Raw genomic sequence first — 128008 nt, 5'->3', positions numbered from 1 at the left:
GCCTGGAGAGGTTGGAAGGCCTGCCTTAGGGCCACTACCAAGAAGCACAGGGTGGGGGACAGACTCAGACAGTATCCCTCTGGAGCTGGTCTTTGCCTTTCTCCCTCAGAGCTGAGGAAGAAAACAAGGCCATGTGACCAGAACATAGCAGAGTTTGCTTCTTGGACTAAAGATACATGTGCTGGATAGTTCTATGTCAACTTGATATAAGCTAGGGTCATTTACGAAGAGGGACAGTCAATTGAGAATGCCTCCCCCCACTAGATTGGTCTGTGGGCAAGGCTGTGGTGCATTTTCTTGATTAGTGATTGATATAGGCTGTGCTATTCCTGGGCCGATGATCCTGGGTGTTATAATGAAGAAGGCTGAGCAAGCCACGGGAGAAAGCCAGTCAGCAGCATGCCTCCATGGCTTCTGTATCAGTTTCAGCTTCTAGGTTCCTGCCTTGAGTTCCTGCCCTGACTTCCCTCAGGGATAGAGTGTGACCAGGGAGTATAAGATGAAATAAACTATTTTCTCCCCAAGTTGCTTTTGGTCAGCTGTTGTGATCATAAAAAGAGAAAGAGCTATTAAGATGTGTTCTATATAAAATGTGGTATATCTACACAATGGAGTACTATTCAGCCATTAGAAACAATGAATTCATGAAATTCTTAGGCAAATGGATGGAGCTAGAGAACATCATACTAAGTGAGGTAACCCAGACTCAAAAGGTGAATCATGGTATGCACTCACTAATAAGTGGTTATTAACCTAGAAAACTGGAATACCCAAAACATAATCCACACATCAAATGATATACAAGAAGAAAGCAGGAGTGGCCCCTGGTTCTGGAAAGACTCAGTGAAACAGTATTCGGCAAAACCAGAATGGGGAAGTGGGAAGGGGTGGGAGGGAGGACAGGGGAAGAGAAGGGGGCTTACGGGACTTTCGGGGAGTGGGGGGGCTAGAAAAGGGGAAATCATTTGAAATGTAAATAAATTATATCGAATAAAAAAATTAAAAAAAAACAATATTCACTAAAAAAAAAAAAAGATGTGTTCTATAGGCGTGGGGGGTTAGGTGTGGGGGAGGGGGTGCCTCAGCAGACCCATGCTGAGGCATCCCTTCCCCCCCCGCCCCCAGGGAGCACATACAGGACAGTATGGTATAGACTAGAGTTTATTTAGGGCATGGGGAGGGGAGTTAAGAGAGTAGTAGAGGCAGAGAAAGGCAGAGAAAGGCAAAGAAAGGGAGAGAGTAGAGAAGTAGAGGCCGGCCATGACCATGTGGAGAGAGGGGGGAAGGAAGTGGCGAAGGGAAGAGCCCAAGAGGACAAAAGAGAACAAGAGAGCCAAGAGGCAAAAGAGAGAGGAGGGGGCAAGCATCCCCTTTTATAGTGGGCCAGGCCTACTTGGCTGTTGCCAGGTAACTGTAGGGAGGAGCTTAGACAGAATCCTAACAGTCATGGCATTTATTATAGCAACAGAAACCCTAATTCAAACAGCCTGACTCTCCAACCTTGCATTTCCCAGCCACTCTCCACACAAGTCTTGTCCTTCTTAGCTCAATGCAGTCTCTACCCTGGCCCAGTCCTCAGCCTAGGACACTCTTTCCCAGGTTCTCTGCTCTCAGCCTGTAGCCACTACCTCAGATAGCCTCATCTGACGACTTTGCCTTTCCCAATCACCAACAGCAACAGGCTCTATTCTCTCTGTTAGTTATAAGAATGATTTTGTTCGTATTGTTTCTTCCTCCAACTTAGAAGGCAAGTCTGGGGATTTGTCTGTTTTCTCCACACTGTCTCCAGGCAGAAGTCTGGTGCCCAGCACATAGGAGAGGTTCAATAAATGTCATCTGCCCCCACTGAGGGACCGAGTACTGTTTCTGAGTGGAATGACTATGGCCGTCACTACCAAGCTCAGGTTTCTGGATAGTTTCTGAGTGCCCACTGTATGTGAAGTTAGTTTTGTTACTGTCAAATGCCAATTAAGGGTTTATCCTGGCTCCCAGTTGAAGAGTATAGTCACCATGGCAGAGATATCTTGGTGACAGGAGTGTGAAGTTACATTACATCCATAGTCATGGAGTCAGCAGCGATGAGTACTAGTGCAACCCAACTCCCTAGGATGGTGCTGCCACACACTAAGGGACTTTACAACTCCCCTCACAAGTGCACTCGGAGGCTCAGCTTCTATGTGATTCCAGCTCTTGTCATGATGACCATATTAACCATTGCATTTGCCAAGTGTGCTTTGAGTCCTGGGACACAGTCATGAGCAAATTGGATCCAGATGCCCGTGCACTGGACATGTGTGCTGACCTCAAATGCTGGAGGCCAAACGGTGATATCAGCAAGGATCAAAGGTGTGGGAGAAAGGGCTGGTATTAACTTCAGCTCTAAGCTGAGAGCGGAGGCAACCACTTTGAGAAGAGGAATCTTAAACTGGATGGGGCCACCATATCCAAGGATGTGCCTGGATTTGGAGGGATGCATAGGAGGTGTTGATGAAAGAGCCCTGCTATGGAGGGAAGAATGGAAAAATCCAGAGAGACCGGAGCAGACGGAGGAAAATGTAGGAGACTCGGGAGGAACAGAAGTATTCAGGGCTTCCAAGCCAGGGCAAGGATTTTGAAATTACTCTAAGAGAGTGAGAAGCCCTTGGAGGGTACAGTAGGAGTGTTGGTCCTCTTCCTTGCTGTCACAGTTTTATTGGGAGGGGCTGAAGAGATGGCTCAGCAGTTAAAGGCACGTATGGTGAGCAAGTTTGGGTCTGTCCACCTTTCACGTCCCCTCCTCACAGGGCCCATTCATGAAGCCTCCTCCTTCCCAAGTGTTGGCAAAGATGGCCCAAAGGAATCCTAGCCTTACACCTTAGCACTCAGCCGCCTTAGCAGGAAAAAGCCTACCCCTTCCCCTTCATGAACACAAATCCCAGGATTGTCTCTGATTGGTTAGAGGATGGTCAGCTGGTTGCTAATTTGGTCAGATTACATACCTATTCTTGAGCTAGAGGTTCCAGTCTGTTTCTCTTGACCATGTCAAGGTAATTAGCATTTTGGGAAGCCACTAGGAAAGTCTTTTAAAAAATACCAGAAATTTTATTCTTGGAGATTTTAATGCATGCAGTGTATTTTAATCATATCCACACCCTCAATTTTCCCCTTGGCTCTTCCAAGATTCTCTCCCTGCTTAACTACCCACTTTCAACTTCATGCCTGCCCCTTTTAAAAATAACCCACCAGGTCCAATTTATGTTGTACTCTTTGGGTGGGGGCATCCTCTAGAACATGGTTGACTTACGGGGATCTCACATCACTACACCCATTAGTAAGGCCAACTCTTTCTCCTCACAAAGCTGTCAATTGTCCATGGCTTCTCAGTCAGGAGTAAGCCTTCTCTGCTTGTCTTAGCTTGTATTCAGTCTATTATCATCATGGTGGGAAGCATGGCAGCATCCAGGCAGGATGGCACTAGAGGAGGCGTTTACCCTTTCACCCTATTGACTGCCAACAGACAGATCTGGCATTCAGCAGCAACAAACGTCATTCTCTTGGGCTGGTTCCACTCCATTAGCAGCTTTCCTCGGCAGGTGCCCCATGGTTCTGACATCTCTAACATATTGAGGTATCCGAGGCAACTTCAACTTCACGGCTTCTTGTTCCAGTGTCTTGGATCCACGCACGATCTTCTGGAACTCTCCAAAAGGCTCACATCACTTCTCCAGCTCTGCCCTCTGTAGCACTCTAGTTGATTCCACTGCTGCTGCTGTTCTTGGTGATCATCCCATGGTACTGGCACCTCCAGTTCACTGTGGTATTCTACTGCAGCTAGCCTTCACCCATAGCTTCATGGTGCCAAGCCTCAACTCCAACTGCAACTGAGGCTGCACCTTCACCAATGGCCTTCACTGGTCTCTCAACAGTGTCAAGCCTTAGCTGCTCTCCATGACGCCTTCATGCCTTCAATACCAGTACCACCTGGGTGACTCTTATACATTACCAAGTCCAGCTGTAGCATGAGGTACAACCTTGGCTATCTCTGGAGCACAGTTTCTTTGTGTTCTCAGAAAATACTTCCCAGAAGATTTCACCTCAATGATGCTGGTCTCTTCTTAATCATCAATAATTTCTTAGCTCCAACTAACCAGCATCAATCATGCCAGTAGCCCCTTCTATTCTTGACTTTAAATCCAAAGGCACATGGCTAAAATTGCAGAGATCTGCTGCTTGCTGGGGCCGGAACATGGCCTCCTTGTTCTATTACATCTTCACCAGCATTCTGTTTCTAATGTCTTCACTGACTAAGCTTGCTTTGCTCGATCAAAACGTTCTTGGTGAGAGTAAACTAGAAGACACAGTCTATGCTGGGCTTTTCTGAGACTTCCTCTGTCAATGCAATTGACCGGATTCTCTTTACCTTAGCCTCGGGCAGAAGGCAGCAACCTTCTTCACCAAAACACCCTAAGAATAATCTCCAGAGTTCAAATCCCCCTCAGCACCAAGTGTCTTCCATATTCCTGCTATGCTTGCCCATTGAGTCCCACTTAAAGCATCCCATGGCTTTCCAAATTCCAGGTCTTCAAATCCACATTCCTCCAAACCATGGTCAGGCCTATCATAGCACACCCCAGGCCCAGGGACTACCTTCTGTCTTAGTTTGGGTTTCCATTGCTGTGAAGACACACCATGGCCAAGGCAACTCTTATAAAGTTCAACATTTAATTGGGCCTGGCTTACAGGTTCAGAAGTTCGGTCTATCATGGCAGGAACATAGATAGCATCCAGGCAGACATGGCGCTGGAGGAGCTGAGAGTTCTACATCTTGTTTTGGAGGTGAACAGGAGAAGACTGACTCCAGACAGCTAAGAGGAGGGTCTCATTGCTCGCTCCTCCTGCGGTGACACACTTCCTCCAACAAGGCCACACCCACTCCAACAAGGTCACACCTCCTAATAGTGCCACTCCCTGAGCCAAACACATTCAAAACACCACTCCACCCCATGCTGGGGTGTTCACTGGCTTCTACTTGTGCAGCCAACCACAGCTGTTGTGCATTCCTGGGTGCAATGGGCCTGTCCTCTCCAGAGGACTATTTTGCTTCAATCCTGCTTGGTCTCTGGCTCTTATAGTCTTCCTAACTTCTCCTCAGGGACCATTTCAGAAGAAGAAAGGTTTCTAATTTCCCAGGATCCCCATTTCTAAAGCAAATATGGTAATAGTGCTTGCTTTGGGGGTTTGTCAGAAACTACACACCTGACCTCAGGAGGACAGGAGTGGGGCAGGGGCGTATCCCTCCTTCTCTCCCTTTCCCCTCTTTCTTTGATTCTTTCTTGGCAAGGTACCACTATGTAGCTGTGGCTAGCCTTGAACTCCTAGAGATCTGCCTGCCTTGGCCTCCTGATGGCTGAGGTTAAGGATGGACCACATCTCGATTCAATTCTTTTTCTTCTGTAGGTTCTGAAAAGGGTCCTGAACATACTCGGAGCTCATTAAAGTCGGTGAAATGAAAAGACAAGATATGAATAAATTATGGATTGATGGGGTGCTTGAGCAGCTCAGTCTCAGTTTGTATGGTACTTTGTTGCCCCCATGTGGCCGTTTGTAAGATGGCAGCCAGTAAACATCCTAATTTTGATGGAAAGTTTCAAAAATTTAATATAATGCAGGTAGTTTAGCTAATTTGTTATATCTACCACTCAGATTTTAAAATCATGTTGCCTATGTTTGCTTTGCACTTGATTTAAAATATCACTGCAATGCATTAGCGTACTAAAAATCCCTTGAGGGCTCAGCAGGACTGTTCTCCCAAAGATCCTGAGTTCAAATCCCAGGAACCACAGGGTGGCTCACAACCATCCATAATGAGATATGACGCCCTCTTCTGGAGTGTCTGAAGACACCTACAGTGTACCTACACATAATAAATAAGCAAATCTTTTTAAAAAGAAAAGATTTCACTAAAAGTCCCTTTGATGCAAATGCTGTCTCTGATCAGCTCATTTTACAGATGAGAAAACTGAGGTGTGGAGAGGTTCAAATCTGGACACTTTGTCAAGGCTGGGAACTCCTATGCACCCCTCTGTTCTCCACTGAACCACTGGACTTTAATGTACACACTTTCCACATTAGGAAATTCACTCTCTTTCTTACCCCCTTGTCTATGTCACCCCTCCTCCAACCCCAGGGCGTCTGCTCTTCAAGATCAGGGACCATACCTGATTTGTCCGCTTGTGTATACAGCTCCTGGAAAAGGTGTCGGGGGCTAGAAACAGTGGGATGAGTGGAGGGGCTGGTCTTGGGGGCCAGACAGCTTGGAGCATCAGCATTTGGGAGGTAAAAGCAGATAGACAGGGTTTCATGGCGAGACTTTGTCTTAAAAACCGCAAGGCTGGGGCCTCAGATGATAGCTCTGTGGTTAAAAGCATTTCCTGCTGTCTCAGAGGACCTGTGGTTGAATCCCAGCATCTACATGGTAATTCACAACCATAGCCAGATCCACAGATTGAGCAGTTTTCCTTTTCTTTTCTTCTTTTTCCTTTTCTTTTTCTTCTCTCTCTCTCTCTTTCTCTCTCTCTTTCTTTCTTTCAGTGCACAGATAGACACGTAGGCAAAAACACTCAAACATAAAATAGCTGAATCTTAAAAGGAGAAAGGGGAGCTGAGAGAGTGGGGGGAGCTGAGGATGTAGTTCTGTGGTAGAGTGCTTGCCTTGTTCACGCCAGACCCTGGGTTTGACCCCTAGTACTGCAGACAGATAGACAGACAGACACACAGACAGATAATGATAAACCAAATGTGGAAGAAAGGATAGAGGAATGGCGAGATAAGGAAGAAGAAAGGAGAGAGGGCAAAGCCCCAGACTCTTTGAGCAGGTGAATGAGCAGGACGGAGGGGTGTGTGAAGGCAGGCTGCACAGAGGCCTTTGGCAGGAGCTCAGGACCATGAGACATCCAGGGTAAGTGGGGGACAGGCCCCCACTTGGCTGGGAGGACATTGCCCTGATTAGGGTTGTCAGATTTGACAAATAAAGGCAAATGACCAGGTTAAAAATTTAACGGATGACCAGGTTAAAAAAATTAATTCCAAGCCGGGCGGTGGTGGCACACGCCTGTAATCCCAGCACTCTGGGAGGCAGAGGCAGGTGGATTTCTGAGTTCGAGGCCAGCCTGGTCTACAGAGTGAGTTCCAGGACAGTCAGGGCTATACAGAGTAACCCTGTCTCGAAAAAACCAAATCCAAAAAAAAAAAAAAAAAAAAAAAAGTTAATTCCAGACAAGCAGTGAATTTTTTTTTAAATATAAGTATGTTATGTGTGATGTTTGTGACACACTACACTTCAAAATTATTTGCTGTATATGTGAACTCCAAGTTTACTGGGCTTCTGTCTTTATGCAGCCATCCTGCCTTGGCTCTTCACTTGCGGCTAAGTGTTGTGGGAGATCCTGCCGACTCTAGTCTGCTTTTCAAATACAGAACATTTTGTTTTTGCTCCTGAATAAAGAAGCACAAACTCTTTATTGATCTAAAAGAAGGACACGTTTCTCAGAGACAGACAGCAGCTTGTTACAGGAGACAGGAGAATGGCTCTTGAGGCTTAAGGGGGGGAAGGGGGGAAGGCATATTGCCCTGAGCCCATGGTGGTCTTTCTGGAACCTGTGTATCCCTGGAACTTTCCTCCCCAGACCCAGAGGTGACCTGGAGTCGTGCCTTGCTCCCTGGGTGCTGCTAAAGAGGACAGGAGAAAAGCATTCAGCTCAGGAAGGAAGGAGGACCCGGGAGTGTGAGGTCATGGCGACTTGCCAACCATTTCATCTCACCAAGTGGCTGGTGGCAAGAGTTCAGAGATGAATGTCATTGGGGTGTGGCCTTGAGGCTCTGCACAGGGAAGAGAGTGCCTCCCCATCCCAGCCTCTTCTCTCTCCCTTCCTCCCTCTCTCCCTCCCTCCCTCTTTTCTCATACATTTCTCTTTCACTCCCCAGTCACTTGTCAATTTAATTACCCAGTCTCCAAAGAGGACCCCAAAGGAATAACTTCAGCATATTTATTTATTTATTTTTTGTTATTACCCTATCTTTGCACAGCAATCAAGCACCTCCTGATGTTCCCAGAACTATCCAACAGCATCCAACTCAACTTTATTTGCATACTCTTCCCGGATTGGTTGGTAAAAATCCACCATGCATCTAATCCCTCATTTATCTTCTGATTGCCCGCTTGCTAGATTCAGTGTCCAAATCCTTTTGCTGTTCTGACACTTGGTACTGTATCTGCATGTGGAAAGAATTGTCTTGACCAGACTCTGATGAGACTATTCTGTGGTAGTTTATATGCTCAAACGCCCAACACCCTGAGTTCAAGCCCTGCTTCTACTTACCTGCAAAATGCCCTGCATCCATTACCCATTTTTCTTTTCTTTGAATAATGAATAAACCAAGTAAGCACTCAGATGTTTAAAAAAAAAAAAGCCACAGCAGTGCTTTGAATACAGGTGGCCTAATATGTGTTAGTGATTACTGTAATAAGTAAACGAACACCTGTGTTGTTCGTGTTATCGTTGCCCTGTTCACATGTGAGTGTAGGCTAGGAAAAATTAATTGGCTCAGAGTACAAAGGTCATTTTATGATTAAAAACTCAAAAGAATAAAGTCCTAACCTGTTGGGTTTCAGTCTTTACTCCTAAAAAGTGTCTGTACCAGGAGAGTTCACCTGCTCAGTTCATTGTAAGTCTTCAGACCATACGTGCTAAATCAGTGAATGTGTGGGCCACCTGGGTATCGGTGATACAGCGAGCTACAGGGTTCTGTTTTGGGTGGCATCTGGACCAACTTGTGGTCCCTGAGGCCGACTGCAGAGGCAGAGGATGAATGCTGAACTGAGTAGCCAGGCTGGCTGTGTGTTGGTCCACATCTAGATAATGGAGATCTGGTTAAATCAACCTAAAAGGAACCTTGCTGGAGACAGGTCAGGATGAAAAGACATCACCTGGAGACAGAGGAGGATGAGGAGCCTACCAGGTAGTTGGAGTAATTTGATAAAAACAGAATGTGGGTTCCTGTTAAACTGATCTAATAATGCTCCTGGCTAACACTGGTCCTTATTATACATGGGGCATATCTGAGACCTAAGTGCCAAAATTAACCGTGGTTATCTCTGAAGAACAGAGGCTCTATGTGGCTCTGGAGGATGCTTACAGAAAGAGGAGTTGAGGCAGAAGTGTAACTTTAGATATTTTCAAGGAGCAGGACAGATTTCTATAGCAACCAGAGAATATGACCTGAAGGAGAAGACGTGTGTCTAAGCCTTGAACTCTCTATCAAGGCTTAGACTTCATTTGGTTTCTTTTCCCTAATATTCAATCACCTTCCGGTATCTTTTGTTTACTCATTTTAAAGACAGATTAAAGCTTCCCTTAATCTTTCAATTATCTTCTTGTCTCCTGGGGACCAAAGGAGTCCAAAACCAGTGTCGTTCCAGGCTACGCCCTGGAATTCTCACTTTTTCCCTTCGGCTACTGACGCCCAACGCACGAGAACTACAGCTCCCAGCATGCTATGCGCTCGCCGCGAGCGCGCCGCACGTAGCTGACGTACGCTGTAGCGCGGGGAATTTCGAGTGGAGGAGCTGCGTGGCAGGCCGGTAGCTGGCGGTCTCATCAGGTGCGACCATGGAGGTCCTGGCCGAGCCACGATGGCCTCCGGGGTTGGCGGTGATGAAGGTGAGTGTCCTGGGAAGGCCGGGGCGCGGATGTCGTCGGTGCGAATGGGGCACCCCCGTCCGCGCGCCCCCGCCTCGGCCCTATCGTGGCTGCCCTCGCGACGCCAGGCCTCAGTTTCCAACCCCCGAGACGGTCCGGGAACGCGCTGCGGTCCTGCGCAGTGAGCCCAAGGTGGCCGCCCTAACGAACCGGATGTTTTGGGTTTCTGTCACAATCGCCGCGTCACCAGGATAAAGGACTGTAACGCAGTGTTAGCGATGGTGACAGCTCATCCTGCGAGAACTCCTGTGTTAACAGTGACACCACTCGTGTTTTGGGTGGACGTTGCATCGGATGACATTTTATAATCAAATAGCACAACAGAGGGTCCGCTTACCGTGGTTTGCCATTTCTGGCTGAGGTCCAGAAGTGCTCCTCGTTCTTAACACACTGTAACCGGTTTCCCTGCCTAATATGTCCTGCATGATTCAATAATGACGCATCCTTCTTTATTTAACTTTTATTTATTTTATTAATTTAGGAGACAAGGTCTTACCCTGTAGCCCTTGGCTGGTCTGGAGTTGATATGTGGACCAGGCTGGCCTCAAGAACCCCCTGCCCCAGCAACCTGAACGCTCATCCCTGGCTCACATCTTCTTAAAAGAGAGCCCAGGACCTAGAACCAGCGCTTAGCCTTTCATTTTAAGGAATTATTGCATACTGAATTATCTCACTTAAATAATATTTAGTGGGGTGGTTTCTTTTGTTGTTGTTGTTTGCTTGTTTGTTTTTTGTTTTTTGAAACAGGGTTTCTTAATGTAGCCTTGCTTTGTAGACCAGGCTAGCCTTTAACTCACCAAGATCTGTTTGCCTGCGTCTGCCTCCCAAGTGCTGGGATTAAAGATGTGTGCCACCTCTGCCCTTCCTGTGGATGTTTTTTGCTTTTTTTGTGTGTTTTTCTATCTAGAATCATTAGGTAGTCCTGCCTCTGACCCTTACTTTTCTTCTCTGTGTAATAGATACATTGTATCTATTCCAGTTAACTGTTTTCCTGTGACAGCTGGTTGTTCTTTGCTTTTGTTATTGTTTTTTGAGACAGAGTTCTTTGGATAGCCTTGGCTGTCCTGGAGTACAGGCTTTTTCCTTACTGTTCTTAAAAACAATGCATCTATTACAACCTGAACATTTCCCTTCCACAACTGATTATTTGTTTTATTTGTGTGTGTGTGTTGAGACAGGGTTTCTTTGTTGTAGCCCTGTCTATTCCAGAACTATCTCTGTAGACCAGGCTGGCCTAGAACTCACAGAACTCAACTGCCTCTGCCTTCCAAGTGCTGGGATTAAAGGCATATGCCACCACTGCCCAGCACCAGCAGGTCTTTATAGCTATGTAATGTTTCCTATGGATTCTTAATGACAACGTTTTTGTTTGTGTTGGTTTTATGACAGGCTCTTTAAGTAGTACAGGCTGGCTTGGAGCTTGCTTGCTACCTTGCCCAAGCTGCCTTCTAACTTTGGATCCTCCTGCTCCTGCCTCTGAAGTGCTAAGATTAAAAGTATGTACTCCTGGGTGGTGGTGGCGCACGCCTGTAATCCCAGCACTCTGGGAGGCAGAGGCAGGCGGATTTCTGAGTTCGAGGCCAGCCTGGTCTACAGAGTGAGTTCCAGGACAGCCAGGGCTATACAGAGAAACCCTGTCTCGAAAAAACCAAAAAAAAAAAAAAAGTATGTACTCCTGCTGGGCGGTGGTGGCGCACACCTTTAATCCCATTGCTTGGGAGGCAGAGGCAGGCAGATCTCTGCGTTCAAGGCCAGCCTGGACTACCGAGTGAGTTCCAGGACAGTCAGGGCTATACAGAGAAACTCTGTCTGGAAAAACCAACCAACCAACCAAACAAGCAAACTGTATATTCCCATAGTTGTATTTGCTTATATTTACATTGATTATTTATTCTAAAGAATTATTTATTGTATTCTGTGCATTGAGTGCTTACTGGTATGTATATGCACTACATGCGTGCCTGGTGCCTGTGGAGGTTGGAGGAGAACATTATCTCCTCTGGAGCTGGAGTCATGGATGGTTGGTCATGAGCCATGTATGTGCGCTGGGAATCCAACACAGGTCCTCTTAACTGCTGAACCATCTCTTCAGCTTCTACAATTTTTAAGTAATAGATTCATATGGTTTAAGAAATACATAAAATAAAAACGATCTCCTTTCTGCCATGCCCCTCATTGCCCAGTTCCCTCATCTTAGTAACCATGATTGACCACTTTGTTTTTTTCCTTTCAGAAGTTTCTTTATATGTAGAATATATTCTACTTTGTTGGTGCTGGTGGTGGTGGTTTTGGTTTTTTTTTTTGGTTTTGTTTTTTTGAGCAGAGTCTCACCCTGTAGCTCTCTGGCTGCCATGAGACTGTGTAGACCAGGTTGGTCTTGAACTCACAGAGCTCCTTCTGCCTCTGCTTCCTAAGTGCTGGGAAGCCCGTGTCACTATCTGTGGCCATCGTCTACATTTTTAATGATCTCTCTGTGTGTCTGTCTGCCTCAGGATGCTAGCCAGAGCCACTTCCATGCCAGACAAGCACTCTCTCTGTCCTGTAGCTCCCTCCTTAGCTTCCCACACTTCCATTTCTTGAGATTAAAGCGGCCTACTGTAATTGCTATCAGTACCTTTCTTAAACAAATTAAAAGATTTTTGCAACTTGTCCTGGTTGACAATGGCTTTAGCTAGCTGTACTGAAGGCTTTCTTGTTTGGCTGCACTGTGATGTATCATGCGGAAAGTACTGGACTACCACGAGGAGGATGGGTATTTCGGTCTTGGCTTGACTCAAGCCCAAAATTGTATGCTTACCTGGATGTAAATTTCCTCATTGTGAAATAAGGGTTTTAATTGAATACTTATCTACTTTTAATTATTTTTGTTTGGGTAAGGTCTCATGATGTAGCCACATCTCGATTTACACCTAATCCTACCTCAGCTTCTGAAGTGCTGGCATTACAGGTGCGCTAAGTACTAGAGACTCTTTAAATCTTTGGCTTTATGTGTCTTGTACTGGCTGGTTTTGTGTCAACTTGACACGTAGGCTAGAGTCCTCAGAGAGAAAGGAGCCTCAGTTGAGGAGGTGCCTCCATGAGATCCAGCTCTAGGGCATTTTCTCAGTGATCCATGCAGGAGGGTCCAGCCAATTGTGGGTGGTGCCAATCCTGGGCTCCATAAGAAAGCAGGCTGAGCAGCCAAGGGAAACAGGCCAGTAAGTAGCACCTCTCTGTGACCTCTGCATCAGCTCTGCCTCCAGGTTCCAGCCCTGCTTGAGTTCTCGTCCTGATTTCCAGCAGTGATAGACTACAATCTGGAAGTCGAAGCCATATAAGCCCTTTCCTCCCCAACTTGCTTTTCAGTCACGGTGTTTTCATTGCAGCAATAGAAATCCCAACTAAGTCAACTTGTCGCAGTAATAGAAATAGAAACCCTAGTTTTCAACTTGGTTCTTAAGCTGTGTGTTGACTGGTTGTTGAAATCTTCCATCAAGTGGTGACTGTATGCCAGAGGATGGGTCTGAAAGACGGGAGAAGAACAGGGATGCAGGAACCTTTCGCGAAGGGCTAACGCTCCCAGGAATGGTCAGCTCCAGCTGTTCACAAAACAAGTGGGATAACACGAAACATGAATATTTGTGAGGAGGCTTTTCTCTGTCACGATTCGTTGTTGTTTATCCATACTTAGATTTCGAATATGTGTCACTCACAAATAAGTGCTGTTTAATTAATTTCGGGACTAGAGGAAAAGTTGCTTGCCAGACCCTGACTGTGCTGTGGGTGTCCTGCTGATACACGTGTGCTTTACATTGCAGACAATAGATGACTTGCTGCGCTGTGGGATTTGCTTTGAGTATTTCAACATTGCAGTGATAATCCCCCAGTGCTCTCACAACTGTAAGTATACTTTGTTTTTGTTAGTAAAAGCCCAAGGTAGTTTTCTTTGATGGTGAAGGGAATACTGCTCACATACTCATTTTCCACCTTTCTTTCCTTTGCCCTTCCAAGGTCCATGCCATCACCTTTTCTTGAATACGGCAGTTGTGTTTTTTACAAGGTTCTTACATTTTCTACTACCTCCTGCTTGGATATTTTTACATGCCTTTTGTAGAATTGATGGTAGTAAAGATTTTGGTAACAGTATATGCTTATTTGCTGAGCGCTTTAATATGTTAAACTTCAGGATTTTTTAGCAGGATGACAGATAAATGGTTCAGCCACTTAGTGTGGAATTGTAAATTTTAAACTTCAAAATATTTGGAATACGATACTTTTTAACATGGAATTATATCTCAGTAAACCTATCAGCAGTTGAAAGTATTATTAAGGTAAACATTTGTTAATCCACTTAACCTTTTTCCTATTGTAGCGCAGTACAGGCACAATACACTCACCCTTCTGACCAGCTCGCTTTTGGGGAGCTGTGCCTACTACCTCTATCCAGCATTCAAAAGTATTATACTGCATATTGCTAGTGGAAGGTTATGGTAGGGATCAGAACAGAGAAAATTAAAATGCTATTGAGTGAATACCATTTTTTCATTCTGGTATAGCTGGAAAATTGTCAGTCAAACCATCATATTCAAGCACCATCTGGATTCCCTCACAATTCTCTTATTGAAGAGTATTACAGATCACTTTTTATCACTTAGCAGCCATGGGCTACCGAAAACAATTGTGCAATAGAATTGATTATCTTCTTTTAAGAAATATTTTTAAATGCTTATTGAATATGCTTATTCATCTGTTTACTTATTTGTTGGGGGATAAGAATTGACCACACCCTCACACATCCTTAGCCATGTGCTCTGCCTCTCTCCTAAGTATTTAATATCTTATGGTTGTAGAGGCTGGTTAGCTTGCCATTTAGGACCTCTAATGTATTGAATGTTAGTTATGGTATTTTTTTGTCCTTGGTTTTCAAGTCGATTTGTCTTAGAAAGTTAAAAATCAATTCAGTTTGGCTTAAAGTTGGTTTTATTGGAAAACAGTGTTGACAGAAAGTTCTGTGAAGTTATAATAAGATGATTGCAAATGTCAGCTTTGCAGATACACCTACGCTTAGATCTTGAGTGCCACTTACCAAGTGGATGAGTTTGTAATTATTGCCCAGGATTTCTCTAAATGTAAAAGTCTGTTGAATAGTTTTCACTTGAGAAGATAGTTCTGAGAATGAATTCGCAGAACTTGACAAGGCTGTGGAAGGTGCTTTAGTGGGTAGAGTGAGGATATCAGTTGTGATCCCTATTACCCACTTAAAAGCCAAAGGTGGTGCCAGACATCTATAACCTTAGAGCTTGCAGACAAGACAAATGGATCCTTGGGGCTCCCTCTCCTCAGCCTAACTGGGAAAACAGTAGTAACAACAGTGAATTTCAGGACCTTGTCTCAAAAAATAAGATGGAAGGTGATTGAGGAAGACACACAGCATTGGCTCCATGTGTACATACCCAGGCAAGTGTACACACCCAGGCAAGTGCTCGCCCATATAACACACCAAAACCAAACAACCCCTCACTGCTCCGCCCATTATGAGCAGATTGCTACTTTTGTTGTGATAAAACACCATGACCAAGACAACTTATGGATGAAAGGAAGGGTTTATTTGAGGTTCAACCATGCCTGAGAGATAAAGAGTTCTTCACCACCACAGTGGGGAAGTGTGCCTGCAGACAGGAATGGCAGAGGAGGGTTACAGAGATATGCAGGGCTGCAGTCCTGCACATTCTGGGCTACAGGCCCATAGTTGGATGGATGGTGCTTGTTAATAGCTAAAACTAATTATGAAATTTTTATTGAATCAGTATGATTTCAAGTGATGCATTTTTTAAAATGACCCAATGCACTGAATTAACATGTAGTAGAGTCTAGGAACTAAATTAAAAGCAGTAGCTATCCCTGTAGGTGCCTGAGCTCAGCAGGTATATTTAGGAATTTGTGACTTAAAATATTACTTGGGAGACTTCTTACTGTGTGCCTTAGTTACTGTTCTCTTGCTGTGATAAGATACCATGGCCATGGCAACTTAGAGAAGAAAGAGTTTATTTGTGGGCTACAGTCTCAGAGGAGGGTTAGAGTCCATGGTCGGAAACATGGCAACAGGCAGGCAGGCACGTATGGTGCTGGAGCAGTAGCTGAGATGTCACATCTAGAGATACAGCTGTGAGGCAGAGAGCTAACAGGGAATGGCATGAGTCTTTGACACTGCGGAGTCTACCTCTAGTGATACACCTCCTTCAACAAACAATATCAACTAATCATACTTATATTAATTAAATATTAAACATATAATAATTATATTAATCCATACCTTCTAATCCTTCCCAAACAGTTCCAGCAAGTAGAGACCCAGTATTCAAATATATGAGCCTATGGGGCCATTTTTATTCAAATCGCCACATTCCACTCTTTGGTCTCCATAGGTTTGTGGCTATATAATAATGCAAAATGCATTTAGCCCAGCTTCAAAAGTCCCCATAATTTTTTACAATCTTCAGCATAGTTTAAAAGTTCAAAGTCTCTTGAAACTCAAGGCAATATTTTAATTATAACCATCTGTAAGCTTAAAATCAAAAAGCGGATTCCATAATTACAACATACAGTGGCGTAGAATAGGACTAATTCTTCAATGGAGGAAAAGGCTTTTAGTGAAGAAGTACTGGAGCAATTCAAGACTGAAACCCAGCAGGACAAACTCCAAATTCTGTAGCTCCACTTCTGATGTCAGGGGATTTAGGTGGTTCTTCTCCTCTGGCTGTGCTGACTGCAGCACTCTTTGCTCTTGGCCTGGCTCCACTCCCTGTTTACAGCTAGCTCAGCCTGGCAGATAGCCCACGGTGCTGGCACCTCTAACATCTTGGGATCCATCAGGGTCCAGGCTTTGCCTTCACAGCTTTATGAAGTAGCCTTTCAGGGACTTCTTGCTGGGACTCTCGGACCACATGCCTGGCCTCTGTAACCATGGGCATTTCCGCTTTGCATCTTTGTTCCCTGAAATAATGACTCTGAGAGTTCTTGTGTATGAATAAATGCCTAAGCCAAAAGCTTTCTTTTGTTCCCTGACTAGCTCGTAACTGAATTACCCATTATTCAACCACCTGGTTGCTTGGTTATCTCTCCTCAGTTTCAAGCAACCATCACCTTCAGTGTTCACAGCGAATCTCATGACTATTTCCCAGAATTCCATTTTTCTCTGCGGGATGACCCACCTTCTAATCCTGTCTTCGCTCATTGGTCATAGGCTTTTTATTGACAGGTATGTAGAGATTCTCTCTACAGGCTTCAGTGGCTGTCTTTAGCCTTGGAGGAAGATTCCACTTTGGTTGTGTATCCTTATGACTTGAGAGCAAGAATCACAAGGACAACTCTGCCAAGTTTTAGTGTTCACTCGGGATAGAACCTGGCCCCTTCCTTGATTTACACTGATATTTCCTTTGTTTCTAGCAGCAGAAAATTCCTCAGGCATTTCCTTTTTACAAAGTGGAAGCTTAGCTAGATGGGGTCTTGCTCTAGTGCACCCCTTCCATTATTCCATTGTATTACAGATCTTTCTTTAATCATCTTATGTCTTCAGCATAGGCCTTGACTCTGACATTAAATTTTCTCCTTTTCAAACTGCATTTTGTATTTTTGCTCTTTTTCATTGTAGACCCAAGAGTGATTTCTAAGAACTACTTGTCAGAGTCAGTATTTGACTGTCTTAAAATCTCCCTTACCAGGAAAATTTATCCATTATTTCAGTTTTGCCTCAGGCAACATTTTAAGACAGATGTGGAAAGTAGCTACATTCTTTGCCAAAATATCACAAGAATGTTACAGATATTCCTTTCTGAAATCTTTTGAGCTCAGTCCACATTGCTCTCAGCACAACTTGTCTTCTAAGCTTTTACTGGGATGGCCCATTAAATCCCACTTCAACTGCTTTCCTAGTCCAGAGTCCTAAAGCCTTTAATTCTCCCCAAAGCCAGCATGGTCAGGCCTGTCAGAGCAATATCCCACTCCTGACACCAACTTTCCGATCTGTGCTACAGCTGTCAGTCACACTTCAGCTGGTCTTTTTGGAGATGGCTCCAGTACTGGTTTCTTTTCTGGCTCCCAAGGTGCTTTCTTCTTGTGGTCTCTCCTCCCTGAGGTGTTGCCTGTTTAGGGTTTCTGGGGGAGGGGTAGCAGTTTAGCCTGTGACTTGCCTTTTCAGTGGATCTAGGGAGAGTTGTTGGTTTTTCAGGTTGCTCAGCAACTGAATGGCTGCTTCCAGCTGAATGGCTGCTTCCAGCTTCTTTGCAATGCCCGAAAAGCTAAGCTATCTTGTTCTTGGCCATAATATATCCTTTTACTCCTTGGAATATTGTTGTTGGAACTGGCAATACTTCTTTATGAATACTTGCATCATCAAAACCTTGCTTCCTCAGCTAAATGGATTTTTTTTTTTTAACAAGGCTTCTTAATTCAGCTTTGTGTAAAGAAGCCACCAGCAAAATGTCAGTCTATTACACCAGAGAGTTCTCATTTTATGCTGCCCCAGGTGTGAAAAATTAGATACTTATTTCCTGCTTGACTTTGTAATGTAGCTGCCCTGTACTTTGTTGGCTATTTGAGATAAAAACAAAACAAAACAACCAAAAAACCCAAAACAACAACAAAAAATCCAAACCCTTAGCCCAGTGTATTGTTTGGCACCTGCCACCCAGATACTTGTTAAGCATGATGTTGTGGGCCTCACAGATTTAGGGTTTAGAAATCTTCACTTATAATCTGGATATATGTCATGTCTGTATATCCCATTTTCAAGCTGTCTGTTTTCAAGTGGGAAATACTGTGTATCTGGTATGTGTATAAAATAAGCTCAGGGCTTCAGTGTGTCCTTGTAGTTCACAAAGAGGGCACAGAGGGAGTGGTGTATGCTTACAGAGCTGTGGAGCTTAGAGAGTCATTGTACTAGAGGTGCATTCTTTCCTTAACAGTGCTTTTTGGATATACATGTGAATACTTGGGGTGCAAAAAGACACTAGAAACTTGGAATGAAATCATGACAGACATATTCTAGTTGTAAGCCAACAGATGTTAAAAGTCAGATTCCTGCGTTACTGAATAGTGTAACTTCCTATGTTACATTTTGTGTCTTTTTGCAGATTGTTCACTCTGTATAAGAAAATTTTTGTCCTATAAAACTCAGTGCCCAACTTGTTGCGTGGTAAGTTATTATTTTTTTAAATTTTGTTGATTAGGGCTTTTTTTTTTTTTTTTTTTGCCCTATGTTTCCACAAAAATGCATGGGACGATATGTAGTCACTGAATTAAACCATTTGAAAATTTCCAGGAAAGATTTCTTAAGTATACATAAGAGACATGAGGTTTGTTCCACTTCTCATCAGGATTTTTGATACCCTAATATATTTTAGGGAGTAAAAATTTCTAACACTGTTTGATTCCTACAATTTGTATTTTTGTAGCTCCTAACTTTTTATAATTTCTCATTTTGTATTGCAAACTAATGCTGGGATTCTTGGTTTGTAAAGGATTGGTGTATGGATTTGTAGGAGGAAGAGATTCATGGCAGCTGGGCTCACCCAAGCCTCCTGGTCTCTTACCAGCCTCCCAGAGCAGCCCTTTCAGAACAGACAGCAGCAAGTGTGCTGTCCATGTCTGAGACTTTTTCTTGAGGTGAGAATAGAGAGGGAGATAAAATGGGAAATTAAACTCAGAACTGGGTAAAGAAAGAAGAGACATAGGTCTCTTGAAAAGGATGCTGCCAGGAGCTGGACTAGCAAGCACAGCGTGTCAGGATGTCACTGAAGTTGTCTAAACTGTTTCCCTGTGTCAGAAATAGCAGCTGAGGTCTTTGTCACTGCCTGCTGCCTTTGTTAAGGTAGACTTGCACCCAGGCATTCCAGAGAACGCCAGTTACTGCTGCAGTGCGGGATGTTTCTCTTGTATTCTTGAGTTGCTTAGTTTTAGCCCTCTTTGAGCACTTAATGCCTCTCTCCCAGAGTTATTACTTAGAAGAGCTTCTCTGTTCTGTTTCTAAGTAATTAGGGAAAGCTATAGTTTTGGCATTTTAAAGAAAAAAATCCTTGCTCATAGTGGGTTTTGTCTTAGTTGGTCAGAATAAATAGCAGATAGTTTTAACATGATTTTGAGAGCTGTTACCAGGCTTCCGGTTAGCAGGTTCTGATTCACTGGCTAAAGTTCTATGTTAGTATGAGATGAATTCACTTTATTTTGAAGTTTTCCTGGAAGACTAGTGGGACAGAGGGCCCTAGGAGGTCAGACATTTTCAAAAACAAGATTGTGACAAGTTAATTACTGCTTTTGACCTTCTCCATCTGTTGTTTTCCTTTTGTAGGCAGTAACGGAGCCAGACCTGAGAAATAATCGCCTCTTAGATGAACTGGTAAAAAGCATGAATTTTGCACGGTATGATTCAGTTTGGTGACTAACCTCTAACTAACTGCTGTTGCTCTTTGTGTGTCCCTCCTCCCGTGACCTTTCTGTTAGGGAGGGCAGGGTTACATACTGTAGCTAAAGAAGGGAAGCGGGATAGCACGCCACTGCACGTGGAGGAAGTTCTCCCAAGTACTCACAAGATTTCTCTACCAGAAACTTTCCTATTTTGAAGAGTTAAGAGTTAAAGCGTAGATATATTGGCACTTTATTTATAGTTGGTGGTATGCTGCTTCTGGGATGTTAGCCTCTAAGACTTTTTAGTGGACAGTGCTTGAGAATATGTGTTTCTATGTAGGTGTGTATATTAACCCTTTGTTCACATATTTGTAATTTTAACCTATTACCTATTAATCATATTTACTCAGCATGTGTAGTATGGTATATTGTGTGAGACATGCAACTGCTTCTTCTCTATAAAACTCTCATACATAGCTGGGCTCTTTAACTGTCAAATGCATGAATGTATTAATATGAGTTTGGTTACCCAAAGGGATATAAAAAGGCATGTTCTACAATATATATCTTGTATTTGTTTTTAATCATGTTGGTAGTTCACATGTCCATGACTTCTTCACTTGTTGGAACATTCTTAGAGATACCTTACCTTGTCTCTAAAAATGTCTTCAGACTTCTAGTAGAATTGCACATTTTTTAATAGGTTTATATCATAAAAATGATTACATTTGGTACTCTGAACTCTAATATGCCATTGCAGCAACTGACTGGTTAGCTATTTTCTTTGTGAGGCCATGTAACAGTACACTTAAGTAGAATAAAGAACTGTTTCTCTGATTCTCCTATTGAAGGCGTTGCTTTTTGTATTGCATACTGTAAAGACTCATGTCTATTAAGTTTTTTTACCTAGGTATGTGTGACTATGATATGTGTATTTGTTAATGTATATGCATCTGTGTGTAGGTACACTTGCGTGTGTATGAGGGTGTCGAAACCAGAGATCAGTATTGGATATCTTCCTGTGATCATTCTTGAATTTTGGGGGAGTGTTTCTCACTAACTTGAAGTGAGAAATAAACTTGAAGTTTGTGTAGGCTGACCAGCTACTAAGCTTTAAGGGTCTGCCTGTCTCTGCCTGGACGGTGCTGAGGCTGCAGGTGTACACTGCCAGCCCTAGCTTTTTATGGGAGTTCTGGGTCTTGAACTTAAGTGCTCTCATTTCCACCAAAGTCACTTAATGACAGGCATATTCTGGACTTTCTGTTTTGTTTGATTTGTTTGTTATGTGTCTGGGAATTTGAAGGTCTCCAGTGGAGTTTGTCATTCTCCTTGGGCTTACCTTCTTGGTATTACCACTCTTAGCATCATCCTTGAGGTGCACGGTTCTTAGATGTTCATCACGTGTAGTGCTGTGTGTGCTACCTCATCTGCAAAATTACTAGGGATGAAGCAAAAGGTAATCGATATCATTACTTGTTTGAACTCTGGTCTAAGATTGATGAGGGAAGAAGAATAATCTTATGACTAAAATGTAAGATATTTATATTGTTTGTTGATTTTATTTCCTGCCTTTCTAATTTGCCCTTACCATTTTATATGCCATTTGGATTTTTAAAAATTTAATATTCTAAATTGAATAATAAGTTATGGGAAATAATTTAAGAGGGTTCAGATACAAGGATGACGTTCTTTTACATTTTCTTTTGACTTTTGGTGTTCATTTTCAAAGAACACACTTTTCCTTGGCTTGTTTTAAAGGAATGTTCTTAGCCAGAGGTAATGGCTTCCCTTCATCTGGGCATTCAGGAGGTGCTGCTGGTAGGAGGCACAGCAACTGGGAGAGCAGAGCAGAGCATCAACAGTCTCCTTTGTACATGTTAAGTGTCAAGTTGCTCTTAAGAGGCTCAAGGATAAATGGGAGACAGGCTGCTGACAGGAATCTGAAGTCTGGGAGAAAGGCCTAAGTGAAGACTTGGAAAAACATGAAAGCAGATGATATCTAAAACCAAGAAATATTTTGCAATTCATATACCCTAGAATAAATTAGACAGAAATGCTAATTTCCAAATTGATGTTTATATTTAAATGGAGTTGGTCATTTTTTCCTTAATTTCCATCACCCTTATGAATTCTTATCAAAGTGATCTGGCACTGTAGAACCAAACATCACAGGCACTCAGATATCTTGTGGACAGATGTGGACTTTTAGAGCTGGAAGACTAGGAATTCCTCAGAGAAGACTCAACATCTTATTGTACAGATGGGTAAACAAAGTCCCAGAAAGTTTTACTGGTCTGCTTCACTGCATACAGAGAGCTGAGAGAGCCCAAAACTGCTTAGCACATGGCTTCTTGCTCTGAATAAACAGCTATGACTCAGCATATTAAGTTAACTTATTAAGTTCCAGGTCTTCTTGTTTCTCTGCTGTGTTGATTGCATCTGGCTCCAGACTTTGCTGTTCTTTGTAGGTGAACCAGTGTCTTCCCAGGTGCCCCTGGTTTAGACTCACTTTCTCCAAACTCTGTTCATAAGTTCCCTTCTCAGTGATGCGTTATGACCTGCTGTAAAGGATCCCTACCTCATCCTCTCGTGCCTGGCTGCATTTTATTTTACTTATTTCTTTCCTAGTATAGGACTGGTACTCTTTCACATACTAGGGAATCTCGACCACCCAGCTGGGTTTTTAGCCCTTAGGCTCCATTGAATTAGCACTTTTCACAAAAATTGTATACATGTGTTCATTTTTTTCCTTATTGTGTAACTTTCATGAGTATAGGCTTTATTTCCTATTGTGCTTCTCTGGCAAGAGTAAATGGAGCTGGAATAAGTTAACTGATTTTAATTTTAGCCCTGAGATAGTTTATTGTGGTCTTGCTGCTACTGTCTGCCATAGTCTTTACTGGCATGCCTTGAAATAAGAAAGCCAAAATTCACCTGAATTGTGGAATAAAGGCAAAAAACTGATCAGTAGCTAAAAGGATCAGGGCGTTTCATCTTTGCTTGAATGCGGGCTCCTCTCCTCTCCTTTGTTACTGTGACAGGAAAGCTTTCCTCAGAGTCTTCTTTGTACTAAATTCAGAGGCTGGAAGGAAAAGAGACTACTGAACCCAGTGGTGTGTGTGTGTGTGTGTGTGTGTGTGTGTGTGTTTTCTAATACTAACTAAAGATCCTTTAGTTAGCATTAGATACTAAAGATCCTTTCTTTCAATCTTCTTCCTGCTTTTCCCTCCCTCCTACTTCCTTTTCTCACTTGTTTGATCACTCTCCCCTCCCCTCCCCTCCCCTCCCCTCCCCTCCCCTCCCCTCCCCTCCCCTCCTCTCCCCTCCCCTCCCCTCTTCTCCCTCTACATCCTCTTGCTTAACCTTCCTCCCTCCTTTCCCTACCTCTTTGTCTTGATGGTGTTAGACATAACATCATTAAGTAACTGAAATCACATCTGAATTAGACTCCTCTGCTTCATCCTGCTGGACGCTGAGATTACAGGCCTTAGCTTAGTTTTCCTTTATTTTTTATCTTTATCTTTTTTTTATTATCGAAAAATTTAAATATACATGAAAGTAGGGAGGGGAATATAACAAATGAGTCAGCCCTTTTACTTACCTTGACTCAGGACATTTTCTGCAGTTTTAGGAGAGGTGGTGTGGTAGGCATCTGTGTTTCATTTAGTCTTGGGGGAGATATCTCATTTGTGTTCACTGATGATTAATACTAGTTATGAGTTTTTGTTGTTGTTTTGTTTTTAAGTAGCATTTTATCAGATTGATGAGTTCTAGACCTGCCAGGGCTTTATAATGAGACCCTGTAAAAAAAAAAAAAAAAGGAAGGAAGGAGGGAAGGAAGGAATAAGGCAGCATAATGGTAAATACAGACCAGCAGGAAAGAAAATCTGTATGTTTTGAAAGTTAGTGCATTTTGTTCTGACAAGCAATTAAAATACCAGCTCTTTCTTTGCCTTTGTTCTATTAAGGGTTGATGCAGTGTATCACTAGATTCTATTTTAGTTTTACACACATATCTAACATGTATACACATGAAATTTTTTTTCTTTTTAATATTTTATGATTGGATATTTTCTTTATTTACATTTCAAATATTTTCCTTTTTCCAGGTCTCCCCTTCAGATACCCTCTATCCCATCCCCCTCCCCCATCTCTATGAGGGTGCTTTCCCACCCACCTGCCCACCCACTCCCGTCCTCCCACCCACTCCCGTCCTCCCACCCTGGCATTCCTCTACACTGGGGCATTGAACACCTTTAGGCCCAAGGGCTTCTCTTCCCACTGATGCCCAGTAAGGCCATCCTTTGCCACATATGTGGCCAGCACCATTATACACATGAGTTTTATGCATACAGATGTAAACACATGCATGCACGCACATTTGTGTGAACACAGACACTATGCACAGAGGGTCCCTTTTCCTAAGGCGGGGGCTCTGTGACATCTCACCACAGGCCACATGGCCTCTATGAGGGTATCCTGTTTTGACCAGCCTAAGCTGAGCATCTTTCTAGCACTGCCTCTGGCATCTGTTTACCAATGTCTGTTTCCTACCAGGCCTGTGGGGTTTGGTCCTTGCATACCCTGGAGACGAATGCAGATGGGTAAGGTTTCCTTCTGAGGCTCCCTCCCATATGCCTAGCACACTGTCCCTTTAGTTCTCATCATCTTTGCCCAGAGTTGTGCTCTCTTCTCCCTGGTCAGGGAGGTAACGTCTTCTGCTTAGATGTTAGTTCAGCAAATCTGAGAAAGTGCTCCCAGGTGAAGGTCTTGGGTCAGGGTTGGATCACTTCATTTGTCTCTCTTCTCCCAAGGATCACAGTTCTGGGTTGCTTATGTTGTAGTGCTAAATGTTGCTTCATGTCTTTCTCCAGATTTTACTAAGCCATTGTAGAGTAAGCCTCATATCAGCAGCTAGAACCCAATATATTCTTAAGTCCTAGTAACTGCCTTTTAATTCTGATTTATTGTGTTATTCTCATTTTAAAAGAATCTTTTTAGTTTGGTTGTGATTGTGACATAAGTTCTATGTTTCAGAGGAACCAAGTATTAATTAGGAAGACTCAGGGTATTATGTATAACTTGGCATCTTATTTACCTGTTTGTTTGTTTTGTGTGTTTCAAGGACTCGCCTGTTGCAGTTTGCTTTAGAGTCACCACCCATATCTCCTGTGTCTTCCACCTCAAAGAAGGTTGTTGTTAAAGTACATAATGCTGAAGCCACCCAACACCATGTCAATCAGGGGAACAGGTTAATGGATAAGTTCCTGATTAGAGAAACTGGTGATTGTGTATCGGAGTTGTTGGGAAAAGAAAATGAGAGGAAATTCAATCCTCAGAAAGAGATAAGCGCCTCTGCTGAGATTAAAGAGACAAGTCTCCTAGGAAAGACGGTACTTGGTCTCTCAGATGCTAATGGACCTGTGACACCCTCTACATCCACCATGAAACTGGATACTAAAGGTAGGAAGTCATTTTTGTATGTGCGGAATTATACGTACAGAAGTCTCACTCATGTGGTATGAGATTAATAGGCAGCACTGTTGAGGGGGAGAAAGAACAACTAGGACTAGACCGACCGGGTTTCATCTCACCATGTCTCAGGCATTGATGCAGCCCTTGGTTAGAGGCTTATTTTATTGTCTTTCGTAGATTAGCATTCAGGATAATTCTTGCAGTATAGTTGTAGAGTAATTCTCATATCAGCAGCTAGAACCTAGTTTGCTATGAAGTCCTAGTAACTGCAGTTTACTTAATAGTTAATGCTTCTTGTGATAGCTTTCTGTTTTTTAGTTTGGAATCCTATCACCTCATCAAGTTCCCGTTAACTCTTAAAGAGGCCTTCATTTTGTACCACTGGTTGAACATGTCCGTGCTGCTCTGCCTGTAGTTGTGTTAATACACTGGCATATGGCATGTACTTCAGTGAGCCTGACTAATTTCCTGGCTCTCCCAGAATGTCTCTGTAGCCAGTTTGTTATTTCATTCTTCCTACAGTGTACTCAGATTGACAGAATAACTGAAAACTGACTGGATATGCTGCCTGTTCACTAAATACCTATTGCCTGGAAATGCCAGTAGTGTTTACTAGAAAGTTGGAATTAGCTTATTAGTACTTGTTATTTTTGTTTTGTTTTGTTTTGTTTTGTTTTGTTTTGTTTTTAGAGACAGGGTTTCTCTGTGTAGCCCTGGCTGTCCTGGAACTCACTCTGTAGACCAGGCTGGCCTTGACCTCAGAAATCTGCCTGCCTCTGCCTCCCAGAGTGCTAGGATTACAGGCGTGCACCACCACCGCCCGGCAGTACTTGTTATTTTTAAAGTTTTTTTTCCTATTTTATTTTTTGATTATGCATATCAACATCTCAGCCTGGAAATCACTCTGTGGTTTTTGTTGTTGTGTTTTTATTTCATAGGGACATGTTTTCAACTCTTGTAGAATTTTTTTCTTTTTTATCCAAATGAAATATTAGAATGGACCTTAACATGCAAAATGTTCTAGTAAAAGAAGAAGTAAGAAGTCTGGAGACTCTGGTGCACAGGTCTTCTTTCCTGGACACTGTATCTTACCCCATGGTGGATACCTCCACATTCACTGCATCCACAGGGCTGCAGCTTTAATAAGGTGTTCCTGGCCCGGGAGCAGGGGTCAGTAGGTCAGCCAGATTGTAACAAGCCAGCGACGCCTTGGTTTTACTCATAGGTGGAGCTTCATTACAGAGTTGTTGAGATCGCTTTCGTCCTGTGTAGATGGTCCTAGGGAATCCCAGCTTTGTGGTTTCCTAGTGCCTTGTTTCTAGTTAGCTAACTCCCAAGCTCAATTGTAGGCCCGGCATTGTGATCATGTGACTGCCCACAACGTAGCTAGTTACTAGTAACCAGTAACTAGTTACTAGTAACCAGTGTGCCTCTTCTCCTTGCTCTTTTTTAATGAGCATATCAGCTGGGATTCTTTGTTTTAATTACTGAAAGATGCCAGTTTGATTATTTTTGCCCGTTCTATGGCTAATAAAGTCTCCCCCCTCTCTTTTAAATGCAGTGTCTTGTCCTGTTTGTGGGGTCAACATTCCAGAAAATCATATCAATAAGCATTTAGACAGTTGTTTATCACGTGAAGAGAAGAAGGAGAGCCTTAGAAGGTAAGCAGAGCCTCTGAGCAGCCTGTGCATGCCGCGTCTGTGCCTGGTGGGCGTCATCAGAACCAGGGCTCCTTCGTCTGTTTCCTTTCCCGCTTGATTTTTCCTTTAATGCTGGTTACCTCTCCCTCCTCCCATTTTCCTTCTTCAGCTCACACTCTGCTATATTTCAAGAGTAGATTAGTGCTTGCTCGCTGGTACATTATGACTTAGAGAAACTAGTGGCTTAGCCTTCATTTACCTTTTAAACTTACTTCATTTTTAGAATTCTCAAATGATCATGCAGAGGCCTTGCCCAAAGAGAGCAAGGTCAGCTTGAATTTGAAGAATGTAAAATCTTTCATTAGTTCTTAGGGCGTTTTAATATTTTAAATAAACCTTTAAACAATTAAAAATGTAATATTTTAAGTATTAATTTAAATCAAACTTACTGTATGTTTGTCTATCTGTCTGTATTTATATGGTTCTGAGAATTAAATCCTAGTGTGCTTTTTCAAAAAATTTTTGAATAGGCTGTTCAACAGCATAATGATCCCCTGTAAAAATGATGCAGAATATTTTTAGCTGAATATAGTGATATATGCCTGCAATCCTAGCATTCAGGAGGCTGAGTCAGGAGACTCAGAGACTACTGCAGAGTAGGTTAGCCTAGGCTACCCAGTGTCGTCCCAGCCTGTGTGTCTCATTTCCCCTTTTGGCCGGAGAGGATGCGTGGCATGTAATGACCTTCTCTCCAAAACACCTGGAAATGTCATTTCTAATAAGTTGTGAAGTTGAGATTTGGTCGTAAACTACTGTGCTGCTTTGTGTCCTTGTGTGCCATAGTCACCAAATCTGAAATAGTGCGCCTGGCGTTCCAGGAGTGATGTTTTAATTGAACTTAAATTGCAGGGCTTTGGGAATCAGTGGCTGGTGGAGACAATAAGGAAACAGAAGGGTCGGTTTGAGTCTGGCCCTTCGTGGTAGGTGTAGTTGGAGGAAACATGGGCATCAAGGCCAAGAAAAGATTTTATTTTTAAAACTAGGGTATAGGTCTCAATCTTCCTGCACTGTCAGGCGGTAAACAGGGCGGTGGTGAGCACAGGGAATGAAGTGGGGTAAAGTTGGAGACAGTGAGCGAGAGTCCAGAGAGCTGTGGGAAAGAGAAGGGGCTGGAGACTAGTGATAGCTGGGAAGTACGGTCAGGACAGCGATGGCTCTTATGTTCATCTGTCTCGAGGAATATTCTCCCAAAAGCATTCTCTCAGAAGGCAGGACCGTCTCACCGTTTTAATTATTAAAACTAAAAAGGTGCCACTCAATTTTTCTGAGTCAGTTTGGAGTGAATGCAGGTTCCAAGGGGCAGGCTGTAGTGCTGTAACTTACAAAGGCTGAAGTGTGGCGATGTGCTGCTAGCTCACAGCACAAGCTGTCCTTAACTCCAAGCCTGCCCAGCACTGTGCTTGCAAGGCCTGCCTGCCTCCTCCCTCCCTCCCTCCCTCCCTCCCTCCCTCCCTCCCTCCCTCCCTCCCTCCTTCCTTCCTTCCTTCCTTCCTTCCTTCCTTCCTTCCTTCCTTCCTTTCTCTTATTGAATATATTCTTCATTTACATTTCAAATGTTATACCCTTTCCCGTTTCCCCTCTCCCTGAAAACCCCCAACCCCTCCTCCTATCCCCTGCCTCCAAGTATATGCCCTTCCCTCTCCTCCTCCCCTCCCTTGATTTCCCTTTGTTGTGGCATCTATTGAGCCGTCACCTGACCGAGGACCACTCCTCCCACTGATGCCAACAAGGCATTCCTCTGCCACATTTCTGGCTGGAACCATATGTGCCCCTTGGTTGGTGGTTTAGTCCCTGGGAGTCCTGGGGCATCTGGATGGCCGACATCATTCTTCTTCCCATGGAGCTGTAAACGCCTTCAGCTCCTCTGGACCATCCTCCAGCTCCTCCATTGGGGACCACATACCCAGACCAATGGTTGGCTGCTAGCATCTGCCACTCTATTTGTAAGGCTCTGGCAGGGCCCCTCTGGAGACAACCATGGCATGCTCCTTTTGGTATGCACTTCTTGTCATTCATAATAGTGTTGAGGTTTGGTGACTGTTTATAAGATGAATCCCCAGGAAGGGCAATCTCTGGGTGGCCTTTACTTCTGTCTCTACTCCACACTTTGTCTCCTTTATAGCTCCTGTGAGTATTATGTTCCCTTTTTCAGAGGAACCATCACTTAAGTCCTCCTTCTTGAGCTTCCTGTGCTGGTTGAATTGTAACTTGTTTATTTTGAGCTTTTGGACTAGCATCCTCTATTAGTGAGTGCATACCATGTGCCTTCTTTTGTGATTGGGTTACCTCGATCAGGATGACACTTTCTAGTTCCATCCATTTGCCTAAGAATTTCATGAATTCATTGTTTCTAATGGCTGAATAGTACTCCATTGTGTAGATATACCACAGTTTCTGTATCCATTCCTCTGTTGAGGGACATCTGGGTTCTTTCCAGCTTCTGGCTATTATAAATAAGGCAGCTATGAACACAGTGGAGCTTGTGTCCTTATTACATGTTGGAACATCTTCTGGGTATATGCCCAGGAGTGGTATAGCTGGGTCCTCAGGTAGTACTATGTCTAATTTTCTGAGGAATCGCCAAACTGATTTCCAGAGTGGTTTTACCAGCTTGCAATCCCACCAACAATGGAGAAGTGTTCCTTTTCCCCCACATCCTCTCCAGCATCTGCTGTCCCCTGAGTTTTTCATCTTAGTCATTCTGACTGGTGTGAGGTGGAATCTCAGTGTTGTTTTGGTTTGCATTTCCTTCATAACTAAGGATGCTGAACATTTCTTTAGGTGCTTTAGAGCCAGTCAAGTTTCCTCAGTTGAGAATTCCCTGTTTAGCTCTGTACCCCATTTTTTAATAGGGTTATTTGACTCTCTGGAGACTTAACTTCTTGAGTTCTTTGTATGCATTGGATATTAGCCCTCTCTCGGATGTATTGGTAAAGATCTTTTCCCAGTCTGTTGGTTGCCATTTTGTCCTATTGACCGTGTCCTTTGTCTTACAGAAGCTTTACAGTTTTATGAGGTCCCATTAGTCGATTCTTGTTCTTAGAGCATAAACCATTGGTGTTGTATTCAGGAACTTTTTCCTTGTGCCCATGTATTCAAGATTCTTCCCCATTTTCTCCTTTATAAGCTTCAGTGTGTCTGGTTTTATGTGAAGGTACTTGATCCACTTGGAATTGAACTTTCTACAAGGAGTAAGAATGGGTCGATTTGGATTTTTCTGAATGCTGACCTCTAGTTGATCCAGCACCATTTATTAAAAATGCTGTCTTTTTTCCACTAGATGTTTTTAGCTCCTTTGTCAAATATCAAGCGACTGTACGTATGTGGGTTCTTTTCTGGGTCTTCAATTCTATTCCATTGATCTTCCTGCCTGTTTGCATACCAATACCAAACAGTTTTTATCACTATTGCCCTGTAGTAGCGCTTGAGGTCAGGGATGGTGATTCCCCCCAGGAGATCTTTTGTTGTGGAGAATAGTTTTTGGTATCCTGGGTTTTTTGATATTCTAGATGAATTTGAGAATTGCTCTTTCTAGATCTATGAAGAATTGATTTCGGATTTTGATGGAGATTGCATCGAATCTGTAGATTGCTTTTGGCAAGATGGCCATTTTTACTAAATTGATCCTGCCAATTCATGAGCATGGGAGATCGTCCCATCTTCTGAGATCTTTGATTTCTTTCTTCAGAGGTTCTTGTCATACAAATCTTTCACTTGCTTCATTAGGGTCACACCAAGGTATGAAATACTATTTGGGACTATTGTGAAGGATGTCATTTCCCTAATTTCTTTCTCAGCTTGTTTATCCTTTGAGTAGAGGAAGGCTACTGATTTGCTTGAATTAATTTTATATCCAGCCACTTTGCTGAAGTTGTTTTTCAGCTTTAGGAGTTCTCTGGTAGAAGTTTTGGGGTCGCTTAAGTATATGATCATATCATCTGCAAATAGTGATATTTTGACTTCTTCCTTTCCAATTTGTATACCTTTGACATCCTTTTGTTGTCTGATTGCTTTGGCTAGGACTTCAAGGACTATATTGCATAGATAGGGAGAGAGTGGGCAGCCTTGTCTGGTACCTGACTTTAGTGGGATTGCTTCAAGTTTCTCTCTGTTTAATTTGATGTTATTACCGGGTTGCAGGATATTGCTTTCACTATGTTTGGGTATGGGCCTTGAATTCCCGATCTCTCCAAGAATTTTATCATGAAGCGATGCTGAATTTTGTTAAAAGAGGCCTGCCTTCTTATACTCACAGTTTGTTGATGGGAATCGGATTTAGATGGTTGTGTTGCTTAGTTAGGGGGAATTTGGGATAATACAAGGAGATATCCCAGGATGACTTCTAAGCTATCAGTATCTCATGCTGCTTTTTTTCCTTGTGTTTCACCCCAGAAAATGAGTTCGAAGTAGAAAGGCTGAGTATTTTCTCCCTGAAGACAATTTGCACTTATGATCTTGTTTGGATTGTTCCCTTTCCAGAAGGCTCTGTTGTGTTTTTCTAATGCTTCTAGCTCTGTCCAGTGGTGTTCCAAGAGTGGCTGCACAGAGAGCCTTGCCAGTTGGTCCCAGTGCGACTTAGAACTAGCCTGTACCATGTCACTCAGTAGACTGCTGAGAGCTCCTACACTTGAGGCAGCTGCTGGTGTTGGTTTTGTTTCACAGTTCCTAAATTGGCTTTACTCCAAGTTTTTCTGTTTCTTTTTTTTTTTGTTCTCAGAAGTATTTCTTACAAAAATTATTCAGACATACTTAGGGAAACATGGACCTGAATCTGTTTAGTTATATCCTGGCCTTGGGTTTGGTCACATAAGGGTCTCAGTGCTTTACAGTCTTCTTTATAACATTAAAGATGACTGCTGAGTGTGGCTGATCACCCTGAGCCTGTCTGTCCTGTGTGAAGATGTCACTTGGTTCAGAGCAGAGCTCTTTCCTATTAATGTCCTGGTTCTGAGACCCCTGCCTTGTGATACTTAGCCTCACTCAGTCAGCATAGAAAAGATGAGCGTCTTGTCATGCTTGGGGCCATGTTTCTCTGGCTTCAGAGTCTCAGCTTCTTGATAGAGATTTGATGTCTGGTGGTGCTTCATTGTGAATGCCAGTGAACACTACAGATGGTTATTAGAATTTCAAAGTTGTAAATGTAATAGTCTGTTCTTGATAAAATAAATGTTTTAGTTAGAGACTTAATGAATCACTCCTTCCTTTGTGCTTATCATAAACACTGTGAAGTGATTTAGTTGTTGCTACCTACTCTGATTTTTACCATGATTTATTCAATCTTGTGGAGTCCAGTTGGATGCCATTATAAGAACAATTTTGGAAAAATATACTCTTTTGAAGTTGCAGGTCCTTTTACAATTAAGTAGTTATTTCTGGCTTTCAGACATTACTGATAGAGCATAAAAGACATAATTTAGTCAGAAAATGATCCTCATCTGAGGAGAGCTGGTGTATCTGTACTTGACTGTAATAGTGCTCTCAGTATGACCTTTGGACCACTGCAGATTTACCATGGGAAACAGGAAAGTAAAGACTTTCAGTTTCCACCTTCAGGCCTGCACCATGTAGATGGATGCTGTGGGGAAAGTGACTGAACATCTTCATTTCAAATGAGCTCTCCTGTTAGTTCTGAGGTCCCCTGAAATTTGAGAAGCATAGCCTTTTGTGAATTCTCTTTGCTTATTTTTTTTTAAATCTTTATTTTTAAACCCTGTTAGCCTTAAGATATTATTAATTTGTTGTGATTTTGAAATGATTGCAGTTCTGAAGACCACTTTGAAAACTGCTTATTATGCATCTAATTGCCCTTAGAGCTGAACCTCTAGTCAGACCGCTTATGCTGACACCCCACCCATTGACCTACCTTTGTGTGGGTGTGGGCATGCATGCTCGGGTGTAGGGGTACATGTGTATGAGAGCATGTGTGTGAATGCCAGAGGCCAACCCTGGGCATCATAATCAGGAGTCTGTTCTACCTTGTTCTTTGAGACAGAGTTTCTCACTGGGGCCTGCTTAGCCTCGCTTATTAGTTAGGCAAGCTAGCTAGCAAGCTCTAAGAACGCCTCTGTTTCTACCTCCCCAACTTTTTATATGGATGCTAGAGGCCAAACTCATGCTTATGAAGCAAGTGCTCCATTGACTAAACTGTCTTCCCATCCTCCTCTTTTTTTATCTTAACGTCTCAACTATTTTTCTAGTCAGTCAGGTGTTGGGAAGGTAAACTACTGTTTTATCTGAGAATATTTGATAATTCATACTAATCCTAAGATCTTTCTTGTTTGTTTGTCTTAGCTCTGCTCACAAAAGGAAGCCGTTGCCCAAAACTGTATATAACTTACTCTCTGATCGTGATTTAAAGAAAAAGCTGAAACAGCATGGCTTATCTGTTCAAGGAAACAAACAGCAGCTTATTAAAAGGCATCAGGAGTTTGTGCACATGTATAATGCCCAGTGTGATGCTTTGCATCCTAAATCAGGTAAAGTGATACACCTGTGCTCATCTTTGAATAAAGTAAGTGTGTAGCTGAGAGACTATAACCCACAGAGAGAATTGTAATAAGTACCTTTTTGGTAGTAGATAAGATAAGCAAATGAATTTTTAAGAGCTACCTGTAGAACACTGTGTTAAGGCAGTCTTCTCTCAGGCTGTCTTATAGCTCCAGGTCCCTTCTCAGAGGAATCATTGTTGGCAGTTTGGAATATCTTTCCAGAGATTGCAAGGTGGAAAAGAGTGAGCTAGAGTCTTATACTCTTCCTACTTTATTCTGAGTAACTGTGAGTAAGTCATATCTCTGTACTTCTATTTTCTCATCTGTAAAATGACAATTATAATCCTACATGCTGTATTTTTTGAGGTGATAGAATGCATCTAGTTCAGTACCTTAGCAAGTAGTTAGAACTAAGTGGATGTTTCAATTGTGATTATTTTACATAAACAGACATCCTTAGTCGGTACTGATTCATAAAAATATCAGTAATTCTCCCCATAGTTTTCATTCAACCATTCATACATTTTGGAGTTCTTTACAGGTAAGAACATTTAGAATTGCTTTATGTTTATAAACAAGAAATGATATGAAAATAGAAAAGTACATGGTGTGGTAAATTTCCATAAAGTAAAAATGCCTCCCTAAATTACTGTGATTATCCCCAAATCCTCTCCTCCTAAGCCACTGTCTGTCCTGTACTTTGTAGACCAGGCTGGCCTCAAACTCACAGACATCCACCTGCCTCTGCCTTCTCAATGCTGGAACTAAAGACTTGTGTCACCACAGCCAGCAGTCTGTTTTCTACTTTACCCACACTAGAGCTCCTTTTCTTTTCAAATCTCACATGTTTTATATTTTTCTGTTCTGTTTTCTATGAATTAGGATAAACACATTGAACAGTAGCCATACCATAGCCTGAATGTTATACTATTGTAAGATTATCTCCACCAAACACAACCTTTTTTTTTTTTAATTCAGCCTCACTGAAATAGTCAAGATTGCAGAACGCAGTCAGATTCCTTGCTAAAGCATGACACAGATGGCCTCTAGTGTAGTTGTGGTCCTTAAAGAGCTCTGTTGCCCTCTGAAACCTCTTGAATACAGTCTTCATTGTCCACATTCAGCATTCCTCTTTCCAGCCATAATGGTCTACCAAGCAGTCCTGAGAGTATTCTAGGACTCTCTAGCCTTTCACTCTTCTCTAGTTCTTCTGCATGCTACTTCCAAAGGGCTGTGAACAATATGGTCAGCCTTATCACAACAACTTCATTGTTCTGTCCTAAGTTTTGTTTCTGTTTTTGGTTTTTGGTTTCTTGAGACAGGGTTTCTCTGTGTAGCCCTGGATGAACTCGCTCTATGGACCAGACTTGTCTAGAACCTGCCTCTGCCTCTCACAAGCTGGGGTTAAAAGCATATACCTCCAGACCCATCTTGTTCTTTCAGTAACTTTTTTGTATCAGATACTTTTCTTACTGGTATGATCAAATAGCTAAGAAGCAACTTAAAGAAAAGATTTATTTTCACTAATTCATTGCGCTGACATGGTAGGAAGGCAGGACAAAGACTGAGTGTGTCCTGGGATTCCTACCATCTCAGTGGGCCAGGAAGCAGAAAAATGGGAGTGCTGGCATTCTATAGAAACAGCCTGCAATTGATGATCCTGTGTCTGAGCCCCTCAGGGTTTTTAAACTTTCTTGGAAGCCACCCTTGGCCTTTTATAATCCATCAAAAAGTTTAGCTGGGATCTTATTCAGTTGTAGGGTCATTGCAGTCTATCTCCTGGGAATTGCTTTTTGTCACCTGGTACTCATGGTCTATCCCAATCTGGCCACCTGTTTTGGGGTTTTAGGGCATGTACTTTCTGTTTAATTTTAACTTTCATGGATTCAAGCAAAATTATAGTTGCATGAATTGTCTAGCTTTTCCTTGTCATTATAGTGAGTACGATGCTGTTGTTAGCTCTCTATATCCTAACGAGAATTAGAAGACTTTTTGAAGATAGCTTAAGCCCTTAACTTGTACCTAATCCTAATTATAATATAATATAATATAATATAATATAATATAATATAATATAATATAATATAATGTAATATAATATAGTATATGTCTTACAATTGTAGAGTATGCCAGAATGGTACTTGTGTTAATGCGTTGGATAGAATGTGAATGCTTTTGCTTTTGTATTATGCTATGACTCAGAGGCTTACAAAGAGATGAACATTTATTTTCTTTATTTACATTTCAAATGTTATCCCCTTTCTTCGTTTCCCCTCTGAAACCCCCTGTCCCTTGCCCCTCCCTCTGAGATGAGCATTTCTTTTTCTTTTTTTTTTTTTTTTTTTTTGGTTTTTCGAGACAGGGTTTCTCTGTGTAGTCCTGGCTGTCCTGGAACTCACTCTGTAGACCAGGCTGGCCTAGAACTCAGAAATCTGCCTGCCTCTGCTTCCCAAGTGCTAGGATTAAAGGCGTGCGCTACCACGCCCGGCTTGAGATGAACATTTCTTGATCACAGAAGATATTATCTACATTGTTTCTACCAGTTTTCCAATATTAAGGAAGCAGATACAGCTTAGTGCTTGGAGAAGAAAATCTTTTAAGTGAAGCAGTTGCTTGAATTTTGAAATAGGCTTGAGTAGGATTATTTGCAGTAGGTATAGAGGAGATTGAAGTGGGTGTAGGAAAGAAAGTATTCGTATCTCCCCCAGGTATCTATCTTCTAGTATAAACAAGTATCAAGCAATCCTAGTTTTTCTATGTACCTTTTAAAGACTCTCTATAAAATATATAGAAGTAAATTCCAGACTTAATATCTTTTTACATATAACTGTGTATAGATAACTGTTGGTTTTTATTCTGTACCTCATATACTTTAATAGACTGACTTGATACAGAAAGGCAGCATTTGCAAAATCTGCAATGTTTGTGTTTAAGGAAAGGCATTTAATGTGTGACAGGACATTTTCTTGATCTCCCTGCTATGAGTGGATGGAAACTGCCTTCAGATACTGGTTTTGGCAGCAAGGGCATGTCCCTTGGTATTTGCAAATCTTTTTCTCTCCTTACCAAGTTTCACTACATTTAATATATTGGAGTTAGAGTTAAGTTCCTATCCTCTAGGAACATAACTCATAGTAGTAAATTAATTCTCATATTTCATTAAAATTACAGTTTGTATGTTAAGGTAAAAATTACATGCTATTCAGTTTTATTTTAATACATACAAGAGTTATATGTTAAAACTCCATACTCTTCATTTAGTGTACTGCTTTGAAATATTGCTAAACTTACTGCTTTAAATTCTGTTTTGTTGTAATAAAACACCAAGACCTAGGCAACTTATAAAAGGAAGCACTTAATAGAAGGTTTGCTTACAGTTACAGAGAGTGAGTCCATGACCATCATGCCAGGAGGTGTGGTGTCTGGCAGACAGGCACAACACTGGAGCAGTAGTAGAGAGTTCACACTGATATGCAAGTTTAGGCAGAGAGAGTGAATGGTACTGGGCCTAAGTGAGCTTTTGACACATCAAAGCCGAGCTCCAGTGACACACCTTCTCCAACAAGGCCACACGCCCTAATCCTTTCCAAGCATTTCTACTAACTGGAGACCTAGCATTCAAATTTATGAGCCCGTGGAGGCCATTCTCTTCCAAATCACTACACTTACTTTTGAAAGTTTACAAAAATGAAGACAGGAATCTGCATGTATCTATCACCTGTCTTGCTGTACTGTTAAAAACCTCACATAGGCATAGAATAATGATCAGTGTGATTATTATTTTTTCTTCCTCCTTATTTTAATAGCTGCTGAAATCGTCCAAGAAATTGAAAACATGGAGAAGACCAGGATGCGCCTTGAAGCAAGTAAACTCAATGAAAATGTATGTTGAGTCCCTTTCTGTGTTTATGTACGAGTGCAGAAGGAAAAGTTAAATTGAACTTTTAAAATTAAGAGCCAGCCTTTGTAAATTCTTCTTGGTAGAAAATGTACGGGACCACATTGCTATTTAGAGTATCAAGATTTCCTTACAGTTCGTGTTTTTGGACAGTGTTTGTATTCAATAGATTTACACATAAAGTATAGCAGCTCCACATAGAGCTTTGCTTAGAAGCTGGAGTCCTGTGGAAAAAGCCCAGGTTGCTTCTGCTTCTTGTTCTGCCATGAGGTAAAGATGTGCCACCTCCATTTACTCCTGCCACTGTGGTGCTCTGCCCTGGTGCCTGGAGCCAAGCAGCCATGGTCTGAACACTGAGACCAGCATGTGAACCATTAGCTAGGTAAATGGACATGTCACTAGGACACATTGAAAGAAAAGGAAACATACGAATATTCTGAGATTTAGAATATCTTGCACAATCATAAGCATTCAGAACAATTTATGGGTTTGTTCTGCTATTCTTGATGACTTTTGTAGCTCTTAGGAGAAACCATAGGACTAGGGTTCACATTAACCAGCAACAGCTTTCAAAGTTACCTTTCCCAAGTTTCTATGAATTATGGGCCAACATTTAATAATCTGATTTAAAGAAAATAGGCAGTTATATAGGTACAACACCATCTAGGAAGTTTAATATAATATTCTTAAGATTATAGTTTTATGGACACCTGTTTGCATGAAGAGGCCAGACAAGGGTGTTAGATCTCCTAGAACTAGGGTTAGAGGCATTTGTGAGTTGTCTGATAAGGGTGCTGAAAATTATGCACAGGTCTTCTGAAAGTAGCAAATGCTTTTAACTTCTGAGCTATCTCTTTAGCCTATTAATGTCATCATCATCGTCATCATCACCATCATCTCCTTTTCCTTCCTCCTCTTCTTCCTTTCTTTCCTTCTTCTTTTTCCTCCTTCTTCCATCTTTTTATGTATTTTTTTGAGATAGGGCCTCTCTAGCTTTGCTTGGCCTGGAACTCACTGTATAGATAAGGCTGGCTTCAAACTCAACAGAGATCTACTTGTTGCTGTACCCAAATAACTCTACTCAAATGGTCCCAGCAGTAGCAGTACATTCATTGCCACACACTCTAATGTTCTCGGTTCTTAAATGAAAGGCGTGCACATACACACACACCCAAACACCCACATACACCCCCACACCCCCACACACAGCTTTATACTTTAATATGTCTGAACAGTTCAATGGCTGGGTTACTTCCAAACTTGCAAGTGGCTGATACTAATACACTCCCCTCTGATTCCTGAGTTATTAACTTGCTAATTCCTATATTCCATCTTGGCTGCCCTGCAGTCCTCTCAGGCTGTATTCTCTGTCTGGCATGCCTCAGACGTGGCTTTTCTTCCTTTCCCCGGCATGGCAGCTCTCTCCTTCCTGATCCCTCCTCATTCCCTTGCCCAGAAATCCTAAAGTCCTGCCTCTGTCTCCTTGCCTAGCTGGCTACAGCAACTTGATTTACCAATCAAAACCAATGAGGGGCAGGCTCACTCAGCGTCTTGTTTGGACATGCAGATTCTCCTGCAATTTTGGGGACCAAATTAACATAATACATGCAGCATTAGACCAAATCCACAACAACCTCTGCCTCCCAAGTACTGGGATTAAAAGTGCGTACCAACACTTTCTTTTTAGTTTTATTTTTTAAATTTCCTTTTATATATTTTTTATATTTTAATCAATTCTTTTTCCTCCCCCATCTCCTCCCTACTTCATAACTCACCCAACTTGATGTTCTTCTTCTCTTTCTCCAACAACAAAAATCCAAGAAACACAACAAAAACAACAAAAAAACTCAGAAAAACTGAAAGAAATAGAATAAGACAAAAAATAATAAAACAAAGTACACAAACAACAACACAACCCCATGGAGTCTATTGTGTATTGGCCATCAACTCCGAGGTGTGAGACCCACCTGGAGTGTGGGCATAGGTGACACTCCATTGGAGAAACCTATGAATAGCTTTTAGGTTAGGGGTGGGGCTTTATGGTCACTTCCCTTTCTCAATGCTGAGATTTTGTCTGGTTTGCACTTGTGCAGGTCTTGTGTATGCTATCACAGTCTTTGAATTCACAGGTGTATTAGTCTTGTGTCTGGAAGACATTGTTCCTTGGAGTCACTCATTACCTCTGCCTCTTAAAGTCTTTCTACTTCCTCTTCTGCATAGATCTCTGAACTCCAAGGAAAGGGATTTGATAAAGATATCCCATGTAGGGCTAAGTGTTCCGAAGTCTCTCACTCTCTGACCATTGTCCAGTTGTGAATCTCTTTGTTAATTACCATCTACTACAAGAAGAATCTTTTCTGATGAATGTTGAATGATGCTCTGATATATGGGTATATCACTATGCCATTAGGAATTATTTTATTGCTGTATTCCACTAACAGAATATTAGTAGGGTCCCCCCTGGGCCCATAGCCTATGAGCCAGAGGTTCTTGACCACTTTAACAGGGTCAGGTATGAGCTCCAACTAGTGGAGTGGGCCTTAAAAATAATCTTAAAAATGGTTATTCTTGTAACATTTGTGCCACTATTGTACTAGTATATCTTGTAGGCAAGTCTTTTGTTGTAGATTTCAGGGTTTGTAATTGGGTGATATTGATAATTACTTTTCTGGTAATGCTCAAGAATACTTTCCAGTGCCATAAACACTTGTCAGTAGTCAGGGGTTTAGCTTTGAGCTGGATACCATCTGAATTTCTATTTCTTTGATAAGGTATGTCTTCAATAATAGGGCTTAACCATCAGGCTATAGAGAATAACCAATAACTTTGACAATAGCTTGTAATGTTTGGAAGTGTCTTTGAGATCACCTTGGAAAAGTTCAACAAAATATAACCCATTCTTACAACACTGGAGGTTTTATTTGGTAACATAAGATGTTTATGATGTAAAGATGTAATGAGGCATTGTCTTTTTCATTATCAGGTGACTCCATTTAAATTTATTTCATATGTTATGAAATAGTATGTGTGTGTGTGTGTTTATGTATATATATAATATGCAATTATATATAATATATGCAATGTATATCATATGTATATATTTGGAGGCTTCTATACTAGTAGGTTTCCATATGGCTTTATAAAGGCCTTTAGTGTTAGTTATTCCTCTATATTCCCTTCTTTTTTCTGCCCTCCCGTTCTCCTTCCCATTTGGTCCTCCTACTTTCCTCTTTATCTCTTTATAATACTGTATTCTGTTTCCTCTTCCTTGGAAGATCACACACACACACACACACACACACACACACTCCCTTCCTGGTCACTTACTAGCTATCTAACCTTTGTGGTTATTTGGATTGAAATATGTATATCTAAACTTAAAAGCTGACATTCACATATACGAGAAAACATTCAATATTGGATCTAGGTGTCCTCACTCATAATGATTGCTTCTAGCTCCATCTATTTACCTGCAAATGTCATTATTTCACTTAACAGCTGAAAACTCCATTTATTGGTAGATAGATATCTAGGTTGTCTGGAACTTATGGTTATTATGACTAGAGCACCAATAAACATGGGTGAGCAAGTGTCTCTTTAGTAGCATGTTGAGTCTTTGGATATATATTCAAGACAGAGAGAGCTGGATCTTGTGGTAAATTGCTTTTCCTCTTTTTGAGGCGCCCTCACACTGATTTCCATAGTGTGTATACCTGTTTGCACTCCCACCAACAATGAGTAAGTGTTCCCCTTTCCCTGCATCCTCACCGGCATTTGATTGGTTTTGGCCATTCTGACTGGGGTGAGATGAAATGTCAGGGTAGTTTTAATTTTCTTGGTGGCTTAGGATGGTGAAGATTTTAAAAATGTTTCTCAGCCATTCTCAGTCACATATAATGTGAACATTTGTGTTTCATTTTTGGAAAATGGTTTAATTCTGTATTCCATTTTAAAATTATGTTGTTTTCCTGAGGTTCAGCTCTTTTTAGTCTAACCCTCTGTCAGATTTCGTATTCTGTAGACAGCCACTTTGCTTGAATGATGGTGTCTTGTTGTACAAAAGCTTGTAGCTTCATAACAAATGAAGTCCCATTTGTTAATTGTTGACCTTAGTGCCTGTGTTGTTGATGTCCTGATCAGAAATTTTTTTCCTGTGCCTGTGAATTCAAGCCTGTTCCCTACTTTCTCTTCTCTGAGTTCCCTGTATTTAGTCTTACACGGAGGTTGTTGATCCAGTTGGAGTTGGGTTCTGTGCAGGAAGATGGATCTGGATCTGGATCTGTTTTTATTCTGCATGCAGCTATCCAGCATTGTTTGTTGGATATGCTTTCTTTTCTCCAGGGTGCATTTTAGTTTCTTTGTCAAAAGTTAGCTATGTAGAATTATCCCTAGGTTCTGTTCTATTGATCAACATGTCTTTTTATGTCAGGACCATGTATTCTCAATTACTGATGCTCTATAATACAATTGAAATCTGGGCTGGCGATTCCTCCAGCAGTTCTTTCATTGTTCAGGATTGTTTTGGCTATCCTGGATATTGTGTTTCCTCCATAATATTCTTAATACAGAAACACACTTTAACTGATAAAATGGACTTCAAGAATTAGAAAAGAGATTCATGCAAGTTTCAAAGAAGAAATGACATGTACAACTGAAAAATTGGACTGCCTAAGAAATTTGTCTTTTGTTTTCTTAATTGTATTTTTTGTTTTTAGGAACCATACAAACAGTGGGTTTCTTTGTGGCGTTTTCATACATCTACATCACTGAACTTTGCACGTGTTCACCCTATCACCCCATTCTTTGTGGATGGCTGCTTTCTGCTACCAAATAGTCCCCATTAGTGTTTTACTTGAAAAGCCTTATATGCACAGAAAGGTAGACAAAATGCTACTACCCATTACTGTCAAAGATTCCCTCCCCACTTTTTTGTCTCCTAGAACCAAACATTTATATGTATTTTGATTTTTGATATTTCAATCAATAAAATGTGTTTTATTTTTTCTCAACTATTTGGAGTTGGATACAGATGCTTTACAAATTTTATTGGGATGTTTTTATTTATGGAAAGAAACAAAACTTTAAATCTCTTCACAAATGAGTCTCACCTTGGCTTAAAATTCATAACTATGCCAAGCTACTTACTATTATGTGAACATTCGTTAAATTATATAAACAACTAAGGCTGTGTAGATGGCTCAGCAGGTAAGGTCACTTGGTGTATAACATGAGAACTTAGGTTCAAATCTCAGCACTCATGTAAACAATTTTGCATGACTGTATGCCTGTAACCCCGGTGCTGCGGGGGGATAGACAGAAGGAGTCCTGGGACTTTCTGCTCACCAGCCGGGCTTCAGGTTTAGTCAGAGATCCTGTCTCAAGAAAATAAGGCAGAGAGAGAACAGAGCACTCGAGTGTTCTCTGGTCTACGTATGTGCACAAGCAGGTACATCCATATCTACTTGCATATAATACCACATACACACTCAGGCACATAGTCTAACTTATGAAAACAACCTCTCAGATTTCACAGTAATATTGTTCAAGTAGAAAACAGTATTTAACCATGGTGGGTTTCCTTCCTGGATGCCACTGGTTTTGAGGAAAAGGTTGTCTCCCCTTCCACCTTTTTTTTAAGTTAAAATCTCTTGAAGAGAAAGAAGTGCTGAGTAAGACTGCACTGTTTATGATCCTAAAGTCTGAGGCAGGAAACAAACATGCAAGTTCCACACAAAGAAGATGTTTGTGTGTAACCTTGCTCTGTTTGATAAAATCACAGTTGAGATTTTGAAACTTGTGCATTGATTTCTGTTTTTGTCATTTTGGATGGATTGATTTCTAAATCTTCTTTTTTTAGGTCATGGTTTTTACAAAGAACCAAACAGAGAAGGAAATAGAGGAAATTCACAGTAAATATCGTAAGTTGTGAAATGTACTTATTGTAAAGAACTTAAGTTACTGTTTTACATCTTTAATAATTAAAAAATGGTGGTTATTAATGATTTTTGAAAATCATATTCTTTTATTGAAATGGAAGTAGAAACTGATAAAATCGAAGATTTACATGGTAAATATTTCTGATAAAATAGAAGAGATATATAGAAAAACACGTTAAAATTGACAATTTTCATGGAAAATTGAAGAGTAAAGTGGTAGATATAAAAACATTGCTAAATTAATTGATAAAGGAAGTAGAAACATTTTATGATAGAATAGACATGGAAAATATTTCTGATAAAATTGTAGAAAAATGTAGAAAGACATGCTAAAATTGAAGATTATCATGGAAACTTTTATATAGATATAATAATGATAAGCATAAAAGTATTCCTAAGTTGATTGAAAGTGGAATTATAAACATTTTCTGATAAAATTGAAGATTTATATGGAAAATATTTCTGATAAAATTGAAGAAATATACAGAAAAACATGTTAAAATTGAAGATTAACATGGAAAATTATGCAAATAAAATGGTAGGCATAAAAATAATTCTAAGTTGATTGAAAGTGGAATTATAAATATTTTCAGATAAAACTAAAGATTTACATGGAAAATATTTCTGATAAAATTGAAGAAATATATAGAAAAACATGTTAAAATGGATTATTTCATGGAAAATTATACAGATAAAATGGTAAACATAAAAAACCTTTCTATCCTAGGCAGACCTCATACAGACCCTAAGAGAACACAAATGCCAGCCCAGGCTACTATATCCAGCAAAACTCTCAATCATCATAGATGGAGAAACCAAGATATTCCATGATAAAACCAGATTTACACAGTATCTGTCCACAAATCGAGCCCTATAGAGGATAATTGATGGAAAATGCCAACACAAGGAGGGAAACTACACCCTAGGAAAAGCAAGAAAGTAATCTTCCAACAAACCCAAAAGAAGATACCCACACAAACATAAAAATAACATCAACAATAACAGGAAGCAAAAATCACTACTCCCTAATGTCTCTTGACAACAATGGATCAACTCCCCAATAAAAAGACATAGACTAACAAAATATTTCTCACGTAAATCTTCAATTTTATCAGAAAATGTTTATAATTCCCCTTTTGATTAATTTAGTAATGTTATTTTATGTCTACCATTTTGTCTGCATTGTTTTTCACAATAATCTTCAATTTTAATATGTCTATGTACTTCCTCTATTTTATCAGAAATGTGTTCAATGTAAATCTTTGATTTTATCACAAATGTTTCTAATTCCTCTTTCATTTAATTTAGAAAGAGTTTTTATATCTATCATTTTATATGTAAAATTTTCCATGAAATAGTTAATTTTGATGTGTTTGTCTATTTCTTACTTCAATTTTACCAGAAATATTTTCCATGTAAATCTTCAATGTTATCTGAAAATGTTTGTAATTCTACCTTCAATCAACTTAGAGTTATCTTTATGCCTATCATTTTATCTATATAATTTCCATGATAATCTGTAATTTTAGCATGTTTTTCTATATATTTCTTTTATTTTATCAGAAATGTTTTCCATGTAAATCTCTGATTTTACCATAAAATGTTTTTAATTCCACCTTCAATTAATTTAGAAAGTTTTTTTTCCTAAATTTTTTATTTATTGAAAAGGGAAGTAAAGGGAAATAAAAACACTTTATGATAAAATTAAAGATTTACATGGAAAATATTTCAGATAAACATGTTAAAATTGACAATTTTCATGGAAAATTAAAGAGTAAAGTGGTAGACATGTAAAACATTGCTAAATTAATTGAAATATGGGATAGAAACATTTTATGATAGAATTAAAGATTTATGTGGTCCATTGATGTTAAGAGATATTAAGGAATAGTGATTGTTGCTTCCTGTTATTTTTGATGTTATTTTTATATTTGTGTGGTTGTTTTCTTTTGGGTTTGTTGAAAGATTACTTTCTTGCTTTTTCTGGGGTGTAGTTTCCCATTTTCCATCTATTATCCTTTGTAGGGCTGGATTTGTGTAAAGATATTGTGTAAATATGGTTTTATCATGGGATATCTTGGTTTCTCCATCTATGGTGATTGAGAGTTTTTCTGGGTATAGTAGTCTGGACCCGCATTTGTGTTCTCTTAGGGTCTGTATGAGATCTGCCCAGGATCTTCTAGCTTTCATAGTGTCTGGTGAGAAGTTTGGTATAATTCTGGTAAGTCTGCCCTTATAAATTACTTGACCTTTTTTCCTTACTGCTTTTAATATTCTTTTTTTTAGTGCTTTTGGTGTTTTGATTATTATGTGCTGGGAGGACTTTCTGGTCTGGTCCAGTTTGTTTGGAGTTCTGTAGGCTTCTTGTATGTTCATGGACATCTCTTTCTCTAGGTTAGGGAAGTTTTCTTCTATAATTTTGTTGAAGATATTTACTGGCCCTTTAAGTTGGAAATCTCTCTCTTCTATACCTATAATCTTTAGGTTTGGTCTTCTCATTGTGTCCTGGATTTTCTGGATGTTTTGGGTTACCAGCTTTATGCATTTTGCATTTTTTTGACTGTTGAGTCAATGTTTTCTATGGTATCTTCAGTACCTGAGATTCTTTCTTCTATCTCTTGTATTCTGTTGTTGATGCTTGCATCTATGACCCCTGAATTCTTTCCAAGGTTTTCTATCTCCAGAGATGTCTCACTTTGTGATTTATTTTTTCTTTTTCCACTTTTAGATCCTGAGTAGTTTTGTTCAGTTCGTTCACTTGATTGTTTGTGTTTTCCTGTAATTCTTTAAGGAATTTTTGTGTTTCTTCTTTAAGGGCTTCTTCCTATTGACCCATGATCTCCTGTATTTTTTTAAGGGATTTTTGTGTTTCTTCTTTAAGGGCTTCTACCTGTTGACCCATATTCTGCTGTATTTCTTTAAGTTATTTAAGTCCTTCTTGAAGCCCTCTATCAGCATCATGAGATGAGATTTTAAATCCAACTCTTGCTTTTCCAGTGTGTTGGGGATATCCAGGACTTGCTGTGGTGGGAGAACTGGGTTCTGATGTTGCCAAGTAGCTTTGGTTTCTCTTGGTAGGGTTCTTGCGCTTGTCTTTTACCATCTGGTTATCTCTGGTGCTAGTTGGTCTTGCTGTCTCTGGCCGGAGCTTGTCCCTCCTGTGGGCCTGTAAGCCTGTATCTGTACTCCTGGGAGACCAACTCTCTTCTGGCAGGGTCTGTGCACAGAAGGCTGTGGAGTCGCCTGGCTCCCTGGTGCAAATGGCAGCCTGAAGACCTCTGTCCCAGCTGCTCCACTGATCGTATACCCACCCCCACCTGCCACCAGGTGCACTCCTGTCTGTTCCCCTCCTGAGGGAAGGTGGAGATTTCACCTCTGTGCTCAGAAAGTGAAAGGGCATCTGGGAGATCACTCTTTCCTGGCAGGGTGTGCACAGAAGGCTATGGAGCTGCCCGGCTCCCTGGTGCAAATGGCAGCAAGGGTTATTAATGTTCCAATAGTCTTGTTAATGTTGCCTCAGAGGCTGGGTTTTAGTGAATGTCCATGTGGTGCCTGCCTTTAAGATCTGTGGCTAACATTCATCTTTGAGCTCCTCATCACCAAGAATTGGCAACTGTGAGCTAGTTCTCAGAAAGCATTATGTGAGAAGATGGTGCAGGCATAGACACCTGTGGGTCTGTCATGTCCCAGGCCAGCAGTGAGAGTTCTGTATGGAGGCACAGCATTCCTGTGGCTGAGAGATTTGTGTCAAAAATAGGTTTCCTTTTCATGTTAGCATCCTCTCTTGCTTTATCATTTCCTTTTCCTGAAGTGGTCTGTCTGTGTATATCTTTGCCAGGTGACACCTTACTGTTTTTGTTAACTGGGTAGTTGTTATTTCTTTACTTTGTTAATGGTTTCATTTTTTTATATTTGGTTTGTTCCTAAGACCAAGACAGAGTCTATTTGTATGATCCTGACTGTTCCTGAACTTGCTATGTAGACCTGGCTGGCTTAGAACACAGAAAAGATCTGCCTGCCTCTTTTTTTTTTTTAATTTTAATTTAATTTAATTTAATTTAATTTTTGTAGTGCTGGGGATTGAATTTAGGATCTTACATGCAGTAGGCTAGCATCCCTGGAAGAGTCACATCTCTGGCCTCAGATTGAATGAAATTGCTTACTGCTCTGGATCCTGGCCAATTCTCATTCTCCTTCTTCCAACCTTCCCCTCTCTCCCTTCTACTCTTCCTTTCTCTTTCTCTGTCTCTTTTTGTTTATTGAGACTGAGTCCAATGTTACTTGGCAGGTCAGTAATTATAGCCAAAACAAAACAAAACAAAAAAAAAAAACCAGAAACAAAACAAACCATAAATTTTTCTCCCTCTCCAAAATGTAAAAATAAATGTACAAGTTTACACTTAGATGGAGTAACAAACTTGACTCACTTTCCTCCATTCAAAAAACAAATGGATCTGATGAAAATAAGTTAACATTTGTTTTAGATGTTGGCAAACAGGTAGCACTGGGCTGTGTGAATGAAAACAAGATGAGAAGCACCATGGTCTGCTAGCAGTTACCAGGTAATATGATGGGGGCCTGCTACGACCACTGGGCTGAGACACACATCCTAGTCCTTGGAAGCTAAGGTAGTGAGGGTTTGTGGCTTCCTGAGTACTGGATGGTTAGCATGCCTTGATATGTCCATCTAGGTTTCACTATTAAAATTTGTTATTTCTTGATGTCATATGATGGGATCTCATGATATACTTGTCTGCATCACTGCATCTTTTTTTTTTAAATAAATTAATTTTAATCTTTTGCTCTTTTAAAAAAAATGGTATGTTTTCCTGGCAGTGGTGGTGCATGCTTTTACTCCAGCTCTTCAGAGGTAGAGAGGCAGAGAGGCAGAGAGGCAGAGAGGTAGAGAGAGAGGTAGAGGCAGAGGCAGAGGCAGAGGCAGGTAGATCCCTGAGTTCAAGGCCAGTCTGGTCTACAGAGTTCAGGATAGACAGAACTACACAGAGAAACCCTGTCTTGGGGTTGGGGAGGGGAATGGTGTGTTCGTTTCTTTATTGTTGAATTTTTCAGAATTTTTGTTATACTTTTTATTGGAACTATGTTTTATCAAATGTGTGTTTTGTAAATATTTTACTTTAGTAAAGGATATGTATGATGTTTAATTGTGAAATTATATCACCTATTACTCTATTTTGAACAGTGTGTAAATGTTGACACTTCTATTTAGTAGTGTAGTATATATACTAGCTAGGGCAGTAATAGAAAAATAATATATAGATTCGAAAGGGAAACAATAGAACTTGTAAATTAGAGATGGCAGATTTCCTTTACAGTGGTATGAGCCATAAAAGAGAATATGTAACTTCAGAGTACAGGAGTTTAAGACATTTGTTCTTGAAAAGAACTAAAAACAAAACAAAACAACAAACAAACAAAAAACCCCAACCATTGATTAAGATAAAGTATCTGTAAATCTTAGTTAGGTCTGACAGAGTGTAATGCATTATATAAAAAACTCTAATGTGGTAAATGCCACATTAAGAAAATGGGTAAGAATGTGAAAAAACTTTAAAAAGATACTCAGATGCTACAAGAATTACATGAAAAGATAGTTTCATTGGTCTGAAAAGATGTAGTTTTATTAATCACTAATCTATTGTGAAATACAAATTAAAACTTTAACAGTGAAATCATGTATTCATTGAAGGGACGCTGGTCAGGATGAGCCAGAATCTAGAAAACAACATGTGGTATGTCCATGTATAGTCAAACGACCTGGTCAGGGAAGAAGCTTCTGGCTGGTGAGGCCTTGTGGCTAAGAGTTAGAAGCACTGTGGCTTGAGAAAAGCCAGGCTAACCACTAGGATGAGCATTCCACGCATATAAAATTATAGGAAGACTAAAGATGCAGTGACAGAAAGCTTGTAGGCACTACCAGGGACTGGATGTTGGGTAACAGAACTGTGAAGGTGGGAAAAGAACTCTTAGGTAGTTTTTTGTCTTCCAGTTCAAGACCAAGTACATAGCTACTAAATTCTGTGTGTCATACATGAGAAGTCTGGTATTTTTAATTAATGAGAATCATATCTATTTTCTGAGTATGTGTGCATGGGGTGACCATATGCCACAAAATGCATATGGAGGTCAAAGCAGAAGTCTGTTCTTCCCTCCTGCCACACGGCTCCCAGGGATTAGACTCAGGTGTCAGGCTTGTTGGCAGGTGTGTTTACCTGCTGAGGCATCTCTTCTGTAAACATCTTTAATGTCAAGCTGATTTTTATGTTGGCTTCTACATTTGATCTTTTCCATGGATTGTTTTGGTTGATGGATAGGGGAGATACCTGGCTTCACCAGGAAGGTACTGGGAAAATGAAGCATTTTATAAATTTTTGGGAAAGGATGCATATTATGCTAAAACTTGATCAGCATTATTTCAGAAAAGTTAAGCAAAATTTGAAATCATATCGATAAAATTGTTTTTCCACACAACACTACGTTAAAATTCACTGGTCTACCTTGTTCTTTCAACACATCTTTCATATGTGTGTACTTTGAAATATTATTTGTTAATTATTTGGTATATACTGGCTTATCTAGTTGAGAATATTTACAAATTGCCTTCTTTAATATCACCACCAGTTCATTAGAAGAGGTAGTGATTAGGAAACTATAACACAGTGTCACATTCTCCTCCTTACTGAGAAGACTTGATTCTCTCTTTGACGGGCAGTAGTGATGTTGGTTTTCCTTGGCATTCTTGCCTTGTCATTCACTTCTGAGAAAATGTGAGCCAGGTAAAGTGTGATGGCCACTCTTTGTTGTACTTTCACTTCAAGATGTTATCCTGAGCCAGCTATGGTAGCAATCAGGAAGTTGAGGCAGGGGATTGGATGCTTGAAGGTAGCCTGATCTATATTCCAGGACCTGCCTCCAAAAGAAAAAAAGACTTCCTATGCTGGCTAATTTTATGTCTTCTTGTCACAAGGTAAAGTCATCTGAGAGGAGGGAACCTCATTCAAGAAAGTGCCTTCCTAAGATGAGGCTAGAGGCAAGCCTGTAAGACATCTTAATTAGTGAATGATGTGGGAGGGTGATGATGCCACCCTTGGGCTGAGGAGCAAGCCCCGAGGGGCAAGTCAGTAAGCAGCACCCTTCCATGGCCTCTGCATCAGCTCTTCCCTCCAGGTCACTGCCCTGCCTGAGTTTCTGTCCTGACTTTGTTCAGTGATGACTAGTGATATGGAACTGTAAGCCAAAAAAACCCTTTCCTCCCTTAGTTACATTGGCCATGATGTTTTATTACTTCAGTGGAACGCTAACTGTACCCCATTAAATAAATGGCTGACCTAGCTCATAGAGTCTCAGTGCTTTGATAGTTTTCACCATGGAGAATTTTAGAAAGGCATGTCATGTACTCAAGAGCGAGCATCTAATTAAATTAATTATCTTTCTTACTATTCCACTAAAGAGATGTGTGTAGGTCTGTCTGCCATATATTTATTTATGTGTGGAGAGAGTTGCTGGGGATCACACATACTAACCACATACCCTGATAAGCAGCTATCATGCAGCCCATCACAAGATCGTTTTAGTCAAGTTGATTTTATGTTGTTTTCTAAGTATGCATGCTGAGAGAAACAGTATCATTTCCTTGACATATGCTAGGGCACTAGGCATTTCTTCCACCATGGTGTCACACCATTCATACATTCTGTCATTGCAATGAGGAAGAACAGATGGGGCTAAAGTGATGGCCCAGTAGGTAAAAGCATTATTAATGCAGAAAAGCCAGGTTTGGTTCCCAGCACTCACATGAAGGCTAACAACTGTCTGTAACTCCATTTCAGAGATCTAAACCCTCCCCTGGCCTCCATAGGAACTGCACATAAGTAATGCACAGACATAAATGGGGGCAAGACACCCATACATGTAAAATAATAAATCTTTTTTTAAGTAGCAGATAACATCTTAGTATGGTTATGACAGTAAGTATTACTTCATAGTCCTTGAAGGAAACATTTCAGGACTGTACTTCTTTAATATCACCACCAGTTCTTCAGAAGAGGTAGTGATTAGGAAACTATAACACAGTGTACTGTGCTCCAAAATACCCTGTGTTTGGATGTAGATGACAGAAAGAAAGGTGCCAGAAAAAAGTGTCATGGTGTAGACTTGAGGCAGAAGGAGCCCTTGGAGATATGGGATTGGAAAAGTAGCTAGATGAATCATGAATTGTGCCCCACAATTCATTGCTCCTGTTGCTGGGAAACTATGTAAAAGGCACTGTGAGGGGTTTGGGGATAAGCAGACTTTGACTGTATACTCTGCTCTACAACATTGTTGTGGAGAGTGAGTGTCAGAAGTGAGACCACTCATGAAGTAGATAGTTCTTTGGGGAAGTGTTACTGTGTCAGGAGAGGAGTAAAGTGAAGTAGCTGACGTGAGTTTGGAGTCGGGGGAGATTTTTTTTTTAAGTTTGTTGTATAAGTTGGGTACTTACCTTAGTGACTTTTAGGCTTTTGGGATATAACCCATAGCCAGAAATGCTTCATATAACACTGCTAAGTACCTGCACATATTAGAGAAACAACTTTCATAAAACTATATCCATTTTTGGTGCATGTTGGTACACTTCCATTCTGCCCTCTGTTTCATTAAGAAATGAAAAGCCAGTCCTTGATCTACTAAGTTTTTTCTTCCCACAGTCTGTGATATTGGTTTAAAAAAGATTCTGTATATGGTCTTAGTGATGGAGGTGGGGGCATAAGCTAGGTTCTGACATAGTTAGTGGTGTCTGGAGAGTGGCTAGGAAGGTAGAGCATGCGCACACAGACAAGGGGTCCCGGTGCTTGGAAGAAGATAGTTTCTCCTAAAATAAGTCCGTATGTCTCTTGGTCCCACGAGGTCAACTAAGAGGGCCCATAAAGAGGCTGTGCTGGGTTTAAGTGAAGAGCAGAAAATGAGCCACAGTCGTTTTGAGTTGGTAGACAGGGACTTGTGTATCAGTTCCCACAACTAGTCAAACCACTTAATTTTTTTAAAGGGTTATTTACTTTCTGTGTATGGGTACTTTGCCTGCATGTATGTCTGTGTGCCACGTGCATGCCTGGTACCCACATAGGTCAGAAGAAAGGCTTGGATCCCTAGAACTGAAGTAATGGATGCTTGTGAGCCACCAGGTAGGTTCTGGTAGGTAGGTAGTTACCAGGAAGGTAACTAAACCTTCCTCTGGAAGAGCAGCCAGTTCTGTCAACTGCTGAGCCATTGTTGCAGCCCCAGATCCACTTAAAAATTTGAAGAGGAAAATTCAAGACATATAATGCAAGCTCATATTTTAAATTTAAGAGTGTTCCTTACCAACTAGCAGATCCCCTAGATAAGTGGAGTGATGAGTGGGAACAGTTTATTAGTCATAATCTGTTGCCATCATTTATTTTCTCTGCAGCAAACTTGGACTTCTTGAACCAGAGCCAGAGTGGTAGCTGTTAGTTTGTGTAGTTTCTAGTTTTGTAACTAGATTCAAGCAAGAAAATGACACTTTATAAATCTGAGCTTTTAGTACTCTAGGGGTAAAGTCATTAAGCCTTTCTAAGTGTTAGTTTAATTACTTCAGGGATTCTTAAACAAACCTTAAGTCACAATTCTGATGTTTCCTGGTGGCTTATAAAAAGAAAAAAAAGAAAATGGCTGTGGTGGTTTCTGTTGTCAGCGTGATAAAATCTGAAATTACCCTTTAGATGGGCCTTTGGGAATGCCCCTGAGGATACTTTTATTGTGTTGAGAAGACCTGCCCATGGTGACACTTGGTTGGAATATTAGATTTAAATTTTTAATAAAGATGTATTTATTGTTATGTGTATGAGTTTTTCCTGCACCATGTGTGTGTAGTACCTTCAGAGGGTATCAGATCCCCAGGAACTGGAGTTACAGATGATCATTAGCCATCATGCCAGTGGTAACTGAAGCCAGGCCCTTTAGAAGAGCAGCTAGTTCTTGTAACGCTGCGCCATCTTATAAATGCTCAGCTCAAAGGGAACTGAGCAGAACACTGTATTCATTGTTCATTTGTTTCCCTGTTGTGAGTGAGATGTGACCAGCTGCTTCAGGCTCCTGCCACCTGGACTGCCCTAATAAACCTTTCCCTCTACGTTGCCTTTCTCGCATTTTATCACAGCAGCAGGAAAAGAAACCAAGACGATAAGCTTAAGCATTCTGGGAGCTGGGGAAGTAGATGAGGTGGTTTTCTTTAACATGCATGGAATTAACAGGTCATGAAGGAAAGGGTTGTGTCCTGTGTAGACTCTTATCTGCTTCTAAAGAGTTTCAACTCCTGAGTGGTGGTTCAAACCATTTGTAACTCCAGTTCCAGGAGTTCTGACACCCTCTTCAGACCTCCTTGGGTACACTTGTGAACATAAAGACTTCCAGACAAACACTTACATAAGCTTAAAATAAGGATAAATAAATATTTTAAAAATTACAAAAATAAAAATAGAATTTTAAAGACTGATTGAAGATTGGGAAGATGGTTTTGAAGTATACTGAAGAGAACCAGTGCAGCAGTCCAACTTGTGGATGGCAAATGTAAGAAAGGATTTCACATGGAGGCAGAATGGCTTCTTCCGTAGTGGGGTAGGATGCCAATTGAGCTGCTTCTCTGGCTGAGAGAATTTTACATTCCTTTAGAGAACTGTTTTCTATGACTGTTGGTTGCTTGTACTTTGCAGACGGTACTGAATGATTGGAACCCTGGAAGGGTAGCCCTGGGCGTGCCTGTCTAGAACCTCGCTCCAGTGCACTCCCTGGTCCTGTGTATTGTGCTAAATGTAGAAGAAACCGGGCATTAAACAGGGCTGTGGGTGGGAAATTCTTAAAATTTTGTTTGTGCCATTATAGTATTTTCTAAAACGTGAGGGCATTGCAGACAGTATTATTTCAAATCGTGGTTACTGGTAAGTACGGCACAAGTACAGCTGCTGAAAGCATGCTCAAATTCCCAAGTGTTGTAGCCTTTGTGCTCGAACACGGAGGGTTCTTGGGAGTATACAGTTAATCTCCGTAATGATGATCGTGAAGTCAGGGTTATACCATTATGTTTTGAAGTGTTAAAGTGGTAGTAAAGATTGCTGCTATGTATCTTAAAACAGGAGACATTGGTGAGCTGAGTGTCAAATATTAAAAGCATTCTTCTGGGGAACAGAAGAAATGTACAGGAAAACATTATAACCTATATCCTACAGCCTTGGCTTTTGTGTCAGTTGCTGTACTCCACTTAGTCTTAGAAGTCTTGTGGATCTTGAACATTAGAAAACCATCTTTTGAATGTATTTTGGAAGTGTCCATTACCAGCGTGTGGCACATGCCTGAAAACCCAGCATTTGGGAAGCAGAGGCAGAATTATGAGTTTGAGGTCCTTTGTGGTTACAAAGTGAGTCCCTGCCTCACTGATACAAAGTAAGATGGATGGAGGAAGGAAATGGAGATCCGTCTGTATTCATGCACTGTGGGAAGCCCCTCCATAGAAAATTTTGGGGAGGAAAAAACTGGAGTAGCAAATGACACCATTCATTCATATTTGCTTTAGGGGAAGAGAAAGATGCAGACTTTTCAGCTGCCCCTCAGCCCTCTGTCGTCTTCCACATGGCAGTGTCTGCATTCAGTGCAGGTGATGCTGCGAAGGACGTTGCGGAGTAGCTTGTGCCCCTGATACTCAGTTTGTCATGTGCAGATGCTTCACACACTCATAGTTCTTTTGAATTTTAGGTAAAAAGCACCAGAGTGAATTCCGGCTTCTGGTGGATCAGGCCAAAAAAGGATATAAGAAAACTGGCAGAGTTTCAAAAGCTGCAGCAAAGAGAAAAGATGAATCTGCAAAGACACTGCCATCTGAATATATGGGTAAGACTTACTACAGTGTAGTGAATTTCTTTACTTTCTTTTATACTAATTACTCATTTTGTGTATGGGTGTACATGCACTCATGCACATGTGAGACAGAAGTTACAGGGTAACTTGTGGGGGTGACTCTGTCCTTCTACCATGTGGGTTGCAGTGACCAAACCCAGGTTGTCAGGTCTAGTGTCAAGTGATTTACCACTAAGCCATCCTTATTTCTTTTCTTTTCTTTTTTTTTTTTTAAATTATAAAAAACATAAAACCAGTGTCATTTACTGATCAGTATTTAAGGGAGTATTTTTTAGATAAGATTAATGCAGCAATTATTGACTATAAAGTAGCTTATTGCTTGCTTTAAAAACAAGGAAAGAATGTCCTGAAGAGGTGACTCCTGTGGTCTGCTCACCTTGTAGGTCTGAAGCACCCCAATCATAGAGATAATCTGTGATTGTCTAAGTGTGAGGATATTTTCTAAATCTAAGATTTATTGCTGAAGATCCGAAGGCAACCTATGTAGAAAAAGAATTTTCTTTAAAAGAATTATTTATGTATATAAGTACACTGTAGCTGTCCTCAGCCATCGTGTAATGAAATCAGGGCATCGGATTTCATTACAGGTGGTTGTGAGCACTCGGGACCTTTGGAAGAGCAGTCAGTTCTCTTAACCGCCGAGCCATCTCCCCAGCCCTGAGAATTATTTTTGTTGTCAAATTCTGATATTTATTTGGATAAAGTGTTGTGATGAAGCTTATGTAGTTGGTATGCATAACTTAGTTTTGGTCTAACTTTAAATTGAGATTAATGTTGTATTTCTGTTGCTAATGCTTTGGTCCATGAGCAAACAAGAATTACAATGGGGAAATTCTACTTTACTACTTTTCTTAATTGTGACAAAATACACATAGCATATATTTTTACTAATTCATAGGTTCATAATTCATGGCTGTTAAATGCTTTCATACTACTCTTTAGCCATCTGTCTATACCCCAGACCTTTTCAGCATCCCCAGTACAAACTGTACACGGTACAGCACGACACTCCCTGCTCTCCCACATAGCCTCATGATCTCTGTTGTATCTATTTATGGATTTGCTTGCTCTGGCTACCTAATGCAAGTGAAATTATATAGTATTTGTCTTCCTATATTGCCTTATTTTTCTAGGCATAATGTTTTTATTGTCTCATGGTATGGCTAATATTCAAATTTCTTTTTATGGCTTTAATAGTATTCCTTAGTATGTGTATGCTATGTTTCATCTATTTAGCTATTTTGCTTTATTGATTTGTGAATAATATTTTTATATGCATTATTCTTAGATATCTGTTCAAGACTCTTTCAGTTTGTTTTATTACATTTCTGTTGTTTCATTTCCGTTTCTGTGATAAGAACCTCTGACCCCTCCCCCCAAACAAACAAACAAACAAACAAACACTTTGGGGAGAAATGAGTTTATCTGGCTTACACTCCAGGTCACAGTTTCTTATTGAGGGATATCAGGGCCAGGAACTTAAAGGCAGGTCTGCTCGCTGTTCCATACAGCATGGCTTCTAACCAAGAGATTTACTTCATAGTTGTCTTAGTTGTTTCTATTCCTGCACAAACATCATGACCAAGAAGCAAGTTGTGGAGGAAAGGGTTTATTCAGCTTACACTTCCACATTGCTGTTAATCACCAAAGAAAGTCAGGAGTGGAACTCAAGCAGGTAAGGAAGCAGGAGCTGATGCAGAGGCCATGGAGGGATGTTTCTTACTGGCTTGCTTCCCTGGCTTGCTCAGCCTGCTCTCTTATAGAACCCAAGACTACCAGCCCAGAGATGATACTACCACCCACAAGGGGCCCTACCCCCTTGATCACTAATTGAGAAAATGCCCCACAGCTGGATCTCATGGAGGCACTTCCCCAACTGAAACTGCTTTCTCTGTGAAAACTCCAGCCTGTGTCAGTTAACACACAAAACCAGCCAGTACAATTGACCCCTTGTCAACTTGACACACAAACACATCACTATTAAGCTTTTAACCTTACTTTCTTATTCATCCCCAAGATTTAAATAACTTTAAAAATTCCACAGTCTTTACATATTAAAAGTTCAATCCCTTTAAAATATCCAATATCTTTTAAAAATTCAAAGTCTCTTAACTGTGGGCTTGACTAAAATACTTTCTTCCTTCAAGAGGGAAAAATATCAGGGCACAGTCACAACCAAAAGCAAAACTCAAACTCCAATGATTCAGTGTCTAGGATCCAACTCAAGATCTTCCGAGCTCCTTCAAGGCTTTGGGGTCACTTCTCCAGCTCTGCCCTTTGTAGCACACACCGTGTCTTCTAGACTCCAGCTGCCTGTACTCCACTGCTGCTGCTGTTCTTGGTGGTCATCTCATAGCCCTGGCTGCATTCTGCTGTAACTAGGCTTCACCAATACCCTGTCATAGGCTCTCTTCATGGTGCCAAGACTCAACTCCTCTACATGACCCCTTCAGTCCTGGGCCATAAATTGCAACTGAGGCTGTACCTTCACCAATGGCCTCCCATGGCCTCTCATAGTACTGAGCCTCAGTTGCTCTTCATGACCCCTTCATGCCTTCAAAACCAGTACCACCTGGGTGACTCTTACACAGTACCAAGTCCAGCCACAGCACAAAGTATAACCGTGGCTATTTCTGGAACACAGCCTCTATGCTCTCGGAAAACACTTCCCAGAAGATTTCACCTTAGTCTGGTCTCCTCTTAATCACCGCTAATTTCTTAGTTCCAGCTAATCAGCATCAATAGTCCCAGTAACACAAAGGTTTGCTTTAGTGGTTCTGGTATCTTGTTAATCACAGCTGATTCTTCAGCCCCAGCTAACCAAAACCACAGAATCTTCACAATCAAAACATGGCCCCTAATAAGAGTCTTTAATCTTCCCTCTGAAATTTCACAAGCCAGGCCTCCATCTTCTACGCTGTTCTCAACAATATCTTCCAAGCTCCTACACAATATCCCACAGAACTCTTAACACCAAATGGGTTGTCTAGCTCAAAGTTCCAAAGTTCTTCCCAAAACATGGTCAGATTGTCACAGGAATACCCCACTTCTGGTACCAATTTGTCTTAGTTAGGGTTTCTATTCCTGCACAAACATCATGACCAAGAAGCAAGTTGGGGAGGAAAGAGTTTATTCAGCTTATACTTCCACATTGCTGTCCATCACCAAAGGAAGTCAGGAGTGGGACTCAGGCAGGTCAGGAAGCAGGATCTGATGCAGAGACCATGGAGGGATGTTTCTTACTGGCTTGCTCAGCCTGCTTATAGAACCCAAGACTACCACCCCAGAGATGGTACCACCCGAAAGGAGCCCTACCCCATTGATCACTAATTGAGAAAATGCCCCACAGTTGGATCTCATGGAGGTACTTCCCCAACTGAAGCAGTACAAAGAAGTACAGCAGGAACCATGCACAGTACTATTTGCTCCCAGCCTCTCAGGCCAGTTTATACTTAGCTACCTCTTATACAGTTCAGAGCTGCCTGCCTAGGGATGTTACTACCCACAGTGAGCTAGGGCCTCTTAAGTCGAGACAGTCCCCCACAGACATGCTCAAGGGCCAACCTAATCTAGGGAATTCTTCAGTTGAGACTTTCTTTTATATGGTTCTAAGTTGTGTCAAATTGATAGTTAAAGCTAACCAGACAGTGTCTAAATGGACTTTCTGGTTCTAATGGTAGTTCTAGGTTTAACCTTTTGAGGAATCAACAAATTATGCTGCACAATGGATGCATCATTTTACATCCCGACTGGCAGTGCACGTGTGTCTCATTCTCCACATTCTGTCAGCACTTGCTAGTTTTGTTTGTTGTGGAAACTACCTTCTAGGTATGTGGTTCCTTGTTGTGGAGACCATATGTATTTGTCAGGGTTCTTTAAAGAAACAGAACTGACAGAATGCACACACACACACACACACACACACACAGAGAGAGAGAGAGAGAGAGAGCCTGAGACCAAGACTGACTGATTTGTAGGTACAGTACATTTTGTGGCTATAGGCTGTGGTTTAGCTAGTCCAAAATGTCTTGTCTCCTGATTGAAAGGCCAAGTTATTCAGTTCAGCTAGTCTAGCTGGCTTTCAGCCTATGTAGGAAGCCCAAAGAAGTAGTTCCTAATGCCAGTTAATACCCTCAACAACAGGGTAGGTGAAGTTGCTAGAGAGAGTGAGGGCAAGCAGGGAAAAAGCAGAAACTTCCCTTTTCTCTTTTTATAATATAACTTATCATCAGAAATTGTGGCCCAGACTCCTTGGGCATATACCAAGAGGATTCCCTGGCATGCAATAAGGACACATGCTCCTCTATGTCCATAGCAGCCTTATATATAATAGCCAGAAGCTGAAAAGAACCCATATGTCCCTCAGTGGAGGAATGGGTACAGAAAATGTGGCATATTTACACAATGGAGTGCTACTCAGCAATTAAAAACAATGAATTCATGAAATTCTTAGGCAAATGGTTGGAACTAGAAAATATCATCCTAAGTGAGGTAACCCAAACACAAAAGAACACACATGGAATGCAGTCACTGATAAGTGGATATTAGCCCAGAAGCTCTGAATAGCTAAGACACAATTCACATATCAAGAAGAAGGAAGGAGAGGGCTCTGGTCCTAGAAAGGACAGAGAAGTGGGAGGGGGTTGATTAGAGAACGGGTGGAGGGAAGAGGGCTTATGGGACTTATGGGGAGGGGGGAACCAGGAAAGGGGAAATCATTTGGATTGTAAACAAAGAATATAGAAAAAAAAAAAGTAAGAAAGAATGACAGTCTCTCACAGGTATGCCCAGCTACTTGGGTTTTAGTTGATTGGAAATGTAGTCAAGTTGACAACCAAGGTAGCCATCACACATTTTACAAGGTGAGAAGTGGTATGTCATCATGATTGGATTTTTATTTTTCTAGGAAGTTTAGCATCTTTTCATGTACTTATTGGCCATCTGTTTTGGAAATTATTCAGGTCCTTTGCCTATTTATTAATTGGGTGTTTGGGTTTTGATTGAGTTTTAGGTGTTTTCTTATTGTGGCTATCAATCCCTCCTTGTGTATATATGATTTGCAAATATTTGTAGACACTTTTTGTATTGTCTTTTGCTTTCTTGATAGTACCTTTCATTCTCAAAACTGTTTCACCTTTTTATTAGGTCCACATTATTTTCTTCCATTTGTTGCTTGTACTTTTGGGTTATATACATGAAGCCCTTGCCAAATGCACTGTTGTACAAATTGTCCCAATCTCTGATTTCTTCCTAGTATTTTGTAGTATCACCCTTTACTTTTCAGGCTTTAGTCAATCTTGGCTTTTTATCTATGGTGTGAGATAGCATCCACCTTGATTCTTTCTATGTGCAGATGCCCAGTTCTCAGTAGTATTTTTTGCACTCTTGTCTTTTGTCATAAAATGCCATTGATAGTCCTGTCAAAAACCAGGCTCCTTCCAGCGTGACATGTGTTCTCCAGCACTCTTCAGGAATAGGGAACAGGAGGATTATGAGTGCCAGGGCAGTCTTGCCTGCAAAGCATGAATCTCTTCAAAACTAGAAAGAAGCCCAAACAAACAAAAATGTTCAACTGACCATGTAAAGGCTTATTTTCTTGTCTCTATTCTGTCTCTTCTATTTATCTGTCTGTCCTTAAGCCTGTACCATACTAATTTTATTTTGAAGTTACATGTGAATCAATTTGATTTTAATCTTTCTCAATATTATTTGGCTATTTAGGACTTCTCGAGATTACATGTGAATTTTAGAATGAAGTTTTCATTCTTGCAAAATATACTTTTGAAAATTTTTTCTTTATTTTTATTTTGTATATCTTATTTATATTGAACTAAATCTTTAAAGGTTCTGATATTTTAATTTTGTGTTCCACTAGACAGATCAAATACACATAATTATCTATAAATGTTTTATATTACAGTTACTTATGAATTTGACTTTGTTGTAGGGGACATTAGTTCTACTTTTTTTTTTAGATTTTTATTTGGATTGCATTTGCTTTAAAGGTAGCTTTAAGTAGTATTGGCATTACACATTCCAATTCGTGAACATGTGATGTCTTCCCATTTTATTATATATTTTAAAATTCTCTTAGCAGTTTTCATAGCTTTTAGTAAACCAAAGTTTATTTTGTTTGTTTGTTTAGATCTTTTAAAAAGCTATTTTACTAGATTTTTCCTAAATGTTTTGTTCTTTTAGGAATTATTGAATTTCTTCTTGCTATCCTCAGATCTTCTGAGGGTCTTCAGGTGTTGGGCGCTGCCTTAGTAGAAACCTCATGATCTTTGAACAATTTGAATTTTTTTATGCAGTTGTTAAAGGATGTTCTTTGAAACTATTTAATTCTTAAGATCCATACTCAATACTTCCCACTATGAGAACATTTTCTCTTTATTAGACCAATCTCTCATATAGAATTGGTTGCTTGTACTTAGAGATTATGGTGTGTGTGTGTGTGTGTGTGTGTGTGTGTACATGTATGTACTATAGTCTCTGAACTTCAGAAGTAATCGATGTTGTTAAGCTATTGTGGGTGAACCGAGAGGCTGCCTAAGAGGCAAGGCCTGCGTAGTGTCAATAGTGAGTATCTTGATGTCCTTTAAAGTAATCAGTGAACTGCCCTGTAGTGAGCAAGAGGCATGCACACTCAAGGGGGACCTGCTTGTCTTAGGGGAAGGCTGCTGTCTGAGTTCCACATTTGGGCTCTTTGGAGCCCTGCGTTTCAAGGTTTAAGGGTAAAAAGGAAAGATTGCTGACTTTTAGTGCTCACAAACTGTTAAATGATATTAATTTTGATGGAGTTTTGCCTTCTATAAACTAATATAAGAGGGGAAGAAGAGAAGATTGTAGTCATTGTGCAAAAATAAATGTTTAACTTGAATCCCTATTTCCTTACATACTGGCTGATACTGTGTCAGCTTGATACAAGCTAGAGTCATCAGAGGAAGGAGCCTCTGTTGAGGAAATGCCTCCATGAGATCCAGCTAAAAGGAATTTTCTTAATTAGTGCTCAATGAGGGAGGATGCAGCCCATTTAGGGTACCTTCCCTGGATTGGTGGTCCCGAGTTCTATAAGAAAGCAGGCTCAGCAAGCCAGCAGAAGCAAGCCAGTGAGCAGCACCCCTCCATGGTCTCTGCATCAGCTCTTCCCTCCAGGATCCTGTTTTGTTTGAGTTCTTGTCCTACTTCATTCCCTTCAACTATAAACAGCACTGTAAGTGTAAGCCCAAGTGTAAGCCCAAATTAACCCTTTCCTATGGAGCCTACCTTTGGTCATGATGTTTCATCACAGCAGTAGAGACCCTGACTAAAACTACCTGCCAGCCTGACTGCATCCTCCCCAACTGGGTGAGTGAATGCCTGGGTGGGTGGTTCCCCTCCATGTGCTATGTTCATAATAGGAAGTTCTGCATCTTCTGGCAAGTCACTGGTTAATGCCTGCTCTTCCTTATGAACAGCAGAGGGTGCGGCTCTACCTTGGTCATCATGGTTTATTGGTACAGGTAACATTAGTTTGCACTGGTTATAAGTGCTGGACTTTCGTATAACAAACATTGAGGGTCATTTCTGAAAATCTTGAATATATGCATTTGAGAAGCAATTTTTGTTTTTAAAGAATTTGTCCTATTCAATAAATTTTCTCTACTAGTAAAACTAATAGTTACTTTTATTTATTTAGTTATTTTTTTATTATCTGAATTGTTAGGAGATAGTAAATCCCTCTGGTGTTGGCATATACTATAAAAGGGTCAGTCATAGGCAACAGACAATTTTTGTGCCTTTATTTTCAGATATTTGGCTATTCCTGTATGTCACAATCTTTCAAACCACCCTGAGGTATCTCTGCATCTTTATTTATAAAAAGAAAATTTTAAAACAGAATATGAAAGAGTATATACAGAAATGTGTTAGATCAAATGGCAAGATTCCTGTGCCTGATTGGTTTTCCTTAATGAGTAGATTTGATTTAAAAGTGTTCAAAAAAAGTGTCCATAGTTGTTCAGAATCATGTCATATGACAAATGGTATGATTTTGTTATCTTGTTAATTATTCCTTAGTAAGCTGCTAATAGAAACTTCCATTAGAATAATAAGACAGTCCCATCTCTGTTTTAAAGAAAACTTTACTTCTAAATGAATAAATCTTGAAAAATATATAAAGATTTCTTGTGCGGGGCAGTGGTGCTGCATGCCTTTAATCCTAGTACTTGGAAGGTGGAGACAGGTGGATCTCTGTGAGTTTGAGGCCAACTAATCTACAGAGAGTTCCAGGCCAGCCAGGGCTACACTGAGGAAACCATGTATTATCACATACCCCCTGCCGCTGCCCCAAAGTATCATTTCTTACTTTATAGTTTTAGAGTCAATGTTTTGTTTTTTTAACTAGTATTTTTAAAGTAGAAATAGCAACAATAAGTGTTAAATATACAAATTTATATAAGGTGTACATTATTTTTTAAATTTCATTTTTTTCTTGTTAGCAAAAGAAGATAATGTGAGCTTCCCAGATACTGTCTCAGTAACAGAGTGCTTTCCTCAGTGCACGCTGGACTCCCCAGGGCCGTCGGAGCCTGAGAGGCCAGATGATTCTTCTAGTTGTACTGATATTCTCCTCTCCTCAGAGTCAGACTCCTGCAATAGGTAAGAAAGGTCTAGAAATTGGTTCTTTTAATTTCTGCTTCTTATGTTTCATAGTCACTTTTCTGTTTTTGTGACAAACTTTAAGGAGAAGGATTTATCTTGGCTTACAGGTCTGGGGTCCGGCCCTCATAGGAAAAGCAGGTTGTTTCTCACAGGTCTGGGGTCCAGCCCTCATAGGAGAAGCAAACTGGGGTTTTTTTGTTTTTTGTTTTAATTTGATGGATCCAGTTATGACTAGTTTGGAGAGGAAGAAGAGTACTGCTGGTGCTCAGTTCCCTTTCTCCTTTTCATGGAGTCTACACCAGGTCCAGGGAATGGTCCTGCCCTCCTTTGTGGTAGGTCGTCCCATCTCGGTGAACCTAATCAAGATGAACCCTCTTAGGTGTGCCTGGAGGCTTGTCTCCTAGATATTTCCAGATTCTGTCAAGTTGACAATGACACTCACCATCTAGAGCAGTGATTCTCACCCTTCCTAAGGCTGTGACCCTTTAATACAGTTCCTCATGTTGTGCTAACCTCCAACCTTAACAGTATGTGGTTGTTACGTCATAGCTGTAACTCGCACACGTTGAGAACTGCTGATATAGAGGATGATATAGATCATGGTCCGTGTCAGTTCACTTTCACTTCTGTTTATTTCCAGAGTCATCGTCATAGAGATGGCAAACTGGGATGTGGGTGGGAACTGTGGTGATCTTAACTGACTTTGTTTTTTTTATCCCCCTAGAGTTACTAGAGCAAACATGATAGGCAGAGGGGTTTTCTTGTTTGGTAGGTTTTTGTTTTATTTTGGTTTGGGGCGGGTCAAGAAAACACATAAAGGGTTGATCAGAAGATAGTGCATATAGGAAAGAGACATTTTTAACAATTACATCAGTGAATAAGATTGATTGGAAGGATTTTTTTAAACTTTTATTGATTCTTTGTGGCTTTCACATCATACACCTCATCCCATGTCTGCCCACTGCCCTTGCAACTTCCCCTCAAAAGAAAAAAAAAAAAAAAACAAAGGAATCTTCTCCTGAAAACTGTAGTGTGTCAGAGGGTATCCCACAGGGTAGCCCTTTTGTCCTTATATCTTTACTTGCAAATCTTCATTGCTGTGAGTTTGAGGCCTCTACTTCTGCTACACTGTCAATACTGGATTCTCACTGGGACTCCTCTGAGATATCCTGATGTTGCCCTGTGTCATGGAGATCCTGCAGCTTTGGATCTGCAGGACTGGACCCTTCACATGTTCCAGCAGATTTTGGGGTGGGCCAACTCACGGCCCTGAGTCTGGATTTGTGTACTAGGTGAGTTGATCAGTGCACCAGCAGTTCTGTACCCTCACCACTAGGGGGAGCTCTCGAGCGCTGCCCCTGGCTAGGTCACCCAGTACCACAAGGGGCAGGGTCAGCTCTCCCCTGTCCTGCACTCCAGCTGACTCATCCATGCCCATGCCAGCAGGGCCAGCTTTACTGTACTGTCTCGAAGAGCTATGTAGCCTGCTCTGCCAAGTGCTGTAGCTGGTGAGGGGCAGGATTAGCTCTCCCTTGACCACACCACCACACTGCAGATTTGAGCCATATAGCTCTCCCAATATTATGCCCTCAGCCCTACTCTCCTGAGTGCATGTATTTAGTTAGGGGCTGGGCCAGCTCTGCACAGCCTTTGGGTATCAACCAGCAGCAGCCCAGACCTGGGATGTCTATAGTCGTTGATGGTATTATGGACCAAGGACCTCAACACAGACCTCTGCTGCGGCATGACGTTCAGTATTTACCATGGCCTCAGTGGCACCACAGGCTCCTCACATCAGCTGTTCCTCTCCACCCTCAAGTCTCCAGATCTGTCTTTCTTCATAGTGCTCAAATGTCCTGCTTCTCTTTCTCTCCCATCTCTCTACCCTGTACTTGCACATTGTAGTGGCTCTCACTGTGGGCAGGCCATGTGGCAGGTGGGGCTGTGGGTGACTTCAGATGTTTGTTCAACCTGAAGATGCCAAAGGAAATAAGTCTCTGGCCAAAGTACAGCACAGCAAAACTGTAATTCAGTGTGGAGAGTCCAGTCTCCTGGTTGAACTGCCACCACAACCACCCAGAGAGAGTAGCAGATAGGCCAGTGACGAGAGGCAAACCGCGGACTATCTGTCCATTATGGATGGCTGTCCATACTGCTGGTCCTGTTCTTCTTCCTGGACAGATACAGCTCTGGGAGTCACAGTGACTCCCATGGTGGTTGGCTTTCTCAAAGGAAGAAGGCATAGGCCTGCTGGCACTGATTTGTTAGTGGCTCTACTGATAAACAGTGTAATGTCACCATGTTCCAAGGAGCAAGAACATAACTACCTTTGCGTCCAGTTCCATCTTACTTCACAGTGCACAAAAGCTCGACTTCTTTTTGTCTTCCATTTCCCTACCACCTGTTTACTCCCTCCTTTTTCTTCCATCACTCCATCTTTCTAAAACCCCTGGTCTGGTGAGGTGCCTGGGCATGGGGCCATGGTGTTGTCTCAGAGCTTCCTAGTATGCCTGGGCCCTCAGATTTTTAATAATTATATATTTAATGATGGGCAATTTTGAAAATGTTACATACATAATTTTTATTTTGGTACTGGGTATTGAACCTGCCTAGTGCCTTGCACATGGTAGACAAATACTCTACTACTGAGCTTTATGGCCTTAAGAAAAAAAAACATTTTTTTTTTTTTTTTGAGACAGGGTTTGAGAAACACAGGTTTTTTGAGACTGTGTAGCCCTTGCTGTCCTGGAACTCACTCTGTAGACCAGGCTGGCCTCGAACTCAGAAATCTGCCTGCCTCTGCCTCCCAGAGTGCTGGGATTACAGTCGTGCGCCACCACCGCCTGGCAAGAACATTATTTTTAAATATCTCACTACTCAAGACAAGGAAGGAAGAACCCTCCAGACCAGCAAGGTCTGTATAGCAAGTTCCAAGTCCTAGGGTACATAAGGGATTGCTTGTTACATGATTAAAGTCAGGGGAAGTAGTCATGTCACGTCTCTTAAAATAAATGAAAAAACTTTCTTTTCTCTTTGTTTCTTTTTCCTCTTTCTTTCTTTCTTTCTTTCTTTCTTTCTTTCTTTCTTTCTTTCTTTCTTTCTTTCTTTTTTCCTTTTCCTTTTCCTTTTCCTTTTCCTTTTCCTTTTCCTTTTCCTTTTCCTTTTCCTTTTCCTTTTCCTTTTCCTTTTCCTTTTCCTTTTCCTTTTCCTTTTCCTTTTCCTTTTCCTTTTCCTTTTCCTTTTCCTTTTCCTTTTCCTTCCTTCCTTCCTTCCTTCCTTCCTTCCTTCCTTCCTTCCTTCCTTCCTTCCTTCCTTCCTTCCTTCCTGACAGGGTCTCTTTCTCTGTAGTTCTGGAGAGAGCCACTTGCCTCTGCCTCCAAGTGCTGGATTAAAGGCGTGCACCACCACCATTCTTGGCTAGTGGAAGAAATTTCAGACCACTAATGGACCATGGATGATTTGCTCATGGCAAAGGCTATTGGTATGGTTTCACCTGCCCATTTTTCAGATACTTCTTACCACCATTGAGTAGATCCTCATCTTCAAGCCACACAGAAGGTTGAAGATGGCTGAGACGGGCTGGTGAGGTGACTTAGTGATTAAGAGCACTTACTCTTGTAGCAGACCTGAATTTCACCCACATCAGGCAACTTACAACTGCCTATTATTCCAGTTCTGGTGTATCTGATGCCCTCTGGCCTCCACAGGCACTTGTGTGCATGTGGTACACATTAACTCATATAGCCAGACATGTACAATACATACATACATGCATACATAGATACATCTTTAATAAAAGAAAAAATCATAAAGAGAAGATGTCTGAGAAAGACTTTAGATGAACTCCCTAGAAACTGTACAGTCAGGGACTGTTGAGAATGCTATACCTCTGTTGGTGGAGCCTTAGCATGACTGTGTAGGAAGAGGCAAACCTTATAGTTGTTTAGCAAACATGAAGAGGTGGGGATGGTAATATTTTAGGGATACTTAAGCCACTTCCAATTGTATTTTTATGTATGTACAAAAATAGCATTAAAACCCTATGAGACTCCAGAGATAGGCCAGTGTTTAAGAACCCTGGCTAGGCAATTGTAGGATTGGAATTTGTTCTGTAGAACCTGACTGCCAAACTAAAAATTCTGTTAACATCTATAACTCTGGCTCCAAGGATCTGGCATCTTTTCTGAATTCCACAGCATCCAGAGGGACACATGCAAACAAAAATAAGTAAATAAAACTGATCTTTAAAAAGCAACCCTAAACAGGGCTATGGTGGCACACGCCTTTAGTCCCAGCATTTGGGAAGCAGAGGTAGTAGGATCTTTGTGAGTTTGAGGACAGCCAGGGCTACATACAGAAACCCTGGCTCAGAAACAACAACAACAACAACAACAACAACAACAAATGATAATAAAGAAAACCTAATCTTTTATTTACTAAGTTTAAGAGCACTCTCTGCATGTGTATAAATTAAGTTTTCTAAGTGGGAGGGAAGTATGGTGGCTAACTTGACCTCTGTCTCCCTGCTCCCCCTGGTCACGCAGTATGCTTCGCCTTGCCATCAGCATTGTCTTGGACTCTGAAATGCAGCATTCCAGTGTGAATAAGGTTCCCAACTCAGTTCAGACATGGTTTTCATCCTTTAATTGGACAACATGAAGTGATTTATAATGCAGGATGATGGTGGCCTGGCAGAAGGCTGTCACAAGAGTTCATGCCAGTGTCATTTAGTGACTCTAAAACTCAAACAGTCCAAGACATGCGCGTTTGACTAGTATAATTATCTCTGTAGAACTCAGGAAAATAATTCAGAGTGAGAAAGGCCAGTCAAAACCTAATTTCACAGTAAAATCAAAGCCTATTAAAGGTATGGGATTTTTATTTATTTGTATTTTATATTTTATATTCAGGCAAGAGATGGGAGATATATTTTATATTCAGAGGGATGGGAGATGGGATACTGTAGTGCCTTCGTTGAGATCTTCTGCAATCCTAAAATTGTGTCTGCCTTTTATCTTTGTTGGGTTGGCACCTGAACTGAATGTTTATCTACAACTTAGAGTTAAATAAATCTAGAATTTCATTCACTTTTTAAATTGAAATATTTCTATCTTTATCTTTTGTATTTTAATCAGAAAATGTTATTCTTTTTATAACCATCTTGTTTTGTTTTATATATAAGTGTGTGTGTGTGTGTGTGTGTATGTGTGTGTGTGTGTGTAAATGAATCTGAATCTTTAGGTCATTAGTTTCAAAAAGTTTTTTATGTTTGCTTGCTTGGTTTGGTCTTTTGAAAAAGTGTTTCTCTATATAACCCTGGCTGTTCTAGAACTTGTTCTGTACACCAGGCTGGCCTTGAACTCAGAGATCACCTCCCCATGCCTCCCAAATGTAGTGATTAAAGGCATGCACCACTACCAACTGGCTGAAAAGTTATTTTTTAACTTAAAGGATATACTATCTTTTGTATGATTGGAAAAATATGAATAAGATCTCCAGATTTTCTTACTGTAACAGTGATTTTGATAGTTATGTGCTATGGTTATTGTATGGACTGATTTTTTTTTAAAGATTTATTTATTATATATATAGTATTCTGTATACATGTATGTGTGTATGCCAGAAGAGGGCATCAGATCCTAGTATAGATGATTGTGAGCCACTATGTGGTTGCTGGGAATTGAACTCAGGACCTGTAGAAGAATAGTCAATGAGTGCTCTTAACCGCTGAGCCATCTCTTTAGCCCTGGACTGATTCTTAAGAAAGGCACATTGACAGATTATAGAACATTTGCAGCAATGCCCCAAATTTAAAAAAAAAAAAAAAGTGATTATATATCATTTATATCTATTGGGAAAATAGAAAAAGGAATAATGTTTCATAATTTAATTAGGTTGAAATAATAATTCATAAATCTGCCTTACAGAGATAGGCAAATGTGTAGGTAGATGGGTTCTTTATTTTTGATACAGTAGGACCATGGTATTTTAAATATTTTTCTTGTTGTAAGTATACTGTGAGTAAAAACATGTGAATTGCCTTTGTCCCTTGTAGTCTTGCTGTCTTACAGTACAGAGCTGACCCTGTTGAATGAAGAGGTTAGTTGTTTTGTGTTAGAAAAGTATTCAAGCGATGGAAGATTGACACCTAAAAATAATCATAAGATTCAATGTGTGTATCCAATACAAATAGTTTTTATGATCAAGTAGTCTTTATTGCTAGCGTAGCTTTTGGAACCTACTTTGTTAATACTATATTGATCTTCTTTTGCCAACTTGAAAACAGAAGATAAACAGATTAATAAGAATTTCAGATTATTGTACAGTTCCTTGCTAGATGATTTCCGGGAGTTCAAGAGACTTGTCCAAATTTCTTTAAATTAACTTATTGTTCTCATTAATCAAGAAAAGAGTGCTGTTATTCACTGATTCTTGGCAAACTCTGGACACTACATTTTTATTGAAGGCTAAATGAGAAGCAAAGATGCTGTTGATTATGACCTTAGAGAAGAGAGACACTAGCTTTATAAGGGAATGCTTTGTGAATTGTGTCATGCTTTTTCTTGGAAGAATCTTTAGATCATTATTTTGAAAAAAATTTTTAATTTGAAAGAGATGGTGATCTTTTGGCATGGGTGGAGAAGTACAAGTCAGGTCTCTGGGTTCTGTTGCAGTGGCAATATTTAATGTTTGATTTATTGTATGGATTCATTTAAGAAAATCATATTGAGGAAGTAAATACTACTGGCAGCAGTGTGCTTTCTGTGGTTAGGTGTTGCATACATGTGTAACTGCACAGATAGCTGTGATAGGCTATTATCAACTGGAAGGCCTTGGGACTTGTAGGTTTGAAGTCATTAAGGATGTAAAAGCCTTTTTAAAATGTCATCCATAATGAAAGAATTTCGGTTGTTACGATGTAAGTGATTTTTCTACATCTAGGACATTTTAAAATTTATTTATTTTATGTATGTGAGTACACTGTTGCTGTCTTAAGACATACTAAAAGGAAGGCATCAGGCTCTATTACAGATGGCTGTGAGCCACCTTGTGGTTGCTGGGAATTGAACTCAGGACCTCTGAGTTCAATAACCGCTGAGATATCTCTCCAGTCCGTAGGACATGTTTTAAAAAGGAAGATTTATGCTTTAACAACTAACTTTAAAAGTAGTAGCCATGAGTTTGCATAGGGTGGTGAATATAGTTTCCATTTAATTTGGTCAACCTATGGTCAGAGCCTGCTGTGCACGGCTGCCTGAGCCAGTATATTAAAGAGCATGAGCACTTGTGAAGTTTTAGCTTATAACTATTAGCTAATACCATGGTTCTGTGGTCAGGTTTGTGGCTTCACTCAGATAGGTGAGTCTTCCCACACATGCTGAGGGAAGGCCTTATAAGGGTCTGAGTCAATATGTGAACGAATATCATTCGTTCCATTGTAACCAAATCTGCCTCCAGCAACAGACTCCAGGTCAGACAGCTCCAGTTGTTAGGGGATCACACGAAAACCAAGCTGCACATCTGCTCTCTATGTGTAGCGGGCCTGAGTCAGTCCATGCATGCTCTTTGGTTGGTGGTTCAGTGTCTGGGAGACCTTATGTGCCCAGGTTAGTTGTCTCTGTAGGTCTTCCAGTGATGGCTTTGACCCCTCTGGTTCTCTCTCTCTCAATCCTTCCTCCTATTCTTTCACAAGACTCCCTGAATTCTCCCTAATGTTTGGCTGTGGGTCTCTGCATCTGTTTTCATCAGTTGCTAGATGACACCTCTTACATGACAGTTGAGCTAGGCTCCTTTAATGTGTGTTTCTAGGTCTGGATTACCTCACTCGGGATGATATGTTCTAGTTGCATCCATTATGCATAGCATCTTTAAGAATGAAATTCCTCAAAAGTATAGGCAAAGGTGTTGGGCCCTTACCAAATAGCACTTAGCTATTGGCCTGTGTTTTCTAGTTTCATAGAATTTTTCTCCTTTTCAGTCATTTCTGTCAGAGCGATCTACAAATTTGAAAGCCAGAGGAAAAAACAGTACCCTCCCCCAAACCTTATTACTACTTTTTAAGAAAATGTTAAATTCTAACCTCTCTTAACTTATGAGAGAAATGGAAAATAATGGAGAAAGCTTAAGGGAAAAATGATATATGTCATTCATCTTAGGATGATGTTCCCATTGGCTATGGGGTAAGGTCAGGTGAATACATTGCTTAGTGAGGGAAACAGGAAGCACTTTCTAAGTAGCCAATGTACTCTCTTATAGCTAGAAGGGTACAGAGGGGTCGTGGCCTGACAATATAAGATGTGGCTTTACTTGGGTCTTGCAGTGCAGGTCAGGGCAAGTTGGGGCTGGAGAATCCAGGGAGAGCTTGAGTTTTGAGATGAAAGGTCAGAAAGTTTTTGGACTCAGGAGTAATCCACAGCTTTTGCATTACTGGCCAGAGCCTCCTGAGTAGTTTTGTTACTCAAGACTACAGAATGGTGAAGCCTTGTTCAGGAGGCAGTGAGCTATGTGTGTTTCAGTAGATGCTACTTTAGTACTGGTAGTGCTGTAAGGTGTGTAATTAGCCACTTGGAGATGCAGAAATGAAATGGCCAGGAGTCTTGTTAGTCAGGAAGTGGCAAGATCAGGTTTAACCCTACTGTTTGACTGTAGAGCCCTCAAGCAGTCCAGCTTTTCTCCTCTGAGGTATGAAGTGTGTGCTTAGCCATGAGGGAGCAGACCTGATAGGAGGATTTGTGTGAGAGGAAGCATTTGACTTTCCTCTCTGTAGGGAACGGGAAGTAAGGCAGGAAAGCATGTATGGCATCAAATGAGAACAGGCCCCCACCACTCATCTGTTATCAGGTGACTCTCTCTCTCTCTCTCTCTCTCTCTCTCTCTCTCTCTCTCTGTGTGTGTGTGTGTGTGTGTGTGTGTGTGTGTGTCCCTCCCCCACTTGCTGCAGTTGGAAGAGTTGGCTCTGGGGTCATGGGAGCTGGTGAGATGGCCTTGATGAAGGAACACTGGTAGGTGAGAGCCCTGAGGATGAAAGCAAGGGTGAGCTAGCCCTGCCAGTCATCTGCCATTGTCTGACTGAGCTTTCATCCTGGGGAAACTAATGACTGGTCTAAAACACTTGGCTAAGTTCTCATACAGGGCCAGGGACTCATATCATCTCACTTGGAGCTGTTGCCTACTGATTTCAGCCCTCATGCTGGGCAGACTGTCTTGGAACTAAGGCCAAGCCTGGCACACCGAAGGGATGGGGACAGGGTACAAAGGAGACCTGCCTAGGCTAGGTAGTGGTATTAACGAAGGGTAGGAATAGGGCTTTGGCTTTGGTACATTTCATGAGAACAGATGGGATTTTTCAAGCCTTAGTCTTTGCCTACAAGAAGGGAACACTGAATGTGTGTTTCCAGAGCTCTTTGGACTCTGCAGCTATCTCCGTGCACAGTTGTCTTTGCCTCTGGAACGGGAGCATAGCTCTGCCTGTGGGCTGTTGTAGTCCAGGCTGACCTTGAATTCATGGTCATCTTCCTGTTTCAGTCTCTTGAGTGCTGGGAGTACAGATGGGTGCCATCATCCCCTCGTCAACCTTTGAACTCTTGATTCAGTCTTCTGAGAGACACGGGCATTATTACCATCACTAATGTCCTGTGTATGAGACTGTGTAGTTAGAGTTTGAGCTTTTAGAATAAGATAAGATCTGTTTAGAAGAGTTATATTCAGAGACTCAGTTGACAATTGTGTACTTGCTATGGACCTCAAACACTATTTGTGCATACTAAGTGTGGGTCAAGGTTGCAAGAACAGACATTCAGACTAAGAAAAATATAGTTGGATAAATACAGTAAATGAGGTTAGTGTTTTCATATGTGAGATATAGGGTGCTGGGGAAAGAGTAGCTGATTGATCTGCTGTGGGGACACCCCACTACTGGAAGACCAAAGAATGAGAAAAGCTTTACTGAGTAGAGCAGAACTGTGGAGGGAGAAGTGGAGAAAAGCATAAGAGATGGGGAAGCACTGGGGTCGGAAGCCATGGCTGGCGAATGGCCTGCGTGGCGCAGTGAACAGTGCTGGCCCACAGTCAGACACCTGGGAGCCCAGTCGTACCCACCTGCTAGGTAAGCCGAACTGTTCAAAGTGCATTGCTGCTTACCAAATACTTTCCGAACTTAGGAAACTTTTGTCCCAAAGATATATCTGTGTGTGCTGTTTGATTCATAAAATGGTATCAATTTTTAAATGTTGGCAGAATTTAATTATTCATTGAGAAAAATGAAGAACAAAAAGGAGTAGCTAAGTGTGCTTTTAAGAACAGTGAGAAAAGCTGTAGAAGCTGAAGGAACTCGTAGTTCCTTCTGACTGTTAGGCAAGCAGTAACTGTTTGAATCAATATAAGCAGGTCCCCAAGGTAGTGGCCAGTTAATAACTGACTAGTTTACTTTTTAAAAAATCATAATTCCTTCATCCTTGTACTGGTGTAAAAAATTGGATTGGTTAAAAATAATAGGTTATTTATCACCTTTTGCTGTTGGAATTTTGTATTTTTAACTGGCTGCTTGAGGTTTCGTTGTTACAGTCACTGCCACACTGCTTTTCTTTTATCAGAAGAGCAGGTACTACAAGATCTTAGAGAGAACCTGAGGAAAGGGTGAGCTAGGCTAGAACCCAAGTGTTTCAAAGAAGAAAGTATGTTGAGAAGTCGTAAACACAGTATCTGTTTGCTTCTGTGGATGAAGGGTGGAGATCTTGGAGCTGCGGCTTCTCCAGAGGGAGACTTCAACCACTCACTCACTCCATCCCAGGCATTCCCCCATTTCAGTGTGAGGATCTTCATCAGCCTGCGGTTTAGACCACTGCTGCCTCCTTGGTTGGAGGAACTGAATGTTCAAGTTAGTGAAGAACAGCTGTGTGGGTGGGCTCGACTTCCCTCCACTCGGCTGGTTTCCAATTTTTACCGTAGCTTAATGACTAGGTAGCACTCCAGCATCTCTTTTTGGGCGGTCGTCTGGGCTCCTCATCAGTAGGTAAGGCGGAATTAATTTGTATGATGTCCCTGTTCTTTCCCCCTCTCACCCAGATAACATTCTGGAACATGGGTACATAGTAAACTGCTGATTTTGCTTTCTTTTATTGATTTTACTAAATAAGCAGAACACATCATTCTGTATCTTGGGAATTGAAGCGTTACAGATGATTGCTTTTGTTTGCAGAGGATTTTTTTTTTTTGGTTGATTCTGCAGAAGCCAAATTTACAAGATTTAAAGATGACATTATATGCTTTTCATGCTGTGTTCAGCATATTTTAAAAGTGTCATTTATAATCTGTTATTAGGGGTATGGGTCATATTGCACATAAAATACTAAAACATATCAATATTAATGGAAGCTTAGGGAAAATATGGTTTGGGAGGGATAGTTCTTTAATACATTTAATGACTTAGTAATAATAATTCATCTCTTAAAGTAGCAGTGTCTCAGAGAAGGTAAGTGACTGACTGCGCTCTAGTCATGTCAGTGAGATTTAAAATCTGTGCCCTCCTTGGACAGATCATAGCCTGGAGTCATTCTGCTCATGCCGATACAGGCAGGGCAGTTGATCTCCTCCATTGGCACTGTTGGGAAGAGAACAGGATGGATTTAATTGGAGCTGCTCTAGCTGAACAGAACACTTCCTAGTCTCAGCACCATCTCTGTGCTAGACCTCCCCACTCCATTGTCAGAGATTGTCATCCAGTTCAACTACAGTGATAGGAAATGTTCATCTTTGGGATTTTGCTTATTCTATGATTCCCTGGGGGTGGGGGTTCAGGGTGCGGGGCACCATCACCTCACCTTGTGATCTCCTTGTCTTTTTGTGTTTGGTTGTTATTTGTATGAGATTTTCATTCCTCTGATAGTTCAAAACAAAACAAAAACCAAACTGACACCTTGTACTTTTGTTTCATTACCCATTTAACTAGAGAGGTTTGGTACATATTTGAAATAGTCAATATTTGGGTAATTTAAGATGATTTGAATAGGAAAGGCCCTTATAGACTCAGATGTTGGAATACTTGGCCCACAGGGAGTGGCACCATTAGGAGGTGTGACCTTGTTGGAGTAGGTGTGACCTTGTTGGCAGAAGTGTGTCACTTTAGGGATGATCCTTGAGGTCTCCATGCTCAAGCTCTGCCCAATGTGGGAAACTGTCCCCTCTGTAGAACGCTCAGCTCTCTCTCCAGCACCATGTCTGCCTGGATGCTGTCATGCTTTCCACCATGATGATGATGGATCATGAAACTATAAGGCAACCCCACCCAATTACATGTTTTCCTTTATAAGAGTTGCCTTGATCATGTCTTCACAACAGTGAAACCCTAACTAAGACAATTTCTTTTATATTAGGTAGTTGATATTTTAGAGATACTGCTTTTGTTTTAAGTTTCAAGCTAAACATAAGCATTAATATTTAATTCTATTTCAAACTTGAATTCTTAGAGAGCCAAAACAAAACAAAACACCTCCAAATACTAACTACTCCAGTGTTTAGAAACAACTTAATGTGTTCTGATTTCCTTGAAAAGAAAGAAAACACTCATCATTTTCATAAGCATTACTGGCCCAATAGGAGTGCTTCTCTCCTTAATTCAGAGTTTCAAACTCTTTCCTTCAGTAGACTTAGAAAATGGTAGTATTTTGGTAGTATGCCAGTATTTAAAAAAAAAACAAAAAACAAAAGGTAATGCTGGAGCCTGGAGGGACCTGCGGTAGGCTCCAGCTCTATGGGTGCTGAGAGTTAATTAGTTCCTGGTGTGCCACTGTGCTGACTGGTTTTGTGTGTCAACTTGACACAGGTTGGAATTATCACAGAGAAAGGAACTTCAGTTGGGGAAGTGCCTCCATGAGATCCAGCTGTGGGACATTTTCTCAATTAGTGATCGAGTGGGAGAGAGCCACATGTGGGTGGTGTCATTCCTGGGCTGGTGGTCTGGGTTCTATAAGAGAGCAGGCTGAGCAGGCCAGGGGAAGCAAGCCAGTAAGAAACATCCCTCCATGGTCTCTGCATCAGCTCCTGCTTCATGACCTGCTTGAGTTCTAGTCCTGATTTCCTTTGGTGATGAACAGCAATGTGGAAGTGTAAGCGGAATAAACCCTTTCCCTCCCAACTTGCTTCTTGGTCATGATGTTTGTGCAGGAATAGAAACCCTGACTAAGACAGCCACCAATCCCTGTGGGCTAGGGAGAGCATACGGCTTAGGAGCTGTGCTGCTCCGTGCTTCCCTAGTACACCGTTGAGTAGTGGAGTGGGAGAGTGTCTGGACAAGTAGACTCCTACTGCCTTGGGTAGGAGGACAGCAGCAACATTTGATGGCTCCCCAGTTTCTGAGAAAGGTCCATTTAAAAGAGGCAGGATGTGACTTAATCCCACAAGCCCTAATGGTAGTAAAGCTAGTAAAGCTCTTAGTCTTCAGTTCTCTGAGTTCTCAGAAAGCACTGAGGCCAGATGAATAGTCTGAGAGTGTTGAAGTGGAATTGAACAAACACTTGAGATATTAGAACTATTAAGTTCATGGATTTCCCAGTCCATCACTTTTGTGTAACAGCAGTGAAAGATGTAGTGTTTTTAAAGAATCATCAGTTCATGTATTAAACAGAGGGTTTACTTCTAACAGTGAGTCTGCCAACTCTCTTCTGGTTAGAAAGCTTGCTTTAGGATCCAGAGGGAGGCGTGCTCCCTGGGGCTGAGAAGCTTGAAGTAAAGATCACATTAATTGCACGTAGAAAGGGCAGGGGCACAGAAGAGGGGTCAGGAGAGGGGACAGACTGACTGATGCAGGAGATAACTTTATTACATTGTATTTCAGCTAGGGCAGCCAAATCTAGAAACAGTTCTGATTCTAGACGTTATGGTATAATTTGGTAGAAATACTTTGAACATAAAGAAAGGATGGATTTTTGTATTTATAGAGATTTACTCTTTTTGAAAACATTCAAGCATGGCTGTGTTTTCTGAGTACCTAGAAACTGAGAAGAATGGGGTCTAGAAACCAGACGGGAGAGTGAACCAAAGCCATAAGCTAATGGGCTGCCAAAAGGGAAGTGCAAATTGAGACCATTTCTCATCTGTAAGGTTGACAAATGTCTTAATGTTTGAGGGTACAGCTGTAGGAATGCAGATACATTTACTAATTACTGTTAGAGTGATATATAGCATAACTTTTGGGAAAGGGACTCTGAGAACATCAACTGAAAATACTTTGATTTGGTAGCTGGATGAGTGTCCTGCCAGTAGCCCCTGTTGACATTCAGCAGGGCCTACGCAGGGTTAGCCACTGACCATTACGTCATTGCTTCACCTGACTGCTCCACCCTACACCAAAATCAGGGTCTTGTGTAGCCTGGGCTGACTCCAAACTCTTAGAGTGACGATTTTCTTGAACTCCCTGTCCACCTGCCTCTCCTTTCCAAATGCTAGGGTAATAGGTCTGCTTCACAGTGCTGGCTCCATTGCATCTTCTTAAGAACCAGAGCATTGGCTGGGCCTGGTTTCAATCTCAGCACAGCAGAGTTGGATGGTAAGGCCTCTGACTTCAGGGGACACTGGCACTCACGTGCAACCCTCCCTCCAGATACAAGTAGGTATACTATAAATCTAAAAGAACAGAGCACTGGGAGCTATGCAGGAACACTGGGAGCTCTCAGGTTTTCAGTCTTGGGGACTAGTTAACCAGTGCATCCACCCACTGAAGTACTGTGTGCTCGGTAATAGAATATCTCTAATCTAAAGAGATTCTAGGACGCATGCATCATCTAAAACACTAAACATTTGCCATAGCAAATGTCACTGCTTTTATTCTAAAAGGGGAGAGACACTGAGTGCTTTTATTTGATTTTGTACAAAACAAACTGAAAAATAAGAAGTATACTGTTGAAGAATAAATAAGTTTAAAAATAAAAACTAATTAAAGTTGTTACATGTTGGAGATAAGGGGACTAGGGTAGATGGGAACAAGGATTCCAGACTTTGTGTCCATGTGTGTCCATGTGCAAGTGTGTGTTTTGAGGGAGGGAGGGAGGGAGGGAGAGGGAGGGGGGGAATGGGGAAGAGAGAGAGAGAGAGAGAGAGAGAGAGAGAGAGAGAGAGAGAGAGAGAAGAGAAGAGAAGAGAAGAGAAGAGAAGAGAAGAGAAGAGAAGAGAAGAGAAGAGAAGAGAAGAGAAGAAGAGAAGAGAGAGATCATGTATCCCAGGTGGGCTTTGAACTTACTGTGTAGCTGAGTGTGGCCTAGACCTTCTACACGACAGTTACAGGTCTGTACCCACATGCCCACTTTATGCTGTGCTGGTGGTCAAACCCTAGGCTTTGTGTGTTCTAAGGGAGCATTCTACCAATTTAGCTACATCTTTAGACCTCAGTATGTATCTTTTGATGTTTTTATTTTGAACCATGTAAATATTTTAAACCTATTTTAAACAAAAAGTATAGACAACCCAACTCTTAGAAATAAAAATTTGAAGTCATTATATCTTAGGTGCTATATGTTGACTAATAAAGGTTGATGGTGTTGGCAATGAGGTAAGGCAGATGTATTGATTAGATTTTATAATCAACGGGTTTTGTAAATTAATACTGGTATTGCATTTTTAAAACTGCTTTTTACATTTGGAAAGTTTGTCATTCCATTCAGCTTCTACTGTTACTAATGTGCTAATGGGACATTTCATGAATTTAATACTGCCACAACTTTTTAATAACATACTTTACTATTTGATGTGTCATTATATAAGCTTTGAGCGTGCACTATGTAGGAACTTTAGAATACTCCTGAAAGCTAAATGGTTCATTTATTCAGATAGTGAATTTTGTTGTTTGAAATTTTTTACAAAATAAAAATAGAAGCTGGGAGGTAGTGATGCATGCCTTTATTCACAGCACTCGAAAGGCAGAAGCTTGCAGAGCATTGTGATTTCAAGGCCAACCTGGTCTACATAATAGGTTCCAGGACTTCTAGGGCTACACAGATACACCCAGTCTCAAAAGAAGGAAGGGAAAGGAATAAAGTAAAAACATAAACATGGAATAATTCTCTAGTATCATTTATAATTTCAAATGTGCTTATACTAGGTGGCACCTGCGCTAGACTGTCTTTTGGGAGAAATCTTTGTCCAAGATGCAGTTATATCAAGTCTGTGAATTTTACTTGTGTCCATGAAATCTGTATATGTGGCAGTCAGTTGTCTTTGTTCCATTTTGGAGTTAGCTCAGCCATTAGCTCTGTGCGCTCAGAAAGACTTTAGCATGTAGAAGGAATTGAATTTCTCTCACCTGATGCTCGAGTGAAATTTGATTTTGCTTGGCCAGCCTCCCTAGCTTAGTTGGTCATTATGGTGGTTTGAATAAGAATGACTCCCATAGATTCATGCTTTTGAATGCTTGGCCGTAGGAAGTGGCACAGTTAGGAGGTGTGGCCTGTATGCCACTGTGGAGGTGGGGCTTTTGAGGTCTCTTAAATGGTCAAGTTCCTCCTAGTGTGAAACACAGCTGCCTTCTGGTGTCTGTGGATTAAGCTGTAGAACTCTTGTCTCTTCCAGCACCATGTCCCACTGCAGGCTGCCATGCCTCTCTAACTGTAAGCCAGCCCCAATGAAATGTTTCCTTATAAGAGCTGCCTTGGTCATGGTGTCTCTTCACAGCAAGGAAAGACTAAGGGGTCCCAAACTAAGACATTCGTGCATTGGGACTACTTTTTTAGCTAAATATGAACTTCATTGCTGTTGTATTGTAAGATTAGATAAATACATTCTTTTTTATTACCTGTCATATGAGGCCTTGTCCTCTTAGTTTTCTAGATCTGGAGCCCACTAAGCTCTTCTTAGCTGTTCTTTATCTATGAAATTTGCAGTTGGTTGTCTGGTAAAACCTTACTGATAGAAATGTAGGGAGGTATGACTAAATAGCAGTACCACCTTACAGATGAAGAGTATTTGAGTTTCTACTTCCTCTGGCTGAAGCAACATGGTTAGCGGAAAGAAATGAGCTTAGTATTCCTGTCCTTTTTTTTTTTTTTTTTTTTTTTTTTTTTTTGGCTTTCTGAGCCTCTGACTATCTGGCAAATGGTAAGAAACTTAGAACAGGTCTGAATTAAAGCTAGTATGTAAGGAAATTATCACAGTGGTTGCTAATAGTAGTAACTCAGAAAAATGATGACCTTTATTATCACTGAGTGATTTTTGTAAAAAAAAAATAAATAAAACCTGTAAGTGCTGATTATTTTATTATGCTACCACTAATAGTTATTAATACTAATGCTGCCACTACTAGAGCACTTTGCATGTAGACTATTGGCTCACCCTAAAGATCAGATGACTAGAAATCATCCTTGGATTTATGCTAATAGGCAGAATTTACTGAAAGATCATTGTCTGGCAGGTTTTGTACCCTTTTATTGAATTTATTTATAGTAAAGGAGGTTGTTTTCTTTTTAAAGTTGCATATCCTTAACTACATTCAAATTATTGCACAGTGAAGACACTTGGAAGCAGGTAACTATTAGATAATAGAAAATTCCACTTGCAAATAATCTTTAATCCAGGATTTCTTATAGCAGGTATTTGTGTTTTTCCTACTGGTACCCTTCCTCCTGGCCAGGCTAGATAATTAGGCACTGATGATTTTGCACCTGGTGTCATAGAAACAGTGAGAATCAAAGACTAAAGTGTGCACGTAGTGATCACGTTTCCTGGGGCAAATTGAAGCAGTGCTGTGACTGTGCTTTGGGAAATCCAGGCTCAAACCTGGCTTATGAAAATAGAGGCAACACTGAACACTCACTACGTGCCAACCTCTACCCTTAACATCTAGTGTGCTGTATTGATCATCTTTATTTAGAACATCCCTGCAAAATACGTGTCCTAACTCTATAGATACAGACTTTGAGGTTTAGAAGTGGTTCAGAACTTGCCTAAGGTTGCACATTCCGTGACAGGAACAGGAGTCCCATTTCAGCAATGCTGACAGTAAGTCTATGAATGTGCACCCTACCCCCAAGATAACTTTATATCATAGCTTTGCAAGAGTATTTGACATCTTTTCAACTGTGGTAGTAAATCTACTGTTATATGAACTTGTGTGCTATAGAGGGAATATGCAAATAGTTTTCTCTTTAAAAGTAATGTTCAGAGAGCAATACTGAAATTCTCAGCTATTCCAAAGTACAACATGTACATACAAATGCATTAGCTTATTTCTCTCTAGTTTAAGCTGAAATTAAGGTCCAAAAGGTATGAAAAATTAAGCCTACTAGAATCTTCCAGAACCCAGCTTGGGAATTTAGAATTTAAAATTCATATAATTTTTTGATGAGGCTTTTTCATGTGTGATCTCTATAATGTGCGAGATAGCCTGACAGATGACATCAGAGGGCACAATCTGAATACTTGTCCATAGTTATACTATAGCTATCATGTGCAGGACCTCTTGTTGATCCAGCTTCCCAAATTACAATCTTCTGATTGTTCCAAACCTAGCTAGTAGCGATGATGAAGTTTATGCAGAAGTTCCTTGCTTTAGATTTAAAAGTTATGTTTATGTAGGATTGTACATGCTCTGACCTCAGACTTATCAGAGTTAGTGATTAAATTTCTCTTGATTTTTTTTTAAGATATTGTAATGGTATCTTAGGAGAATATTTTATTTTCAAGGCATATTAAAATGACTAAGAGTTCAAAAATATGAATTGCTTCTGTATACAGGAAAGAAGTCTTTGAGTGATAATTTTAGCAACACTGACTCATGTACAGTAGTCCCTTTGTAAAGTCTGAATTATGAACTGTCTGCTTCATTTCTGACACCTGGCTTTGGAGAAGGGTGTGGTGAGTGCATTTCTTTAGACAGGCTTGCACAGTTTTCTCAGTTGCTGTGTGTTGCTCTCAGCTCTTAGTGGTCACTGATGACAGAAGTTGAAGTAGTAGATGTAGCATCGACTGGACACTTCCTAGCTGGTGAACTTGACACTTTGTAGGCTTTGTAGCAGTCAGGGTTTGATTTTGGCGTCCTTCTCCTGAGTGTCTACCATGTAGTGGAAAGGAAGTGATGGTAGCCACGGCATGGCTGAACATCAGGGTTAGGGCAGGAGAACAGCGCCCAAGGCGTCCTTTGTGAAGCTGCAGTCTGTTTTCCACTGAGGAAAACATCACTGCAGGAGCCTCTCAAGTGTGTGCTGTGTGCTCTTCACAGATTATATTTCCTTTCTAGGGAAACTAATCACAGACTACCAGGTTCTGGACAGGCCTGGCCGTCCTGCTTACTTACCTGGAACCACAGTGCTTTGTAACCTTTTTTCTTTCTTTTCTTGTCTTTTTTTCCCTTTTTTAAAAAACATCTTTTAAAGTGTTTTTGATGGAAGAATTATTGGACAAAAAGATTTTACTCTTTCCATGTGACACAAGCCAGAATATAGTCATAATCCCCCAAACTCCCAGAAATACTGCCATAGACTTTGTCCAGGAAGTACTGAGAAGAACTTGAAAAAGTTAACTGGCTGCAGGTTTCCTACAGTTAGAACAGTTATTTCATAATACGGAAGAGCCAGAGATGAGATTTTGTGCTAGAAAGGTTTAAAACTGAGCTGGAGGATGGCAGTGGCAGTGGGCGTGACGGCGAGGAGCTGTGCGGGTCTGCCTCCCAGAGAGAAATGAAGTTAGTGAAATCAGCGAGACGACCTGGAGGGCTTTCTGTTTTCCTCTTCTAATAAAAGCTCCATTTCGGTAGTTTAATAGGGAAGCTTTCCAGTGTTGGGTGAAATTTACTGCTGAAGTGTTTGTTGTTGTAGAGGACACCTAGCTTTTGAAGGGGGCGGGGCATTTCTCAGTGGGAAAAAATAGTAGATACTTGGATACTATGGCAGACTTTAGGTCACAGGTTCCCTACATAGAGACCTAAAGCAATAATTGCAGTTCATATGTAGATAGGACAGAATTGACTACAGACAAGGCAATATCCTACATATGTGTGTGCTATCATTTTTTAAATCGCATGTATGTAGTGCTGTGAGAATAAACACACCTAAAGGATTGCTGCAGTCACATCTGTTCCTCATCAGTATGGATATTTTAAGCCACAAATACCTGGGTTGATATTACCAGTGAGCTTCTTATTCTCATATGTTCAGGGAAGGTACTAGAAGGTCAGGGCATACATGCAGTGTGACTGAACAGCCTAGACCCTGCATGGGGCTCTTGAGAATGTAGAGGACTTGGGACAATACATGGGATGAGGGAGACATTTGATGTGTGATGATCTCTGGGGCCTCTTTGGTGTAAGCATCAGAGACAAATGCTGCTTCAGTGTGGCTCGTCAGAAATGGTTGAAGGGGCTTCATTGACACTTAAAAAAAGATTTATTTATTTGTTTATTTGTTTGTTTGATGTATGTGAGACACACCAGAAGAGGGCATCAGATCCAATTAGTGTATCATTAGAGAATTATTAGCATTTAATATTTTATATTTTTAACCTTGTTTCTCACCTTAGCCTTCCTCATTCTGCTAAGTGAGTTTTGTTTTTGAATGCCCCATGACATTCAGTGTAGAATTGCTAGAGAAGTGTGCTTGATATGTGGGTTGAAAACATGGGTTTTCTTAAGTAACTTTATTGATTAGATGGGAACAAGATGCTAATGCCTCCAAACAATTTTTCTTTTAAAGGAATAATCCATGCCTCCCCGACAGCCTTGTGTTCCGCGCACCGCTGGAGAGTGTGGCATTTTAAGCTGGGTCACAGTTTATGACACGCTTCCATTATTAGCATGGCTCACTGCGTTATGGTTTACTTTGTGTTGGTTACCAAGAGACTGAAAGCCACTTAGAGAGCTGTCTCTTATGAAGCTCATCACTAGAATTTAGTTTTTAAAATGCATTTTTTTTCTTTTCCTTTTAGATAGTGCTGGGAGCTGATAAAATGTGATTCGATCTTTGATTGACATAGGAGATTAAAGAGTCTCCTGTTACTGCTCTGTCTAGACTCAGGTTTTGTGTTGAGGGATTTATTTAGGCATTCTTCGTAGTTTTCATTATTGCTAATTCATGACAGCTTTTATAGCTTTTTTGAAATTTAATTGGCATATAATAAATTGTAACTACCCAAGGGACCAATGTGGGGAGGTGGTACATAGGAATGTGGCCATACAACCATCCTCACAGTGTGGAAGGTGAACGTGCCACTGTCCCGTATCCCCTGTAGAAGGTGAACGTGCCCACTGTCCCGTATCCCCTGTGGAAGGTGAACGTGCCTACTGTCCTGTATCCCCTGTAGAAGGTGAACGCGCCCACTGTCCCGTATCCCCTGTGGAAGATGAACATGCCCACTGTCCCGTATCCCCTGTGGAAGGTGAACGTGCCCACTGTCCTGTATCCCCTGTGGATAGCGAACATGCCCACTGTCCCGTATCCCCTGTGGAAGATGAACATGCCCACTGTCCCGTATCCCCTGTGGAAGGTGAACGTGCCCACTGTCCTGTATCCCCTGTGGATAGCGAACATGCCCACTGTCCCATATCCCCTGTGGAAGGTGAACTGCCCACTGTCCCGTATCCCCTGTAGAAGGTGAACGTGCCCACTGTCCTGTATCCCCTGTGGATAGCGAACATGCCCACTGTCCTGTATCCCATGTGCCACTTTGCCCACCCCCCCAGGCCCCATCGCCCGCCCAGTGCTCATGTTTGGATTAGAACAGACCTCACAGGCGTGGCATTGCTGACACGTATCCTTTTAGTTCCAGTTCAGACATCATAAGAGATCTTCTGGAAGAAGAGGAAGCCTGGGAAGCGGCTCACAAGTGAGTTCCCACGATCAGCAAGCGAGTATACTTCGGCCTAAGACATGAGATTTCTCTAGAGCTGCTTTTTACACAAATAGTTGTGCTTTCTTCTCTTAAGAGAATACCAATCCAGGTGGAAGGCAAAGGTCTCTGCTGTGTTTCTTGTTTGTGTGTTCTCGCTGTGGAACTGGAGTCCTCACACAGTAACGATTTACTTGTATGATGTCAGGGCTATGTCCACATTATTTCTTTGGACAGTGATAGTCTGTTTCGCAAAGTCTCAGAGCAAATAAATATCAGTCCCCATGACTGAGGTGACTGTCTGCTTCTGCTGCCTCCTCCCTCCTTGTCTGGAGCCACCCTTTGTCCTTCTTTGTCTTACACAGACTGCTGCTCCCTCTCAGCTGTGTCTTTCTCAGTTTGTTCTCAGTGTACAGTGGGAGCCTTTGCAGCTGCAGGTAATTCTCCTTCCATAGGTGATGTCAACTTTCGGTGTGTTTCTTTATCTTCCATTTTCACTCTTGGAAGGCCTCCAGGTTGCTAAATCCAGAGGTCATTTTCAAAATTCACTTTCTTTGTCTAATTAGCAGTACTTTTATACTAAGCAGGAAGATCAGAAATTCAAAGTCATTCTCAGCAAGTATCAAGTTTGAGGCCAGCCTGGGCTACACGAGACTCTGTCTTATAAATGATGATGGCGATGGTGATAATGATGGTGGTGGTTGCAGCCGCAGTGGCAGCTACATTAGACCCTGTCTTATAGGTGGTGGTGGGGGTGGTGGGGGTGGGGGGGTGGTGGTGATGTTTTAAGATAAGTAGAACAAATTTAAAGTGGATTAAAATACTGCAATAGAAGATATCTGGAAAACACCAAAGACAGAACAACAAAGAAAGCTCCACATAAATTCTGCTTTCTGGGTGATTGCAGGAATGGGTTATACAACCTAATTAGAATTAGACAACTGTAGAACAGATTGAAAAAGTATGTACTGTGCTCCTTTGCTTTCCCTATAAAGAACGATTTTATAATTCTAAGACACCAATACATTGAAAACAAAAGAATAGAAAAAGATATGCCATAGACATTTCAATCAGGGCTAACATGTGAGTGTCAGACAAGGTAGACTTGAAGGTAAAGCTGTAACGGAGCCAAAGACATTTATAAAGCTTGAAAAGGTCAATCTATCAAGAAGACAAAGTGAACATGTATACATGTGACAAGTCATAGACTACATGAAGCAAAATGTGACCACAGGCAACAAGGAGGGAAATTTCACCACCACCACCACCACCACCACCACTACCCCCCACCAAAGTCAAAAAACAAAAAATAAAACCTATTGCCATGGACTGAGACGTGTTCTCACCACGCCCTTTGTGGGTAGAGGGCCGCGGCTGCAGTGAGCGGCAGAGCTGCATGCTGATGGTGCCCCACTCACCAGTATCATCCTGCCTTCCTCCCTCAGGGAACAGTGTGGTACCGCAAGAGAAGACCGCGTCTCACGCTCTCCAGGTGCTGGCGCATCACTGCTCCTCTAGGGTGCTCTTCTGCCAGGAGTGGCGTTCAGACAGACTGCCTGGGATTGCAGTCTGTCATCTTTTTGCCTTGTTTAGTTTTGCCTTTTCATTTTCATTTACTGTTTCTCAAAGTACAGGTTTTAGTTTTGATGAAATGTATTATGTCTGTTTTATTATTTTTGTCCAACCTAGGAAACCTTTTCCCAACCCTAAATCACCAAGATTTTTTTTTTTTATGGCTTAGGTTTTGCATTAAGGTTTGTAACCTATTTCAGGTACATTTTTATGGAGATAACTGGTTTGGTGGTTCTTTTTGGCATAAGGCTTTCCCATTGCTACAGCACTAGGTATTGAAGAGATGACCATGTCTGTTTCATATGTATGTATACATTTGTTTCTGGAATCACCTTTGTGTTCTATTGAGCATAAAGATATCTTAAATACTTTGTTAGTTGTTGTTCAATAATGTTTTAAATCAGTAATGTGAGACTTTTAAAATAAATGTAATGGTTTGTATTAGGGTTCATTTGTTGTTATATTTCTTTTAAAATAAATGTATAATATGGCAGAGGAAGGAATACTGTAGCTGCCTGGTAGAATATTGACCCGAGCCTGGGACTGGGCTGCCTGTGCTTATTTCCACTTGACATGTAGGTTCTGCTGAGCTCTTCTGGCTTTTAAATCTGTGATAACCCATTGCAGAGTGGGACTCTCCTGGTAAAGAGGCTCAGAGTCTTAGTTAGCATCCACACGGGACTCTCGCATCACATACTAAGTGGCTTAAACCACAGCTCTAGAGGCTGGAAATCAAAGATCAAGGTGGCGATAGAATTGATCACTGAATACTACTGAACCCAGAAATATACAAAATACAAATTTAAAAACAAACCCTCAGTTCAAACAAACCCTTCTCATCTATTTGTGTAGCATACTTCTTTCTCCAAACAACATCTCTGCATTGACTATATTGGTATACCCTCTGGGTGGGAGTTTGGCCAAGGTTAAACTTTATTCTTTTATTAAACTGCAGCCCTGGGTTGAGATCGACAAACCATGACCTATGAGCCAGATCTGCTCCACTGTCTGATTTTTGTTAATAATTTTTTTTTTTTTAAGAACACAGCCATACATTCCTTTAGCCATTGGTTCACGTTGCTTCTTTGTTGTTCATGTTACAACAGAGCCAAGTAGTTGCAGCAGACATTGAATTGTCAAAGTTATGAGTATTTAGACCACTATAGAAATTTTGCTAGCCCTTGTTCCAAATCAGAAGAATCTCAACCATTTGGTTAAGTACACTACTGGCTGATGACTTACTATGACCCACCCTAGCAAAAGTGGGGGAGCATTAGGAATCTCTGTACATTTTATCAGAATTTCTTTAGCCCTCTTGCATCTGACCCTTCTGGATAAGAAGACTGGATAAATATGGAAGATCATTTAAACAGGTGACATTCAAACTAATGGGAAAGGGCACACTGATTTTTGTGGAGGGGAAGGGTACTAACATAGATACCTGAACAGAGGAACTTGGTGGAATCTGACTTTCAAAGCAACATAAAAGGCTCCTCACCCTGAAAAATGCCATTGTGAGAGTCTCCCAGATTGTTGCAACTACCTTAGGTTTTCTTGCCTGCTCTCTTGTCAGATACCTGGGATCATAATTTGATCTTCATTCATCGTGGCCTTCTTCTGAACTGTTAAGCAGATCCTGCTCTTTCCCACCAGAAGCATGTTATTACCTGCAGATGAGAACGGCTTCACCATTCTCATTCTGTCACTCAGTCTTCTACCCTATTGCTAGCATGTACAGATGAGATGGGTCTTACTGGTGGTCAGATGGTCTTAAAATCTAAGAGTGGATCTGGTTATTTGAACTGAGTAAGAAATCTTGATGTATACTCACTGACCAGACAGTCTTGTAGAAAATGTCATCAACTTGGGTACCCCAGTTGGTGCTGATGCCAGTTTGAGGGAAAACAGCAGTTATAAATACCACTTTCTCCTCAGGAGTGCTACTTGTATGAAAGCCTGATGATATATCCCTTCCAATCAGAAACATGACTAACGCACTAGTAGTAATCATTATCAATTTTTAAGAATTCAAAGAAGCACCACTGATCAAAGCTATTGTTTGTTACCTGGGGAGAGCTTTCTTGAGGAATGTGAATGGTAGTGTATGCATACCCTGCTATTCCTACAGTAAGAACCATCCAATTATTTGCCTCTGGAAGGTATTGAGACACTGCAGAGATTCTATGTGGCTTTCTGAGGTAGCCACTAAAGGCTTATAACATTGTTCTGCTTGCTGGATCTAAGACCCTTGTTGTGTGAAATATTAGGAAAGTAGAACCTGCACATTTCCACACATGTGCCTCTGCCCCGGGAGCCTGGCTGGCCATGCACTGGCAAGCAGTGGCCAACCTGTTTTTATCTCATGGAGATTCTGGCTCTGAACTCCACAATCTCTCTACCAAGCTCACTAGGTTCCCATTGTCGGGTCGCTACCACACCAACCTCGTGCTTCAAACCCCCCACGGCCTTTGTGGTGCACATCTGGCAAACCCACGCTTTGCCACTGTACATTTTTCTCTTGAACCCAGACAAGCTGCCACGTGAAGGAAAACACACCACAAATTTAGTTCAGAAACAAAGGTAACTCAATTTCTGGGTGCAACAACTAAAACCTAATCTTGTAAGACTTATTAAAATCTGATCCCTCTGGTAGTGGATCCTTGTGCATCCGCCATAATACCAGGAAACTCTAGCAGCTACATCTTATTCCTCTACATCTTATCTGGTTCCAAAGAGGACCTAACTCCCTCCTGCTTCCTCTCTTCCTCTCTCCAACGGCTTCTTTATTCATTAGGGGATTAGTTCACAAGAAGCCACCTGAGTTTGTGCCTCATTCCTCATTCCAGACAATTCTCTCCCGGGAGAACAAGCAACACAGAGCCACCTGCAACATACTTGGGTTTACTATTACAAATTTGTTTCATTCTGCTCCTAGACTTTTAATTAAACACTCTGTGAAACAAATAGAATGAACTAATGTCAATTTCTGTCAGTTGACCACAGTGGCTGAAGAACCTCATTTTTCCAGAAGGCCAGGCTGGTACAGAGACTGGGTAGTTATTGGTGGGAGACACATGCCTAAGAGTCTTGCTTTTCTGTTTGTTCTGAAAAGCCAGGCACTTATTCCTCTTGGTGAACACGTGTCTAGGCTCTTTTGTGATAAGTAGCATTGGAAGACTCCTTGTCGAGAAACAAGACAAAATACTGACCATGAAAAAGTTTCCAACACAATGCTTGCTTGTACTGGTGTCACCTTGTGGGAACCGGGTCTGGAGCAGCTCGGACGGACATGTTAGATGCCCTCTGGCTCTGCCTATGATGTGAAACACAAACTGCACTTTCTGCAGAAGCCTATTGCCCTCTGGTGTTTGTGAAGCTGCTGGGCTAATAGTTTGCCCTTAGTTCTCTTAGGCCTTTCCTAATTCTTGGTGCCTTCAGATTTATGAGAACAACAGCACTGTTTCTGTTTCATGCTTTCTAGTCATGGTCCCCTTGTCCTGTGTTTACTCCTATGCATGTTAAATGGATCCAGATTGATAGCCAGTGATCATGCTGGTTTGATGTAAGAAGCTTCCTTTAACATTTCTTATGTTATTTCTTAAGTGTATTAACCATCAATCCTTTCTTAGCTTTTGTCTGTGATATCTTTTCTTAGCTTTCATCTTTAAAAGATGTCTTTGCTGGGGGCCTATTCTAGGTTGACGGTTTTTCTTCTGGCACTTTAAAGCCGCCACTGCATCACCTCAAGGCCTGTCTGGTTTCTGATGAGAAAGAAGCCTACTGGAAACCTTCCTTATTCCTCTATGGAATGTTCCTTTCTCACTGCCTGCCTCCAGAGAGTTTCAGCACTTTGAATATGTATCTAGATATTTTCTATTTGTTATTTGTTAATGGGGGCAGGGCTAACTTCCTTTGGTCTTTATTTGATATCTTTAATTAATTTTTAGAAAACCCAGCTGTGTAATTAATTTTCCGGTTATTTCTTCTTGAGGGATTCTAGTCACACACACATACACACACACACACACACACACACACACAATTTTTTCTTTGTGTTTTAATTTGGACTTAAAATTGTATTTCTACTTTTATGTATGTATGTGTGTAAGAGAGAGTATGTTTGTGTCATGTGTGTGCAGGTTGCAGGTGAAGAGGGCATTGAATCTCCTAGAACTGGAGTTAAAGGTAGTTAAGAGCTAACTCCTTCCATGTTCAGGATCAAGCACTCTTAATCACTGAGCCATCTCTCCAGCCCCTAGTTTGGATGTTTTTTGCTGACATATCTTCTAAATTTACTGAATCATTCATCAGTTTTATACTTTGTACTTAAGTGTCCTTTGAAGAAACATTTCTTCTCTGATACTTTAGAACTTTTCAGTGTTTCCACTTCATTTGTTCATTCTCTGGATGTTCCTTGCCTTTTGTGTTAGAGTCATCAATGTGTATCACTGGTCATGTGGTCTGGTGTGGGTCCAGTATCTGGGCTGCCTCTGCATCCATTGCTTTGTGCATAGCAGTAGGGTCTCTTCCTTGATTCTTCTGTGTCTTAATTTTTGGCCTAAGACTAAACATACTCTGTAGGATGCCAGAGACTGAGCCAAATAGTGTTTGTGGCTAGAAAAAAATTTACTTATGTCTGGCCATTAATGTGGGGAGTTGAGCCAGGTGATGTAGGAGTTGGCCTGGTTGGATTTTAGTGGTTGCTCTGGCTGCCTTGGTCAAAGAATCTGTGAGATCATCAACTTTTGTTTTTTTCCATCAGGAACTCAGAGATTTTTGTCTGAGTTCCAGGGGCCAGTGCATTCCTGTTCTTCACAGAAGAAAAGCATCCTGGGAGACAGACATACTTTCTGCCTACCCCATGCCTGTCTCAGTAGGCACTCCTGTTTCTGGCCTAGTCTAGGATTCCTCATGAGTACCCAACAGAGGAATAAGGCTTGTCAGTGCATGTGGACTCATGTATTTGTCTTTTACTAAAGAACCCATGTAGTTGTGGGTTTTAGCGAAATCATGAATGTGAAAGAAACTGCTTAGTATACTAGGCGTTCCCACAGAATAATGACCATTGTTTTCTGATATCTCATTTCATTTCTTTTTCTTTTTTCTTGTTTTCAGAAATGATCAAAACAGAGAAGTAAGCCCACAACAGAATCGGCGCACTAGAGCCACTGAACGTGTCGAGATTGAACCAAGAAACAAGCGGAATAAGAATTAGTAGGGCTTTTGTCAGCTTTTCCGTACAGTGACCTGAACATGATGTTTTTATTGCCATGTGTGGTTTCATATTTAGCAATATCCGAGGAAGATTTTTAAGTCTAAATGCAATAGTTAATTCATTTTCATTCTTCTTCGCCTTCCTGAACAACAACAACAACAACAACAACAACAACAGCAACAAAATCAAAAACAGAAAGAGAAGTTCTGAAATGACCCATCTTGGTCAGTGGCTTCTTTCCTTGCCTTTAAGACATTTCTCCACTACGATCACATCCGCCAGCTTTGCAGAGTATATATTTCTTTGCAGGAGTGTTTGCCTTGCTTTGACTTCTCTGTTTCAGGATGTTTTAAAGTCATTTTTCAGTTTTTTTTCACTGGGGAACAAACCTCAGAAGCAGCTTCTTTTCATCCTCTTGACAGTAACAAGCCTACTGTGAGAATCTGCATGCTTTCGTCATAGACCACACCCTGGGAGGAAGCCTGGTGCCGGGCCACCAGCAGCTACTGCTTAGTACCCAAGTTAAATGTGTTTACATGTAGAGTAGGTTTATAATGGAAATCACAAATCCAGGGAAGTTAGTATTGTGATTTCAGGGGACAGTCACAATGACTCTGGAACATATGTGTGTAATTCTGGAGTAGCACTTAAAAATTATTACTCCAAGTGTTTCCCACTGGGGTCAGGCAGGTCTCTAACACTTTGAATCCCAGCTGTTAAACAAACAGACAAAAAAGTAAAATAAATGGATTTTATCAATGAATATACAATTGGTAACGTCCTTGAAACAGTGTCTTGTGAGTATTTGAATAGAGGCTATAAATTTTTATATTGCATTTCTCATAAAATTTGTTAATGTGTGAAAAATGCCTTCAGTTCCCAGTTTCACCTGCTTTTGGCATTTCAAATTATCCTGCCCCTATGTCAGCCACTCAGACACATGGTCTTTTACTTACTGCAGCACTATGGCTGTGGTACCAGTCTGTTGCTGATGGGAAAACGGGCTTCTCCTCTTCAGATAATAGCTCTGTGGACACAGGCTTTTTGCTGTACTTTGGAACGTCTGGCACATACGCACGCACGCAGGCACACATGCACGCACGAGCTTCTGGCATGTACACACATGCATGCATGCCTCTATCTCTCTCTCTCTCTCTCTCTCTCTCTCTCTCTCTCTCACACACACACACACACACTATAGCTGTTTAGCTACTATATAACTAAATTTTGTTACCATTAGGAGTTGCAATGTAAATATCTGTTTGATGGCCTTACATCTCTCCCTCTCCTTCCCTCTCCCTCCCCCTCTCCCTTTCCCTTTCCCTCTCGCTCTCCTTTTTCCTCCCCCTCCTCCTCTCTCTGTCTCTGTCTCTGTCTCTCTCTTTCCCTCTCTCTCTCTCTCTGTCTCTGTGTGTCTGTATCTGTGTGGGGGTGTTGGTATGGGGTCTCATTATGACTAGAGTTGAATGTTTTCACACTGACAGTGCCATTAGTTTTCCTCATGTGTTCTGTGAGTTTGGGAAATGGACAGCAAGACCACTCACTGAATGATGAAGCAGTGAGCAGGGTTAACATCGCCGTGTTTTAGATCACTGAGTTACCAGTGAATGCCATGTTGCATTAAAAAAAAAATGACATAATCTGCCATCCATTAAACTGGAAGCAATTACTGTTGTGGCAAAAGCATTTTACAAAGGAGAGGAGAAACACAAGCTGGGCACCCCGGCATGTGAATTCGGACAGTAAGCTCTCAGTCACGGTACTGAGTAGTGGGGATGTAGTGATGGTGAGGGTTCATTGCGCTGTGAAAACAGTTCTCAGTGGGATAGATAGGAGTGTTTGTTCCTCAAGGACAGAGGAGCTGAAGTGGAGATGGTTTTGTTTATTATGACTGAGGGGCTGTGGGCAGGGGCCTGGGCTTCTGTCAAGCATCATCCTCCTTATCACAGTGAGCATTGATTTTCCTCATGGTTCTAGGGGCTGGAAGGCTAGATCAATAGGCTGTCTCCTGAGGCCTCTCTCCTTGTCTCGTAGACAGTGGCCTTCTCAGAGTGTCCTTAGATGTTCTCTCTGCACGTGTGTCTGTCTCATCTCTCCCTGTGAGGATACCCATCATGCTGGATCACACCATTCTTGTGACCTCACTTTATTTTTTAATGAGTCTCTAAATATAGTCTTGCAGCTAGGACTTACTACATGTATGGACTTAACTACATTTATGTCTGGGGCCCGTAATACCCCTTAGGATTTATCTAGACCAGGGTTCTCAAACTTCCTAATGCTGTGACCCTTTAATACAGTACCTCACATTGTGGTGACCCCCAAGAATAAAATTGTTTTCCATTGCTCCTATATAACTGCAAATCTTGTTACCATTATGAGTTGCAATGTAAATATCTGTGGGTTTGGTGGTCTTAGGTGAGCCCTGTGAAAGGCTTTCTCCATCCCCAAATGGGTTACAACCCATAGATTGAGAACTGCTGGTCTAGGCTAACACCACAGCAGTACCAAGATGAACTAACGTGGACCATACATAGTCCTGGCATACTACCTTCTGTGTCACTCTTTCCACCTCATCTTCCACAGGGCGCCCTGAGAGCTGAGGGGAGGGTTTTGATTGGAAACATCCTGACTAGGAATGAGTGCTCCAAAGTTTATTACTCTCTGCATCTTGGCAACCTGATGGTCTCCATGTTTGCTGCCATCTACTGCAGGAGGAAGCATCTCTGATGATGGCTGAGCAAGGCATTGAGTATAGCAGGATCTAGTTAGGACGCACTTGATTGCTACACTCCTCAAGCAGAGCAGTAGTAGTAGTTAGTTTTCCCCTTGGTCCCTGGTCTATCTAGTCTCAGGTTCTTGGCCGTCCATGCAGCACTGTGGGTTCTATCTCATGGAGTGAGACTTAAGTCCTGTCAGATATTGGTTGGTTACTCCCACAAGGTCTGTTCCACTGATGCACCAGCACAGCTTAGATGCAGCTCACCATTGTAGATGGAAGGGTGTGTGGCTTGGTTGGTGTTTACCTTTCTCCTTTGATAGTGAACAGAACACTTTCCAGTACCACAAGCATAGTCCCTTAGGAGTGAAAACTCTAGGAAGGCACTAGCATGACTTCTCCATGTCCAATGACTGTTAAGTGCCATGTTCAGCAATGGGGACTTCCTGTCAGGTTATGGAGCACAACCGGTACTGCAATAGGACCCCTTTGGCCAACAAGTCAATTAGATGTAATCCATTGCCAATACTAAAAGCTTCATTTAGTAACTAGAGTCATCCAGTTGGTGTTGGTGGCAATTTCATTTAGATCTTCTATTCTACTATATTGGGTTTCTATACAACACCTCAAAGGGTCCTGAAGTTTAGCTGTCCTATATTCCTTCCCTTGTCTCTGTCTTCTCTGTCCCTCCACATTTGACCTTTCTGTTCCAGACCCTGTCTCTCAACCATCCATAAATATGTAATCCTATTTTTATGGAAATCTGTCCCTTTCCCCTAATCCCTAACCTTATACCTAAGCTATGGTTATACAGATTGTAGTGTTAATCGCTAACATCCACATATAAGTTAATATGTACCCTGTTTCTCTTTCTGGTGCTGGCTCACCCAATCAAGAATGACTTTTTCTAGCACCATCCATTTTCCTGCAAGTTTTATGATTTCTTTTTTTCTGTTTTTAGCTGTTAAGTAGTAGCTGATTATGTACATGTCCTACATTTTCTTTATCCCTCTATCTGTTGAGAGATACCTTTGATATTTCCAATTTCTGGCTATTATGAATAGAACATCAATGAACATGGTTGAGCAAGTGTCTCTATAGTAGGATGAAGCATCCTTTGGACATATGCCCAAGAGAGGTATCGCGAGGTAGATTGATTCCCAGCCTCCTGAGGGCAACCACACTGATTCCATAGTGGCTGTACAAGTTTGCATTCCCCCAGCAGCCCATAAATGTTCACTTTGCTCCAAATCCTAGCCAACATGAGTTGTCATGAGTGTTACTGATCTTAGCCATTTTGAGAGGCATAGGCTAGAATCTCAAAATAGTTTTGATTTGAATTTCCCTGAGTACAAAGATGCTGAACATTTCTTTGTTTCTCAGTCATTTGAGTTTATTTTATTGAGATTTGTCTGCTTAGATATGTACTCCATTTTACATTCTTTTTTTATTTCCTTAATATTTTAATATAAAAACAAAATTTTACAGATTAGAATACATAATAAAAACTTATTTTTCATCTTTTATTGAGTTCCAAGTGCTTTTTTGTATTTTCCCTTGTTTGTTTCTTTTTATTGAAAAAGGAAGTAAAAACATTTTATGATAAAATGAAAGATTTACACGGAAAATATTTCTGACAAAATTGAAGAAATATATAGAAAAACATGTTAAAATTGACAATTTTCATGGAAAATTAAAGATTAAAATGGTAGACATAAAAACATTGCTAAATTATTTGAAAAAGGAAGTAGAAACGTATGATAGAATTGAAGATTTATGTGGAAAAATATTTCTGATAAAATTGTAGAAAAATATAGAATAACATTTTTTTCCCCCGAGACAGGGTTTCTCTGTGTAGCCCTGGCTGTCCTGGAACTCACTCTATAGTCCACACTGGCCTCGAACTCAGAAATCCGCCTGCCTCTGCCTCCCAAGTGCTGGGATTAAAGGCCTGCGCTGCCACCACCGCCCAGCTAGAATAACATGTTAAAATTGAAGATTATCATGGAAAATTACAGATAAAATGGTAGGTATAAAAATATTCCTAAGTTGATTGAAAGTGAAATTATAAACATTTTCTGATAAAATTGAAGATTTCCATGGAAAACATCTCTGATAATATTGAAGAAAAATATAGAAAAACACATTAAGATTGACTAGTTCATGGAAAAATTATACAGATAAGATAGTAGGCATAAAAATACTCCTAAATTGATTGAAAGTGGACTTATAAACATTTTCTGATAAAATTGAAGATTTGCATGGAAAAATATCTGATAAAATTGAAGAAAATATAGAAAAACATGTTAAGATTAATTATTTCATGGAAAAATTATACAGATAAGATGGTAGGCATAAAACTATTCGTAAGTTGATTGAAAGTGGAATTATAAACATTTTCTGATAAAATTGAAGATTTACATGGAAAATATTTCTGATAAAATTGAAGAAATATAGAAAAAACATGTTAAAACTGAAGATTATCGTGGAAAATAATATAGATAAAATGGTAGACATAAAAACATTACTAAATTAATTGAAAGACGAATTACAAACATTTTCTGATAAAATTGAAGATTTACATGAAAAATATTTCTGTTAGTCTATTTATTTTTGGGGGGGAATTGAGTCATTGATGTTAAGAGATATTAAGGAATAGTGATTGTTACTTCCTGTTATTTTTGACATTATTTTTATGCTTGTATGATTACTTTCTTTTGGGTTTGTTGGAAGGAGATTACTTCCTTACTTTTTCTAGGGTGTAGTTTCCCTCCTTGTGTTGGCATTTTCCATCTATTATCCCTTGTAGGGCTGGATCTGTGGAAAGATATTGTGTAATTTTGGTTTTATCATGGAATATCTTGTTTTCTTCATCTATGGTGATTGAGAGTTTTTCTGATGTGGGTGGAATAAATAGGACTATCACCAAAATGCATTGTATGAAATTCTCAAAGAATTAGTAAAAAAAAAAAAATTAAAATATATTCTTATATATTATTGATGTAAAGAAGTTTTTATTATATAGGGATCTTTTACTAAGTGACTTTAATGAATTCTGCTAACTACAATATGTCTGCCAATACTGCAATACTGTGGTTTCACCCATAGAGCATTATCTAATTTGTCATTAATAGTTTTTTTCTTTACAGCTGGCAAACTACAAAATGGGAAAAATTTATTCCAACTACAAATTCAACAAAGGACTGGTACCAAACTTTTTTTTTTTTTTTTTTTTGGTTTTTTTTTTGGTTTTTTGGATTTGGTTTTTTCGAGACAGGGTTTCTTTGTATAGCCCTGGCTGTCCTGGAACTCACTCTGTAGACCAGGCTGGCCTTGAACTCAGAAATCCACCTGTCTCTGCCTCCCAGAGTGCTGGGATTACAGGCGTGAGGGAAAGCATTGACCTCGACCTCGTTAAATATTAATTGACGTCCTTTTCAGGGGAGGGGGAAATAGACTGCATTATTATTTTAAGGACAGTCTCTCAACGTCAACCTCTATGCAGTCAGGTGTGCTTTCAGGGAACTCAGAAGCAGGACATTACCTTTTTTCTCTTGCAGTGCCTTGCCTCGCACCTCATAACTGGTGTCCATGTTTATTTAATGAACAAACATGCATATATCTGAGTTCTATGCAGCTCCATCTTTGGAGATCCACTGGTAAAGTAAATGTCCTGTGAATGTGACCTGGCAGGCCTGCACAGCCACCCATCGTGGAGCCCTGGAAGCCGTTGCTGTAGCAGCCCACCTTCGAATGCTGTATCTGAGAGATAACTGCTTGAAACACAAAAGAGATTAAAAGGAAAAAAAACTGCTTGGACTGTTTCTCTGGAAGACCCGTGGTATTTAATTTGGTTGTAAATTAGTAGCTCAGGAATAAAACCTGGCTTGCAAATTAATGGCCAGAGGAAAAGGAGCCTACCTTCCCAATATGGGAGAAGCAGCTTTAAGAACACGATTGAATTAGTCATACTTACCAGCTAATTCAGGGTCTCTATTTCCCTGCCATATCAATCTTTTTGACATCCATCAGGCTCCATCTTCTTTTTGAGAGAAAATATAAACAGAACATCTTCATATTAAAACAGGGTCTGGACCGTTCCATGTATTAGTTAAAGAGTCCCGCCATTTAACCATGGCATAGGAATTAGAAGTGTCAAGATGCCAATGGAGATCTGCTGTAGACTGACCTTTAGCATCAGTTTGCAAGAAATTCAAAACAAACAAAAGCAAGGTGTGCTTTGGGTGATCTAGAAGGGTATAGTTTCCCCTTCTTTGTTTTAAAAAGTCAATTTTTAAGAGTGTGATGTGCACGCTCAATAATTCCTTAGCCCATTGGGTTATAAGGAATTCTAGTTTTATGTTTAATACCAAATTCTTTACAAAACGAGATGAAGTTATTGCCAGTGTAGGCTGGTCCATTGTCCGTCTTAATGACTTTGGGTACTCTCATGGTATAAAAAACTTGTGAACAATGATTGATTACATTTAGAGGCATCTCCCAAATGTAGAGAAGTGAAGAGAAATCTTGAACAAGTATCAATGCAAACATGTATAAATTTTAATTTTCCAATTTTGCATAGTGAGTTACATCTATTTGTCAAAAATGATAGGGCATAAGGCCACATGGATCAACCCCTAAATGGGGAGCTGGAGGTAAGGAAAGGCAGTTAGGGCATTGTTTTACAGTCATTCTTGTTTGCTTCCCTGTGATTCCATGTCAGAGTCTTAATGTATGGCTAGAAAGGTGGAACCCGTTATGATCATGTCTAGCCAATTCAACAGGTTCTAAAACTAAAGCCTCTCCTATTAGAGCTCTGCCAATGTAATGATTGCTTTCAGCTAATGCTCTAGGAAGACTGGAGTGAGCTCGTATTTGGCCAATATAGAAGGGATTATTTCTAGCAAAAATGATGTTTGTAATAGTGAAAACAAAGATCCTGATGGTGTATTAAAATTAAATGTGCCATAGGTTTCTAATAAAAGGACAGATTCTGCAACATACAAGCTAATTGTAAAAAGATTAAAAGTTTTTATAGGTTGAAAAACATTTAATATCACTGACAGCTCTGCTAACTGAGCTGAGCCAAGGTGTTTCTATAACCACCTGTTGATTATAAATAAGATATTTAGCTCTTCCTTTAGAAGAGCCATCTATGAAAATCAGAAGAGCATTATGCAGCAGCTGTAGAGATCATATTAGGAAATACAACTTCATGCACATCTAAAACAGGTGCTGGCGGCCAGGAATGTCGCAGGTTGAGCAGAAGAGGCTGAAAAGCCTAGCTCAATGCTGGAGGGGGGAGGGACAACGGGCACAATTTTTTCCTCTTAGGTGTTAAAAAAAAAAAGATAATTGCAAACATTAGAGGGGAAAGTCAGATTCTTTCAGCTCATTACCTGTTCTTCATCTTCCTTTGATTTTAGGAAGATCTAATGTCTTTCAGATATTCTTAAGAATAACCATCTGGGAAGCCAACTACAGTGCCTTATGCCTACAGTTCAAGTGCCCAGGAGGCTCAAGCAGGAGGACAGTGCCTAGACCACATAGTGGGATGCTGTTCTAAGAACTAACCTAAAAGACATAGAGCACCAAAGGCTGGAAACAGGCCACATTAGCACCAGCACCAGCAACATGTACCTTTTAATAACTACTTCATGTCTGTGTGTGTCTGTGTGTCTGTGTGTCTCTGTGTCTGTGTCTGTGTGTGTGTAGACACACACACACATGCCATGGCCTGCCTGTAGACATCAGAGGACCACCTAAGGGAGTTTGTTCTTCACTATGTGAGTCCTAGGATCAAATTCGGGTTTAACAGCAAGTGCTTTTATCCTGTGAGCCGTCTCACTGGTCTCCGCTTGCCTCTCATGGGAACACATCCTTTCTCTAGCATTTTCAGGTATCATTGGGTCTCGGAGGATTCAGAATTCAGACACTATTGCTTGCCCAAGTATGTTGCTACCCTTCTGACAGATTCCCACTTCCAAGCTGTCCTGACATAACTACAGGTCCAGAGAGAGCCTATCTTGCTTAGGATGCTATCCCTGTTGGATCTACCTCTGGCCCTCCAGGTCTTACCGTGTTCTAAGTGAAAATGATGAGAGTAGTTCCTTTTTAGTTTGATAGTTGAGCTTTGACCTGGACCCTTTGTGTCCCTCATCAACATTTGTATCTTGTGTCTCCTTCCCTCAACTATTAGGCCTGAGTGTTAGGTGGGATACAAAACTAAGAGCCCCTGTTGTAGCCCAGAAGGTGAGAGAAACATTTATCAGGTAATTACACCAATTAAGAGAGCTACAAGAAGTGCAGCAAAGGAAAGGATATGGCTTCTCCAGGGCTACCCATCCCCCGCACAAGTATGCAGAAACACATGCATGTGCGTATTTACACACTTTTCATTTGTCAAATTCCACAGTGTGTTGTCAATACTCAAATCACCTAATCTGGGCTGAAAAGATAGCTCAGTGGTTAAAAGCACTGACTGTTCTTCCAGAGGTTCTGAGTTCAATTCCCAGCAACCACATGGTCACAACCATCTGTAATGGGATCCAGCACCCTCTTCTGGTGTGTCTGAAGACATCTACAGTGTGCTCATATACATAAAAATAAGTAAATCTATTAAAAAAATCACCTAACCTCCTCTCTGGAATATGTGCTATATTTTGCACAAACAATTCTTTTATTCTCAGACATTAGGTTACTTCTGGGTTTTCTAGTTATAAACAATTCTGAACAGGAGCACTGTGCCTTTTCTCATGTGATTACTTTCCTAGCGTCCCAGACATGCACTAACTAGAACAGCAGTTTTGAGTAACATGTGGCCAGGTTTTCAGAACAAGAAGCACTGAAGTGTAAGATTCCATACAAGTTTGCTCTGTGGGTTTTAAAATAATGAATATTAAGGAACAGATTGTCATACCCAGGTGGGGATTTCAGCAAGTACATAAGGTTTGCTGTGTGCCTCTGTTAACTGTCAGAGCAGAGGACCTAAAACTGTGTAGTTACAAGCAAAAGTCCCGAAGACTTGGTGTTCCACTCTGGCGGTTTTTATATTGAGGTCTCCGACAGGCACAACTAGAGAACTCTTGTTCTCTACCCAGGCTTTGGGTAGCAGCTGGGTGCACAGCACCTGAATACACCATTCTGGTGCTGTTGTCATACTAACCAAAGACCCCCATCTGGTGTGACTGCCAGGCGAAGAGGCGCAAGCAAGACGCCATTCTGGGTCATTATCTCCGCTTGAATGAGAGCCCTGACAGAGAACGGAATTTTTGTGTGTGTGTGCCTGGCTTCTAACTTTAGAACTCACAAGCATCCATTGGAACTCGTAGGGGTCCACATAGCATTGTTCATGTTTGTTTGGATCATTGTAAGCACCACATCATGAATCTTTTATGCAGCACCTGCTTTTGAGCAGCCCTAACTTATATGGCTGTTAATGTCTTCTCTGCTAAACGTATTTTTAGGCCATCTGAAATTTATTGTTAAGCAGAGAGCCTTTTAAATGAGTAATTAATTAACTTTTAGTGATGCGAATGCAGAGGCCTGTGCATGCTGGGAAGCACTGCTTCACTAGGCTGCAGCCTCAGCACCTGGGGCATTTCAGTGTTAACTATTTGAATCCTAAGAATATCTGCAGGTTTTTAAATTTTGAGCATAATAAATAGAATGTTTCTGAAAGTGTGACTGTAAAGAGCCCATTAATTTCTGCTTTTACTATTTGACAGTGATTATTTACCTCTGTTATAAACGAGAGGATTTAATTCCAACACTTGAGAGGCAGAGGTAGGTAGATATCTATGAGGATGAGGCTAGCCTGATCTACATAGTGAGTTCCAGGATAGCAAGAGCAACACAGTGAGACTCTGTCTTAAAAAACAAGAACAAAAAACAGACCAAAACCAAATAAACAAAAACCAAAACCAGACCAGATCCAAATAAAAAGCCACAACAGCAAACCAGCTTGAGGGGCTGCTAGGGACTGCAGCATGGTGAAGGCTGCCATGGATCTGTGGGAGGCTTCCCTCGTGCTCTTAGACACAGAGATCTAGAAGGGAGACTCTGTAGGGGCATGCCTGTCTGGATCTGTTTGAAGATCATAGAAGTCCAGGTTATTGCTGCCTAGAAGTTGAAAACAGATTACTACATCCACATCTCCCCCCCCCCCCCAACCCCCCAATAAGCTCTTGTCTGAAGCTGGTTTTGGTTTGCTTTTCTAATGATAGTTGTGAGGTGGTTCTATTGGAATCCACTTATTCTCCATCGACAGTGTATTGAAAGAGGCAGGCTTTTTAAAGGCACAGCAGAAGTTCTAATGAAGAGTGCCACTTAAGCTTGAATGGAGAGGGGTCCCAAAGAGGTGTAGGTGCTAAAGGCCCAAGTGGGCGGAGAAATCAGTCGGGGGTGAGGGTGGTAGATTCTAAACAAACGCAGCTGGGTAGAGTCAAATGCTTAAAACAAACTGGAAGTCAAATGCTGGACTGACCATATGTGAACTTGGACAAAGGAGACTGGACTACGAAAGCATCCTGGAGCCCTTGACATTGTTCAAGTGGTGTTAGCTTATTTCACACTCTAAGACAAAGACCCATATGTTAATATAACCTTAAGAGTAACCACTAGTGAATACAAGCTGTAGGTGTTTAAAGCCTGAAAACAGAAACTTATAGATAACAAAGGAAGATAAATCCAGTATTCAATAATATATATGAAGATTACTACACACAAGGCTTAGTTCTTTGGTGTTTAGGCAGGGTCTTGGTTTGTAGCCTAGGCTACCCATCATCCCTCTACCTCATCATCCTAAATGCTAGAAGACAGATGGCACCATGACTTACGGCTTTACAACATTTAGGATACATGCAGAAAGCAAAACATAGGACATGCTACAAGACAGTTTCAATGTAGCAGTGACTGTGCCCCACTATCTCTGTTAATTCTTTTCATTTACTATATTGAGTTTTGTTGTCTGTGATACTGAGGATTAAACCCAGAGCTTCACAGAGTACTCTACCATTAAGCCACATTCCCCATCCTTACCTCACTTTGAATTAGTGAGGACTTATGAGAGATGGTTTGTATTAGCATTTACAAAGGGATGCATTTTGCATTAGAAAGGAGCAGAGAGCAGTAGAAGCAGGGCAGGATCAAGCCTTAATTCTGTTTCTGGGACAGGGCAGCAGCAGGTGTTTTGTCCTGGAGAGGCACATGGCTGGCGGCTGTGTTAGAATTTGCCTTGGTGTTATGTCATTTCCCTTGTTTCCTCTTCAGCAAACCCTAACATTTCAACGGCCAGAGTCCTTCCTTTAATGTGGTTTCACCCCACCATGAGATGAATAGTCACTTGGTGAATACAGTGTAAGATCATGGTGACTGCAAATGTGCAAGAAACACTCTACTACTCTGTCAACTTGACACAAGCTCCAGTTACCTGAAAGGACGGAACCTCAACTGAGAAAATGCCTCTAGAAGATCCAGCTATACGGCATTTTCTTAATTAGTGATTGATGGGACAGGACCCAGCCCATCGTGGGTGGTGCCATCCCTAGACTGGTGGTCCTGGGATAAGAAAGCAGGCTAAGCAAGCCTTGAGGTACAAAACAGTAAGCAAGCACTTCTTCATGGCTGGTGCCTTCAGGTTCCTGCCCTGTCTGAGTTCCTGTCCTGACTTCCTTTGATGATGAACAGTGATAGAAGCCAAAGAACCCGTCCTCCCAAAGGAAGGTCATGGTGCTTTGGTCATGGTATTTCATCACAGCAATAGTAACCTTAACTAAGACCCAGCCTCCTATGTGACTAGTCTAGCCTAGATAATCGGTAAAAAGAGATTAGTTATAGATTTTAGTTGGAATTAGTTTTATTTATTTATTTATTTATTTATTTATTTATTTATTTATTTCAAAGCCATCAAGATGTGTTAGGACATAAATGTATCTCTCTCACCTGGGCCTCTGCTGCTGCTTCAGTGGAATAGATGATTTGACTGAAATCTAGGATGTCTAGCTGGAAAAGTCCTTCGCTATCATCCGGTTCAGCCCCTTCCTGAAGGAAGTTTCATCGAGGGCTTCTTCTCATAGAGCTGCTTGGCAGTATCATTCCAAATGTCTCTCAGATGAAGCCTCTGGCTAAGATGTTCTTGGAGTCTGTAGAAAGAAGGAGTGGTCCTATTGGGATACTCTTCCTGTGGTTAAGAACCCCATTTTGAAGGCAGCATTGAAGGCAGTGTTGAGGACTCAGCTCTTCAGTTGAGGGAACTGAAAGTGCTTTCTATGTCCTGGCTTTGAGGAGCTCTGAAGCCAAAAGTCCAGACAAATCAAGGATCTAGGTGGTCTAGTAGATCCTGGCTGGTGGTTTTATAGACTCTGGAACTGAGGTCTCAGGCACTATTGGCAGGCACCTTTACTAAAGGTATAGCTACTGCTGCCACCGCCTCCGCTGCTACTGCTTGTGTTTCCAAGGAAAGGATCTTTGGGTCTTAAGTTCTAGATAGAAGTTATTTCAGGTTGAGGACAATTGACCAACTTTAGACTTCCCAAGTCCCTTCAATGAGCAAGGATAATCCTCATGGGAACTGAGCAGGTAAACTTGTGTTTCCACACCTCTATCCAGTCCATTTTTAAACCATCCATTACCATCCAATGTCAGGCCAACTGGTCACTGATCCTAACTCATAGACTGCTTCCTGTCTATCTCTGCCACCAGCTCCTAGCACGCTCTTGACATCAGTGACCTGTTCAACAATTCTCTTGACCTCCTTCCAAGACCTTCATTATTTAACCTTACCTGTTTATGCTGCGTGTCATCAAAATCTAGTGTGTTCTTACTCCCTTATAAAACAGTTTAGATTCCATGGCCCACCATAGCCATTCCCTTGCCTTTCCCGTCGTCAGCTTTCCTATCAGGATTCTTTGCCTTATTTACTACCTGGCTTATGACTTACATGTAGCAAGGGAGAAGAGACTCAACCTACTTAGTGAAAGGACTTTCAGCACCAAGATGAAAGGACTTAAAACGAGGGGCGGGGGGAGGAGTATGGTGGTTAGGTGAGTGTGGCTAGGCGGCATGGGGGAAGGTGTCCAGGCGGGCCCTTGCCTGGGCACCTCTGCCCCTGAGGGACCACACGCACACAGACATGGTATAGAATAGAGTTTATTCAGAGTAGGGGATGGGAGTTAGTGGTAGAGAGAGGTAGAGAGAGAGGTAGAGAGAGAGAGAGAGAGAGAGAATAGAGAAGTGGAGTTGGAGGCCGGTCATGACCACGTGGAGGGGGGAAGAGCCCCCAATGCACCAAGTGAAAGGACTTTCAGCACCAAGATGAAAGGGCTTAAAAGGGAGGAGTATAGGAGGTTAGGTGAGTGTGGCTAGGCGGCGTGGGGGAAGGTGTCCAGGCGGGCCCTTGCCTGGGCACCTCTGCTCCTGAGGGACCACACACACAGACATGGTATAGAATAGAGTTTATTCAGAGTAGGAGATGGGAGTTAGTGGTAGAGAGAGGGAGAGAGAGAGGGAGAGAGAGAGAGAGAGAGAGAGAGAGAGAGAGAGAGAGAGAGAGAGAGAGAATAGAGAAGTGGAGTTGGAGGCCGGCCATGACCACGTGGAGGGGGGAAGAGCCCCAGGGGCAGAGAGGTGAGAGAGTGTGAGAGCAAAGAGGGAGAGGAGGAGCAAGTAGCCCCTCTTATAGTGGGCCAGATCTCTGGGGCGGGGCATACCTGGCTATTGCCAGGTAGGTGTGGAGTGGAGCTTAGACAAACCCCCAACACTTAGGGCTTGTTTTTTTTTGTGTCTTTCAGCAAATAGGTTCTGAATGTTAGGTGCTTGTTAGCTTTCCATCACCAAAGCAAATAAATACCTGAGATAATCCACTTAACTGTAAAGGTTGATCGGGGCTTGCACTTCCCTGCTTCAGGGCCTGTGGAGAGACAGTGTCTCATGGTAGTTAGCATGTGGCAGAACAAAGCTCAAATACTAAGGAAGGGACTGGTGTCCGACAATCCTTTCCAAGGGCATTCATGATTCAATGACTGCAAGACCTACTAGGCTTCACCTCTTAAAATCCCCAAACTGCCTAATAGCACCATTATTGGAACCAAAGCATTGTATACAGCCTTTTGACAACAATCAAAATCCAAACTACAGAAACTATGAACGTTGAGTATCAAAGTACTTCAAGAACTTAGTCTGCAACTCCCCCTTAATTTTTTAAAAAATTTCTATTTGTGTGTTTATTGGTATAAATACCTCTGGAACAGTTAGCAGTGTTTGATCCCCTGGGACTGGAATTACAGACAGTTGTAAGCTGCCAGACAGTTGTGCTGGGAACCTGGATCTTCAGCAAGAATAGCAAGTGCTCTGAACCTTTGAGTCAGCTCTGCAGCCCCAGAAGGACCCTGCAAGGTGTGAGGTGATATGTCACTGTGAGTTTCGTTAGCATTTCTTTAATAACTGATGCTAAACATCTTCCAGTATGCTTCCTTGGGCAGGTACATATCTTCTTTGAAGAGGTATTCTCTTATTTTAAAACAAAACAAGTATCTTTTGTTTTGATTAGAATTCCTGCTTGCTTTCTTGCCTGTAATCACCACATCCTCTTGATTAATTGGATTAGCCATCACAGTTTACCCTCAGCCTTCCATTGCTAGTGTAAGTAACCACTGCCTCAGGGGACCAGCATTTCTAACCTCCTAAGAGTCATCCTACCCACACTTTGCCCTCTCAATCCTTTCTCCTTGACTGCTTTGCTTTCATCCCTCACTCCCTATCTTCCCTCCCTCATCCCCTTATTGGGCCAGAACTGCATGGATCTTCAGATAGTTGCTAGAGCCTGTGAGCTTCCTTCTACTCCTGGCTACTTCTTTAAGTGTCACTGACTTGAGGAAGCTGCCTTGCACCTTCAAGTAGTCATCTATTCTTGACATCTTCCCTTCTTTATACTTACACTGTCGAAGGCACTCCTTTGCCTACTTGTTTAGTATTTGTATCCTTACCTGAACAGAGTTCTATGCCAGGAGGGTTCTGTCATACTCCCTACTGTGTCTGCAAGGTCTATGACAGTATCTGGTACCCAGTAACATTCAGAATGTATTTGTTGAAGGAAACAAGAAACAAGCCCTAAGTAGGTTGAGTCTCTTCTCCCTTGCTATAATGTGTGAGTCTGGGGACTTGACCTGTGTGGCACTCACCAATATGTCCCCAGTGCTCTGCCTAGTATCTGGGCAGAGGGTGAGTGGACGCAGTGCGGAAGGAGGCCTTGCAGAGGAAGCAAGGGCATCTTAAGTCAGGGCTCGTTGGAGATTCTTCTTCCTTTTCTCAGTTTCTGTCTTTCTATACATGAATGACTGGTTTAACAGAATGAAAATAATATAATTATACCATGTGTGTGAACCACTCTAAATGCTCGATTGGTAACTGCTTTAAGTACACAGCCGTGGGTCTTCACATAGGCTTCTGACGACCTTATTGTAAACCTATAGACCCTGAATGGTTCTGTCTCTGAAATTTCTTATTTTGTCTAAATTTTGCACTCCTTCAACAACTATTTAACATTTAAAAAAAATGTTAGTGAAGACCTCGTTTTATTTTTATAGAAGATATCTTATGGCTTGGATTTAAATACTGAATATACTTAGTCTATAGCCTTATGTCTTTGTGCCTGGACTTCATACTTTTACTTTGAGTCCTTATGCTAGCCTACATATTGGATACACAGATACTCATCTTTGAAGATGACTAAGAAAGTCTTGATGCTAAAAGCGATTACTCCATCTTCCTGGGTGCCTTGAAGGATTTTGTTAATAGCTTTCCTTTTTATTAAAGATTATCAGACTGCCTCTGTCACATTGAAATGCTCAGCACTGACACATCCCTTTCTCTGGAGGTTTTGTGATGTGAAGAGCTAAGATTTTTGTTATGGATAGAGAGCCCTGCTGCTATGAACATATTGATTGATTCTCATCAGGGGACAGACTAGGGGTTGTCTGAAGGATTAGGGAGATTGTGACCCTGGAGCTGAGAAAGGAGGTCTGGATTGCTGTTTGGCTATCTTGATCTTAAATTCAAGTCGTCATAAAATGCTGGAGCTTGAAATCTGCCACAAAACCTTCCTAGCCCAGGGCTGTTATTTTACAGATGTGGCCATTCCATTCAGAGACAAAAAAAAAAAAAAAGAGAGAAAGGTTCTTGAAGGCTGTGTGTTTGAGAAGCAGAGTCAGATAGACCTAACATTGCATGTGGACACGGGCTAGCTACTGAAGTACTATTAAACCTGCTAATGTTCACTGGGGTCTTCACTGTGTGATGCTTCTTATTTATAGGCTATCCATCCATCATCCATTTCTATAATATAAATAGAAGTCCACATGAACCTGGTAGCTATCAGACTGCTTTAACAGACCTTCTAGTTGTACCTGGAATAAAGGAAGAATAGCAATAGCCTAATGGCATTAATAAATTTAAATTTAAAAATATTTATCCTTAAATAGTGCATAACAATGAGATATTATGAACAAAATAATTTTTACATTCTAAAAGACAAACTTTTGTTGGACCTCATAACAAGAGTTGATAATACATAGAGGTCACTTAGACTGCTGTCCTGCTGTGTCCTCTACTCAAGGTGTTTGCTAACCTGACTTTAAGACATGATTCCCAACTCGTGCATTGTGACCCCTTTGGGGGTCAAACAGCTCCTTCACAGGGGTTACTTAAGACCATCTGAAAACATTTAAATTATGATTCATAACAGTAGCAAAATTATAGTTAGATATCAGCAAAAATAATTTTATAATTGGGGGTCACCACAATGTGAGGAACTGTATGTAAGGGTCAAAGTGTTAGAAAGGGTGAGAACCACAGCTTTGAGAGAACCATGTAGCCAGGTGTGGCAGTGCACACCCTTAATCCCAGTACTTGGGAAACAAAGGCAGCTGGACCTCTGAATTTCAGGCCAGCCTGGCGAGTTCCAGCCAGGGCTACCCATAGAAACTCTGTCTCAAAAAACAAAAACAAAACAAAACAAAAAAACCAGGCAGCAATGTAACAGTCTTACTTGCTTTGGATTTCCCATGCAATCAGCTAAACTAGTGCGTAGGCCTAATCTTTAGTTATATACTTTATCATGCCCTTGACATATGCAGAATAATGCATATATGTTATGATAGTCATTTGGTACAAACAGCAAATAGAGACCAAAAGCAGTCTCATAAAAAGAATATCCAATGTAAATATCGAAGACAACATAGGGATATTGCTTGATAACTGATGATGTTTGTAATACTGTTATCTGGGTCATTTGGGTCAGTGACTTTAATCCTTTGTAAATCACTATTTCTGAAAAAAGTCTTTCTGAAAAAAAGATTGCTGATAAGTATCCCTCATTCCTTCCCCCAGGTAATGCTTTCTGTGCTGTTCAGGAAAGACAAAGCTGTTTGTTAGGGGTATATCTGCACACAGACACAGCGCCCAGACACACAAGGACAAACAGGAACAGATTCATAAGATGGTCTTCAGACAGGCATAGATTCACACTCATACAGCAGGCAAACAGGATGGAGGAGATGGAGAGTGAAGTAGAGAATCCAAATCTAGGGGAATCAAAGGGAAGTGCTTTGATTTCTGTGTTAGGGTTTTACTGCTGTGAACAGACACTATGACCAAGGCAACTCTTAAAATGACAATATTTAATTGGGGCTGGTTTACAGGTTTGGAAGTTCAGTCCATTATTGTCAAGGCAGGAACATGGCAGTATCCATGCAGGCACAGTGCAGGTAGAGCTGAGAGTTCTACATCTTCATCTGAAGGCTGCTAGCAGAATTCTGGCTTCCAGGAAGCTATAACTAGGATCTTAAAGTCCATACCCACAGTAACATGCCTACTCCCACAGATGTGGCCTGGGCTGAGCATATCCAAACCATCACAGTTTCTTTACTTAATGTGGCACCAGTGCACCATCGGTGACTGAGTTTTTCACTGATCTACAGTAGATTTAATATTCTAACCACTGGGTTCCCACCTCTGAGGACAGCCAGTGCCTCTTTGTTCTTAGTGGGTCTTCTTGAGCTATTTTATGCCTTATATTTAACTGTGTTTCAGCTTTACCTATCCCCAGCTCCATCTTGTTGAAATGCAACTCCAAATCTGAGGTAAGAAAATGGATTTGAAGACAGTCTGCAGAATAAAGATGTCAAACAGAGTACCAAAACCACAACGTAGAAGACTCTACAAGAGAGGGCATGAGTTTGCTTGGAAGTTTCCGGACAGCTCAGGACCATCACTGTAGTATACCATCTTTCTCAGGGTGCCCACTTTTAAGCAGAGACTTGGCAAACCCCAGAAAGCTCCCAACAAATCCAAACTGTATCATGAAACTCTCGATTATTTTAATAAGTGCCAGAGCAGAAAATAGTAAAATTAGTATTAAAAATAAATATCAGATAAATGAGTATATGAAGTTCCCTCATCTTAAATCAGAGACGTCCTGGTTAGAGCCTCTTAACTAACCATGTGAGTAACTGTGGCTGGTCCAGCCCTGGCATCTAGCATTGAAACTGCTGAATATCATCACTAAACTGTATTTCTGTTTTTGTCATGGATGCCACATCTTCAAGGGAGCATAGAGAGAACAGGACAGTAATCATAGGCACTAACTGAACTTAGAAGAAATGTCAGACAGATATCCATGGTGCTTGTCATCATATCTTTACATCAACATTCTAAGAACATGTAACTAGAGCCAGTGAAGACAATCAGATATGTGTGGATTCCTTTCTAACAACCACTACAAGAGACATGAACTCAGAGAGCTGGCGTACCAGTGGTGCCTGTGTGTGAACAGTGGTGAGCACTGAGAGGTAACGTTGAAGGGAGGGCTGTGGGAGAGGCTATCCCTGGGAAAGAGGTGGGTGAGCTCTCTCTGATCATCACCTGCCTAGCTTCTGTCCTCGATTTATTGGCCAATGGCGCTTGGCCTTTAGTATGTATGGCCTCTCTTTGTTAACCTTCACCATGTCTATTGGCTGTGTTTCTAGATCCCCCTTTTGTCCATAGTAGAAATAATTAGGGACCTAATGATTATTGTCTACATTTTCTGTTGCTTCTTTAACAAATAGTCACAAACTTAAGAGTTATAAGACTGCACAGGTATTCTGTCGTCAGCCTAAGATACACTAGCTTGACTCAGGGTTTCAGCAGGGACATGCTCCCTTCTGGAGGCTTTAGGGGAGAATGTTTCCCTGTCCCTTGTAGCTTGTGGACACTGCTCACATTCCTAGGCTTGCAGCCTTCATCCTTAAAGCCTGAGATAGCCTGTTGGGTCCACACCACCTCCCTCTACCCTCTTCAGCCCCACCTCTTTCACTTTTTAGGATCCTTATTTATTTCTTTGGGGTCTACTTAGACATCCAGAATAGTCTCCCTTTGTTGAGGTCAATTCCATTCATTTGCCCTGGTCCTAAAGTACTATCAACTGGGAGATTAGGGTGTGATATCATTGGGTGGCCATTATTTTACCTGCTCAGTTCTGCAACAAATGTGCTTCCTCTATAGAAATGTGTAACGTAAATGTTTTTAAAATCCATTTTTAATGATATTTTTTTAAGTGTTTTAACTTCCTTTTTAACCCATCACTCACCAGAAATAGTGGGAAAGAAAGGATATGGGGGAAGTGGGCTTCTTTTAAAAGGTTCTTTGGAGCAACTCTCGTCTGTGTTATCTAAAAGTCAACAGTTCAGTTCACAGGTTAACAGAGATAGCCCCATCCACTGGCAAACACTTCATGGATATCCTAACAGTCCAGTTCAATAGAGTTGAAATAATAAACACAAATCAGCAGCCGTGGCACTACCTAGTGGAGTCAGCCAGGCCTCGGCCTCAGCATGAGTCAGCAGGAGGGACCAGAGGAACACCAGAAGTTTTCAACTGTGCCTCTCTCAGGGAAGCAAAGATCAGCAGAGTCGAGACCCACACATTACACAGCTAGCTCTGTAAGCAAGCCTAGCTCAGCTGTCACTGTCCACCCAGTCCTATTTATACTCCTTCCAAACATCACATGTCCCATACAGGTCTTACCTCAGCTTGTGTCTTCCCTCAGCATGTACATCTGACAGCAGACATCACTCTGCCAATCAGCCTGAGTCTTCAGAAGCAACAAAAAACTATAATACACCACCAGAAGTTGTTTGGTGCGTTTATCTCTATGGAGTCCTGACAAATGTAGCTCAATCACACAATGTAAGACAGACCAATACATGTGTCACTAGTGAAAAACACTTCATCACATGTCCTTTCACGTGCTTGCAAAACCTCCTTTCATCTGTGTCTGCTTCAGGAAAATGTTCCTAAACGAGTTTGCCCCAGCAAATCACCATCCAACTGACTTTCCAAAGAACCCTTAAGTTTCCACTTCAGAGATGCATTGGGAGCATTGTCTGCATTTTGATTTTGCCATTGCCCATAATCATCTGTGAGCCAGGCTGTCCTAGTCCTGTCCCCTGTGGTCCTGTGTTGACATTTCTTCTTAAACTTCAGACTTCTATTCTTCTATTGTTTCTCGGTGCTCCCTCCCTCTGGTCCTCCCTTCCTCTGCTCCTCCCTCCCTCCCTCCCATGTGTGTGTATGTGCACTGTGCAGACCCTTCCTTAATCTCTGGGTCAGTATAGACCTTACTGACAGCCCTTGACCCTACCCAGGCAGCGTATGCTGCCGGGAAGAGAGGAGCTCAAATGGGCTTTGCTGTGTGGTTTCATGTTGATCATCCTGGACCAAGTGAAATGACCTTCTCCATTACCATCCATGTCTACTGAAAAATATTGTACATTTTTCTGTGTGGAAATTAAACCCAGACTTAAACACAAATCCTAAGGGCAAAGCTGGCCGTGTAAATTACTGGTGGTTGCGGTTACGTCTCAGCCTGTTCTGTTCTGGAGTGGAGGTAGGCACAGAGCTACAGCCCAACCCTGACCTTGGTAGAGAATGAACACTAAAATATGGCCATGAAAAAGTAAGGGCAGAATTGACAGGGGGACAGGAGCAGCTGTTGCCAGAGCCATTTAAACTCCAAGTTCATGTTTAATTCTCCTTTAGGCAAAATCGAGACCATGTTGCAATGTGGTTTTCTCACTGACCACTCCCGTTGCTTGTTTTTTAACTTTCCAGTTCCTTCTGCCAAATCACATTTTAGTCGGAGCTGTAGCACTTGATGGTCACTGATGAGTACCACCTAATGTGGCCTCAGGTCCTCTCACACATGTCACCTGTCAGAGAAGAGCAAAGACAGGAAAGTGTCCCTGGACAGGACATGGCGGTGTACACTTCACTGCCAGAGCCTCTTGGGTCACTCCTGTCCTGTTCCATCTCTCTCATCCCCTGGGTGTGGTCTCACCTGACTCAGGTGTGGAGGCTCAGGTATCAGTCCTGAACCTCTTTATGCCCCTCCTCTTGAAAGCGTGAAGAATTTGAGTTGGATTGACACAGCTGTCATCTTGATTCAGTCTCAACTTTTCCTTCTCCATGAGGTGCCTGACTTCCAACTGGTCATGGTTGGCACAGTGTCAGTGTCAACTTGTGCATCCGCTGTCACTTCAGAAGCTCCTGGAGAAGTGTGCCCGTTCAGTGTGTGAGCGACCAGACAGCATTTTACATTTAGCATTTTTTTCTGGCTGGCCATCAAAAACACTTTTATTCTTTGAAAATGCAGCTTGCTTTAAAAGTTGATCCAGACCCTCCACTTTCTAATCACATCAAACAGACACTGAGGCTAAGTAGCCTTTTCTGGGCTTCCTTTGACAGACAGGCATGGGGCACTTAGGTCCACCTGTGCAGACACTGCCATTGCCCCCTGCCCCCTTACTGAGAGCCATTCTCCCTCAGCCTGTCACCCTCTGTCAGTCTGGAGAGCAGAGCAGATCACAAGAAGGAATTGGACAGGCTGAAGATTGCTGAGGAAATGTCTGATGGACAAGGGGAAGGGGACATGGTGGCATGTGCCTATAATCTGCCCTTTGAAGGTAGAGTGTCAGGGCTAGCCTGCACTATCTGGACTCTGTCCCAAAAGAACCAAAATAGAGGGAGCAAGAAGACCTTTAGAAGAGTTCTGAACACTTGTGAGAGCATAGGAACAGGGAGAATCCTGACATAGGTAGGAAGAATCCTGACCTGGTGTGCTGACAAAATTTTAGCTAGCCCAACAGAATAAAGGCTGATGACCATTAGAGGAAGCCTTCTGGTCCAAGATCAAAGCGACCTGTGCAGCATCTTTATCTGTGGCTTCTCCAGAGTCTCCAGCAAATCCGCACTGAATGGGGTAGGTGACATGGCCACCATAGTAAGTTTGTGTGTGTGTCCTCCCTGTGGCCCTGGTGGCTGCTCATCCAAGTAATTTCCAACAGAATAGACTGTCCTGGGCAGGATACTGTGCAAGAAGCTTTAACTCTGACAGTTAGTTCAGTCCATTGTCTAGGCCTTTACAGAATGTGCCTTTCTTAACACCAGGAATATGGAAGACCTTACAGCATATTCTGGGGCTGGAGAGAGATGGCTCAGCAGTTAAGAGCACTGACTGATCTTCCAAAGGTCCTGAGTTCAAATCCCAGCAACCACATGGTGGCTCACAAACATCTGTAATAGGATCTGATGCCCCCTTCTGGGGTTATCTGAAGATAGCTATAGTGTATTTACTTATAATAAATAAATAAATCTTTTTTTTTTAAAAAAAGGCATATTCTGGGTCATTAGGAACTCAGTGTCTGTAGGGAGACCTGTAAGTAGGCAGTTAATTAAAACAGCTTTGAACCAGGTGTGGTAGTGTATGCCTTTAATTCTAGCCTTCAGAAGGCAAAAGCAGGTGGATGTTTCTGAGTTTGAGGCCAGCCTGGTATATGTAGTGAGTTCTAGGGCTACACAGTGAGACTCTGTCTCAAAAACAAACAAGGAAACAAAAACAAAAAATCTGCTTTGCAGTGAGAGCAATATGGTTAGGACATGGATGAGCACAGGGTCCAGATGTTTGCTGAAGACATTTGGTGGGGTTTTAGGACATTTGCTACTTTTCTGACCACTCAGACAAAAGCAACCTAAGGGAAGAGGTGTTTATTTAGATTCACGGCCTTAGGATTCTCCACTGTGGTGGGAAAATATGGTGTTGGGTCAGCTCCACCTATAGGGCTGAAAGCAAGCAGCTCTGGCCAGTTCCTATGACCCAGATCAGATGGCAGAAACAGCGGTCAGAGCCATCAAGGCCTGCTTCTAGTACCCCACCTCCGTCAGCTAAGCTCTGTATCCCAAAGGTAACACAACGTCTCCAAACAGTGCCACCAGCTGGGAACATGGAAGGCTGTGGGGGAATTCATTCAAACCACAAACTGCATTCTTCCTGAGTATGCTCACTGTGGCACGGACATATCCTTAGCTATTATCTCCCATTATCTGAAAACAAGCTCTCAAACTAAGCAAAATGTACTTGGCATTTGAGACCTAAGGCAAAGGGGAGGCTGCTTAAGGGACTTTCTTTGTCCCCCCTCAAGACTAAAGCCTCAAGGTTCCCAGTGGGAACCTCCTCTGGTCCATGTGGGCATCCAGAGGCGTCAACAGAGACTGACTGTTCCCTAATGTACTTGTCTTGCCTTCCTGATCTTGGGGTGTCTGCTTTCTTCTCTAGGGGATCAGGTAAGGAAACGTTGCCATTTTTTTTCTCATAGGCAACTCCAGATATTGGTCTTTGGAGTCCTCTGAGGGAAACAGTGCAGCTCCTCTGAGTATCAGGTCTGCATTAGTAGCATGGTTATTCCAAGCCCAGAAGTTACATCCTCTGTCTACACCCCAAGGGTTGACTAACTCTTAGGATGGACAGGAAGTTTCCCTTTTAGAGAGTTCCTCTGTCATGGAAACAGGTTTACTTAGGAGGAGCTTAGGTGACAGGCACTCAAATCTTAGCTTCCTTAGTGGTCAAAGAAGGATTGAGCTAGAGGCCTTATGAATTTCTTCTACCTTGCCATCTGATGTCCTCCCTTGGTCTGATACTTCAGGGTACACAGCCAGACATGACCTTGCTCCTACTGGAGGCTGGAGATTCGAGGTTCAGTGAGGGTGATGCTCAGGGGCTCCGAGGGGACCCCTTGAACTTCATGCCACCATTAGCTTCTTATGGTACAAATGGCAGTGTCCTAGCATGCCTTCTGCATTATATAAAAGTTCTGTACAGCCCATCTTCTGCTGGGGGGTGGGTGTCTCTGGGTAACCTAACACTCAGCCCAGAGAATGGCCTTTCCTTCCTTCCTGCTGTCAGTAGAAGGAAGGAGCTGTCTCTAGATGTTGTCTGAGGCTGGGCACATAGGAAGCTCAGGACTTCCCATGGACTTAAGCAGCGGGTGGTTTAGTGTCAGTGGACCGATTTCCACATCACACCTGGCATATTGACCCCTTGCTTGCTTGGTGATTTCTTATTGCATGCCAGGTCTTGAGAATTTTAACTTGTCAGATGCCAAATACTTTGTATTCCTTTAATCTTGATCTTTTGTTTTAAGACACTGTGATGCTGCTTGGAGATACTTTGGATCTTTTGGGTGTTGCTTTTGAAATCACACACACACACACACACACACACACACAGGGGCGGGGCGGGGGTCTGGAACAGAGCTCAATTTGTAGCTAATTACCATCACTAAGGTAACATTTGCCTTTCTATTCAACTAGTGAATTTTGAAGGTAATTTTGTTTTGTTTTGTTTTGTTTTGTTTCATCTTCCTTGGGAATGAGCTGTGTTCAGCCTGTGGAAACATCCAATTTCCAGCTCCATAAATATAGGCTCTGTTACCTGTAATCATTGAAAATGATTCTTGCCCCAGCATCCTGATTAATTTTCTCCTAAAGATACACAAGAGACCTTGAACCAGTCCCTGGGATTTACTCTAGGTGGAAATGTCCACCCTGTGTTTCTCTTCTGCAAATTTCAGCTGCTTTGGTCTTCCTGGACTGGAGCCCTATCTTCTCAAGTCATAGGCCTTATCAAGCCCCACTGTGGGTTCCCCAGACTTAGGCCAACCTGGAATCTCTAGGCTGTGAGCAGAGGCTAGTAGTAGTTTATTTTGTTTGGCTTCTCATATCATAGGCACCAGCCTTCTTCATTGACTTATAGCTAGTTTCTTTAAAATATCTGTCACATATGTTTTTAAAACTTTATTTCAGGGAGAACTTATTAGGGTTCCCCAGAGGCCTAGAGCAGGAAGGACATATGTCTCTACTATCCTGTCAGATTTCTCATAGGAATTTTCATTTCAGAAATCAAGCATCTAAGAACTTTGATGGCATGATTATGGAAACTGAAAAGTCCATCTGTAGGCTGGACACTTGGGGAAAGCAGTGGAGTACGTTATAGTCCAGTTTGAAGCAGCGAAAGGGGCCAATGGTGTCTCTGTTCATGTGCGTGGGCAGCCAAAGACCAGCCTCCACTCAGCAGGCAGGCAGGCAGGCGCCCACCTCTCTCTACCTGCCGGGTTTATTTGGGTACCCAGTGGAGTGGATGCTACCCACTCACATTAGTGATAATCCACTCACTGCTCGTCCGAGCCCACCAGTTCAATGCCAGAATGCCTTCCCCCATCCTTATCCTTTATATCCTACATTCATGGCCTAGTCATACTGATATAAAATTAACCATGCACTGGTCTAGCCTTGTCAATTAACATCCATGTGAATCTCTATAAGCTCCATGTAGTCTGATAAAAACAATAGCAAGGTCATTCTGTCAAACATGACACTGCTATCCTAAATACAATGAAAATTTCACTAATGCCCTTCCCAGAAAAGAAGATCAAATCAGGTATATCCTCTCTAATTTAATAATTGATAGTACTTCAGTGTTAGGATACAAAGTTAACAATACTTAGATTTTATGTTGCATAGTATTTAACATGGTGCATAAGAGGAAAGAAAACAAATGCATTTACTATAACAAGTAATGTAAAATAGAATATAAATGTATTCATAACAAAACAAGGAGACATTTGTGACAGAGCCCTTGCTTTTATAGTTGCCCACACAGCCATAACTATTATTTGTAATTACCTTCTATCCTCTTACCTTCTGGAAATGCGATAGTAGGTCATGGTTCCTAACCTGATGATGTGACTCAGACCTTCATTCCTGGGCCAGCAGAGGTTTCCCACTGATCTTAATCACAGGCCATTATAATGCTAAAAGATGCCCCAAGGGATCTCCAGAGTTCCCAACATGCTCAACCTTCTTTGTGGAGGAGACATCCAACTCTCCCCAGCACTTCAGGTCAGTCACCCAGCCATCACAGTGACTTCTTTCTTTGCCTCTTGACTTGAGGACATGAATAGCCTGAAGTGGCAGGGTGGCAATTCTGACTCCTAACTCAATGGAATCATTGTATCTCTTGGTGGAAACATTCTTTCCTATGGAATGAAGAGCTCTAAACCAGGAGGGTGGTCACAGGTAAGGAACCACCCCTTCCAAAAAAGCTTTTTATCATTTTTTCTTTTAAAATTAGACTTTAATTATACATAGCAGTGAGCTTTGTTGTGAAATACTCATGAATGTGTATTATGAAATATATTCCCCTGCTTCCTCTCCTTTGGCTCCTCCCACTCCCCTAGCTCAACCCCTTTCTACTTTCATGTCTTTTTTGGGTTCAGTGAGTTTTACTAGAGAAACACAGGTGAAGGAGAATGGGTACCTTACCAGTGGCTGCACCACTGAAGAATGTGCTGTTCTATCCCCCCAGCAACCAGTAATTACCTATCGATAGATCCTCAAGGAATGGCAGGGCCTGGTGAGCTCCTGCCCTAATCCTGAAAATCATCAGGGGTGATTAAGACCTTGCAGGCTCCAACTCTCTTCAAAACAAGATTGATTGACAGGCCCAGTCTAGTGCAGGTAATCACATCTGTGAGTTACTGGATGCACTGGTCAAGCCGTGCCCAGAAGACTGTTCCATACTGCTCTGTCTTCTTTAGCCCTTACCTTCTAACCAGCCCTACAGTGTTTCCTGTGCTTTCTGTAAGATGAATCAGGTATCCCATTTAGGGCTGAGCATTCAAAGTTACTTCTTCTCAGTACTCTAAAAACAGTTTTAAGTCTTGGAAGTCCCACTGCCTGTGGCAAAAACAAAACAAAACAAAACAAAACAACAAAAACCCTTCTCCATCCAAAACTGGCAGCAGCCCTAACCTTTGGGCACAAACTATATATTTAGAAGGCAATTTGTCAAACACACATCCATTTAACATAGATAGATAGATAGATAGATAGATAGATAGATAGATAGATAGATAGATAGATAGATAGATCAATCCTGCCATTTCCTCACTAAGGGTTATGACCTCCTTAGCCAATAGGCCTTTTAAACAAAGACTTGTTATTTTATGTGTGGGGGTGTTTTGTCTACATGTACATCTGTGTGCACACATATACATGAACACGGTGCCCCAAAGAGGCTAGAAGGTTTCAGATCTGAAGCTGTAATTAAAGGTGTTTGTGAGCGTCCATGTGGATACTGGGAATTCAACCCAGGTCCTCTTGAAGAGTAGACTCGTAGCAACCAAGTCATCTCTTTGACTCCCAGTCATTGGCTTTCTATCAGGTTTATAGTACCAGGAGTGAATTCCCTCCTCAAATCCAATCAGAAAATAAGTTGTTACCCCCATAACAGATATGTTGTTATTGCACCAATGGGCACATTTTACCTGGCCTACAGTGTCTACAGCTGGCTCAGCACTCTGTCTAGCACCTTCTTGAGCTACCTGGCAAGGATGAAAAAAGCAAACATCTTGCTAATATGTTGCTAATGGTACCAGCATGTGGTGGTTCCCTCCTGCTTTCATTTCCTGGACTTGTGAATTCTGGATGTCGGAGAAACAGTACCATATATTGGATGCTAATTGAGAGCATATGCAACCTTCTAGAGAATCTTGCCCTAGTCTTACAAATATTGCCATTTAGTTATTGCCATAATCTTCTGTCAAGCCAGCTGCTGCAGAATAGTGGGGTCATGGAAGACCAGTGACTTCACACGCATGTGCCCATTGCAGCCTGTCAAAGTCTAGGAACTGGCTGCATTTATGATTGAATCTAGATTTCTGTTTACTTGAGCTGGAAACTTTCTGCCTCTACTGATCAAATAAGAGCCTTCCCTGTTGGGACACTGTGGCCATTTAGAAGTCTGTATATAGTGGTAAGGGACATCTCCTTGAGCTGCTGAGCAAGGGGAATGTGGCTGGGATGGCGACAGGGCCCGCAGCTATGTGACAACTGTACAAGTTTGAGCCTCCGTTTCCCTGGCAGCTCACCAGCTGCTGCCATCCCCCTCGCTCACTTCCTGAACGGTTGTCGTCAGCCTCTCAGGTACCTCCTGCCATGTGCTGAGGCACGGCCTGTTCCTCAGGATCATTCTCACAGCCTCCACATCCACAGAGACCTGCGTCAGAGGGTGGCATCTGGGACAGGCAACTGGCAAGGGAGGCGCTGTTGAACGTGATGGACAGTTCACCATGGCATGCTCAGCATTTAGAATCAGGATGGTGAAGGTCAGAGACCATGGCATCACCAAGGAGGTTTAACTGTCTGTGTCTCCCTTCTCAGAGAGGGTTACATGTTTGAGTAATGAAAGCTAATATTTTCAGAGTTCCTCATACTGGTGAAGCAGGCACGGTGCTAAATTCACTTTATGATTTTTTTCCCCTTTTAAAAAAATTCTTGCCACTTATATTTTACAGGTGTGGAAACACACTCTCACACACACACACATATTGTGAGGGATTCACCAGAAAAGACCACTTGGATACATTCAAGCCAATAGAAAGTATTAGCTGACTGGCAACTGCATAGAGTGATTGGGACCTAAGTGCAGTCCTGAGCCTTTCTCAAAGTGAGCCTTTAAACATAAAAAAACACATCTTGGGTTGACATATCTCAGACAGAACAGTTAGCCAGAAGTGGAACTACGGATCCTAAAGAGCAAGGTTACACACTTAGGAACTTTCCCTGGACTGTGGACTTTGGTGGGTTAGGCCTTTGTTTTATTTGGCAGGTGGTGCTGGCTTCCAAGGCCTGAGTGGTACTTCCATCAAGGTGTCAGTCTAGGGTTGGGGGGCTGCTACACCCAGAAGTAGAAAAGCACTTGTTCTTTCATGACTGTGATCCCCAAAGACAAGATCTACCAGTGTATGCTAAAATGCGTGGGCAAAGACAAGTCACAGGCAAGACAGGGATTCAGTTTCTACAGTATTCACTGCCACTCATGGGAAATTAGACATTTTCCCTAAGACAAATTCAAGAGACAAATACACAGCCACCACAGCCACAGGGAAACATCACAGCTCCACGATTCTACTGTCTGCAAACCAAACAAACCACTTTGATGGTTAACCCGCTCACCATCAAAGGCTGTAAATAAACCAAGCCATTGGTGGGGGTGTGGGGTGGGGGTGTGTGACACCTAGGGGATCCCTGCAAAGATCCCGCCTGGGCAAGTCAAGGGTCATGGAGAGACATCTTCGGGTCATTTGGAAAACTCTGTAGTGGAGGATGGAGGAGGAAGGGGTTAGGGGTGGCATCTAGGATCCGAAATACCACACTGTCATTGCTGGAACACTGGCAGTCAAGGGCTGGGCTGTCAGAGATGCTGCTGCAAAGTGACAGCAAAAATACAGAGAGCAAGTTTAGGACCCAGATCCTAAGGGAATACCAAAGCATATCAAGAAATCATATCTAAATCCCGACCCTTTATGACTTTTATCTGTATTATTAGGATGAATGGTTTGGACTAAATCAACTTAGCCAGCTACAATTTTTATTCCCTGTGCAGCCCAAGATAGGGCTGGTTTATAAAAGCCATTGTCCTGAGATTTGGAAGCTCTGAATGTGGCACCCACTAAACAACTGTGCCTCTCGTCAGCTTATTGCCTTACCCTGTCAGCACAGGGCAACATCTGGGGCCAGAGCTCCCATGGCGCCTACGCCTCCTCTCCTTAACCCTCCAGTAGTCCCAGGCATGTAGCAGCGCAGTGGTCCTACTGTCCTGACATCATCAGCGCCCCGCCCCACCCCTCACCCTTGGGCAGGGTGTTGAAAGGCAGGTGGGCTTCTCTCCGAGGGCTCGAAAACCATCCTCCAGGATTCTGGTTCGTCCACATGGCTTCTCCCTTGCCTTTACTCTTTGTACCTCATGCCCATTTGTCCACGAGTCAAAGCCAAACTACATTGTCTCCACAACTGACACAAGAAACAGACTTTGTAGTGCACAGGTTTCGTAGCTAGTTCCCATAATGACTGCCATAGTTTGGATCCCAAAGGCTTCCCACAGGTTCCTGGTAAGTGCTTAGTCCCCAGTGTGGTGCTCTCGGGAGGTAGTGGAAACTCTGAGAGGTGGGGCTTGATAAGAGGAAGTTAGGTTATACAGGGTATGCCTTTGAAGGGGACCCTCGGACCCTGGATCCTTCTTCTCTGCTTCTTGACCACTATGAAGCCAATGGTTTTGTACTCACACGTACTCCACAGACCAATGTGACTCCACAGAGCATAGACTGATAATGCTGAAATGGAGCCCAAGTGAACCTGCTCTCGTGAGTTGATCACCTCAGGTTGTCAAAGTCACAGAAGGCGAGCAGAGCAGCTTAAGACCTGATTACCTTCCTTATCACTCACAGTGCTTCTGCTTTTCTGACTGAACCCCTTCCTAAGTCACAAGTTCATCTTCCTCTAAAGCAGTGGTTTTCAACCTTCCTAATGCTATGGCCCTTTCATATAGTTCCTCATGTTGTGGTGACCCCCAACCATAAAGTTATTTTGTTCCTGCTCCATAACTGTAATTTTGCTTTGATTGTGGATCATAATGTAAATATCTGATATACAGGATGTCTGATATGCAACACCAAAGGGGTTGTGACTCACATAGGGGTTGAAACTGTTGCCCTAAAGACTGCCACATCCTGGCCATTCTACTCTGGAGTCTAACAGATTTTACAGTGCCCCATTATTGCCCCAAGACAAGTTTAGACCCATATGGGTGCTATTTAAAGTCCTCTGCCCATCGCAAAGCCTTCCCTTTTACTACAATACTAAGCTGCTTCCCCAGAGCCCTGGGTGTGGATACAACCCTCCTCTTACTAGCGTATTAATTCTCACTGATAATGAGGCTTTAGAGGAAGATGAACTTGTAACTTAGAAAGGGGTTCAATCAGAAAAGCATTGTCAATGACACAGAGTAATCAGACCCTAAGCCTCCTTGTACTAGCTCATTAGTTTCACTGGTAGCATCGTTTTCCTGGTCTATGAATGGGTTCCTCCATGATTGACAGTACCCCTGCCCATCACCTCTGTGTCATTCTCTGCCTGTGTCCACGCTGATTGGCTTGTGATAATGCTTGGCTGGTTCTTAAGTATTTTAACTGTAATGCTATATTAGTTTTCTAATGCTGCATATCAAATTAATCCAAATGCCGTGACTCTGCACTCTGATAATTTAAAAATCTCTGTAGGTCAGAAGTCAGGGCACACACATCTGGGTTTTTTGCTCAGGGCCTCAAAGTTAACACTGAAATGTCTGGAAGAGCTGCATACTCCTCTGCAGCTCAGGGACAACAGCTCTTTGTCCAAGCTACTCAGGTGGTAGGCGGAATCCAGGTGTGACTATAGCACTGAGGTTCTCATTTGCTTGCTAGATGTGAGATGGGGATGTCTCCAAGCTCTTAGAAGCCATCCTCAGCTCCTTTTGATGTGACCTCACAATAGTGCAGCTCTCTTCACCAAAGCCAACAAGAGAATTCTTTGTCAACTACTGTCTGCCATGACAGACTAATATGACCTAACCAAAAAAAAATGATACCCTATAGTAAACACGGGGTCTTCCCACATCTAAAGTAAGAGATACATATCACACAATTTTACAGAGCACATATCACAGAATGGGTAATTTAGGACTCTGCCTGCCACAAACCTAACTCACAGCAATGACTGAACTAAGATACATATGTAGTCAGTACAGGACCAAGAACTCACTTTTGTCTGACTTTCACGTACCAAGGTCCAACCTGGGTGCTCTCACTTGTCTCTAGCATTGGGTACATGGCATGCCCATTGTGCCCTGTGAATAGTGGGGCTGCGCAGGTAATGTGTAGGAAACAAGATGAATGTAGAGGGAAGATTCTGGTAAGCAAGCACAGTATCTGGGATCACTTTTGTCAAGCTCTAGCCTAAATTAAGCCAAGAGGCTATGAAGGAAAAGATTGTATGGGTATGCCTACTAAACACACACACACACACACACACACACACACACACACACACACACACACTTCTGCATAAGCATTTGCTTAGCAGCTCTGTCTAGGCTCAGAGCAGCACTGCCCTTGTTGCTAATCACTGTGGCCTCGGGTTATTGCTTTATGGTATCTTAGATAACCTTCTCCATTTCACCTTTAAAACCTTCCCTCTGCCTCATCTGTGCACATCCAGTTCACTATGATATACATATTTCCCTGGCGGGGTTGTGCTAGTATAAATACCTGTTGTTATTTGGAGAAGCTCTGATTGGCATTTCAGTTGACACCACCAAGGACAGTCTTTGCTCCATTACCTCCTCCAGGTCCGGCAGACACTGCTCCCTGTTTGTAGTTACTGCAGCCACTAACAAATGAGCAGTTGGTGCCTCCTCCTCACAGCACAAGCCTCTGGAGAGGATCCTAGAACTACTCCAAGGTGCGGCTGGGAAGAGGGGGTCTTCGCTGGGCGCCTGTCCTCTTAGCCAAGTGACCTCTCTGGTGCTGAGGCTGTGTCCTTTTATTCCACTCTCTCCCCAGCCCCGCCTAGGAAGGGCAGCTCAGAAATCCTTGCAGAGCTTGAGCCTCACTGCAGAACACTGGAGAGAAACAGTGCCACTAGGGTGAGAATCAGGATGCAAGCCCGGGGGACCTTGTGCAAGGAGGCAGAGCTCTGCTGGTGTCTTCCTGTGTTCACCCATATGATGAGCTTTCCCCTGCACCCTTAAATGAACCCGAAATCAGCCATCTTGTCTTGTTAGCAGACAGTAGGACTACAGAATTCAGGATCTCAATTACATGGGTCAGCTTACATGTTTGGCATTTGCTTCATAGGGAATCAGATTTTTTTTTAAACCTTTTAAATGTAGGGGCAACAGGCCAGGATCTCTGAGACCCCCATCAGTGTTAACAGTTGGAAGCTTCAGTTTGCTGCCCTACTCTTGGTTCTTCCACTCGCTGTTAGCTTAGGCACACCGTGGGTCAAGTGCTTCCATTTGGCTGGGCTTGACCTGCTCAAGCTGGCCGCGTGTTTGCCTAACGAGCATCCTCCTGGCTCTGTGGCATCTACTTTTAGGGTTACACCCAATTCTTAGCCAGACTGTGGACTTCCTGAAGTTAAGGAGTACTGGGTACTCAGCCCTAAATCCAGAGTTAAACCAAGGAAGGGTCTAGCTGGGGCCCAGCAATAAAACTTATTTTTACCCATGAGCATCAATGGAAGGAAGGTCTGACTCTCACGTACATCCAGGCAGTGCTTCCTTAAAGATGAGGCCAACAGCCAGCCAAGCAGTGACATTGTCAGTGCCATGCTGCTACCAGCCAATCAGCAATAGGACCACTGTACTCTGTCGCTAACACAGGGGAGAGAATCCAAGATAGCTGCTAAATATAGCCACAATTTGCTCTTAAAGACCAACTAGTTCCTAAACACTCCTGTTTCTGAATTCCACAGACTCTCGCACTTTGCTGCTGATTTGAGTCACCTTTCCTTTTTAAAGGTTTCTGGTGGGACAGTCACAGGAAGAAACACTTGCTCACTAGAATGATAACACTGTCAAGGCAGGTACCTAGTAAGTACCTGATTTCATCTTCTTTTTTTAAGCAGAGTCCCTGGCTCATCAGTGATGCCCAGAAAAAGCTCCTGAATGTTCTTCTGGCCCTCTGACCTGTTGTGGGGCTGAGAGAGTCAGGCCACAGAGTTCTGTGATGTTAGGCGAGGAGCCATCAGCAGAAGGCAGAGCCTTGCTCTCAGGAGAACATCACACATACAGTACAAGGGCACAAAGACCAATCTCAGCCTTTCTAACTACTCAGAGTGTGACTTTTGGTGTCTCCAGACCCTGCATCCTTTTCACCTGAAATGCTCCTTGACAATCTTGCCCATCTCTGCCTGATATAACCCTTCAGGGTCTTACCCTGTCGGCAATATAGAGGACTGCGTGAGGACACAAAGAATAAACCAATTAAGTGTGCTGGCTGGAAAAGGCTTTGCTGTTGGCTGATAGAATCAGAGCCCACAAGGTCTTCTGATAGCTTAAAATGAAGATCAAATATGAAAAGAAAAAAATAACAGCAAATCCATTCACCTTTCTGGGACTATTTCTTCTGCAAGGTGGGCAGAGTGACCCAGAACAATGGCTCTCCACTCTGTGCTTTGAGAAAACATATAGGCCCACTCATTCTATGGCCTTAGAGAGACTGATTTAATTGGTCTGTGCTTGGTCTTGGAGATAATAGTTTTTGAAAGCTGCC

General features: G+C 41.6%; 1 protein-coding gene across 2 annotated transcripts; it reads left to right on the top strand.

Annotated features, from left to right (window-relative positions):
* The first annotated feature begins 9485 nt into the window (after nt 1-9485).
* Nucleotides 9486-98486, top strand: Rad18 (RAD18 E3 ubiquitin protein ligase). 2 transcript variants are annotated; one of them, XM_052174486.1, is made up of 13 exons: nt 9487-9698; nt 13535-13616; nt 18848-18909; nt 20062-20132; nt 25243-25580; nt 27154-27253; nt 33584-33768; nt 37587-37663; nt 43536-43596; nt 55378-55512; nt 64020-64179; nt 85918-85980; nt 92671-98486. In XM_052174486.1, exons 1-13 carry the CDS (start codon nt 9648-9650, stop codon nt 92768-92770), a joined length of 1485 nt encoding a protein of 494 aa, XP_052030446.1. In that variant the 5' UTR covers nt 9487-9647; the 3' UTR covers nt 92771-98486. The 2 variants fall into 2 exon arrangements, with proteins under 2 accessions (XP_052030447.1, XP_052030446.1); XM_052174487.1 differs by lacking the exon at nt 85918-85980 and having other exon boundaries at nt 9486-9698.
* The last annotated feature ends 29522 nt before the right edge of the window (nt 98487-128008 follow it).

The sequence above is a fragment of the Apodemus sylvaticus genome, chromosome 2 (assembly GCF_947179515.1).
Source record: "Apodemus sylvaticus chromosome 2, mApoSyl1.1, whole genome shotgun sequence".
Classification (NCBI taxonomy): domain Eukaryota; kingdom Metazoa; phylum Chordata; class Mammalia; order Rodentia; family Muridae; genus Apodemus; species Apodemus sylvaticus.
The sequence above is the reverse complement of the archived record's forward strand: the minus strand, read 5'-3'. Positions and strand labels throughout refer to the sequence as shown.

Coding starts and splice junctions, on each gene's coding strand:
- Rad18 (XM_052174486.1), top strand. CDS start 9,648: ATGGAGGTCCTGGCCGAGCCACGATGGCCTCCGGGGTTGGCGGTGATG. Junction 33,769..37,586: donor TGCTTTGCATCCTAAATCAG/GTAAAGTGATAC, acceptor TTATTTTAATAG/CTGCTGAAATCGTCCAAGAA. Junction 37,664..43,535: donor CAAGTAAACTCAATGAAAAT/GTATGTTGAGTC, acceptor TTCTTTTTTTAG/GTCATGGTTTTTACAAAGAA.